The 144,179-nt window shown below is 40.8% G+C and overlaps 1 protein-coding gene across 13 annotated transcripts; it reads left to right on the plus strand.

The window, feature by feature from the left end:
- Positions 1 to 2,628: 2,628 nt before the first annotated feature.
- Positions 2,629 to 115,620, plus strand: LOC126424904 (speckle-type POZ protein-like). Of its 13 annotated transcripts, none has more exons than XM_050087742.1 (7): positions 3,710 to 3,843; positions 3,937 to 4,075; positions 6,214 to 6,374; positions 34,617 to 34,671; positions 53,256 to 54,422; positions 93,873 to 93,979; positions 115,299 to 115,620. In XM_050087742.1, exons 4-6 carry the CDS (start codon positions 34,631 to 34,633, stop codon positions 93,940 to 93,942), a joined length of 1,278 nt encoding a protein of 425 aa, XP_049943699.1. In that variant the 5' UTR covers positions 3,710 to 3,843; positions 3,937 to 4,075; positions 6,214 to 6,374; positions 34,617 to 34,630; the 3' UTR covers positions 93,943 to 93,979; positions 115,299 to 115,620. The 13 variants fall into 13 exon arrangements, with proteins under 13 accessions (XP_049943696.1, XP_049943699.1, XP_049943700.1 ...); XM_050087738.1 differs by lacking the exons at positions 3,710 to 3,843; positions 3,937 to 4,075 and adding exons at positions 4,592 to 4,723; positions 11,374 to 11,440; XM_050087746.1 differs by lacking the exons at positions 3,710 to 3,843; positions 3,937 to 4,075 and adding exons at positions 4,592 to 4,723; positions 11,374 to 11,440 and having other exon boundaries at positions 53,271 to 54,422.
- The last annotated feature ends 28,559 nt before the right edge of the window (positions 115,621 to 144,179 follow it).

Raw genomic sequence — 144,179 nt, forward strand, 5'->3', positions numbered from 1 at the left:
TGAAGAATGGGATACAACCCGTTGGCTTTGCCCAATGACATGATAGTTCATTTGTAGATATTAATGTCTTTATTTTCGAGCCATAGATATTAAATCGGTGGCGAGGCGTCATCATTGTAAATTGAAATAAATGAATGTATTTCTAAAAGACAGCTCTAGACATTGTGTACGATTTTCGTCACTTGTGTTAATTTAAATCATTTGTTCATTCAAATTCATTCGGTACTTATTTTCATTCTTAGTGAGTCATATTTTCGAAGCATTATTTTTCGTTCTGGACAATTTTTCCTTCTTGATTTTCGTTTGTAGGTATGGATTTCTCTAGTCCTATGAATATGGAAGACTTGAAGCAGGTTTCGTCAACAGTACAGAATACAAATTTTACAGTTGTTGCTTCTTTTCGCCTTTACTAGTACTAGTATTACTACGATTTTTTTCACTTGATACTATCACCATCGAAGGCGAAAAGACCGACATATGAAAAATTTGTAGCCCTATACAGGTCAACTGAAATACTGGATACTAATACTAGCAAAGATGAAAAAAGCGACAATTGTGCGTAACATTGGCATCCTGTACCTTGGTTGAAATACAAAGGTAGTATCCTGTTCTTCAGTTGACCTAAACAGATCAACTGAAGCATGGGATACAAATGTTGCTATGTTTTGTCTTCATTAACACTAGTATTCTATTCTTTAGCTGACCTACATGGGTCAACCGAAATATTTTACTGTTGTAGGTTTCTTTGTTGTCGTTAGCACTACTACGACAACTTTCAGTCGATACCATTAGTACAGAAGACGAAAAAAGTATATATCCCACCTTCACTAGCATTAGTATCTTATTCTTCTGTTGCTAAAGCTAAAGTATGGGATACAAATTTTACGTATGCCGTTCTTATTGTCTTTGTTGGTACTAGTAGTATCAATTGAAGAATAGGATACTGGTAGTAGCAGAAGTGAGAGAAGGAACACCTCTGATATTTGTATCCCATACTTCAGTTGATCTATATAGGTCAACTGAAGAATAGGATACTAGTTCTAGCGAAGGCGAAAAAGTGACATACGCTTAATTCGTATCCCTTACCCAGTTAACTTATACAGATCAACTAAAGTTCGGGAAACAACTCATACATGTCAATTGCGGTATTCCATGCTTACTTCTGTCCATTTCTTTCTTTCTTTTTTGCACTAGTATCCCATTTTTCAGTTGGACTACATAGGTCAACTGAAGAATAGGGTACTAGGACTCAAAGGAGCGATATACTTAGTAGTAGTAGTAGTAGTAATAGTAGTAATATTTACTTACCGTTACGTTCGAAGTATGAATTTATGTGATATATGTCTACTATGTGTTTTCTCTGTCCTGTATTCCTTTGTTTCTCAAAATTCGTCTTGTCTATTAAATCTGTGCAATACATCGGCTTTGGTAACTTCTGACGTCATTGGTCAAAGCTGATGGGTTGTATCCCATTCTTCAGTAATCCCGGAAACACAGATTAGCTAAGTAAAATGTCTAATTTTTGATGTAATTTATGATCTTATTTGTATGTAAGCATTTCTCAACTATTTTTGAAACGGAGCATATTTTGGTGTAAAATTGGGTAATTTGACTATCTTGGGTGAGTAATTTAATTGATAAGCTTTGGCAACACTGGCCGTTTGTTTTCCAGGACTGACAACTGATGAACGTATGTGACTCCTGCCAATCTGCTGCAATCTAATATCTAAAGCATAACTTAATATTTGTCGAATACTAATGAATCTTATTCGGTAATTAATCTTTGAGCACCAAAGCTGCTAGAACTTTTAATTTTGTGTCGCTGGTTTAATTTTATGTGTCAATTGTCTATCACGATGTACGAGTGTTTCGTCTTCTACCTTCACTTTTTCAGGTATAGACACTAGTATGTGGAGGGTGTAGTTGTGACAACTGACATTGAGTATACATTATATGCGTTGTATATATATATGCTGGAGTGGCTTACAACGTTCAGAAACGTAGCGATTCATGTAATGCTATGTGGATGGATCTTCTGAATATTTAGAATCAAGGTAAATGAACGTATACATATTTCTTATTTGTATCTAGTGACGTGATTACACTCATTATTCAAAAAGTCTCTCTATTTAAGTTACTATTTGTATTGTTAGTACTGTAGTGCTCCGCGAGTGTGTGTTCCAAGGTTCTAAGCAACTGCGAGAGAAAAAAAGTCAGAAGGTAATGCAATGTTTTTTACCGCACAGGCTGCACTGATTGTTTCAATGCTAAAAGTGTCCGCAACTCGATATGGTTGTGATTTATATTTCACGTATCATTATTTTCATTAACAAGTACCCGGATGCCTGTTAATTATTCATCGTTAATTGATGTATTTTGTAAATATAAACATGAGAAATTATATTTTGTGGACGCTACATATGATATAAATGTTGTCACAGAATGCGGATTCATGAATGCACTTTCTAAAGGCGGTCACTTCCAAATGTAATACTTACTTGAAGCAAGGAATATAAAATTAAATTGTGGCTGCTGTAATACAACCATAGAGTAGAAATATCTCTGGAGTAAGCATTGCGTCCTGCGCTTGTTGTCAACATTAAACTGGAATTGTCACGTGATCTAGGGACGACGTCGATTGTTTAGCGCCAATTCGCGTCCGCCATCAGGTAACGTCACGTCTCGTCACATAACACCAAAACATACCTTTCGAATGGAGGCATTCAAACAGGTCGTCAACGGAACGTCACGTCATTTCACGGTACGTCAAGGTTTCTCGGGAAGAAAATTTTAACGGTACCAGTCTGTTAACATCTTAAGTTAACCTATTTTCACCGCGCTTATTCTCCTCATAATAGCGGATTTTGTACTGTTGTATCTTCATAATCTATATTTTATAATAGCGCTTTGTTTTAGTGACAAATTGGAGATGTTCCATGACGACTGGGATATTTTTTCCACTTTCTTACTCAACCGAGGTCGCATATCTGAAGGCGAAAAGTTATTTAGGTTTTACGATAACACAACGGCGCTGACGCCCACGATGTATATGTATAAGAACATAAGTAGACAAAGCAAATTTCACCATATGACATTTTAAGCAAAAAAGTCAGCTTTAATGAAGGAGTGAAATACAGTTGTATATGACGTTATTAATTACATAAGAAAAAACATAATGGATAAGTTTAACGGGCTTCATTAATTCGTTTGAAGCTTTCTTTGATGTGTATGAATGTACATATTTTCCCTAGCAAATAATTGTCGATGTTTTGAAACGTTGTCTCACTTCTCAGTAATTTACCAAACATAATTGATCAAGAACATAGGTTATAAAGTTTGCTTCGGCCATTGACAAATTTTGTCGTTGTTAGCTCCTATACTCTAACGTGTTATGCATAGTAGGGATGGTGACTCAAAACCCCAATTTTGCCGTTCAGTACTGTGCTAAGCGACTTGACGAGATGTGACATGAAAGACATTGTAAATACATGCTGACGTGAAGCTTCTGTGACGTAATGCTCGTTCATTTTGCTGTTCAAAGCTAAGAGCCCAATTTATTTCAAATATCAGACGTAAACTGCTATGGTGCCTGCAAACGTCTATACTAAATCCACAGCACTTACGAAGGGAATCTGTCTTTACTAGCGATATGACAACATTCAAAATTTATAGGACAAATGTCGGACAAATCTACGGCGTCCCGAGATCACGTGACCATTGTGGCAACGTATGTTGACAACACAAAATTAATTCTGCGCTTCTGAATGCTCACTCCAGAGATATTTCTACTCTGTGAATACAACGCAAAGAGTAGAAGAAAAATTACATTCAGAACACATACCGGTAGTTAACTTTGTGATCGTGTCTCATATTGCGTAATTCATTTAAATATACGTACAATTACTGTTATTAACAATTAATTATCTGCTTATACAGACAACACTTAGATAGCTACATTGTCACAGCCAATGAGATGGGTGAGAGCGACAACAATCAGAAGCAGAACAGTCAACAATCAGAAGCAGAACAGTCAACACGAAGTGTTCCGAATGGTATCCACTTAACGACTTTTGAGGTCGGGGTAAACTTACTCTTACTGTAACTAGCCTATATAGAGCTCGTAACATACTAATTTATTAAGGTTTCCAATTAATTATAATGTCAGTATTGGCTCTTGAGCTAAAAAGTTTGGCGACTGATGAACACAGATGCAATCAAGTTCGGTGTGGTTGCGGTCGGCAACGTCCCTACTCAGAAAAGCAGAAAGGGGATTGCCAGAAGTAGCATTTGGTTTGATACTTTGGAGGAACCTGACTGAAACGATATTCGTTATAATTTATTTATGCAACAATACGCCACCATCCCGTCAATCGTAGTAGTGCACAATTGTGTTTACGTACCGGTACGTCTGTTCGTGTGTACAGTCGTGTAGTCTATGACTTGCACTATATTCTGAAATCCTCGAATTGATTAGCCACATTCATGTATTGTGTGTATTGCAATGATATCTTGTTTCGCTGTGTTACGACTAAACATTTAAACAGTATTTAGAGAAGAACGTAGAAACGGAAGTATACTGGTGCAGGTATCGAAAGCGGAAGTGTGTTAATGTCAATATTCGGATAACGATCACAGCTTGTGCGTGCTAGTGGCATCTACCGGCAAGTTGTTAGGTGGTTGTTTTGCTGCCCGGCGTAAAAGCTGACTGTAGTGCAAACTGGAGGTGTGGTTTTATGTTTTGATACCGGGAATGTAACGTTTTCATCGTGTTTGTCTTGTTGACTTGTGCACACACATATGTATCGTGAGCATTATCAATCACTGTGTGATTTGATGTTTGCATTTACGATACTGTGACAGCTGGGTACACTGTTATTGAAAGAAGTGTAATAATTTAAATCTGATTTGTTTTTGCGATCATGTTTTGCGAGATTTTTTGACGTCGACATGCGCGACTGAGAGTATTATTATATTTTAATTACTAGAAGCAGATGCCAATTAAAGAGGCAACCAGTTATTGGTACCGGTGTTTTTCTTTCTCAGCTTACGACTATTTCCGGCCAAACATTGCTCTGTTCTGTGCTACTGTGATCCAAACAACGAAAATTCTGTTAAGGTTCGTTGTTTCTACGTGAGAGATGTAGCTTCTCCCAAGTTTCTGTTCGGTATTTAGATACATATTACAATGTAAAAATATTTTTTGTCACATATTTCTGTATAAAAATGTTTTAAAAATGTGTGACAATATACTAGGGTACTTCTATCGTATATTTATAAAAAGTAAAATTGTTTATAAAGAAATAATTGTCATCGAATTTTGACAGTGTAATAACAGGTGGAAAGTTCTTTTGACTTTTGAGTGCAACTGTGGGCTGTGTATATTAGATTAATATCTGTCGTCGGGTAAATAATTGTTGATATAGTGAATGGTAGCCCAATGAATATTAACTGCATGGGGCAGTTCTTGGACGTCAGTAAATTGGCCAAGGTTGTGTTGGTAATGACAGAAAGTAAGAATTAAAACAGCAACGACTGACATTGCAGGCTACAATATTTGGCCGGAATATACGCAGCTTAGGCATTTATCGTGTACAGTTTACTTTTTTTATTGGTTGTGTAATGGTGGGGGAATGTGTGTGACAGTTGGTTTTCATTTTTATCGCAATCTATGTTTCAGATGAATGTGAAAATATAAATAAATGGGACAGTGGAATTTTTGACTGAAATCGGAAGTGTTATGTCCAGTTCATGTAACAGTATGCTCGAACGTCACCAGGGATCACAACCATTCTGAATCATTTCTATCTACTTACACAAGCAGTACATTTGCAAGTTTGAAATTTGTTTCCCAGTCAGAAATGTTAACTTCATTTTTATTAAGTAGGCTACTTCTCCAGAGTAAACCATCATGGTTCATATTTATTTATCTAGCCCAGTGTTTGAGGTTGTAGTGAATTTCAAGCTCCAGCATGTTGAAAACAATGAACACTACGTGTTGATAGTGTTATGTACTGTAATACTTCTTATGAAGCTCACTTTGAAGCCAAAATTTGACATGCCAGTGTGTTTTGTGATTTTTTTCTTTGCTCTAGGATTGTCTGCATTTTTTTATGTTGATGAACATTTTTCCATCCACACAGTAGCAACTGTTTTTGTGTGATAGATATTTTGGACAGAGAATACAGTAATCAGACTGTCTTTTGTACTTCCCAGGTTTTCATCTGGTTGTTGTTAAACACTTCAAGACATCAGAAGCCCTGCCACTCTGAAGTGATGCATTAGTACAATGGGCAGTGGGCTTAGTGTGTGAAGATTAAATTTATTGTGCTGTTTCCAGTTTTACATTATCTGATAAGGTTGTCATCACATTGAAGGTAAGCTAAACATTGCGAAAGTTTCAGATACAACATGTTTGAAAGCATGTGGAGCATTGATTAAAATGGACATTTTAAAGCCAGAAATTTTTTTTACAAGCTAAATCTTAATAAGGCAGGGAGTAGAAATTTCCTAACTTAAGATTTGTAACACTGCAACACTTTTGTCGGTATACCAAGTTCATATACGAACACTGTCATAGGCTGCGAAGTGAAAACTATGAACATAAATGTGTTTTCAAGGATAAAATAGCTGTATAGCAACAGAAAAAAACTTTCTGAGATGTAGTCCAGCATTTACTTAGAATCTCCCAGGAAGGTTCAGAATGCGCGTGTGCGCGCGCGCGCGCACACACACACACACACACACACACACACACACACACACACACACACACACACACACTACTGCGAAGTTAGTTTAATACGAGATGCCAGCATGGAACTGTAGTGAAGTTGTTAGGTTATGGGTATCACATCCGCATCCAGCATTCTTAATGGAAATTTTTCAGATGAATAGAGGAATGTATTGTTTGGCATAAATGTAGTTCAGTTGGAGTTTATGCTCACTCTCTGCTGCCCTAGACATTGATATATTAACTGAAATCATTCTTCCAGGTATCCTCCAGATAATCATTTGGTGATTAAGGCTAGGGCCATTAACAGCAAGAACACTTCATTCAACTGCACAAAGCTTTCACGAAGCTTATACGATGAAGTTTTGCGTAGTCATTGTGACGTGAGAAGATGGGCAAGATGTGCATGTGTTTCTAACTGTATCTTTCTTTAGAATACCTGGTGTAATCTGTATCACTTCAGGCAGGGGGTTACTTTCATAGTCTTGGATGTTACTGAATTTAGCATATGTTAAAATTCTTTAGTAAGTAAGAAACGTGTATTTTTTTGTTTTCTCCAAAAAATTCCTGCCCAGAGATACAGGCTACCAAAGATGATGCTGCGAACACTATTTTGAAGATGCGAATTTTGGAAAAAAAATAATTTAAAATGCTGTATCTCTAACAGTTATAGATCTTTTGCTAGAGGTTTTTTTAATTTTATTTTTTTTTATTTGAAAGATAATTGCTTCGTGATTACAATGGTACCCTCCATTTGGACATATGTCAGTTCTTTTAATGCACCTTTTAATTTTTTTATAATTTACAGAACCTTTTTTTTTCCAAAAATGCATGTCCAGTAAAGTTAGATTTTTCTTTTTCTGTTGATTAGTACCATGTAGTACTATATTCTGTGTAAAGGAGAGCTGCCACTTTTAAGTTGACAGGTTTTATTTTTAAAAAATCATTTTGTTTAACTTTTAAGGGTAATGTATGTCTTCACTGAAGTTGTTTCTTACTAATTTCTTCGTTACAATATTTGATTTCGGATCAAGAGAGGCATCCGATCCCATTGTCGGCTTTGACCCGGATGTAAGAGTGGGGGGGGGGGGGTGACATCATGACGGCACAGAGTTTAGTTTGAGTGTGTTGTGTTTGTAGATGTTGTCTTGTTGCAGTTGGTGGCTTCCTCTGGTGGTCTGTGTATGGTCCGCATCGTGTGGTGTACTGGGTTCATTTCGGTATCAGTGCTTGAAGTGTCCATTTATTGGTCGTGACTGTTAGAGAAGAATGGAAATTGGTTGCAGTGAGTTAAGAATTATGTTTATGCTATTGAGATGTCATTTGATGTTATTGGTTTGCAGTTTGTCGTGCGGTAAGTTGTTTAATTCAATTTGTGGCTTCTTTTGTTAGGTATGGATATGACTGCTAAGTTTACTAGTGCATGTCTGTGGGCTGAAATGGGGGATGACATGTTGTCTGTCAGAAAGTTTCTGCAACTTTCTGGCTTATGGCGGAGATAGTGAAATATGGCGTATATAAGCAGAATATGCAGTTGGCAAGAGTTTGGGCGTCTCGGACCAGGGACTGTTGGTGGAAATTTTTTTTTTTTGTGGGGGGGGGGGGGGGGGGGTGTGTGTTTGTGTGTGTGTGTGTGTGTGTGTGTGTGTGTGTGTGTGTGTGTGTGTGTGTGTGATGTTCGGTGGGGTTTCTATGTGTTGTTAGGTTGGTGTTATTTACTGCATGTGTTAGTGGTTGTTTTGGTATCGGCACTTTTGGTTGATTTATGCGTCTTAGTGGAAGTACTCGATCTCAATTTTTTGGTATCGTCAGTTGTATTTGAGCTATATAGGTCAAGGGAAGTGTGAGATTCCAAAGTGTCATCGTAGCTATGTGTTGATATCGTGAGCTGTTGTTGACCTATATAGGTCAAGAGAAGTGTCTGATTCAAATTTTCGTTTTAGTTGCGGTGTGATTATAATTTTTTAAGTAGTTGGCTTTTATTTTGTGGTATCAGCAATTGTGGTTGCGTTATGTAGGTGAAAGTAAGTGACAGTGTCCTGTTGATATTGTAGGTGTAGTGGAATTTTGTGGTGTTTTCATGTTGTCGTTTTGTTTGGTTTGGGACTGTGGTGTGTGTGTGTGTGTGTGTGTGTGTGTGTGTGTGTGTGTGTGTGTGTGTGTGTGTGTTTGTATATGGTTTGTCCCCACTCAAAAACTCCCACTTTCACACGCTGGTCCCGTAAGTTTTATAATATCTTCGGAGGGAGATGTGTTTGTTGGCTTTATATGTACTTTTGTGTTTGTTATGTTTATATAATGACGTCATAGGCGCCATGTTGAGAATGGTTTTTTCCGCCATACTGGTGACGTCATGGGTCAAACCAGACGGGTGGAATCGGACACTTTTGTAATCCCTTTATTACCATTGTCTTTGTTGCAGTTATTTCTTATCACTTTCATTGTTGCAGATATCTCTTACACTTCGTTGCAATCTCTTTGTCGTGGTTGTTCATTGCAGGTTTCTATTGTAGTTGTTCAGTGGTAATTTGTTTACTGAAGAGGCTTCTAAGAAATCTGAGACCATCCCGTAAGTTCTGTGTTTTCGTGAGGAATTTGCCAGGTGACACAGTTGCAGTGTGTTTTGTGAAAAGGACTGTTTGAAATGCCTTTTAACTGGGCCACAGGAGAGTGAAGTATGCTGACTATTTGCATATCGATAAAAGAGTGATGTATAAGACAAACAGACAAAACAGACTTTGTTCAGGTTGGGAATAAGTGTTCTCATTTGAAGACTGTTTCAAAGTGAAGATGTTTCCATTGACGGCCTTCCGTGTTCTAAATGTCTTTGGGTCAGTCCAAATGAGGTGGTCCAATAAAAATTAAGTTTGTTACTTGACCATTTTTAAATATTTTAATTTTTTATATGTGATTACTCTCTAATTGATGTGTGTGTGATGGACTGTGGTGGCTTGCAGAGGTTGAAAGAATAAGTTTGGAAAACAATGATGTTTTTGTGCATTTTTACCAACCTGCTGGCCCAAGATCATCATTCAAGAAATCTACTAGTGACAAAGTTTGGATGCCAATGAAAAATGTTTTAAGGAAACTCTCAGTGCTTGAACTTACCACAGCAACTGGGAGGTCTTATAGAATATCACAGAAGCTGTCTGAAGAAATAAGTGTTCTGAACATTAACCACCAGGCATAGGGACAGTTGCATCTCGAAGGATGTAAATTGAAAATATTTAAGTATATCAAAATAATACAAATGTTAATTTTGGTGATGTTTCCACTTTTTGTATATAATTCAGTACCTTACTTCAATAATAATTGATCATATCCCACCAATATCACACATGACTAGGCAACAGCCATAAGATCAGTTGTAGTCTCAAATTTCCAAAATTAATAAATTAAGGAAACATATGTAAGTGTTCTTGCACTATATGAGGCTAGTAGTGTATGATATCTAACTATAGAAAAAAATAGACCCTCATAAATCACTCCTTGTTCGTGATTTTTGGGCCTAAAAAGTCGATTTTTGAAAATTCGGATAACAAACTTTGGAGGTCCCTGTGACTGGTTATTTTTGAATTTAGGGAATTTTGTGTAATAGACAATGTTGTAGAGGGCACTTTTCTAAAGACAATCATGTCAATTGAAGTGTTGTAACTTAGCCCAGTGCCGAGATTTTTGTTATGTCTCCAGACTGAAAAATTGTCTCGCATACAAATAAAAATAACTGCCATCCAGTAAAGTTCCAAGATAAATTATTTAAAAAAAACTGTTTTGAACTTCTCAAGTATAGGGCAATCACATATCAAAATATTTAAAAATGGTCAAGTGACCATCACGGGACCACTTCATGTGGATTGACTCCTTGACAGAATAACAATGATAGCATCTGAACAAAGTGAAGCCTCCCATGGTGCAGATGATGCAGACATCAATAGAGAGAGAATTAAATACCCTGAATCAGTCAACTACAGAGGTGGGTGTTAGACCTGTTAAGAAACCATGGTCATTGGAGTCAAGTCATCTGGTCTATGCTGAAAGAAAGCACAGAGAAATTGCTAAAGCTATTGATGAGTATGCTACAGCAAAACTGATCACACTCTTCAAAGTAGAAATTTCATCTTCAGAAGAAAATGAACCAAGGCACTCTTGCACTTCTTGCCAGGAATTTTTCACAAACATCAATTCAGCTGTGGAAAAATGTTAGGTCTGTAAAAGGAGTCTTTGGAAGACCAGATCCCTATTATTGTCATCCTTTAGCAGCAGCTCAAGTTCAAATAGTGCAGTCATTTTATCTGGAAGATAAATGGAACTTTTTGTCAGAGTGCCAACAAAAACCATTGAAGGTAAAAAAGTTGCGAACGTAAAGAGGTACATGACTTGCAGTATTAAAGAAACCTTTTACAGTTTATAAGAGCAATAATACAACTTCACATATTGGAAGATAAAAGTTCTATGCACTATGACCTAAATGAGTAGCTCCACCCCCTCCCCCCGCAATGTCTGTTTATGTGTGTACTGCGCGAATTTTGAACTTTGTGTGGCAACTGTGAAGAAGTTAGTGGAGCACATGATGTGATACTTTTGTTGGGCATGTGAAGTCATTAGTAGCCTGTTACATAAAGTGAGAGACTTGTTTGTTTCAGGAATGTGGTGACTGCCCTAGAAAGGGAGGACTGTCTTTACAGACCCTTGGCCTGGAAGACATAGCAGGTAACTCTGCAGAGATTACATATGCGGGTTGGGAGGAAAATAAACTAATTAAGAAAACTGTTGCCTTTGACAGTTTCATTGAACTTGGTAAATAGTCAGTGAAAGCTGTAACACACAAGCATCTGAAGAAATTGCGTTCACTGTTATTTTTCTCAGAACCAGTCTGTAATTCTTCATCGAGAAATACAAGGGTATATTAGAATAATGACCAGGTTTCAATTTTTACAGGAGTGACATATTTTCAAAACAAGACCACAAGTGTTGCAGTTATAAGTGATGATGCACGGCACGGCTCAGCACATGCTTTGCTAGCAATGTGCAAAATTCTTCAATTGCAAACAGGGGCAGAGAAGGTGACCATTATATCTGATGGTGCTCCTAGTCATTACCAGCTGTTTGAATTGAGCAAGTCGCTTGTATCAATTGACTGGGTACATAGTACTACTGGTCACGTGAAGGGGCCTTGTGATGGTGTAGGTTGCCTGCTGAAGCACCATGTACAAAACAATATTTCCAGACCAAATACAGCTGCAATTCAGAATGCTGAAGATTTTACAAGAGTCGTGAAATCTTACACAACCACAGCCCTCATTCTTTTGTCCAAAGAGAAAATCGATGAATTCCGTGAGCAGAAAAAAGAATGGTCCTTACTGTGAAAGAAATTCGGAAGACGCATTTTTGGATTCAAAGTGATGGGCAAACTCAAATTGCACACACTTTAAAGAGCAAGAAAGAAGAAACTGTGTTTGTTCGGCCAACACGTCAGAAACAGCAGGATAATATTCAGATTCATAACCTGAGAAGGGGGATATTTGTGGCGTGTATGTATGACTGTGACTCGTGGATTGCAGAGATTATAGACACCAGTTATGAGTTAAACAAAACTGTAGTGAACTTAATGCTATCACATGGACCAGCTGCAGGATATACCGTATTTACTCGAATCTAAGCCGCACCCGAAAAATGATACTCGAAATAAAGGAAAAAAAATTTTCCCTTATCTAAGCCACACCTGAAATTTGAAACTCGAAATTCAAGGGGAGAGAAAAGTTTTAGACCGCACCTCCAAATCGAAACAAAGCTGGTCCATTATAACACGAGACACAATTTAGATCGAATGGATGTAGATACAGCTACAGTAGTTTGGTTAGAGTCGTAAGCTTAACAGTTAAGCTTTACCAAGTAGCCATTGCTATGTGTCAGGCACTCCGTCTGTATTTATATGGGTACCCTTCCTTTTTCATGTGCTTCATCTGGTTTGAATCGATTGCTTGTTTTGCTTTGATCTGATGACGTTCTCTTTGTTATAGGTGTTTACGTCACTCTAAGCTCAAAATGCATTATTGTACTGTGTCATGCATTGTTTGTAGAATTCTGATAATGAGTGTTTATGACCTGTCGCCGCTCACGGCATGACTTCTTTTTGTGCAAGCTACCGCATCTTACAATTTAAAAAAAGGAGAGAATTGTCTCGTAAGCAAAACAATGGCAAGAGACTGCTATTTGTTGTTACTTACACTGCTGCTTTCTTTGAAAATGATCAACAAGAGCCAAACAATAAACTACACATGATAGATGTTCTGAATGAGAGTTAAGCGAAAAATTTTCTCCGTTTGAAAATCTTTGCAGATGCCTTTTTAGTACATTACATTCTGCACAGAAATTAGTCATCTTAGATTTAAAAATCTAGTCAGTTGCCGTGCTTCAGTTCTGACTGTATCACTATTCAGCATATGAATAATATGAATATAAACGTGACATGATATGTATATTCTTCCGCGTTTGCTGTTGTCTCACTGTAGTTTCGTAGTTTATTAGGCAGACAGGATTTAAATGAGATAGCAGCGAACACGAAAGAATACATGGCATAATGTTTACATTCTTCTACCTTTTCTTCTAATTTATTTACTGACACAGAGGTTTTGGTGCCAGTATTTATCTTTGTGCCTGCAAAGCATGCCTGTGTAGTGCTACATATATTCGACAGCAAAAGTTTGTTGTGGCGGCACCTACCAACAATTTCTGCTTACTTTGCACTCGATTCTAAGCTGCAGGCGGTTTTTTGGATTACAAAAACCGGAAAAAAGTGCGGCTTAGACTCGAGTAAATACGGTAGGTTTACAGCTGAAAGACAATACCACCATCAGTGTTCACTTCCTGTTCAAAATTTTTGAAGATTGTAAGTGCTCCAGTTCCTTTTGGTTCAACTGGAAGGCATCACTCTATATCAAAGGAAGATACTTAAGCAGTAGAACACACTTTTAGTTCATTGGCTGGCTATTTTCAGTATAAAACAGAGTGCACAGAAGTTGTATAAATTGAAAGCATTAAGTCCTTCGACTTTTTACATACATTTTGGAACCATTTAAAATGCTTGAAAAATGAGTCTGTTACTCATCTTTCAAAACTAAAATTATGTTAAGTATGGCTTGGTCTTTATTTTTATGAGTGTGTTATGTGATGATAAAACATGTTTTATGTATGGCAAAAATTTCAATCGTTTATAAAACCTGTTCAACCTCAAAGCGGAAGCTGTTGTTCTCAGGGAATGTATAACTATATGATACTGATCAACAGGAAAAAAATCAAAATTTTATGGTTTGTCATTTAAAAAAAAAAAATCATAAATTATAAAAAATTCAGAATGCTATAGTAAAAGAACTTTAGCAGATAGGTCCAAATGGAAGATTTCTTTGTAATCACAAAGCAATTAACTTTCAAATAAACAAAAACCAACAAAATATTTAGAACTGTTCCAAAGATACAGTATTTTAAAATTTTCCCCAATATTCGCATCCTCAAATTGGTATGTGCAGTGTCATCTTTGGAGGGCTGTTTCTCGAAGCAGAAATTTTTTGGAGAAAACAAAAAAATGTTTGTTCCTTACTTAGTCCTTCATTTTAACATAACGCTAAATTCAATAACACCCGAGACTATGAAGGTAAGATTTTTTCCCAGCCTGCCTGAAGTGATATAGATTATGCCACCTAGTGATGATCAAACTAGAGGCTAATTGTTACATGAGAGCGTAGTTTGTAATGTAGCCATCACACTTCCTGCTCTTGCCCCCTAAAATCCCTGAGCAACTGCAACTAAATTGAGGTTACATCTTGATAGGGTATAGTAATATTTGTATGCGAGTCATTAGCTATAGTTCATCAGTATTACTACTCTGCCTAATATTCTCTCCCTGGCTACTTCAAACTAGCTGTTGACACAAATCTGCTTTTCTATGTCACATCGAATTGACTAAATTACACAATGATGGATATTCTATGTTACGAGATTAGCCTTTATCACACATTGTTAAATTTATTATACTTAGGTTTTCATTGCCAACACAAAGCATATTGTATGTCTCACCACATAGCAGGCAACCGTTCAGAACCATTTTCAGTGACACATGTAGAGTCACACAGTAGAGTTGAGACACCAGTTATGGCCATCTTAAGGACAATTTAAGGTTTGTTATAGGAAAAAAGTTTAAAAGTTTCTTCAAAAAATAATATCTGTTGTTTCAAGGTATGTATATTACTTTTGGCCACATTTGAATATCTATAGCCAGTCATTTCCCAGCTTTTGGCCACTGCATAGTATAATAAATTTAATGTAACAGTATTATGAAAAGGAAAGTTGCTACCATATAGTGGAGATGCTGAGTCGCAGATAGGCACAACAAAAAACTCACAAATAAAGCTTTGGGCCAGTAAGGCCTTTGTCAAACACACACACACACACACACACACACACACACACACACACACACACACAGACACACAGACACACAGAGAGAGAGAGAGAGAGAGAGAGAGAGAGAGAGAGAGAGAGAGAGAGACTACTGCAGTCTCAGGCAACTGAAGCCACAGTGCAGTTGTGTGTATGTATTTGGGGGGGGGGGGGGGGTGGTCTGTTTTTGATGAAGGCCTTACGGACCGAAAACTTCATTTGTGACTCTTTTTGATGTGCCTATCTGCAACCCAACATGTCCGCTGTACGGTGAGCAGCAACTGTCATTTCCATAATTTTGCATTAAATTATTATATTTTCATAATTTGTATTGCACATTTTACTGTATTACAAGGATGAGATGCTCAGGCAAGACTGTTAGTTATGTTTATTTTGATATACCAGAAATATTTTACATAAACAAACCAAATCTGTGTTATAGATGTTTTGCATAAATTTTTAAACTTGGCCGAAGCAGGACACAAATATGTCTTTACTTAAGACCACGAGTGTGCTCATAACAAGAAACCAAGACTGAATGTGGATCTGTTCATGGCCATAGCAGTTTAATGGTATGTTTTTGGTTTGTTGCCATATTTAACTTGTAACAAATGGAACTATGATACTTAACCTTGCTTCACAATTCATTACAAGTCTTCTGGTGTTTCATTTAAATATGTAGAACGTGAAAAACTGAGTATGGGTTGTTTAAAGAAAGACTCTACGAAACTCAAATTCTTCAACACAGACCTTCCCACAAAATTATGATTCCAAGCAAAGAAATGCTTCCATATCTAATTCAGAGGCACTTTTCATATTGTTTATAATAAGCTGTTGTAAGATTGGCTGGCATTCAAAAGAAGCTTAAAAATTCACTAATTACATCAAAGTATGGTAGTGGCCAAAACTGGAACCTTGTCCCTGGATATCACCGAAATATTGAGCCCCATATTCTTTTCATCAGGATTAGAAGAAATTTTTCAGGAGTCAGGTAACTAATTTATTATTATGAGTGACTGTCCTTTATATCAAAGAATTAAACCATTTTGAGAAACTTACTGGTGCACAAAATAAGTGGGTTGGAACATGTGCAGACAGCACAGTAGGGGAGGCGTCAGTGGTAGTGGTGGGAGGGGCTCTGTTGTGAACAACCAGAATGCTGTAGGGGAGGAGCAGTTTGATAACTTGTAATGACTGATTTTAGGGGTCTCATAAATTACCTTTTGTACAGTTGTGTTCTTGTAACATATGACGTATGATTATTCTTACAAAATGCTCAAAGGTGTATGAATTCCTAATGGACCAAACTGCTGATGTCATCGGTCCCTAGACGTACATACTACTTCAACTAACTTATGCTAAGAACAGCACACACAACCGTGCCTGAGGGAGGACTCAAACCTCCGCATGCAATCCGTGACGTGGTGCCCCAAACTGCATTATTCTTACAATCTGGACAGTATATACACATAACAACTAATGTGGGATGTACATAATTATTTATAAAATACATTACATTTTTACAATAGGTAATGTTACCCAATACATAGTAATTTGCAATACCAGTGTCTAGAAAGTACGGTTTTATGAATTGACATTATCTATGATTGATTTACACGATTGGTGTGATACAGCAATTGGATACAGTACTGTTCACTTTCTCTTAATATGGTATGTCTAAAAGCAAAGATGATGTGACTTCCAAACGAAAGTGCTGGCAGGTCGATAGACACACAACAAACACAAACATACACACAAAATTCAAGCTTTCGCAACCAACCGTTGCTTCGTCAGGAAAGAGGGAAGGAGAGGGAAAGACGAAAGGATGTGGGTTTTAAGGGAGAGGGTAAGGAGTCATTCCAATTCCGGGAGCGGAAAGACTTACCTTAGGGAGAAAAAAGGACAGGTATACACTCGCGCACACGCGCGCGCGCACACACACACATATCCATCCGCACATACACAGACGAAGCAACGGTTGGTTGCGAAAGCTTGAATTTTGTGTGTATGTTTGTGTTTGTTTGTGTGTCTATCGACCTGCCAGCACTTTCATTGGGTAAGTCACATCATCTTTGTTTTTAGACATATTTTTCCCCACGTGGAAAATATATATATATATATATATATATATATATATATATATATATATATATATATATATATATATATATATATATATATATATATATATATATATATATATAGAGGGGAACAATCCACGTGGGAAAAATACATGTAAAAACAAAGATAATGTGACTTACCAAACGAAAGCCAGCGACGTGCCACATCATCTTTATATATATATATATATAATAGAAGGAAACATTCCACGTGGGAAAAATTATATATAAAAAACAAAGATGAGGTGACTTACCGAACGAAAGCGCTGGCAGGTCGATAGACACACAAACATACACACAAAATTCAAGCTTTCGCAACAAACTGTTGCCTCATCAGGAAAGAGGGAAGGAGAGGGGAAGATGAAAGGAAGTGGGTTTTAAGGGAGAGGATAAGGAGTCATTCCAATCCCGGGAGCGGAAAGACTTGCCTTACGGGGAAAAAGGACAGGTATACACTCGCACACACGCACATATCCATCCACACATACAGACACAAGCAGACATATTTTCAGATTCATCCCTTGAATCTGCTCAGTGTACAAGGAATATTAAAGTATCCCTACAAGACTATACACATTACTTGAACTTTTACTCACACAAGTTTCCACCAAGAAGTAATGTTATACAGTATTTTATTAATCTGTAATTTTTAAAAGTACAATCTTAATTTGTGCTGCAGTTTTTTTCTTTAGATACTCTGTTACTGTATAGAATCAGTGTTTGAAGAAATGGTTTGCCAGTTGCTCATACCAGATACAGAAATTCTCCCTGTAGATTAAAACTGAAGAAACTGCAAAAAGGTGGGAATTTAAGGAGATGAGACCTGGATAAACTGAAAGAACCAGAGGTTCTACAGAGTTTCAGGGAGAGCATAAGGGAACAATTGACAGGAATGGGGGAAAGAAATACAGTAGAAGAAGAATGGGTAGCTTTGAGGGATGAAGTAGTAAAGGCAGCAGAGGATCAAGTAGGTAAAAAGACGAGGGCTAGTAGAAATCCTTGGGTAACAGAGGAAATATTGAATTTAATTGATGAAAGGAGAAAATATAAAAATGCAGTAAATGAAGCAGGCAAAAAGGAATATAAACCTCTCAAAAATGAGATCGACAGGAAGTGCAAAATGGCTGAGCAGGGATGGTTAGAGGACAAATGTAAGGATGTAGAGGCTTATCTCACTAGGGGTAAGATAGATACTGCCTACAGAAAAATTAGAGACCTTTGGAGATAAGAGAACCACTTGTATGAACATCAAGAGCTCAGATGGAAACCCAGTTCTAAGCCAAGAAGGGAAGGCAGAAAGGTGGAAGGAGTATATAGAGGGTCTATACAAGGGCGATGTACTTCAGGACAATATTATGGAAATGGGAGAGGATGTAGATGAAGATAAAATGGGAGATATGATACTGCGTGAAGAGTTTGACAGAGCACTGAAAGACCTGAGTCAAAACAAGGCCCCCGGAGTAGACAACATTCCATTGGAACTACTGACGGGCTTGGGAGAGCCAGTCCTGTCAAAACTCTACCATCTGGTGAGCAAGATGTATGAAACAGGCGAAATACCCTCAGACTTCAAGAAGAATATAATAATTCCAATCCCAAAGAAAGCAGGTGTTGACAGATGTGAAAATTACCGAACAATCAGTTTAATAAGCCACAGCTGCAAAATGCTAACACTAATTCTTTACAGACGAATGGAAAAACTAGTAGAAGCCAACCTCGGGGAAGATCAGTTTGGATTCCATAGAAACACTGGAACACGTGAGGCAATACTGACATTACGCCTTATCTCAGAAGCTAGATTAAGGAAAGGCAAACCTACGTTTCTAGCATTTGTAGACTTGGAGAAAGCTTTTGACAATGTTGACTCGAATAGTCTCTTTCAAATTCTAAAGGTGGCAGGGGTAAAATACAGGGAGCGAAAGGCTATTTACAATTTGTACAGAAACCAGATGGCAGTTATAAGAGTCGAGAGACATGAAAGGGAAGCAGTGGTTGGGAAGGGAGTAAGACAGGGTTGTAGCCTGTCCCTGATGTTATTCAATCTGTATATTGAGCAAGCAGTGAAGGAAACAAAAGAAAAATTCGGAGTAGGTATTAAAATCCATGGAGAAGAAATAAAAACTTTGAGGTTCGCCGATGACATTGTAATTCTGTCAGAGACAGCAAAGGACTTGGAAGAGCAGTTGAATGGAATGGACAGTGTCTTGAAAGGAGGATATAAGATGAACATCAACAAAAGCAAAACGAGGATAATGGAATGTAGTCGAATTAAGTCTGGTGATGCTGAGGGAATTAGATTAGGAAATGAGACACTTAAAGTAGTAAAGGAGTTTTGCTATTTGGGGAGCAAAATAACTGATGCTGGTCGAAGTAGAGAGGATATAAAATGTAGACTGGCAATGGCAAGGAAATCGTTTCTGAAGAAGAGAAATTTGTTAACATCGAGTATAGATTTAAGTGTCAGGAAGTCATTTCTGAAAGTATTTGTTTGCAGTGTAGCCATGTATGGAAGTGAAACATGGACAATAAATAGTTTGGACAAGAAGAGAATAGAAGCTTCCGAAATGTGGTGCTACGGAAGAATGCTGAAGATTAGATGGGTAGATCGCATAACTAATGAGGAAGTATTGAATAGGATTGGGGAGAAGAGAAGTTTGTGGCACAACTTGACTAGAAGAAGGGATCGGTTGGTAGGACATGTTCTGAAGCATCAAGGGATCACCAATTTAGTATTGGAGGGCAGCGTGGAGGGTAAAAGTCGTAGAGGGAGACCAAGAGATGAATACACTAAGCAGATTCAGAAGGATGTAGGTTGCAGTAGGTACTGGGAGATGAAGAAGCTTGCACAGGATAGAGTAGCATGGAGAGCTGCATCAAACCAGTCTCAGGACTGAAGACAACAACAACAACTCCATTCATCAGGAATATGTGACGTTACCACAAGTTTTAAAAAATAGGGTGTGAATTTCAACAGATTGACTTTCAGAAGCATTTCTGTGAGATATTGTTCAACAGTGCCCAAGAAGGCAAAATTAGGCAATTGCCAGTGAAATAACGTGTATGTGAAACAGTCTCGTTCTGGAAAATGAATTTGACCTCATTTTAAAAAAATTTATTTTAGTTGACAGCTTAAACTTAGACCATTAATATAGTTGACTTACTAAGGTTTTAAGCTCCCATTGTCTTATTTTTCATGTTTGCAAACTAAACTTGGTTTCCAGAAAATTGGTGCCTTATGCTAAAATACAAAATTTTTCTCGTATTCATCGATTCAATCCAAACATGTTTTAACACCTTTGTAGCACGTTCTATGGTTCTCATTATTTGTTTCTTAACCCTCATTAAATTAGGTTGTGCAACCTGTACTGCTGTTCTGTATTTTAGGGTTTTGACAGGATTATTTTTTGATATTGTGTGTTTTGTTGGCTTCAATTTGGCACACTGTTCTCATTTCTTCTTTTGTCTCTTCACTCTAGCCTCGAAGTGCAGGTGTTAAAACAAAGGATACACAATGTGACAAAAATGTTAGATGCCATCAAAGCCATAAAATTCATTGGGAAAATCTGTACAGTCGAACCTTAAATTATTGCAAGTTAAGAAATAAACGAGACCCACAGAAGATGAGATGTATGTGTTGAAACATTTAAGGGTCATAAAGATAAGAAGAAAGAACCATTGTAGTTGACATCTGCTCCCATACTACCTAAACGATGCCAGAAGTCCTCACATTGTATATGGGTTGCAGCGAGAATGTCTGCTTAAATGCACGTTTGTGCACTGTAATTCATCTAATCTTGTCATTGCAGTTCATTTGGGAGCAATACATGGGGACCTGTAGCATATTAGTTTTTTCATTTGATAGTGGTTCTTAGAATTTATAAGCAGCCTTTCCTAGAATAGTTGATGTCTGTCTCAAACATTTGCCAGTTACGAATTCTCAGGATTTCTGCAACGCTCTCTCGTGCGTTAAATGGTGAAACTGAAGCAAGTTTATCGAGGGAGTGTGGTGTACCCGAAGAAACAGAGAGTGGGTGAAAGAAGAGAATAAACTTAGAAAATGTATAAATCAGTTGAAAGTGATGTGGGAATGGACACAAAAGGACTAAACTGGGAAATGACAGTGAGCTTGATGAATGCCTTTATGTGTGGTTCCTAATAAAGGAAAGTGAAGGTGTCCCACTTTCCAGGCCAATTAATTAAAGCTTGAGCTTAAAGAAATCACTTTGCTTTACACAGCAACAAAGATTTATAGCTTCAGGTGGGTGTTTTTCAAGATGGAAATGTCTCCATGGAATTCACCAAACGACTGTTGTGACAGTGAATCTGCTTCAGTTTCTTAAACTTCCACACAAGTAATGATAAATGCAAATTTAAATGATCCTAAAGTATAAATTTATTTACATTGAATTAACAGTCGCAGGTTCTTAAACATCAGTTATGGATAAGCTTAACCTGATAGTTAGCTGTGTAATTGTGATGAAAAGGCACTTTATTATTGATTGCTTCCAACCAGAATTCCTAGTGCAAGAAAATAAAATTTTAAAATACTTAGTATTTTAAAGCCAAACAATGGAAAATCCAGATTGGAATATAACAATATTATGAAAAGAATCATTGCTACTGACCATGTAGCGGAGATGCCGAGTCGCAGATAAGCACAACAAAGAGACTGTCTGAAAATGAGCTTTTGGTCAAAAACACACACACACACACACGGCCAGTCTCTGGCCACTGAAGCTGCTGGTGTCAACAGCCAGTTTTTATAATAATAATAATAATAATAATAATAATAACAATGGCTACAGATCAGAATAGAAAAACTGAGAAAGGACATCGGACAGCTAACACAATTTATAAGAAATGAAATGTCAGAAAAAAAACAGGTTAGGTAAAATCTCACAACAAGAAGCGATAGAGCAATTAGATGAAAAGAAACAGAAATTACAAGCATTGGCCAAATGACTTAGAAGATACAAAAAAAAGTGAAAATAGAAGGAAACAAAACCAAACATTCAACACAAACCAAAAGAAATTTTACCAGACAATAGATAACACACACATTAAAATAGACAATCCACCAAACATAACAGACATGGAACACTTCTGGAGCAACAAATGGTCAAACCCGGTACAACATAACAGGCATGCACGGTGGATACAAGCAGAAGCAGACACATAAAAGATGATACCACAAATGCCTGAAGTGATAATTTTGCAACATGAAGTCACCCAAGCAATTAATTCTACTCACAATTGGAAAGCCCCTGGAAAAGATAAAATAGCAAATTTCTGGCTAAAGAAGTTCACCTCAACACATTCACGTCTAACTAAATTACTTAACAGTTACATTGCAGACCCATACACATTCCCTGATACACTTACACATGGAATAACTTATCTGAAACCTAAAGATCAAGCAGACACAGCAAACCCAGCAAAATATCGCCCCATAACATGCCTACCAACAATATACAAAATATTAACTTCAGTCATTACACAGAAATTAATGACACATACAACACAGAACAAAATTATAAATGAAGAACAAAAAGGCTGCTGCAAAGTAGCACGAGGATGTAAAGAGCAACTGATAATAGATGCAGAGGTGACATATCAAGCTAAAACTAAACAAAGGTCACTACACTATGCATACATTGATTACCAAAAAGCTTTTGATAGTGTACCCCACTCATGGTTACTACAAATATTGGAAATATACAAAGTAGATCCTAAATTGATACAGTTCCTAAACATAGTAATGAAAAATTGGAAAACCACACTTAATATCCAAACAAATTCAAATAATATCACATCACAGCCAATACAGATTAAGCGTGGAATATACCAAGGAGACTCATTAAGTCCTTTCTGGTTCTGCCTTGCCCTGAACCCACTATCCAACATGCTAAATAATACAAATTATGGATACAATATTACTGGAACATACCCACACAAAATCACACATTTGCTATACATGGATGATCTAAAACTACTGGCAGCAACAAATCAACAACTCAACCAATTACTAAAGATAACAGAAGTATTCAGCAATGATATAAATATGGCTTTTGGAACAGACAAATGTAAGAAAAATAGCATAGTCAAGGGAAAACACACTAAACAAGAAGATTACATACTGGATAAACACAGCGACTGCATAGAAGTGATGGAAAAAAACAGATGCCTATAAATATCTAGGATACAGACAAAAAATAGGAATAGATAATACAAATATTAAAGAAGAACTAAAAGAAAAATATAGACAAAGACTAACAAAAATACTGAAAACAGAATTGACAGCAAGAAACAAGACAAAAGCTATAAATACTTACGCTATACCAATATTGACCTACTCATTTGGAGTAGTGAAATGGAGTAACACAGACCTAGAAGCGCTCAATACACTTACACGATTACAATGCCACAAATATAGAATACATCACATACATTCAGCAACAGAAAGATTCACATTAAGCAGAAAGGAAGGAGGAAGGGGATTTATCGACATAAAAAACCTACATTATGGACAGGTAGACAATTTAAGAAAATTCTTTATAGAACGAGCAGAAACTAACAAAATACACAAAGCAATCACTCATATAAATACGTCGGCTACACCATTGCAATTTCATAACCACTTCTACAACCCTTTAGATCACACAACATCAACAGACACAAAGAAAATAAATTGGAAAAAGAAAACACTACATGGCAAGCACCCGTATCATTTAACACAGCGACACATCGATCAAGACGCATCCAACACATGGCTAAGAAAAGGCAATATATACAGTGAGACGGAAGGATTCATGATTGCAATACAGGATCAAACAATAAACACCAGATATTACAGCAAGCATATTATTAAAGATCCCAATACCACAACAGATAAATGCAGACTTTGCAAACAACAAATAGAAACAGTAGATCACATCACAAGCGGATGTACAATACTAGCAAATACAGAATACCCCAGAAGACATAACAATGTAGCAAAAATAATACATCAACAGCTTGCCTTACAACATAAACTTATAAAACAACACGTTCCCACATACAAGTATGCACCACAAAGTGTACTGGAGAGTGATGAATTCAAATTATACTGGAACAGAACCATTATAACAGATAAAACACCACCACATAACAAACCTGACATCATACTCACCAATAAAAAGAAGAAATTAACACAACTAATCGAAATATCGATACCCAATACAACAAAAATACAGAAGAAAACAGGAGAAAAAATTGAAAAATACACTCCTGGAAATTGAAATAAGAACACCGTGAATTCATTGTCCCAGGAAGGGGAAACTTTATTGACACATTCCTGGGGTCAGATACATCACATGATCACACTGACAGAACCACAGGCACATAGACACAGGCAACAGAGCATGCACAATGTCGGCACTAGTACAGTGTATATCCACCTTTCGCAGCAATGCAGGCTGCTATTCTCCCATGGAGACGATCGTAGAGATGCTGGATGTAGTCCTGTGGAACGGCTTGCCATGCCATTTCCACCTGGCGCCTCAGTTGGACCAGCGTTCGTGCTGGACGTGCAGACCGCGTGAGACGACGCTTCATCCAGTCCCAAACATGCTCAATGGGGGACAGATCCGGAGATCTTGCTGGCCAGGGTAGTTGACTTACACCTTCTAGAGCACGTTGGGTGGCACGGGATACATGCGGACGTGCATTGTCCTGTTGGAACAGCAAGTTCCCTTGCCGGTCTAGGAATGGTAGAACGATGGGTTCGATGACGGTTTGGATGTACCGTGCACTATTCAGTGTCCCCTCGACGATCACCAGTGGTGTACGGCCAGTGTAGGAGATCGCTCCCCACACCATGATGCCGGGTGTTGGCCCTGTGTGCCTCGGTCGTATGCAGTCCTGATTGTGGCGCTGACCTGCACGGCGCCAAACACGCATACGACCATCATTGGCACCAAGGCAGAAGCGACTCTCATCGCTGAAGACGACACGTCTCCATTCGCCCCTCCATTCACGCCTGTCGCGACACCACTGGAGGCGGGCTGCACGATGTTGGGGCGTGAGCGGAAGACGGCCTAACGGTGTGCGGGACCGTAGCCCAGCTTCATGGAGACGGTTGCGAATGGTCCTCGCCGATACCCCAGGAGCAACAGTGTCCCTAATTTGCTGGGAAGTGGTGGTGCGGTCCCCTACGGCACTGCGTAGGATCCTACTGTCTTGGCGTGCATCCGTGCGTCGCTGCGGTTCGGTCCCAGGTCGACGGGCACGTGAACCTTCCGCCGACCACTGGCGACAACATCGATGTACTGTGGAGACCTCACGCCCCATGTGTTGAGCAATTCGGCGGTACGTCCACCCGGACTCCCGCATGCCCACTATACGCCCTCGCTCAAAGTCCGTCAACTGCACATACGGTTCACGTCCACGCTGTCGCGGCATGCTACCAGTGTTAAAGACTGCGATGGAGCTCCGTATGCCACGGCAAACTGGCTGACACTGACGGCGGCGGTGCACAAATGCTGCGCAGCTAGCGCCATTCGACGGCCAACACCGCGGTTCCTGGTGTGTCCGCTGTGCCGTGCGTGTGATCATTGCTTGTACAGCCCTCTCGCAGTGTCCGGAGCAAGTATGGTGGGTCTGACACACCGGTGTCAATGTGTTCTTTTTTCCATTTCCAGGAGTGTAGTTTTACATTCCCTGAAAACGAGAGCTTCCACTTTTAGGTTGAACAGGTTTTATAAACAATTGAAATTTTTGCCATACATGAATCATGTTTTATTATCACATAACAGGCTCATAAAAATCAAGACCTAGCCTTATTTAACATGATTTTAGTTTTGAATGATGAGTAAGGGACTCATTTTTCAAGCATTTTAAATGATTGCAAAATGTATGTGAAAGGTCAAAAGACTTACTGCTTTCAATTTATACAACTTCTGTGCTCTCTGTTTTATACTAAAATTAGCCAGTCAGTATCTTCCTTTGATAGAGCGATGCCTTCCTGTTGAACCAAGAGGAACTGGAGCACTTACACTGTTCAAAACATTTTGAACAGGAAGTGAGTACTGATGGTGTTGTTGCTGTCCTTCAGCTGGAAACCTATAACCTGCAGCTAGTCCATGCGGTAGCATAAAGTACACTACAGTTTTACTTAACTCATAACTGGTGTCCATAATCTCTGCAATCCACCAGTCACAGTCATACACACACGCCACAAATACCCACTTTTCAGATTGTGAATCTGAATATTATCCTGCTGTTTCTGAGGTGTTGGCCAATCAAACACAATTTCTTCTTTCTTGCTCTTTAAAGTGTGTGCAATATGAGTTTGCCCATCACTTTGAGTCCAAAAATGTGTCTTCCGAATTTCTTTCCCTGAAGGACCATTCTTTTTTCTGCTCACGGAATTCATCGATTTCCTCTTTAGACAAAAGAATGAGGGCTGTGGTTGTGTAAGATTTCACGACTCTTGTAAAATCTTCAGCATTCTGAATTGCAGCTGTATTTGGTCTGGAAATATTGTTTTGTAGCATGGTGCTTCAGCAGGCAACCTACACCATCACAAGGCCCCTTCCCGTGACCATCAGTGCTATGTTCCCATTCAGTTTGCACAAGTGACTTACTCAATTCAAACAGCTGGTAATGACTAGGAGCACCATCAGATATAATGATGATCTTCTCTGCCCCTGTTTGCAGTTGAAGAATTTTGCACATTGCTCGCAAAGCATGTCCTGAGTCATGTCCTGTGTCATCACTTACAGTTGCAACACTTGTGGTCTTGTTTTGAAAATATGTCACACTTGTAAAAATTGAAACCATGTTATTACTCTAATGATATCCTTGTACTTCTTGTGGGAATATTACCAACCAGTTCTCGGCAAAATTACAGTGAAGGGCCAAACATAGTTCTTCAGCCTGTACACACCCTTCCACTTTTGCAATGTGTTGTAGCAATTTCTTCAGATGCTGGTGTTCTACTGCTTTCATTGACCATTCACCAAGTTTATCAGTGAAACTGTTGAAGGCAACAGTTTTCTTAATTAGTTTATTTTCCTCCCATGTTGCATACGTAATTTCTGCGGAGTTGTCTGATATGTCTTCCAGGTCTTCTGTAAAGACAGCCCTTCACTTCTTTCTTGAAACATAGAGCTTATGACTCGACTTCACTGACCATGGTTTCTTAACAGGACTAACACCAACCTCTGTAGTTGACTGATTCAGGGTATTTAATTGCCCCTCTATTGATGCAATATCTGCATCATCTGCACCATGGGAGGCTTCACCTTGTCCAGATACTATTATTGTTGTTATTCTGTCAAAACATTTAGAACACAAAAGGTCGTCACTGGAAACATCTTCACTTCGAAACAGTCTTGAATTGGAACACTTATTCCCAACCTGAACATAGTCTGTTTTTTTTGTTTGTCTTATATACCACCCTCTTTTGGACATGCAAATAGTCTGCACACTTCACTCTCCTGTGGCCTCAGTCAAGACATTTCAACAGTCCTTTTCACAAAACACACTGCAAATGCGTCAACTGTCAAATTCCGCACGAAAACACAGATTTCTCCGGATGGTCTCAGATTTCTTAGAAATCTCTTCAATAAACAAATCAGCACTGAACAACTACAATACAGAAACCTGCAATGAACAACCATGACAAAGAAACTGACAAACTGCAACAAAGACAATGGAAATAAACATTGTAACAAAGAAATTAGTAAGAAACAAATTCAGTTAAGACATACAATACCCTCGAAAGTTAAAAAATGATTTTTTAAAAATAAAATCTGTCCATCTTAAAAGTGGAAGCTCTCCTTTACAGAGAATATAGTACTACATGGTACTAATAAACAGAAAAAAAATCAAACTTGTTTGGATTGGCATTTTTGAAGGAAAAAAATCTGTAAATTATAAAAAAAATTCATAAGGCGACAGTAAAAGAACTTTGAGAGATATGTCCAAATCATTGTAATTATGAAACAATTATCTTTCAAATAAAAAAAAACTCTATCAAAATATCTAAAACATTTACAGATGTACAGCATTCTAAAAAATTTTCCAAAATTTGCATCTTCAAACTGGTGTTCGCAGTGTCATCTTTGGGGCCTGTATCACGGGGCAGGAATTTTTTTTTTGGAGAAAACAAAAAATTGTGTTTCTTACTTACTCCTGAATTTTAACATATGCTAAATTCAATAACATCAGAGACTATGAAGTTACCCTGCTTGAAGTGATACGGATTATGCCCAACCCAATTCTTTAAGGCATTAGACTAATGATGTGCCGTAGCATGCAGGCACTGTTATAAATTATCATACTGTGCTTGCTAGTGTACTTTAGTGTACTGACTCATGTTACTGTTTGGTCGACTTTTGAGTGAAGTTTGTCTAATTACTGTGCCTTTTTTGGTAAGTTTTTGAAATGTTTTACGTCTAATACTCTTAAATTTAAGTACACTATGTATAATATTGCATTATGTATTTTTCTTCCCAACTTTCCACTCATAGTTTGCCATAACACGGCTCACTCTTGACGTATTGAGTGTGTGCTCTAACTCTTTGAGGGGCAGGTAAACACCACTAAAATTTACCCTAGTGGGGCAAGAAAATTTATTTGCAAATTTCAAATTCCTTGTACTTGTAACACATTTGTTTTATTGTCTTGACATGTTTTATACATTGAGTTTGTAAAAATTCACTCAAACGACAACAAAATATTAACATTAAATGTGGTCACTACAGGTAACCACCACCCCATTACAGTATAAAAATTCGATATTTGGTGGTTGAACTTTGAAATAACAAGTTTTTATTTTCGTGGTATCTCTTGAAACAGTTCTTGCCTGCTCTCAGACACAAAGGTACTTTGCACACTGAACACATCCACACTGTTTGCACTGGATTTTTCTTTGAACTGCAAACTGCACATCTTCTAGATGATGAGTGAATTGGTTGATGTTTACTGCTTTCGTGGCGAATACTTTCATCTACCAATGGTTTGTGTGATTTGATATGAGTTGCTGTACTACTTTGGGATACAGAAGCAAAAGTAGCTGCCACAGAAACTATTTTTGGAGCCAACAAGATTTTGTACACCTCTCTACGGAAGTCTTTATTGGAGAACTGCTCCATTTCGATTTCTTTGTGCATAATGAACACGTTTGTCACACTGCAGTCTAAAAAGTGGAAAAACAATCTCATCCACCATTTCTTGCTTTTTCTGTCAATAGCGTAGTCTGACTTTAGTCGATCAAAATTATCCGCATAGTTCATACTGGAATTGTAGCCTTTCAATGCAATTGGACGAGTGATATTGGTTATTGTTCCATCTTTTATTTTTCGAGTTGCTATGGACACATCTGATGGTGAATGACATGTTGAAATCAAGTTGACTACCCTGTTATCTTTCCATCTATAGATTAGTATGCCATCATTGCTTATTTTGTAATCAAATTCCCCCTCTAATCCTGTTCCTTTTCGGCCTTGAGTTTTGGTATGTTTTTCCTTCTGGGATTTATTGTTCCACAAGCATACAAAACATTGGATTTTAGGTCCTTGAACAGATCGTATGATGTAAAATAACTGTCCATGAAAATAATATGGTTCTTTCCATGAAGACCACTAGTTAAATTTAGAACCACACGACTGCACACAAGACTAGAACTTGAACAGCTAGTCGTGAATGTGGGGTCATATCCATCAGTGCCATCACTGTCAACACTGCTGTCACTAGAAGGCATTTCTTCAAATAAAATTCGGTAACATTCGTCCTCAGTTACTCCTTTTCGGCTAGACGTATTCGATGGGGACGAAGAAAATATACTGGATGGAGCAGAAGGGCCGTGGTTAGCAGCACTAACCACACAGAAATTTGTCAGTAAAACATGGAAAATTCTATTTCAATTTAAAGTTACATTACATAAAGACTTATATGTGTTCAACACATAAATATAAGCAATTACTTACCAAAAATAGTTGTATAAAGAAGAGCTACAGAGAATACTGCACGCCGCTTCCAAGAACAGTGCTAACATTGAAGAAGTATCAACTATTGTTCTGAATACGCGGCAAAAATTCGCCCAGATGGCCTGCACTGCCATCTAGCGGCATTTTAGGCAACAATTAGCTGGTTGGCAGAGAGACTACTGGCCCCTGAGTGGTAAAGGGAGAAAATATTATGTGGTTAGCCACAGTGACCACCGCCCATTGAAACCGTCTACGTATGTGGTTCGTTACAGATTTGCCTGCCCTTCAAAGAGCTAACACAGGAGTAAAGCATGTTTCCCGTCAACCACGTTACATCGGATGTCTACTGTATATATTTTCCATTCTTCACAAGCAAATTCAATGCTTATCTGCTCTTGTTACCTTTGGGTTGTGTAGGTGATATTTTTCCAAAAATCTTGATGGTGTGTCTCCAGTTTCAGATTGTACACACCAAACTGAGTAGTCATTTGGTTGCCACTTACTCCAATGAGTTTAGACATTCGGGTGGAGTGTTATCTATCCCTCCATATAAGCTCCATTTTTTTCTTCTATCATGTGAGTGGGAAACAGTACTTACTATCTCGAGTACTACGGTACAAGCACTATGCCTCTCTCTGGCTGCATACAAGAGACCAGATCAACATACATGAAGAATTTCAACACAAGCCTAAGTGAAACATGTTGAATAACAGTGGATGTGTGAAACCCATGCCCCTACCAAAGCTAGATTCTAGGTTGCTGGTCTAGGGAGTCCCAGCTCCCAAAGAACATCTCACGAATTCAAGAGACTCAGCCGGAGATCCTGTGAAAGATTCTTCAACATGACCATTGAAGAGCTGCCACCTGACTGTTCACCAGCACAGGTAGTGCCTGATGACTCCACGACAAACTGGAAAACATGGAGAACCCTGTAATGCATAAGAACATGGGTGGCCCCAGTGAAAGCAAACATTATCAAGTTGGGTTATGATAATGAGGATGATAAGTTTACTGTGGTGCTGTGCAAGACATGAAACACTCCTGGTTGTCCCAATTTTCTCTACAGTTGCAACCTCGACAGTCTATGGTTAGTCACGAAAGAAGCCCTTGACGTGGCCCAATTCTCGGCTCAGAAGATTGCAATTTGGTTCCTGGATGGAGAAAAAGTAAAATAAGTTCTATTGTGTGATGAGACACTTCCTCCTGTTTCTAGAGAACTTTGATGTACTTCTTCTCACCATCCACTTCCTCCTGTGCAGTTAACAGTGTAGTTCCCCTAGTACTCTTAACGTTAGTATAGTGAAAATTATTGGCCTTATAACACTGATGAAGATGAAATGGGAGATATGATACTGCGTGAAGAGTTTGACAGAGCACTGAAAGACCTGAGTCGAAACAAGGCCCCCGGAGTAGACAATATTCCATTGGAACTACTGACGGCCGTGGGAGAGCCAGTCCTGACAAAACTCTACCATCTGGTGAGCAAGATGTATGACACAGGCGAAATACCCTCAGACTTCAAGAAGAATATAATAATTCCAATCCCAAAGAAAGCAGGTGTTGACAGATGTGAAAATTACCGAACTATCAGCTTAATAAGTCACAACTGCAAAATACTAACACGAATTCTTTACAGACGAATGGAAAAACTAGTAGAAGCCAACCTCGGGGAAGATCAGTTTGGATTCCGTAGAAACACTGGAACACGTGAGGCAATACTGACCTTACGACTTATCTTAGAAGAAAGATTAAGGAAAGGCAAACCTACGTTTCTAGCATTTGTAGACTTAGAGAAAGCTTTTGACAATGTTGACTGGAATACTCTCTTTCAAATTCTAAAGGTGGCAGGGGTAAAATACAGGGAGCGAAAGGCTATTTACAATTTGTACAGAAACCAGATGGCAGTTATAAGAGTCGAGGGACATGAAAGGGAAGCAGTGGTTGGGAAGGGAGTAAGACAGGGTTGTAGCCTCTCCCCGATGTTGTTCAATCTGTATATTGAGCAAGCAGTAAAGGAAACAAAAGAAAAATTCGGAGTAGGTATTAAAATTCATGGAGAAGAAATAAAAACTTTGAGGTTCGCTGATGACATTGTAATTCTGTCAGAGACAGCAAAGGACTTGGAAGAGCAGTTGAATGGAATGGACAGTGTCTTGAAAGGAGGATATAAGATGAACATCAACAAAAGCAAAACAAGGATAATGGAATGTAGTCTAATTAAGTCGGGTGATGCTGAGGGAATTAGATTAGGAAATGAGGCACTTAAAGTAGTAAAGGAGTTTTGCTATTTGGGGAGCAAAATAACTGATGATGGTCGAAGTAGAGAGGATATAAAATGTAGGCTGGCAATGGCAAGGAAAGCGTTTCTGAAGAAGAGAAATTTGTTAACATCCAGTATTGATTTAAGTGTCAGGAAGTCATTTCTGAAAGTATTCGTATGGAGTGTAGCCATGTATGGAAGTGAAACATGGACGATAAATAGTTTGGACAAGAAGAGAATAGAAGCTTTCGAAATGTGGTGCTACAGAAGAATGCTGAAGATTAGATGGGTAGATCACATAACTAATGAGGAAGTATTGAATAGGATTGGGGAGAAGAGAAGTTTGTGGCACAACTTGACCAGAAGAAGGGATCGGTTGGTAGGACATGTTCCGAGGCATCAAGGGATCACCAATTTAGTATTGGAGGGCAGCGTGGAGGGTAAAAATCGTAGAGGGAGACCAAGAGATGAATACACTAAGCAGATTCAGAAGGATGTAGTTTGCAGTAGGTACTGGGAGATGAAAAAGCTTGCACAGGATAGAGTAGCATGGAGAGCTGCATCAAACCAGTCTCAGGACTGAAGACCACAACAACAACAACAACACTTTGTAGGTGTTCTCACGAAGTTAGTTTTATATCTGATGATTTCACACCATTTAGAAAACTGTTTGAGTTGTAGCTGCTAATAAGTCCTGGAACCAGTCAGAAAGCTGGTCTGATATTCAGTAAGTGTATCAAATGTATTGCAGAACAGAGAATAAGATAATTCTTATGTCATCAGCAGTTTCCCTGACACTTGTCCTTCGCTTGGAATGACTGCCTGTGTGGTTCTTTTGACATAACTTAAGACAGTTCCTTTGTTAGTATGAATTTGAGCTCATGATTACACTGTTAGAAAATACCAAACCCAAACAAATCAGGATAAAAAAGGGAGGGAGAGAACATGGGGAAAATACGAAGGTTGGAACTTGGGTAGTGGCAAATATTTAATTAAAACTTATACCAAATAAATATATGTTTCAAAGTTTTTCTGTCTTTCAGAGTGGTCACCAGCATTGTGTATAGCCTGTTGCCAGTGATGTGCAACTTGGAGGAGACCTCAGTGCCCATGGTGCCGACAATTGAAGTGAAGCAGTCTGCTGCACTAGAGATCTCTATAATAGCTCTGAAGTGAATGTGATGATGTGCTTCCTTCGATTTAGAAATCAAGTCAGTCACAGGACTTAAGTCTGAGGATTTTGCTGGGTGGTACAGCACTCTCCAGCCCCCATTGGTCAAAAATATCAGTCACTACTTGTGCCATATGCAACGGAGCACTGTCCTGCAGAAAGTGTCACTGCTTTGTACTCTTACGCTGTTCATTTTTGGAACGCAGCCTGCAACCATTTTAGAGAAAGATATAGCATCGGTTTGTGCAGGACCCACATTTCTGGAATGCAGCCTGCAACCATCTTAGAGAAAGAAATGGCAACAGTTTGTGCAGGACCCACCCAACATTTTGCAGGACAGTTCCCAGATGCATACAGTGCACAAAGTTACTGATTTGTTTGATTAGTGGGGCTGGGAAGTGCTGTATCAGCCACCACACTCCCTGGACGTAAAAAGCCTTGAGAGTTCAACTTGATTCCTGAGATGAAGGAAGAACTTTGTGGCATTTGCTCAGAACTGATAGTGTTTCATTGGGCAATAGACCACTCCACTTGATCTGTCAACACAACTGGCAGCGCTGAGGGTATACTTCGACTTCGTCACTGGCAACGGATGACATACAATACTGGTGACTACTTTGAGGGACAGTAAAATGTTGAAACATGTATTTATTTTATATAATTTGCAAATAAATTGTCACCACTATTGAAGTTCTAATCCTTGTATTTCAGGCACATAGTTATCTGTATTTCATTGATAAAGTTTTATCTATTGCAACTAAAAGACAGTGCAGATTTATATTGTCTGTTTTAATGTTTAAGTATCACGGGCGGCATTTGGTTGCTTTTGAGTGCCCTCAAGCAAACTGTCTTACTCTTGCATTTTGAGCATGATACAAAGATTTCATGAAAACTTTAAAAACTAGTTATGGTTTTTGTTTTGTCACAGGATCTCTATGAGAAATGTCTCAAGAACAGAGGACTCTGCGAAGGGCAGTCAGACAGTGAGTGTAACACATATATTTTGAAACTCTTTAAATCAAAAGTTCTGTCTCCAAAACACATTGTGTAAAGATTATCTAGATATTCCCAAGGGTAACCATTCTGCTGGTTGTCATTTAATAATTCATTTCACATTTTATGGTTGTGTTTGGCCTAGAGCAGTCTTGCATAAATTACCAATAGTAGTATGGTGCCTGTCCTTTGAAGAGAGATTGCTTTGTTGGATACAAAACATTGGCAAATGCTTGTTCCCTTATATCAAAGCCAGATAGTTTAGAAAACTCATTTGTTTATTGAATTTTTATGTATTTCACACCACATTCAAACGTTAATGTTCAAAAAATGGTTACAGCTTTTACCATGTGATTCTTGTGATGGTTCCTTTTTTTGCACGATCTGCCTACCTCTTTGTTATTGGCTTGCATGTGCAATTACAAAATTGTTGTGCTATGTCAGTCCTCTTCCTTTTTTTTTCACCTGTAGTAACCCCTTATAGTTTGTGCATGCCACTAGAGAGATTAGTATTTTGGACAATAGCAGATGTAAACCTGCACTTACGCTCTTCTCCCACCTGGATTTCCATGGGACCTGTGATAATAATCTCAGGTGCCAAGACAGCTGTGAACTGTGTGATCATTAGTGTGGACCACCTGTGCCCCTATATGCTCAATTACTTCCATGACGACATCTTCCAGCCGTATAACTGTGTGTCTCAGAAGGCTAGAGTCTTGCTCAATGGTTTGAGGGTAGTGAACTCACATTGATGTCTTGGTCAACAATTTTGCCTCGCAGCCCAATGGGACGTGTTTGCTATGCTGCCAGGTGTCAACTCTTTGCCCATATGGTAATTGAGTGACTTGGATGTATGCATATGGTGCCAAAGATCTATGGAAACCTACTATGGACTTGTTGAATCCATTCCATGCAGAATCGTTGCTGTATTACATTCCAAAGGGTGACCAGTGGGCTATTAAGCAGTTAGTCATAATCTTTTGACTTATCGGTGGCTTTATATATTTCAGTATGATTAAGTATCAATCACTGTGTGTGTAAAAAAATCCCATAGCTTAAGGCAATCAAGTAAATGGCGAGCATGTTTCCATATTTTTCTCGTAGAAAGTGTACTGTAACTGTAAAATTCACTCTTTCCGTATCACAGGGAAAGGTTGCAGTATAATATGTGTTATGTGCAAAGAAGTATACTAAATTTTATGATTGTGTAACAAAAATCCAAATTGGGATTATGTAGAAAATTTATGTCGTTGAGTATTAGAATAGTGTTTCCAAGTGATGTGTGGTTCAGCTTGTAAGAAATGTGCTGGATGACAGCCCTCTTGAAATACTTTGAATTAAATATGATGCTTATATCAAATAGAAAACATCCAGCAGTATCAAATCACAGTGGTAGCGGCACACCTCTGAGATATGTAGCATTGTTGAAATATCTAGGGCTAAGACGGTGATCACTGTGCATATGCCCAGAGACACCTTGGAAAACTGGGGAAAATGTGGAAATTTTCTCATATGGGGGAAACCTGGGAACCTCTTACAATTCCATAAATTTCTTCATTGTTTTAAGTTTGCAATTAAATTTTTGTAATTTTGACGGGTAAGAACTGATAGTCTTAAAGAATTGTACTTGATCCTGCTACTGCAAAATAGTACTTGAACAGTAAAACATAAAACCTTAATTGCAAGAAAATGCGCCATTTACAACACCACCACCAAACTGCACTCTAAAGCATTTGCCAACAGCAAAATGTTAAGACAAAGACTATGAAATACTTCGTTACAACAAACTGCTTTCATTGAGTTTGGTGTCCCAAGTGTTCACGTTTCTGACAGGTCACGGTAAAATATTGTGAACGGTGGTTTGAGAAGCATTACTTTCAAAGGAAATTTCCTTTCTTTGCAGGATACATTGGGTTACACATGAGAATGTACGATGAATTTCTTAAATCTTGGAGTGTTTGACTCTCATTCAAAACCTGGCACTTTGTGAACAAGCCTCTTTGAAAACTTTCAGGCTCAGAAGACCATCCATTTATGCCATTATTTAAAATTTTACTAGCACATTTGTGTTTGATATACCTTGAAGGGCGATACATGCTTTAAAAAAAGATTAAAGGTTAGTTTTTCATATTTGTTTTCATTCTTTCCTAGATTGCAAATTAGGCAAAACATATAATTATCCTAGGGGACAAAAGTGCAAGGTTAGCTGTTGAGCAGTTTTACATGTAATTTGCTTTTCTGTGGAAAAGTTGAAGTACTTGGTCTAAGATGTATTCAGCTAGCTAACCCTCAAAATGTTCAGTACATAACAGTGAAATTTGTAATTGTGCTTGTTAGAAATATTCAGCTGCTGCAATTTAAGCTGTGCCATATATCCTGGCAAACCACACCCTAGGAAAAAACAGCAAAACATTTTTGACGTCTGATATTGTGTGTCAAAGCTTAGCTGTACTGTATGTATATTAACTTGAACCATTAACTGTGACTATTTGTGGGTTCACACTACTTAGCAGTAACATTGCTATTGGCTGACTAAAGACTACATCGCACGTCCGTTGCTCTGAATGTTTCTTGTCACTGGTTGGTGAGATTACATGACATGAGCTGTGATTGGCTGACAAAAGTGCATTGCAGTCTCTATTTCAGTGTTTTGGAAGCTATTGTGCGGTATTTGGTTTAATTCATATTTGTACTTTTGCAGTATGAAAATATACACTGTACAAGTTGCCAAGCGATAAAGATCTTTCCAAAACGCACTTTTTTTGTTTTGTTTTTTGTTTAATTTACTAAATTGTTGGGAAGTTCTATGCTGGTATATAAAACCTTCACCATTCAAGGGATTGATAAGTTTTACAGCTCCAAGGGAAAGTATATTGCAACTTAACATGGAAAAAATGTACTTCCACCCCTGGGAATTGTGTTTTTCATCCAGAAAAAGGTGTATTTTCATCTGGAAAACACTGTTTTTAATCGGGAGATCTGGGGAAAACATCCAGGATACCCTCCCCGCACCCCCACACCAGTGGCGTATATACCTGAGTAATATGAAATGAAATGGGGTAAACATGAATCAGTTGTAGAGAAGAAAAACAGGAGACCAAGATTTGTTGTATGTTCTGGATAACGGTGGTGCCTCGTGTACAAGATGCTTGTGCAACCATTTCTAGAGTACTGTTGTAGCTTATGGGCTCCCTATCAAGTAGGCTTGCTACGCTCATGGAGATCAAATGAAAATCTTATGAAAAATTAGAATTTTTTCCTCACTGAACAGAGCTGTTAGTTCAGATCACAGATATTCAGGGAACATTGTCCACCATTCTATCTCCGTTGTACACTGTGATCGAAAAGTCGTGCACAAGAAAAATAAATGTACCATAAACTGGGTATACTTTGACCGCTGTTATTACTTTTACCACTTGTATAGCTGTCTGCTCACTCTCCGGTTGGTGTTTTGTATATACTGCTTAGTGGTAAAGTTTCACCATTATATGCTACATGGCGCCACGTAGTCTCGATTTTCTTGTATGACAGTTTGTGAAACTGTTGCAACCTGCTTCATTTGTAATTGTTAATGTATGTACAACTAACAAAAAAAATATCAATTATATATTGCCCAAATTGCAATCTGTTGTCGTTCAGGCAGTGATCCAAGTACAACGTATAATGTTAAATATTTCCAGAAATAAGGAATGAAGTTTGTTTTGCCACAAGTGGTAGATATTGACTAAAGAAATGAAAAATAGATAACCTTAGTTCTAACTGCACAGGAAGTTTTGAAACAAGGCTTTTAAGTTCAACATGATTAATTTGAAGTTACTATGCTCAACCAAATTTAGACCTGTATGTGTGATACTCCATCCTGGTACCTCTCATTAAGTTCTGTAATTTTGGTAATGAATCACACTGTTTGATTTACGTAGCATACTAGGTTTTCCTTTATATAAGGCATAGTAAGGCACTTAAGGTTGGTGTGTTTACATCTGAGTTTCATCGTGTTTTTTGAAATAGTGACTGCAAGTCGAATGGTAGTTGACAGTAGTGATAGAAGTATAGGCGGTTAGTGTATGCTAACTTTGAGCACCTATCATTTTTTCCATTACTTTCTCTGCATTTTACAAAATGTATTGTAGTAATTGGTATGTAATCTCTTCATACAATCTCCTATGGTCACTACCATAAATTTCACAGAAGTTTAAAAAAGTCATGATAATCAAATTTGAATCTGAAAATTGGTCACAATGTACGTAGTTTATAGTATATGTAAATAAGAGTCGTACTGCATTCATTTGACCAGCGACTGCAAGATATCACTACAAGTATTACCACCAATGAGAAAGACACCAAAGTATAGGGTACAGGTCATATACTATCTTCCGTATTGCACAGTTCATTGCTTGATAAACATTGTTTTTGCAAAAGCAAAGAGTTTTCGTTGTTGAACAATATTTGGCCAGTCATTTGTATTCATGTATTGTGTGTGCCTTTCGTGGGAGATTTCCAGATGCCACTGTGCCAAACAGTTCAACAACAATGAGATTAATCATCCGTTCCCAAGAATGCAGCAGACAAGAAGAGAACTGTGACTGGCATTTGAGGAATGTGATACTGCATTCACATTCAAAAAGTTTGAGACTATGAACTTCCAGTCTTTAGATTTCATATGGTAGTACTCAGAAAGCGATACAGAAGTTAAAATATCAAGCATATCCTGTACATAGTGTGCAGGAATTGAAGACACTGGATAAAGAAAAGTGTCTAGCGTACTGTACGTGGTTTTGCTCAGTTGTTGACATCCATGGAATCGCAGAAATATACTGTTTTTTCTTCATTGATGAATGGTTCCACCTTAATCGATACATGAATCATCAAAACACGAGAATGTGGTCAGCTGAAAATCCACCTACCTTTCATGAAAACACCTTGCACTTTCAGGAAATGGGAGTTTGCTGTGCCCCTCCCATTTTCGAATAGTGGGCCTTATTCTCTTTGTCTTGTGTACCAAGACATCGTTCCACAGTTCATTTTTCTTCTTGATGCCGATGAATGTTCCTGTTGATTGCGACAGGATAGTGCATGCTACTTTGCCGCCATATTGATATACCTAGATAGTTGGTCTATGCATACCTCTGTTTAAAAAGAGTGGCTCAATGAAGTCATAGGGGGCAAGCTGTATACATCTGTATTCATGCCCAGCAGTTAAATTCGCAAATAATATTGTATATGTGATCCTGCAGTCAAATAGTGTATACGTTGCTAGAAATGTGAATTAATAAAATAACCAGAAATAAAATGAATAATTAGTGAAAAGGGTTTTATTCTATCGTACAAAACTAATGTAGACACCATCAGAAAACTATGTTGAATAATATTTATTAAAGTGATTGATATCAGATAGCTGGAGAGTGATCTTGCAATTACCAGTTATAAAACAGCCAGAAAGATAACCTTATTAAAATGTAATTGAGTTGCTTTAAAAGAGTGGTAGCAGAATCCCCAAATTTCAGTAGTCATCCAAAATGCGCAAAACTGCGTCCGTTTCATTATCTCAATAAATGAAATATTTGCCAGCTCAAAATAATTCAGAGCTCAGCATGACAATTTATACATTGACACTCGAGAAATAAAGAGCAGACAGTAATGCTCTGTCTCATTTTAATTCCGAAATGCATGTGGAAAAAGTTAAAAATTCTGAACTGGATCACAGTCAGACTTTGCGGAAGTTAAAGTATTCTAGCTGTTGTACATGGGCGAATATCGCACATTACCTCAAGCAGGTCTGACTTCTTCCAGATCTTGATGTAAAGTGCACCGAGCAGCTCTCTTGAGTGCACCACTCACAAAGTGTCCGTTTTCACTTGGTTACAATAGTGTTTCATCACTGCCTAATTTTCATTGGCTGAAGGCCATCCCCACCAAATCTACACTGTTCTTGTGTTCTACAGGTGTGGTTTAACTCAGCTTGATCACTTTCTTCAAGGAACTAACAAATTATAACAGTATTTAATAAAAGGCACATGATAAACATATGCTCATACTCAGGTCATTTACAATAAGTATAAAAAATATTTTGTTCATATATAAATAAGCAATCATTCTTGCACATGTGTGTTCACTTTAAATGACAATAAAATGTTCTTGCAGATTAGTTAAACACTTACTTTGGCCTGCTTGACAGAAGCATTATTTTGCACTTGTTTTCAATTATGGTGTCAACTAATACATGCAATTGACCACTTGTAAATTCAAATGGCTTTTAATATAAGTTGTAATAATCATTTCGATAAAGTTACTGGCAAAAATAGTGAACTATTCATTAAATAACTACACAAGTATGGCGAGTCATTCACGCCTGCGTATAGTGGCTATGTTATTGTGAAGAACAAAATATTCTGATAGGTATTTGCATAATGAAAAAATATGAAAATTTGATAAATATGATAAATAATGACAGCTGTAGTCCTATGCTATGATCATCAGAGACATTGTTTGCTGAAATATCACTAAGCATTTAAAAGTTGTTAATTCCCAAGTTTAATGTGAAGATATTTGTTACCCCAAATTATTAACTTTCATAGTTTCTAAGATACTGAAAATATTACTGTTTCATTGGATGTGCTTCAGTTTTCCGAGATCGCAGATGTATTTAGATTTGTTTTACAATGGAACTGTGATTTGTCGTTGAATTCTTAAGAGTTGTAAGTAGCAATATTTTAGACCGTCTTGGAAGCCACCCTTACTGGTATGGCTTGTACACACCAGCCTTGGGAGCAGCTGACTTCCAAATTCTCCCTGCTCTGGGATTACACATACCTGACCGCACACTTACCACCTTTCTACGTGAGCTCGCCCAGAATGACCGAACAGCCTCCTCGCCTTTCCGACTCGCACCCAGCCGAGCAAGTAAATTCACCTCTCCTCAGTACCGACCCAAGACGACCTAATAGCTGGCCTAAATACGTCACTCGCCTAATGAAACTTTTAACTCCCTATGTAAAATTTTTGGTGGTCTAATAGTCTCTAAAGGAATTTGGCGCCTTACGTTATCCAAATTTAACGTCTCAGTACTCTTTGCTGTGGGACTTCTTTAAAGAAAGGGGCCAATAAAAACAGACTGCACACACTGGCAGAACTGAAGGTTAACATAACAGTGGAGATTAATGACATTAGTGTCAGCTTGCTATGCAAAGTGGCCTTAAACAGTAAAATGAGTTTGAGTGCACTACTGAACAGGATAACCACTTTGAGCACAGGTAGAGGGCCACTAAGTGGCACTGACTGCTCATGAAGAAGCTCCTCCATTTAAAGAACAATGCCAGGAGCGTAAATGTACATTGCTGGGAGGTAGTTGGCTAATAGAACCAGCTAGGTAATGGCAACCTAACAGATCTGGAGAGTTCTTTCATAGCAAGCTAGATAAACAAGCATAGCTTTTTGTACGAATGGCCATTTAGGTTGGCAATAGAAAATAGTACCTATCCTGACAGTCGGTTGTTTCCTTGCTGGGACTGGGGTTTTAAATAGGACCCAGAAGGGTTTCTTTGCCTCAATTTTGTAAATGTCTCGGGATAGTCAACATGTAGTTTTCATCACAGAGGGCCTCGTGGGCAACTACCAATCGCTGTCGGCACAACACAGCGAGACGCTACGGCCTGCAGTCGAGATAATCACCCGTTGTGTTCCACTGTTGCTCCTCATTCTTGGCATTCTCCCGCTCGTCACCACCTTATAGGTGTGGCACTGCCGGACCTGTACTTTGATGTTGCAGGTTGATTGGGGCAATAAACCTTAAAGCTTGACCAAAATATTTTGACAAAAAGGAAAATTTCTTGTAGTTTCAAGAAATAGCATTAATAAGTTAACAAAAACAACCAGCTTTAAAACCGTTAACCATTAAAACAGTTTGTTGCAGATAAAAACAGCACATTCAAATAAGACAGTCTTTACACCTTTTAAAACTGGTAGCCCAAAGAAAACTACTACTCTTAATTTTAAGATGTACCAGTGATAAGTTGACAATTAGTTGTTACCCAGCATCTGTCATTAGCGCGCTCAGAAAAACCAGTAACCTTGAAGTCCAATTTTCTTTTAAATTGAACAGTTCCTTAACAGTTGAATCGACTAAAAATTTAATCAGTCGGTTCTTTTTTACAAGTATCACTTCCTGGCTCGACTGAGACAGCACATGAAACAACCCCCTTTTTGAAAACTTATCAATTCTAGAATGAAATTATCACTCTACAGCGGAGCGTGCGCTGATATGAAACTTCCTGGCAGATTAAAACTGTGTGCCAGACCGATACTCAAACTCGGGACCTTTGCCTTTTGCAGTAGAGCACTTTCCCGCGAAAGGCAAAGGTCCCGAGTTCGAGTCTCGGTCCGGCACACAGTTTTAATCTGCCAGAAAGTTTCACTTAGCAATTCGCTAACATGTTACAGCCAAACCCAGAACAATTATTAAATGTACTAGGCAACCTAAATGGCCCACTGTAAATTCCTGTTCCTGTTGCCAAGTCTAGTTTCCAGGCAATCTTCCCACAACTGCTGCTTAAATGTCAATTTGGCAGCTGACATTCCTTTTCGATTCACTTAAACGAGCCAAGGATTCTTTGAAGCCACCTGTCATTATAAACACCCTGTATTCCACATGATGTGGCACAGACATTAAGATGGCTTATAGCAACCTTCGCAAGCTGTATAGAGACACCACGTGGTGCAAGTGTTAAAGTCATTACTGTAGTGGCCGTGTTACAGCTACACAGTGATTGACATCTCAGTGCCTTTCCCACTGGCCCAGCAGAGTCCACTCTCCCACTGCTGCACAGCACCTTGGTAGAGACCTTTCTAAGGAAATCATTGTGCCAATATTGGCACACTCAAGCTAGGCAAAGAGCTTCCACAAGAAATTATAGTACCTAAATTGGCACGAAGGGGCTTCACTGATTTTTACAGCTTTTATTTCAGTTGATGCTTATTAACATGTGAACTGATACTGAACAATAATACACTGTTTTCTCCAGTTTTGAGTGCTTCATACTTGTTTTCTGCAGCTCTGTAAATCATGAATGCTGAATATATCTGATTTGAGCAATCCACAAAAGTACTCCAGAATGAGATTTTCACTCTGCAGCGGAGTGTGCGCTGATATGAAACTTCCTGGCAGATTAAAACTGCGTGTCAGAAAGTTTCACAAAAGTACTGTCCAATATCCTTGATGTCCTTTTGTTGTAGAATCTTAGATCATATTCTGAACTCAAATGTAATGAGGTATTTTGAACATATCGACCTCCTCCATACTAACCAGTAGCAATTTTGAAAGCATTCGAATTACAGTTCTTCCTATTGTTAAGACTATGTTACTGCCCTTCTTGTTAACATACATCTCTCTCTCTCTCTCTCTCTCTCTCTCTCTCTCTCTCTCTCTCTCTCTCTCTCGTCAAGAATAAGGTGCTGCATATCTCCAAGCTGCGAGTTTATTTTAGAGGCAGAAAGATGTGATGGTATGTATGTTCTTATGGCTCTAAGAACATCATCTCAGTTGTAGAATCAGTAAAATGTATGAACTCTTACATTCTGAATCCTTGCTTCATGAAGTAGATTTGGAACTACATTTTAATCCAGAAGAGGCCCATGGACAAGCAGAGAAATCCAGGAAAAACATATTTTTGTAAAATTTCAGGAATTCTGAATTATTTTAGCTTTCAGTTAAATTTTGACTAGTAAAAACAGATAACTGTAACAAACAGTTTTACTTTAACCCACTACTACAGAATAATACTGCAGCAATAAAACATAAATGAGAGAATAACTCACAATAAAATTTTTGTTACAAAGAAAATGCACCATTTACAACAAGAAAACACAGTGCACCCACAAGCATTTCCTAACAGCAAAATGTGTCAAAGACTATTCAATACTTCGTAACAACAAACTGTTTTCAGTGTGTCTTTCTAAAGTGTGACATCACAACTGTTTACATTTGTAACAGGGTGCACAAAAAATAAATAAATAAATAAAATAAAAAAAAAGTGGGTGCTGGTTTGAGAAGCATTAATTTTAAAGTAATTTTCCTTTTACACAAAATGAATTCTTGCATCATGGAACGTTAGCCTCTCATTCAAAACATGACACTGAGGAGGAGCCACTTAGAACAATTTCAGGTCCAGAAGACCAGCCATTTATGCCCTTATTTAAAATTTTAGACATTTGTGTTTGATATATCTAAAAGGGTAACACATGCTAAAAAAGACAAAGCTTCAAGGTTAGTTTTCATATTTATTTTAGTTCTTTCCTAGATTACCAATTATGCAATAACAGGAAAAAGTATAATTATCCTTTAAAAAAAAAGTGTGAGCAAAGTTCTCTAGCAGTTTCACACATAATTGGTTATTCTACGGAAGAGTTGTGCTTGACGGAATATGTACTCAGCTAGGTAACTCTTCAAATAATTGGTGCACAGCAGTGAAATTCATAATCGTACTTAATAGGTATTCAGCTGCTGTAGTTAAAGTTGTGCTCCAAGGATCCTGCCTAGCCACACACTCAGAGAGAAACAGCTAATCATTTTTGATAGCCAGTTTTATGTGTGAAAGCTTAGCTTTTCTTTTAGCTATAATTTTTGTATAATAATTTCAACTATTAATTTTACCTGTTTGTGTGTTCATGCTACTTAAGTGATGCTGCTATTGGCTGACAAAGGTGCAGCACAGTCTTGATTTCAGTGCTTCAGAAGCTACTGTGCTGTATTTGATGGAATTTATATTTATGCTTTCATAATACAAAAATATGTAGTGTACACGTTGCTGTGCATCAGATGTATTTCCAAAAAGTGTTGTTTCATGCTGGATTTTGTTTCCTAAAATGCTGTGAAGTTCTATGCTGGTGTATAAAACTTTTACCTTTCAAAGGATTAATAAGTTTTACAGTTCCAAGGGAAAGTATATTGTCACTTAACATAGAAAAAAAATGTACTTTCACATGGGGAATAGTCCATTTTTCACCGGAAAATTTGGGATTGTGATGTTAGCAAACATGCATCAGGAAGAAGTAGACTCACTGATTATTGATTCTTATGATTAAGAACCTAGCCAGTCTGACAGAGGAAATGTATTTGAAAAGGAAAAGACAGTGAGAAAAAGAGAAGCACAGACAAGGGGAGGAGTGTAAGAAAAATGAATAGGAATTCAGGAAAGGCATACACATCAATTGCTAAGAAAGAAGTGCCAACCAGTTCATTTAAGTACAAGAATTGCTGAAAATGTCCAAGAAAGTGTAGCAAGAACATCAGTGGGACTGAATCATGGGAGGCATGTTCCATGGATTTCTGAAAGTTATAGAAAAGCAGTGGCAATGGTCACATTCTGCAGACGCCCAGTCTGGAAGACAAGTGACAGAGTATATTCCCCTGAAAGGTGGTTGTGAAGTTGAAATTTTTCTAGGGTTTATCGTTATGAGTTTTCATGTATCAGAAACATTTGTGCAATACTTATAAACTCTGAACATTCCTATGACAGAGCATTGGTTCTTTGAGTGGGGAGTGGGGCCACTCTTCAGTGGAGTGTGATTGTCAGTGCCAATATGGAGAGCAAATTTAATATCTGTAACCCTTCAGGGTAATATACCGTATTTACTCGAATCTAAGCCGCACCTGAAAAATGAGACTCGAAATAAAGGAAAAAAAAAAAAATTTCCCAACTGTAAGCAGCACGTGAAATTTGAGACTCAAAATTCAAGGGAGAGAAAAGTTTTAGGCTGCACCTCCAAATCGAAACAAAGTTGGTCCATTGTAATACGAGACACAATTTACGTCGAATGAATGACGATACAGCTACAGTAGTTTGGTTCAAGTCGTAAGCTTAGCAGTTAAGCTTTACCAGGTAGCCATTGCTATGCGTCAGGCGCTCCGTCCGTATTTATACGAGTACCCTTCCTTTTTCACGTGCTTCGTCTGGTTTGAATCGATTGCTTATTTTGCTTTGATCTGATAAGTCCCGTTTTCTTTGTTATAGGTGTTTACGTCACTATAAGCTGAAAATGCATTACTGTACTCAGTCATGCATTGTTTGTCGCATTCTGATAGTGCGTGTTTACGGCCTGTCGCCGCTCGCGGTATGGCTTGCTTTTGTGCACGCTACCGCCGCTTACAATTAAGAGAGAGAGAGAGAGGGAGGGAGGAATCGTCTCACTAGCGAAACAATGGCAAGAGACTGCTATTTGTTGTTACTTACACTGCTGCTTTCTTTGATAATGATCAACAAAAACCAAATAATGGACTGCATATGATAGAAAATGTTTTGAACGAGAATTTAGCGAAAATTTTTCTCCGTCTGAAAATCTTTGCAGACGCCTCTTTAGTACATCACATTCTGCGCGGAAATTAGAGTCATCTTAGATTTAAAAATCTAGTCAGTTGCTGTGCTTCATTTCTGACTATCACTATTAGGCATAAAAATAATACGAATATAAACGTGACACGATATGTATATTCTTCCGCGTTTGCTGTTGTCTCACTCTAGTTTCGTAGTTTATTAGGCAGACAGGATTTAAATGAGATAGCAGCAAACACGAAAGAATACATGGCACAATGTTTATATTCGTATTATTCTTATGGTGAAGAGAATACTGCATGTGATTCACATTTCATCAGGTTCCTATTAGCAACGATCTCTTCTCACAGGTAGGAAAAAATTCAGAACGTAGAGTTGGCCATATTGACAAACATCCCAAACAGTCTTGCCAGTCGGATTTTTGTAGTACATTGAAATTCTGCTACATTCGAAGATGAACAATACGGAATTTGTATTTACTTCGTTGGATAATGTATGAAAATGCAGTGGTCGAATGGTCGAAACTCGGGGCGGAGAAAAAAAAGCTTGTCTTCCACCTTTTTTTTTTTTATTTATTTACTGACGCAGAAATTTTGGCGCCAGTATTTATCTTTGTGCCTACAAAGCATGCCTGTGTAGCCCTACATATATTCGACGGCAGAAGTTAGTTGTGGCGGCACCTACCAACATTTTTCAGAACTTCCGCTTGCTTTGCACTCGATTCTAAGCCGCGGGTGGCTTTTTGGATTACAAAAACCGGAAAAAAAGTGCGGCTTAGATTCGAGTAAATACGGTACTGTTGTTTAGACTGCTTCGAAACAAAGGATGTATGATGATGTTGAAATGGATCAGAGGGACTTGGTTTTTGGTGCTGTGCAGAAGGAACCGTCGAAAAACACAAAAATTGACACTGAACGAAATAGAACACAATTAGTTAAGGTGATGCAGCTTTATAATTGTAAAAGTTATGTTAAACACACATTTTTCCAAACATTTTCATGATCAAAAATTAAAAAGTTTTTCAGGAAGTCCCAATTTTTTATTGTCTATAGTGACACCCACATTTATGTGGATACTCTGCAAAGCACATTTAAGTGCTTAGCAGAGGGTTCATCGAACCACTTCACTATAATTCTCTATTATTCCAATCTCGTACAGCGCACAGAAAAAACGAACACCCATATCTTTCCATGTGAGCTCTGATTTCCGTTTCTTTATGGTGATCATTTCTCCCTATGTGGAGGGGTGTCAGCAAAATATTTTCACATGCGGAGGAGAAAGTTGGCGATTGAAATTCCGTGAAAAGATTCCGCTGCAATGAAAAATGCTTTTGTTTTAATGATGTCCATCCCAAATCCTGTATTATTTCAGTGACACTATCTCACCTATTTCGCAATAATACAAAATGTGCTGCCCTTCTTTGAACTTTCTCGATGTACTCCGTTAATCCCATCTGGTAAGGAGCCCACACTGCGCAGCAGTATTCTAAAAGAGGACAGGCGTGCCTTGTGTAGGCAGTCCCTTTAGTAAATCTGTTACTTTTCTAAGTGTTCTGCCAATAAAATGTAGTCTTCGGTTAGCCTTCCCCACAACTTTTTCTGTGTGTTCCTTCCAATTTAAATTGTTCGTAATTGTAATTACTTGGTAATTAATTGAATTTACGGCCTTCAGATTTTAGTGATTTATCATGTAACTGAAGTTTAATGGATTTCTTGTAGCACTCATGTGGATGACCTCACACTTTTCGTAATTTGGGATCAGTTGCCAATTGTTGCACCATACAAATATCTTTCCTTAATGGTTTTGCAATTTGTTTTTGATCTTCTGATGACTTTACTAGACAATAAACAGCAACATCATCTGAAAACAATCTAAGATGGCTGCTCAGATTGTCTCCTAAATCATTTATATAGATAAGGAACAGCAAGGAGTCTATAACATTACCTTGGGGAATGCCAGAAATCACTTCTGTTTTGCTCAATAACTTTCCGTCAATTACTATGAACTGTGATCTCTGACATAACTGAGACAATATTCCATAAGCACACAATTTCACTAAAAGTTGCTTGTGTGGTACAGTGTCAAAAGCCTTCTGGAAATCTAGAAATATGGAATCAGTTTGAAATCCCTTGTCAATTGCACTCAACAATTCGTGTGAGTAAAGAGCTAGTTGTGTTTCACAAGAACGATGTCTTCTAAATCGGTTTTTACTGTGTGTCAATAGACTGTTCTCTTCAAGGTAATTCATAATGTTTTAACACAATATATGTTCCAAAATCTTTCTGCATATCAACATTAATGATATGGGCCTGTAATTTAATGGATTACTCCTACTACCTTTTTTGAATATTGGTGTGACCTGTGCAACTATCCAGTCTTTGGGTACAGAACTTTCGTGGAGCGATAGGTTGTATATGGTGGTTTAAGTATGGAGCTAATGTATCAGCATACTCTGAAAGGAACCTAATTGGTATGCAGTCCCCAGAAGACTTGCTTTTATTAAGTGATTTAAGTTGCTTCACTACTCAGAGGACATTTACTGGTACGTTACTCATGTTGGCAGCTGTTCTTGATTTGAATTCTGGAATATTTACGTGGTCTTCTTTTGTGAAGGCATTTCAGAAGGCTGTGTTTAGTAACTCTGCTTTGGCAGCACTGTCTTTGATAGTATCTCCATTGCTATCTCGCAGAGAAGGCAGTGATTGTGTCCTTCCGCTAGCATACTTCACATAATGAGCACAATCTCTCTAGATTTTCTGCTAGGTGTCGAGACAAAGTTTCGTTGTGGAAACTATTGTAAGTGCCTTGCATTGAAGTCCACACTAAATTTTGAGCTTCTGTGAAAATTGCCAATCTTGCAGTTTTGCATCTCTTTAAATTTGGCACGTTTTTTTGTTGTTTCTGCAACAGTGTTCTGACCCGTTTTGTGTACCAAGGAGGATCATCTCTGTTGTTTGTTAATTCATTTAGTGTAAATCTCTTCTAGTTGGAAATGAAATATGATGGAAGACTAAATCTTCAGGTAGAGAAATAAAGACTTGATGGATCTTTGCTGCATTGGTATTATTAATGAATAGATTTTACAAAAATTTTAAAGAAGAGAAAGCTGGAGATTAGTCCACAATGGCAAGGGTTGTGTTGAAGTTAATGAGAAAGTTAATGTTCAGTGGTGACACTGGTATAAAAATCCACTAATAAGTTTTTATTTTAACTGCAATTGATGACTTTTTTAATGTGGAAATAAGGTTTTTGTACTATATTTTCTCAGCCAAGTGCGTGCCCGCAAAATGTAAAACCTCTAGACTGATTCGCTTGGAATTACAATGACGTATCTCCTTAGCCTTATATTAAACAACAAATAATAGTGAACCAGTCAGTAATATTTTTTTAAAGTTATAGCGTCATCTTCACAGGTTTTTTAGTGTGGTGTTTAGTGGTGCAGAGATTTTTCATTAAAGCTTGGATTAAGTCACTGAAACATGAAATTTGCGTATTGAAATACCTTCTTTCATTTCTTTTGTAAAATTGTTAAAATGGAGTTGCATTCCTCTGATCCTCACGCAGTGATACATTCCCATGATTAGCTTTGATTACTCAGTGTTCAAAGTGAATGCTTGATTCACACCTCATAAATATTTATAAGATTTAAAGTTGAGCAGTGGTTAGCAACTTGTAAATGCTGGTCTAAATGTTCGGAAATATAAAATTGTGCATTTAACAAGAAGTGGAAAAGTACTGGCGTATGATTATAGTATCAATGAGTCACATTTGGATCCAGTCAACTAGTACAAATACCTGAGTGTAACAGTTTGTGGGGGGTATAAAGGGGAAATATCACATTGGTAAAACATATGGCAAATACTGTGAAAACACTGAGTTTACAAAGGAGGCAGTGTAAAAACATTCATGCATTCCTTTCTAAAATTTTACATTTGTGTGGGTATCATTCCAGACAGGACCAAAAGAATATATTTAAAAATTTAAAATAATAAAAAAAAACAGGCAGTGTTAGAAATGTTCAAAAAACCTGATCTGCTAGAAGCTTGTAAGTAGATGTCAACTGTGCCATGATAACCTATATAAAAAGTGCTTAAAGAACAGTTATTAATTGAGGAATGTGGGAAATACTACAGCAACCTGTTTGTTGCTCCCATGGGGACTCTGAAGACAAGTTCAGACAAATTCGTGTGCACAGAAAAATTTAAGCAATTATTCTTCCTCTTCACTGTACATGAATGGATGGAAAGAGATCCTTCATATGTAGTACAGTGGGAAGCACCCCATGCCATACTCTTCAATAGTTTGTAAGAGTGCAGATATAAAGGTAGTGTTCAGTACAAATCGCAATATAAATAAAGAATCAAGATAGCTTAAGGCCAGGAAATGAGACACTAAAAAATGAGTTTTGCTGTTAATACAGCAAAATATCTGACGATGACCATAATAGAGATGATATAAAATGCAGACTGTCTATAGCAAGAAAAGCATTTCTAGAAGAAAAGAAAAACGAAAAGGGAAAGAAAACATCAAATATGAATTTTTGCTAGAAAGTCTTTTCTGAATTGATTTTTAGGGAGTCTAGTCTCTTACACAAGTTAAAAAGGGTCGATGAGCAGTTTGAGCAACCAGAGAAGAAATGTGGTGCAACTGTTTGTAATTTTGTTCCTTTTACGATTGTGTAGCTTTCTTTTCTTTTTATTAATTATATGGTCTTCTGGCACTGATCCATGTTGTTACACAAGCACTTCCAAAGTTTGTTTTTTGAAATGGCCAAGAAGATAAAATTATACTTCATAGAACAAAAGTGTCAGTTATCATTATCAGTTATGGTGAACCATGACGTACAGGGTGTAACTAAAGTCCGGGAACACTATATTATTTATTGCACGAGAACTAAACATTGTAAAGATGTTGTGCATATTGCAATTTGAAGAGAATCTCTGAAAGTTTTTTACAAATGTTCCATATGTGAACCATGAGTGACCCAGCAGATGTCAATACAGTAATCGAATACTTGCCATACCCGTCCCAGCATGGCATTGTCTCTGTGGCACTCACTTCCCATATTCTCTCCCGGAGCTCTGCTATGTCATGTGGTAGGAGGCAGTACATACACCCAATCTTTATTGTGTCCCCAAAGAAAAAGTCACACGGAGTGAGATCTGGCGATTGGGGAGGCCATTTCATGAAACAACTGTCCCCTTCTGTAGCACTGCCAATCCATTGATGCGGCAGCTCCGCGTTCAGGTATCCACGAACTTCACGATTAAAATGGGGTGGAGCACCCTGTCATTGGGGCCATTTAGAGTTCACGGGATGCACAATGCACCGATTTCTTTTGACTCCTTATGAATGTGTCTCTTACGCGATCCACATTCACTTCACTCACACCGGGATGTCCGCTTCTCTTTGCTGGGCACAAGTAACCCATCATAACAAATTTATTGTGCCAGTGGTAAATGGCCTTCCTTGTTGGTGGCTTCTTACTGTACCTGGTTTTAAACATTCGTCAATCTCCAACACACAGAAATCCCACTCTGCACCTGAACTCGCCATGTTTGCGACTAGTGCTGACTGTCGGAAAGTTACCAGACTATGATCGGGTGGTATCCATGGGAGGAGGGGGCTTTCAGGGTCCCTCTTCAAAATTTCATATGTATGATATCTGTACAATGTTTTGTTCTTGTGCAGTAAATAATTGAAAGTGCTGCTGGACTTCATGTACACCCTATATTTATAAATGCCTTTATAGCAAATACATCAATTGCCTATACAGACACTACAATGTTTGAATAATGAGTCACTGTGTCATGGGTGGTATGACTGCACAATCCATTGTAGAGTAAAGATATGCAACAGCCCAAGACTCGAATGTCAACTTTTTATGATTGCCGAGTTAGCTCACAAGTTGCATGTGTTGATATTTTTCGGCAAATAGAAGATTGTAGTATTTGACAGCACAGTTATCTTTGGGCAGATGTTAATTTATTTGACAAAAGTTGTGAAATAAGTAGACTAATGTGGAATTTCATAAATATATTCCATCTGAGAAGACACAGTGTGGCCCTAAGAAATACAAGCAAATATAACACACAGATATGTCCTACCCACCCTACTCATCTGGTGGTACTTCTGTTTCCAAAGCAGCCATGTAAAGCTGCTGTTAACGTGTCTTCCAACTATGTGCAGTCATGATATTATGGTTTTTCCTTCAGTATGTTGGCTGCTACTGTATTCTGCACTAATGACAGGTTTATCCGTTTCAGGTGCCACGCGCCAACCAACATGTTCCCATTAGCGCAAAGTCCACAATTTCCGCAGGCTCATTCATTTGGTAATGCAAGTTTGACGCCGACATCCACGGTGCCATTGTCACCTGTTGTGGAAGGTACAATATGTCAACCACCAATGATCACCGCAAGCAGGTGCAATAATGTGTCAGCTGCAGGCATTACAAGATTTGAGAAAGAAAAAGTTGTTTACACCTGGACAGTTACGGGCATAAAGAACTGGCCCGAGGACGTGAGCAGCATAGCATCTACTTCTTTCCGTCACCCAAATTCGAGCGAGTGGTGCATGGTGCTGTCGAAGAAAGGCAACGAGTTACATCTCTGTTTCTGGTTGAAAGTAAGCAAGGAACCTGCCAAAGCAAACCTGAAAGCTACACTTTCTTTAGGTGGAGACGAGAAACGCGAAGTGTATCCGCCGTTATACTGTACACTTAAAGGGGGTGAGAAGTCAGCACCAAAGTCTATCAGTGACACCTTTCCCATTACAGATGGTTACAGGAATGTGGGTGACAGATTGACATTCGAGTGCGAGGTGGAGATTATGTGCATTGTGTGGGACGAGTTGCCAAGCGCTTCTGCTCTGGAGACTGAGCCCGGCCTCGCTAGAGACTTCGGTAACTTGTTGGAGTCCCAAGATTTTTCAGACTTCATTCTGCAAGCTGGAGATGTCAAATTCAAAGCGCACAAGGCAGTGCTGTCCACCCGCAGCCCTGTCTTTGCCAGAATGTTGCAGCAGGATATGAAGGAAGCACAAGAAAACTGCGTCTACATCGAGGGCGTGGAACCGGGTGTGGTGGCAGAGGCACTGCGTTACATGTATACAGCCCGCGCGCCGGCACTGCGCGATATGGCCCGGGGCTTGCTGGTGTTTGCAGATCGTTACGACCTGTGTGAGCTAAAGAGCCAGTGCGAGGTGGAGCTGGCGAGGCGCCTCACCATAGACAATGCTGCCAATTCTGCAGTCTTTGCTGTGGTCAACTCATGTGATGCCCTACTCAAGGCTTCTGTAGCTTTCATAAAGCGGCATATTGAAGAGGTGATGGGCACTACAGGCTGGAAGGATGCCCTCCACAGCGACCCTGACTCTGTCGAAAAGATCAGTCAACTCATCGCAGCTGGTTCCCAGAGGTAACTATCAGTGTAACAATCAGTACTTACTGTGTGTACTAGTGCTTAGTAAGTCAATTATTTTAATGGGTCTCATAGTGGCTGTTCATCCTTGTCTAGTGGGTGATCAAGCCAACTACAATTTTTGAATCGGTCAATAAATGGCACATAATCAGCCCTTGATCACATGTACCGTAGACAACATTATACTCAATCTTTATCACTTTTTTGTATAAACTTAACAGTTACACAAATTAGAAGTAATCTTTCAGATAACAAAATGTTACACGTATATTAGAGGTGTCCCAAAAATATTGTGACAAACTTCTAATGGAGGTGGGTCATGTTGTGAGGATTGATAATCATATAGCAACCTGTGGCCACAGATGTCAAAGGTAACTGCTAGCAGAAGTCCAATATTGGAAAGGAAATGAGTCACTGGGAAGATGTATCGGGCGTAATGAGTACACATGGTTTACAATATGAACATGGCTCAAAATGTTAAAACAGGTGTTCGAAGTTTGCACCACACATGCCAGACAGACGTAGCATTGACTGCCAGACATACTTAACACACCAGGAGTTTCTTTGGTTGTAGCAGCTGTACTGACAATCCTTGGGAAGAGATCCATTTCAGACTCCACAGGATCGCAATGGATGAGAGATTTCATAGCTCCCCAAAAGAGATATAAATATTGGAATTAATCTGGGAAGCTTGGACCCAGGGAACTGGTCCACCATGCCCAATCTATTCATGTCGGACTCACCTATTCAGATAACTACACGAATTACCATCTACAATGAGCAAGCATCATATTGGAACCCACATGCTGCACCTCATATTTTCAGGAACATCTTTAAGCAAGCTGCAAAGAACCAGTTCCAGAAAGGTATTACACTTCACGTCGGTCTAGTGCAGGGCTTCACAACATACATGCTCGCGGAGCAAGCTGTGAGTAGCAAGGCGCGAGCACGGAGCAGTGCGAGCACGCTACCCCCACTACCGGACCAGAGCGGAGAGTGGGAGAGTCATGTGGGGCACACAACAGCTGCCGCCAGTCAATGTAAATCCACGGCCACCTGCAGGGATATCACTCACGAATTATTACTGCCACAAATGAAACAAATAAAGGAGAATGTACACGTGCCACATAATTTTATTAGCTTAGTGTATGCCTCTACATTCGTATTAATTTGTGAACTGTTACACAATAAAAGGTGTCACAGAAGTGTGGGATTCTCGGTTATCTTGTACTTTTTGCTCTTTACAATTGTGTCTAATGTTCGGAGTAATTGTTCTCGTGCATTGTAGGCGCAGCATGCAGTTTAAATTTTGATCAGACAATGCGTTTCTCAGGTGCGTCTTGTTACATTTCATTGCAGAGAACAGTTGTTCACAAACATACGTGGATCCGAACATTGATATTATTGTAGCCACCAGTTCGTGCAAACGAGGAAATCTATCCTGAGGGAAGTGTCTGTAGAATTCCAAAATGTTTTTCTTGTTCTGAAATTTGTCTCTGTATTCTCTGTCACACTGCAGGTCAATAATTTCTTGCTGCAGCTCAGGACGAATCTCTTAAATATTCGCTGAATATGGAGAGAACAGATCAAAATCACTGTCTAGTGCTGTCAGATCTTGAAAGCATTGATCAAATTCTTCCTTATGGGCAACTAAACTATGTGAATAACGTTCACAGTCTTTGTGAACATCTTGCATGGATGATAATTTAGGAAAATGAGCTAGATTTCCTGTTTCCAGCTGACTCGCCAAAAGTGTCAATTTCATTTTAAAAGCTCGTATTCGATCTATAAAATGAGTAATTAGCAGATCTTTACCCTGTAGTGAAATGTTCAAAGCATTCAGATTGCTAGTTAAATCTGCTAAGAACGCAAGATCACATTTCCATGAAGGCTATTTCAATTCAGGAACACACATGTTATTTATTTCCATGAACATATTTATCTCACCTAATAGGCAAAAAAATCGATTTAATAATTCGCCACGACTAAGCCAGCGGACCTCGCTGTAATAAAGCAGGCTACCATACTGGCTTTCTATATCCTCAAGAAAGCTCAGTGCAAATGAGCAAAGAAACTGTGCTGCAGTTGATGTCTGTCTGGTATATGTTCTCAATAAATGCATCCATTGTGCTCATCTATTCCACACACTAAGTGCAGGTCTGCAAGCTCCCCGTTTCTGTAATGATCGTACTGCTCGTATACTGGCTAGCACTCCAGTGAGGAAATGTCACATTCTGCTCCAGTACTCCCGGGTACAGCACCACCTAGCGGTGTAAGACAATGTTTGCAGACACAGAGGTCTATGCACTTATGAGTCATGTTGTCAGTCACCTCACTTAGAGTTTGTCATGACATTGCTGGGACACCCTGTATATAGAAGTGAGACATCCATCATTAAGCCATCAATACACAATATTGTGTCAGAAGTCCTAGTGTAAAAGTCTAGCATGGTATTCTTGCACACTTGGGGTTTTGGGAAGATGCTATGGATTGATGCCATCTTATTATGATATGTCTTGTATATATAAATGCTTTATAATAGGTATGATAACTATTTCACTTTTGTGTTTTTATCTGACAGATTCTGACAATGACTTAAAGCTGAAACTCATAAAATTCTAAATTTATTTTAATTTTAAAAAAAGACCAAAACAGTCTATTACAAAGTCTGAATTAGTCAGTTTTACATTTTGACTGCATGTACATTCCTCTTTTAATATATGCTGTTTAATGAGACTCAGGGTTTTATTTAAGCACTTTTAACATCAATGTGTAAAACAGTTGCTCTACATTTACTTGTTCCCACAGTTACTTGCTCTTCCCTTGTTTTCATTTGTGATAAGCTAGCCACAGTATTCTGCAGGCCACTATGAGGTGTGTGGTGTAGGGTACGTACCATTGTTTATTAGGGTTTCTTTCCAGTCCGTTCACTTGTGAATGACGAGAAGAATGATTGTCTGAACGCCTCTTTGTGTGCAGTAATTATTCTAATTTTATCCTCACAATCCCTGTGTGAGTGATAGGTAAGGGATTGCAGTATCATATATACTTGAATAATCTGCGCATGTTTTTTCCCCGTATTTAAGGACGAAAAACTGGGATGCGTAGATTATTCGAAACGAGGTTGCTGCTGATCCACCTCCAACAATAGATCCAATTATATTATTGCATTGTTGAAGCTTCAGTCTGTGACAATGTCTTCAAACTTTCAAACTTGTTAATTATGGCTACAAGTTCTCATTAAAGCTTGTACAGTGCTAAAGAAAAACTGAAAATTATTGAAGAAGCAGAGACCATTGGAAATTGTGCAATGGGAAGAAAGTACAATGTGAGCGAGAGGTGTATTCACGACTGGCGAAAAAACAAAAACACGGCTTCAAGAAACTTAACAGTCATCAGCAGGCATTTCACGGCCAAAAAGCGAAGTATCCAGAGCTCGAAAAAAAGGCTCTGCTATTATGTAGACGAGAAGTGACGGTACAGATGTGCGGTGATGAGTGAAATGTGCCAACATACAGCATTGGCTTTAGCCAAAGAACTATGCATTATCAGTTTCAAAGCTAGCTTGGGCTGGCTATCAAGATTTTTCAGCCAAAATGGATTAAGATTCCGGAGGAAAACTACCATTGATCAGTGGCTTCCAGGCAATTACAAAGAAAAAATAGTGCATTTTCATCATTAAATGATAAATCTGCGATGCGAACAATCCGGTCCCTTCTTCTTGTCGAGTTGTGCCACAAACTCCTCTTCTCCCCTATTCTATTCAGTACCTCCTTATTAGTTACGTCATCTACCCATCTAATCTTCAGCATTCTTCTGTAGCACCACATTTCGAAAGCTTTTATTCTCTTCTTGTCCAAACTATCGTCCATGTTTCACTTCCATACATGGCTACACTCCGTACAAATACTTTCAGAAACGACTTCCTGACACTTAAATGTATACTCGATGTTAACAAATTCCTCTTCTTCAGAAATGCTTTCCTTGCCATTGCCAGTCTACACTTTATATCCTCTCTACTTCGACCATCGTCAGTTACTTTGCTCTCCAAATAGCAAAACTCCTTTACTACTTTAAGTGTCTCATTTCCTAATCTAATTCCCTCAGCATCACCCCACTTAATTCAACTACATTCCATGATCCTCGTTTTGCTTTTGTTGATGTTCATCTTACATCCTCCTTTCAAGACACTGTCCATTCCGTTCAACTGCTCTTCCAAGTCCTTCACTGTCTCTGACAGAATTACAATGTCATTGGCAAACCTCAAAGTTTTTATTTCTTCTCCATGGACTTCAATACCTACTCCGAATTTTCCTTTTGTTTCCTTTACTGCTTGCTCAATATACAAATTGAATAACATCGGGGAGAGACTACAACCCTGTCTCACTCCCTTCCAACCACTGCTTCCCTTTCATGCCCCTCGTCTCTTATAACTGCCATCTGGTTTCTGTACAAATTGTAAATAGCCTTTCACTCCCTGTATTTTACCCCTGCCACCTTCAGAATTTGAAAGAGAGTATTCCAGTCAACATTGTCAAAAGCTTTCTCTAAGTCTACAAATGTTAGAAACGTAGGTTTGCCTTTCCTTAATCTAGCTTCTAAGATAAGTCGTAGAGTCAGTATTGCCTCACGTGTTCCAACATTTCTACGGAATCCAAACTGATCTTCCCCGAGGTCGACTTCTACTAGTTTTTCCATTCATCTGTAAAGAATTTGCATTGTTATTTTGCAGCTGTGACTTATTAAACTGATAGTTCGGTAATTTTCACATCTGTCAGCACCTGCCTTCTTTGAGATTAGAATTATTATATTCTTCACCTGTCTCATACATCTTGCTCACCAGATAGTAGAGTTTTGTCATGACTGGCTCTCCCAAAGCCGTCAGTAGTTCTAATGGAATGTTGTCTACTCCAGGGGCCTTGTTTCGACTCAGGTCTTTCAGTGCTCTGTCAAACTCTTCACGCAGTATTGTATCCCTCATTTCATCTTCATCTACATCCTCTTCCATTTCCATAATATTGTCCTCAAGTACATCGCCCTTGTATAGACCCTCTGTATACTCTTTCCACCTTTCTGCTTTCCCTTCTTTGCTTAGAACTGGGTTTCCATCTGAGCTCTTGATATTTAATACAAGTGCTTCTCTTTTCTCCAAAGGTCTCCTTAATTTTCCTGTAGGCAGTATCTATCTTACCCCTAGTGAGATACGCCTCTACATCCTTACATTTGTCCTCTAGCCATCCCTGCTTAGCAGTTTTGCACTTCCTGTCGATCTCATTTTTGAGACGTTTGTATTCTTTTTTGCCTGCTTTATTTACTGCATTTTTATATTTTCTCCTTTCATCAATTAAATTCAATATTTTTTCTGTTACCCACGGATTTCTACCAGCCCTTGTCTTTTTACCTGCTTGATCCTCAGCTGCCTTCACTACTTCATCCCTCAGATCTACCCATTCTTCTTCTACTGTATTTCTTTCCCCCTTTCATGTCAATTGTTCCCTTATGCTCTCCCTGAAACGCTCTACAACCTCTTGTTTAGTCAGTTTATTAAGGTCCCATCTCCTTAAATTCCCACCTTTTTGCAGTTTCTTCCGTTTTAATCTACAGTTCATAACAAATAGATTGTGGTCAGAGTCCACATCTGCACCTGGAAATGCCTTACAATTTAAAACCTGGTTCCTAAATCTCTGTCTTACCATTATATAATCTATCTGATACCTTTTAGTATCTCCTGGGTTCTTCCATGTATACAACCTTCTTTCATGATTCTTGAAACAAGTGTTAGCTATGATTAATTTATGCTCTGTGCAAAATTCTACCGGACGGCTTCCTCTTTCATTTCTTACCCCCAATCCATATTCACCTACTATGTTTCCTTCTCTCCCTTTTCCTACTCTCGAATTCCATTCACCCATGACTATTAAATTTTTGTCTCCCTTCACTACCTGAATAATTTCTTTGATCTCATCATACATTTCATCAATTTCTTCATCATCTGCAGAGCTAGTAAGCATATAAACTTGTACTACTGTAGTAGGCGTGGGCTTCGTGTCTACCTTGGCCACAATAATGTGTTCACTATGCTGTTTATAGTAGCTTACATGCACTCCTATTATTTTTTTTTTTTATTCATTATTAAACCTACTCCTGCATTACCCCTATTTGATTTTGTATTTATAACCCTGTATTCACCTGACCAAAAGTCTTGTTCCTCCTGCCACCGAACTTCACTAATTCCCACTATATCTAACTTTAACCTATCCATTTCCCTTTTTAAATTTGCTAACCTACCTGCCCAATTAAGGGATCTGACATACCACGCTCCGATCCGTAGAACACCAGTTTCCTTTCTCCTGATAACAACATCCTCCTGAGTAGTCCCTGCCCAGAGATCCGAATGTGGGACTATTTTACCTCCGGAATTCTTTACCCAAGAGGACGCCATCATCATTTAACCATACAGTTGAGCTGCATGCCCTCAGGAAAAATTACGGCTGTAGTTTCCCCTTGCTTTCAGCCATTCGCAGTACCAGCAGAGCAAGGCCGTTTTGGTTAGTGTTACAAGGCCAGATTAGTCAATCATCCAGACTGTTGCCCCCTGCTACTACTGAAAAGGCTGCTGCGCCTCTTTAGAAACCACACGTTTGTTTGGCCTCTCAACAGATACCCCTCCGTTGTGGTTGCACCTACGGTACGGCCATCTGCCAGGTATAATACTTATTTCATTCATCTATTCAGTGGTTCGAGGATCAAATTGGCACAAATCTCCTGGATTTTCCTTTGTAAACGCACATTTGTCAACAATGTTTCAGTTCCTGTTTCAGTCATTAGGGACTGGACACTAACTTTGGTGCCATTATCAGCCTTTATACAACCGGAATTTCTTTTGGTTTTTTGAAAGATCGTTCGACAATATTCTGCTTTGTTAGACACTGTAAGCTTCATGCATTGCTCTCGTGGCAGCTAAATGTGTTTCATTCAGCATCTCTGTCTATAGCCCTATGCTTTGTTTTACACCTATTGGGCAATAATGTCCATTTCTTTAGAAGTTCCTTTACAGTGACTGTAAACAAACTTGAGCCATAGTTCCTCTACATGCTCCTGCCCTGTGCTGACAGTTTAAAGTTACTCAGATATAACACAACTGATTTTTTACCTATTTCACTGAACACACACACACACACACACACACACACACACACACACACGCGCGCGCACACATATATGCTTCTGCTTGTTTTATTTGTCCTTTGTGCTGATACCAGTTTCGATGTTGAACTGTGCTTTATTTTCAAAGAATTTTCTTGAGAATTTATTCTACTTACTAGCGATTCATCAAGAACATTTACACATTTCATGACACTATGTGAGCGTGGAAGTAGTTGCCAGGGAGTAACTGATGAAACCATAAGCAAATTCCTTTTTAACAAATGGTAATATATTCACTTTAATGGCGCCTAAAGAATATTTTTTATTTATTTTTAAAGAAATAGATTTAAAATTATAATCAGAAAGCACCCACTAAATATCAAGTTACAATTTATTCAGAGGCAGAAACAAACAAATCTTTGACTGTATGAGCTTTCGGGCTGAGAACCTTGCTGCTTCCTTTTGACACAGCTGTAGTTACGACCGCTCACAACAACCTCTGAAAGACTACACTGGTTCAAATCTGCAACACACCAGATTATTTTAACCTAAAAATTTTAACAATTCACACAAACACACAAACTATGCACCCCGTAGGAGGGATGGAAATGGTACAAAACACTAACATGAAAATATTAACTTTGCCACCGAAAGTGCAACTTGATTTTAACTTCTAGGAAAAGTCTTACAGTGGAAGGGTGGCAACTTTATATACTAAAATGACTATTTAAATAAAAGCCCATGGAATGCAATCTTATATAAAATTATACAAGGTTGGCCATACCAGTTAACATGCTCTACAGTACCGCCTCTCAAGATGATAGGCAAGATCAAAACATATTTCAGGAATTAGGCCGTTACACTCCAAGCAATAAATTCATTAACGCACTGAACCCGACAAACATGACAGAGGCAGCTACTAACGTACGGCAGATTGATAGGGAGATTACCGAACAATCCGAACCACAGGTTGCTCTAACCCACCCTACTCCACAAGGGAAAAACGGACCACCCAATTCATAAATAACCACCTTCCCGTGGGTGGATAAACAGAGAAGAATGGTGGGACGACCCCAAAACAAAGCAGCTTGTGACCTCACCAAGAAAACAAGTAAATGAAACAACATATCACCAATCACCTAACTTCTAATAAACTGCGATTTCTGGAGAAGACCTGGTGCAGCACCCCCAAATCGCTCTCCCGAACCGTCCGCTGCCAGCCGCTTCAACGGACGCAGGAAGGCGCGCCGATCTCCCGTCTCATGGCATTGCAGCTCACACCGGCCACACTGATGTCATGGGTTGACTCCTGTTGCTCTCGTGTCGACTGCGAACTCACTACCCCTCGCTATACTCCGCGGCCCACTGGACTCACGTGGCGACCTCACATGCACCGACGTTCAAGACGGACAAGTCATCTTGTGTCTCAGTGCGTGACTGACCAACCGATCGATCCAACCGCCAACAACCATTGCCTGAGCAAAATCGAGCAGACTGGCGGCCTAACGTGCAGACTCAGATGCAGGAACTAAGCCCCGACCGGGTGACCACTCGCTGAGTTTCTTACTGGCGGAGTGGAAAGACTCATTTTGCCGGCTTTAAAGGACGAGAGACAGACTAGCAAGCTGGGGATGAGAGACTGACCCCTGACTGACTGACTGACTGGCTAGCTCATAGCGCCCCTTAAATGCACGTGAACATGCAGATGTCGAAAGTTTTGCCACGACCAAGCCTTTATTTTTGTGGAGACAATTGAAGATAAATATGGCAAAGGGGAATCCATGAGTAAAATGCGGTCTGGTTCTTTGCTCATAAAAACATCTTCTGCTGCCCAATCTGAAGCCCTGCGTGCTTGTGACCATCTCAGTGACATCCCAGTCTCCGTCGCACCCCACCAATCTTTGAACTCTATACAGGGCATCATTTTCCACCGGGATGGGAGGAAGGTTTATCTGTTTAGCAAGAGTAATAGAAGGCAGATTTCAGACTACCTAACAGATCAAAACGAAAATCTCTGTTCCGACACTGACAATGTTGAGTGTTTATGGAAAAAGTTCAAGGCAATCGTAAAATGCATTTTAGACAGGTACGTGCCAAGTAAAACTGTGAGGGACGGGAAAAACGCAACGTGGTACAACAACAAAGTTAGGAAACTACTGCGAAAGCAAAGAGAGCTTCACTCCAAGTTTAAACGCAGCCAAAACCTCTCAGACAAACAGAAGCTAAACGATGTCAAAGTTAGCGTAAGGAGGGCTACGTGCGAAGCGTTCAGTGAATTCGAAAGTAAAATTCTATGTACCGACTTGACAGAAAATCCTAGGAAGTTCTGGTCTTACGTTAAATCAGTAAGTGGCTCGAAATAGCAAATCCTGACACTCCGGGATGATAAAGGCATTGAAACAGGGGATGACACGCGTAAAGCTGAAATACTAAACACCTTTTCCCAAAGCTGTTTCACAGAGGAAGACTGCACTGCAGTTCCTTCTCTAAATCCTCGCACAAACGAAAAAATGGCTGACATCGAAATAAGTGTCCAAGGAATAGAAAAGCAACTGGAATCACTCAACAGAGGAAAGTCCACTGGACCTGACGGGATACCAATTCGATTCTACACAGAGTACGCGAAAGAACTTGCCCCCCTTCTAACAGCCGTGTACCGCAAGTCTCTAGAGGAACGGAAGGTTCCAAATGATTGGAAAAGAGCACAGGTAGTCCCAGTCTTCAATAAGGGTCGTCGAGCAGATGCGCAAAACTATAGACCTATATCTCTGACGTTGATCTGTTGTAGAATTTTAGAACATGTTTTTTGCTCGAGTATCATGTCGTTTTTGGAAACCCAGAATCTACTATGTAGGTATCAACATGGATTCCGGAAACAGCGATTGTGTGAGACCCAACTCGCTTTATTTGTTCATGAGACCCAGAAAATACTAGATACAGGCTCCCAGGTAGATGCTATTTTTCTTGACTTCCGGAAGGCGTTCGATACAGTTCCACACTGTCGCCTGATAAACAAAGTAAGAGCCTATGGAATATCAGACCAGCTGTGTGGCTGGATTGAAGAGTTTTTAGCAAACAGAACACAGCATGTTGTTATCAATGGAGAGACATCTACAGACGTTAAAGTAACCTTTGGCGTGCCACAGGGGAGTGTTATGGGACCATTGATTTTCACAATATATATAAATGACCTAGTAGATAGTGTCGGAAGTTCCATGCGGCTTTTTGCGGATGATGCTGTAGTATACAGAGAAGTTGCAGCATTAGAAAATTGTAGCGAAATGCAGGAAGATCTGCAGCGGATAGGCACTTGGTGCAGGGAGTGGCAACTGACCCTTAACATAGACAAATGTAATGTATTGCGAATACATAGAAAGAAGGATCCTTTATTCTATGATTATATGATAGCGGAACAAACACTGGTAGCAGTTACTTCTGTGAAATATCTGGGATTATGTGTGCGAAACGATTTGAAGTGGAATGATCATATAAAATTAATTGTTGGTAAGGCGGGTACCAGGTTGAGATTCATTGGGAGAGTCCTTAGAAAATGTAGTCCATCAACAAAGGAGATGGCATACAAAACACTCGTTCGACCTATACTTGAGTATTGCTCATCAGTGTGGGATCCATACCAGATCGGGTTGACGGAGGAGATACAGAAGATCCAAAGAAGAGCGGCGCGTTTCGTCATAGGGTTATTTGGTAACCGTGATAGCGTTACGGAGATGTTTAACAAACTCAAGTGGCAGACTCTGCAAGAGAGGCACTCTGCATCGCGGTGTAGCTTGCTCGCCAGGTTTCGAGAGGGTGCGTTTCTGGATGAGGTATCGAATATATTGCTTCCCCCTACTTATACCTCCCGAGGAGATCACGAATGTAAAATTAGAGAGATTAGAGCGCGCACGGAGGCTTTCAGACAGTCGTTCTTCCCGCGAGCCATACGCGACTGGATCAGGAAAGGGAGGTAATGACAGTGGCACGTAAAGTGCCCTCCGCCACACACCATTGGGTGGCTTGCGGAGTATAAATGTAGATGTAGATCTTCTTCTCCAAACTGACGAGGAGTTCCGTGCAAACTTTGAGTGCTAAGTAGTTCGATTTATCCGCCTTGTATGGCGCGCCATAAAAACAAACACTCTGATACAGGCGTCTTTATCCTGGCCTACGAGGGGGACACCCTCCCAGAGGAGGTCAAGGTAATGGTGTATCGGTGTGATGTAAAAACTTACATTCCACCACTGATGAGATGCTTTAAATGCTTACGGTTTGGACATGTTTACCTGTTGCACCAATGATTCCCTGTGCGGTGACTGTGGGCGCCCCATCCATGAGGGGAGTGCCTGTGCTCCCCTGACAGTGTGCATAAATTGTAATGTGCAGCATCCTCCCTGCTCACCATCATGCCCAGTGTATGTGAAAGAATGACAGATTCAAGAGTATAAGACCTTAGATCGACTTACCTACACCGAGGCTTGTCGAAAGTATGACCGGCTCCGTTCCGTGCTTATAACTTCTACTTTTGCTTCAGTTACGTCCATTCCCACTCCTACCCCTTGCTTGCTCTTCCTAGCCCCCGCCCCATTCATCCCCTCTACCTCCCCATCAGTACCCATGCCCACCCCTTCAGGTGCTTCTCCCCCTCCCCCTCCCCCACTGGAGCAGCACTCCCCTTCTTCGGCAAATGCCAGTACTGGATCTCCGCCAGTACTGCATCTCCCTCCAGGGGCACCTCTTCCCAGCACCCTCCTGAAAGGCGATCTGCAGCTCCACATCGACCACGTAATCCACGACCAGTGGGTGCCAAGATTTCCAGCTGTAATTTCGTGCTTTACCTCGCTGCAGTCTGCCCTCTTCCTTCACAAGAGAAGAAGCAGAAACACAACAACAAGGGCGAGAACCCTCCGGTACCCCCTGAGGTGCCGCCTTCCCCTCCTCCAGCCAATGAACCAACAGAGCCTGACCTCACCTATATGGACATTACCCCATCCTGATCGGTGACGGATGGCGACTGGGCGGTGTGACCGGCTCCGGTCCGTTTACTTCCCCTTTGGACTGTGGCTTGAAAATCCTCCAGTGGAGTTGTAATGGATATTTGTGTCACCTCACAGAGTTGCAGCCTCTTCTTTCCTCCTACTCTACTGCTTGCATTGCTCTCCAGGAGGCCCATTTTGTCAATTCAGACTCGCCCACCCTTCGTGGGTTCCACACTTTGTCGGAACCGAATTGGCCCCTTGCGGGCTTCTGTGCTGCACCTTGGTCTGCAGGGACATTGTTAGTAGATGGGTTCCCTCCATACCACTCTGGAAGCAATTGCTGCCAGGGTCCATCTGGCCACTCCCATCACAGTCTGTAATCTCTACCTCCCACTTGACAGGCCACTCACATCCCTTGCCCTTACTACCCTTCAACAACTCCCTTCTCCCATACTGCTTCTAGGGGACTTTAGTGCCCACAACCCTCTTTAGGATAGTCACACGACTACTGCCCTGGGCAGGACAGTTGAAGCTGTTCTGGCAGGGCTTGACCTCTGTTTACTAAACACGGGCGCTCCCACACACTTTAGTGTGGCACACGGCACTTTCTCTGCCATTGACCTCTCCATCTGCAGTCCCAGCCTTCTTCCCTCCATTCAGTGGGGTGTCCACAATGGCGTATGTGACCGATCATTACCCGATTGTTTTGACCTTCCTTCAGTGTATCTTGCTCGATCACCCTCCCAGGTGGGCCTTCTCTAAAGCTGATTGGGGTGCCTTCTCCTCTGCTACCATCCCCCCTGTACTACCACACAGCAGTGTTGATGAGTCTAGACAGACATTGACTGCCGCCATTCTTTCCGCAGTTGTTTCAGCCATCTCTTCTTCGTCGAGTTCCCCCCCTTGTCGGAAGATGGTCCCCGGTGGACTCCGGAAATTGCTGCAGCCATAAACGTCCCCCACCGTGCTCTTCAACACTTCAAGCGGCACCCTTCTACTGCTCTCCTTCTGGTCTTTAAACGATTCCGCGCCTGGACCCGTTACCTAATCAAATTTCAGAAACAGATTTGCTGGGCACAATATGCGGCTGCCATAGGACCACACACCCCCTCTTCACAAGCCTGGGCAAAACTCAGGTGAATTTTTGGCCGTCATCCTCCCACTGGCGTTGCACGAATTTCTGTGCATGGTGTTGTCCTTACCCATCTGGACTTTGTCGCAGAGAATTTCATTCAACTCTTTGCCCAAGCCTCTGCATCAACTCGGTATCTGCCCACGTTCCTCCTCCTGAAAGAGCCCTCAGAACAACTGCCTTTGTCTTTCATTTCTCACTGCTTGGAGCCTTATAATGCCCCATTTAGCAAATGGGAATTTGCCAGCACCCTCGCCCTTTGTCCTGACATGGCTCCTGGACCGGATCGGATACATAGCCAAATGCTTCAGCACTTGTCAGTGGCAGGCCGCAGTCGTATGCTGACCCTTTTCAACTGTCTGTGGATTGGGGGGGGGGGGGGGGGGGTCTTTCCTACCCAGTGGCAGGAAAGCATTTTTATTCCGGTGTTGAAGCCTGGGAAGCCACCTTTTCAGTTGGATAGCTACCGTCCAGCTAGCCTTACCAACAACCTCTGCAAGCTCCTTGAATGCCCGGTGAGTTGGCGGCTGTTTTGGATCCTTGAACCCCACGACCTTTTGTCTTCAACTCAAGGTGGTTTTCGCTGTGTCCGCTCTACAGTGTATAACTTGGTCCACCTGGAGTCTGCTATCTGGTCAGCTTTTGCCTATTGGCAACAACTCATTGCAATCTTCATTGAGCTGCATAAAGCCTATGACACCACCTGGCACCACCGTATCTTCACCACCCTTCACGAATGAGGCATTCGTGGTGCTCTGCCCATTTTTATCCGTAACTTTCTTTCTTGTCGCTCTTTCCGGGTCCAAGTTTGTTCCTCCTACAGCACTTCCCATCGGCAAGAAAATGGGGTTCCACAGTGTTCTGTGCTGAGTGTCCCTCTCTTTCTCATAGTCATTAATGTACTGGTGGCGGCTGCTGGGCCGACAGTGTCCCCCTCTTTGTATGCTGACGATTTTTGTATCTACGTTGCTTTCTCCATCATGGGCACTGCAGAACGCTGTCTACAGGGGGCAATCTATCGGGCACAATCTTGGGATCTCTCCCATGGCTTTCAGTTTTCGGTGGCCAAGTCATACATCATACATTTCTGCTGTCGCCGTACAGTCCATCCCCATCCGGACCTGTTCCTTGATGGCCAGTCTCTCGAGGTGGTGGACACCCATCGCTTCTTGGGTCTGGTCTTCGATGCCCGGTTGACATGGCTCCCTTCATCTTCGCCAGCTGAAAAGGACGTGCTGCTTACATCTCAATGTTCTTAGATGTCTGTGCAGTACCACCTGGGGTGCAGACAGCTCTATTCCGTTGCAGTTGTACAAAGCACTGGTCCAGTCTCGTTTAGACTACGTGAGTCCTGTCTATGGTTCTGCATCACCCTCGACATTGCAAATACTAGCCCCCATCCACCATTGTGGGGTATGACTTGTGACAGGTGCCTTCTGGACTAGTCCCGTGATTAGCCTTTCTCCCAGGGGCGGGAATTCGACTGCTGCAAGTTTTGCGCCAACAACAGCTGATATCTTTGGCGCTTCGCATTCGCTGCATCCCAAAGCACCCTAATTATGGTCTCCTTTATCCAGACATGAAGATCAACCTCCCGCAGCGGCAGCCACAATGTGGGCTTCCTATGGCTGCCCGCATTCAGTCGCTCTTTTCTGAGGTCCAGCACTTCCCTTTACCACCTCTTTTCTCTGCTCACGCATGTATGCCTCCAATGTGCGTCTCTCGGCCACAGCTCTGTCTTGATCTTTCCCTCAACTCAAAGGATTCTGTCCCTCTGGAGGCCCTTCACTACCAATTCCACTGTCTCCTCAGTTCATTCCATGGTTCAGAAGTAATTTATACTGATGGCTTCATGGTTACTGGTCACACTGGTTATACTTACACGTATGCGAGACACTGAACTTCGTTCCTTGCCAGATGGCTGTAGTGTTTTTACTGCAGAATTGGTAGCCATTTTGCACGCACTTGGACGATATCTGCTTCTGCTCAGGACTGTCCTTCACTATCTGTAATGACTGTGAGCAGTTTGCAAGCTACCGGCCAGTGCTTCCCTCACCACCCGTTGGTCATAGTTATCCAGGTGGTTTTCATTTGGTCCCCAGGCCATGTTGGGATCCCTGGCATTGAACTTAACATTTGACTGGCTAAATTGGCTACTAACAGGCCATCTCTTGCTATTGGCATTCCGGAAATAGACCTTCGCTCGCCATTACGTCAACAGGTTTTGGGACTTTGGAATGCAGAATGGCACACTCTTTCTTTGCCAAACAAGCTCAAGGCGATAAAGGATTCTACAACTATATGGCAGTCCTCCTTACGGGCCTCCTGTAAGGCCTCTGTCATCCTTTGCCGACCCGACTCCTCATCGGCCGTGCTTGGCTAACTCAGTTATCTCCTCCATCGTGAGGATCCCCCCCACCTGTTGTCGTGGACCAGTGTTGACTGTGGTTCACCTCTTACTGGACTGTCCCAACTTAGCTGCCCTGCGATGGACTTTTAGCTTTCCTGACTCGCTACCCCTGGCATTAGCTGACGTTGCCTCAGAAGCAGATCTAGTTTACGATTTCTTCGTGATGGGGTTTTTTATCGCTTTTTTTAAGAGTGGGACCTTCAACCTTATCGGTGGGTGGAGGTGATGGCAGGCCGTCTTGATCCCCCCTTCGCCCCGATTGGACTGGCTTCGAATGGGCTTGGTGGTTCACCCACGTCCTCTGCCTTCCCACTCCTTTCCTTATGGGGTCTGTTTTATCTTGAGTGTATATCTTGTCTACCTGTATTTCTTCCTTCATGCCCCTGTCATTAGTCACTTTCTTTCCCTCCTCTCTTATTCTGACTTCCTCCTCTGTGATTCATTTGTAATTTTATGGCCATTGCAGTTTCCTCTTCTAGTGTGAGGTTTAATCGGTTTAAGGTTGGAGGGACTGATGACCGCATAGTTTGGTCCCTTCCCCAATCCAACCAGCCAACCAACTATTTGTTAAATCTAAAATATTTCCATCATGAATGGGGTTCCTAACTATCTGGTCTAGGTAGTTTTCAGAGAAGGCACTTAGCTGTGTTCCACAGGATTCTTATCACACCTACCACGAACAAAACTGTAATTTTCGCAGTTAATTATTAAATGATTAAACTTCTCCAGCAATGATTATGGTATGATTGGGAACTTGTGTACAAGTGTTCACGTGTACCAAGGAATAACTTTTAGCACTTCCTTCAGCAAATTCTCACTTTATAGTGTTTTGTTAAAATATATATATATATATATCTGTGTGTGTGTGTGTGTGTGTGTGTGTGTGTGTGTAGGCTCCTCTGCATGAATTCTGTTAAGCAAACAACTTATTGCCAGAGACTCCTCACAGTATGTAATGGTCATGGTCCGCCGTTGCCCCCCCCCCCCCCCCCCCCGAAGAAAATTGTTTATGAGGAAGTAAGTTATTCTTAATAAACATTTAGTTAATACTTGAATGAATTTGCACTCCGTGCAGTGTGTTCTCTGATTTGAAACACTCATGCAGATTAAAACTGTGTGCCGGATAAGGATTCGAACCTGGTATACTGTATTGGGTCGGGACTCAAAGCCGGTACCTGTTCCCTTTTGTGGACAAGGGCTCTATTGACTTTTATCCAGGCAAGACCCACTCTCACTATATCCTGACTTCCAAAGTTCACAGAAATTATTTATAAATACTCTGCAATGCACTAGTTCCAGTGCAGTCAACTGTCAAGAAACCTATGTCGTTTCCATCATAGTTCTAAAGGGCACACAGTGTTCTGTATCCAGTCAATGCAAGCTTGACAATCACAGTATTATGGGTTTTACTTAATTTTGCCAGCCAACCATCCTTGGACAACTGAGAAAAGAATAATCCTCATAAAACCTGTTGCCATGAAGGGTGTGTCAACTGTCATGTGAACAGGATATTCCGGAATTTTGCTTCTCTCGGTAGATCTGAAGATAGATAGCTGCCCAAAATGCTTAATGTGGAAATAATTTTTAAAAGTCTGATCAGTATTGTATAATTTATGTTCCCCCTTTACAAATGTCTGCTTGTGTCTGTGTAGGTGCAGATGGACGTGTGTGTGTGTGTGTGTGTGTGTGTGTGTGTGTGTGGGCGCGCGCGCGCGCGCGAGTGTATACCCGTCCTTTTTTCCCCCTAAGGTAAGTCTTTACACACACACACACACACACACACACACACACACACACACACACACACACACACAGCTTTCAGACAACACTACATATAAAGTTTGCCAAGGTAATCCCATTCCTGATGTCCAGGCGGAGCTTCAAGGAATCCTCAGAACCTTAGGCCCCCTACAAAACCTTTCACCTGACTCCATCAACCTCCTGACCCCACCGACACCCTGCACCCCTACCTTCTACCTTCTTCCTAAAATTCACAAACCCAATCATCCCGGCTGCCCCATTGTAGCTGGTTACCAAGCCCCCACAGAACGTATCTCTGCCTACGTAGATCAACACCTTCAACTCGTTACATGCAGTCTCCCATCCTTCATCAAAGACACCAACCACTTTCTCGAACACCTGGAATCCTTACCCAATCTGTTAACCCCGGAAACCATCCTTGTAACCATTGATGCCACTAACTTATACATAAATATTCCACACGTCCAGGGTCTCGCTGTGATGGAGCACTTCCTTTCACGCCGATCACCTGCCACCCTACCTAAAACCTCTTTCCTCATTACCTTAGCCAGCTTCATCCTGACCCACAACTTCTTCACTTTCGAAGGCCAGACATACCAACAATTAAAGGGAACAGCCATGGGTACCAGGGTGGCCCCCTCGTACGCCAACCTATTTATGGGTCACTTAGAGGAAGCCTGCCAACCCAAAGTTGGGTACAGATTTATTGATGACATCTTCATGATCTGGACTCACAATGAACAACAACTCCAGAATTTCCTCTCCTACCTCAACTCCTTTGGTTCCATCAGATTCACCTGGTCCTAACCCCCCCCCCCCCCCCCTCCCCCTCCTGCGGGTCCGGGGGTTAGAATAGTGAGGTATTCCTGCCTGTCGTAAGAGGCGACTAAAAGGAGTCCCTCCCCTTCAAGGGGGTAGTTTGCGCCTGCGTCCGGAGACGGACAGTTCCACGACTTATATTTGTGGTCACTTTGGTTTTTCACTTATTCTCGTTTCTTCCTTCCTTTGTTTGGTTCCTCTCCTTGTCCTTCTCCCTCTCACTGTCTTCCTTACTTTTTCCCTTGCCTTCTTCTCCTTGCCTTCTTGTCCACCCTCTGGTCTCCGCCTCGGCGTTTGAGACAGTCTGTTCTTTCTCTCCCTCTCTCCCTTCTTTTTCATCCCTGTGCATGCCTGAAGGCCGACCCACACGTTCGCACGCGTAGCCGGTGACGGGGTAGCGTGTAATTCCCCGCCCTGGGTAGACAAGTAAGGCACGCACGTAGCCCCTGGTAAAGGCCAGGCCCAGGGAGGGGTGATTGCTTGAGCTGACACCTTCTGACCATACCGATTGGTGCCTCCGTCCATTTCTCGGGAGGTGTGACCTTAGGTGTAAACATTCACCTAAGGTGGGAGTGCCCTCTTAGAGGGTCCCCACAAGGAAGGAGCGCGCCATTGGAGACGCTGGCAATCATGGGGGATTCATCCACAATGGATTTATCCACAATGGATTTCTCTTCTTCTTCCCTCTCGACTACTGCCCAAAAACGGAAACTTGACCAGCCACCAGTGACAAAAGTACTACCGCCTGCCCCAAAGTTCCTTGTAGTTTCTCGATCTGAGGACAGAAAGGATTTTTCATCTGTCAACCCTTTCGTTATCCAGAAGGGCGCAGATGCCATAGCCAGATCTGTAAGTCTTGTACCAGGATGCGAAACGGTACCTTGTTACTAGAAACTGAGAGCGCCTTTCAGGCACAAAAACTGCTTCGGGCCACACTCCTATACACGCTCCCTGTTCGGGTGGAGGCTCACCGCACTTTGAATTCGTCGCGTGGTGTGGTATATACTAGATCACTCAACGGATTGACTGACGAGGAGATTCAGTCTTTCCTCACTGAGCAGGGCATGACGGCTGTCCATAGGGTCATGAAAAAGGTCAACAATGACCTTGTACCGACCCGGACACTTTTCTTGACCTTCGATAGTGTTCAACTGTCGTCGCGCATTAAAGCGGGCTACGAGGTTATTTCTGTTCGCCCCTATGTCCCGACACCTACGCGCTGCTGCCAGTGTCAGCATTTTAATCACACTCGCCAGTCTTGTTCTAATGCGGCTAAATGTGTCACTTGTGGCAGGGCTGCCCATGAGGGTGACTGTACACCACCGTCTCCTCGTTATGTGAACAGTCAGGGTGACCATGCAGCGTCCTCCTGTGACTGTCCCATCTACAAGGAAGAACGCTATATACAGGAAATTCGGGTCAAAGAGAAAGTGTCCACCTCAGCTGCTCGCAAGCTCTTTGCTAGTAGGAAGCCCACGCTGCTCCCAGCGGGGAAATACAGTACTGTCCTCGCCTCTCCTCGGACTACCAGGACCTTCATCAGCTTCTTCCAAGACGAAGACCCAGAAGTCAGATGCACGGGCCTTCAAGAAGGAACCGTCCCGTGCAGACTTCCTACGTACCTCGAACTCCCAGCCATCGACCAGTACTTCCACTAAACGATCTTCCAAGTAGGCTCATAGGAAGCAAAGTTCTCCGCCACGGCACATTTCTGCTCCTGCGCCACCCAGCGGATGCCGCCCCAGGCCGTCATCTGTTTCGCCCGGCCGCACTGCTGGCAGCCAAACATCTGGCCATGCACTGGTGGTGGAAGCTCCCGACCATCTTAACAAGATGGCCAATGAACCTATTGAACCAATGGACGATGACTCTCCGCCTACTGATAGCGGCGGCAGTGCTCGCTCGAAGCCAGGCCCTCAGCGGCCTTCGAGGTGACCCCTTCTTGCTTCTCCTTTGTCTTTTTCTTCTCACGATGGCACTTATTCACTGGAATATTTGCAGCATTCGCTCCAACCGAGAGGACTTAAAGTTGCTGCTCTGCTTTCACTGTCCGCTTGTCATCACTCTCCAGGAAACAAAGCTACGCCCATGCGATCAAATTGCCTTGCCACACTACACCTCTGTGCGTTTTGACCTACCCCCTGTGGCGGGTATTCCGGCTCATGGAGGGGTTATGTTGCTGGTCTGGGATGATATTTACTACAATCCCATCACATTGCACACCGGCCTGCAGGCAGTTGCCGTCCGAATTACTCTCCCCACTTTTACATTTTCCATTTGTACCGTTTACAATCCATCGTCGTCTGCCGTTACCAGCCATGATGCAAATTATTGCTCAGCTACCTGCACCATTTTTGTTGACTGGAGACTTCAATGCCCACCATCCCCTTTGGGGCTCTCCAGCATCCTGCCCGAGGGGCTCCCTGTTAGCAGACCTTTTCAACCACCTCAATCTTATCTGCCTCAGTACTGGCGCCCCTACTTTTCTTTCGGACACATCTCACGCCTATTCCCATTTAGACCTCTCTATATGTACTACCCAACTTGCACACCGGTTTGAGTGGTATGTACTTTCTGATACATATTCGAGTGACCACTTCCCATGTGTTATCCATCTCCTGCATCATACCCCCTCTCCGTGCTCAACTAGTTGGAACATTTCCAAAGCAGACTGGGGGCTCTTCTCTTCCAGGGCGAACTTTCAGGATCAAACCTTCGCAAGCTGCGATAGTCAGGTCGCACATGTCACGGAAGTCATTCTCACTGCTGATGAATATTCCATCCCTCACACTACTTCTTCTCCACATTGCATACCGGTCCCCTGGTGGAACGCAGCATGTAGAGACGCTTTACGTGCTCGTCGACGTGCTTTACGCACCTTTAAACGCCACCGTACAGTCGTGAATTGTGTCAATTGTAAAAGATTACGTGCGCAGTGTCGTCGTGTTATTAAAGAAAGCAAGAAAGCCAGCTGGGCTGCTTTCACAAGCTCCTTCAACAGTTTTACTCCTTCTTCTGTTGTTTGGGGTAGCCTGTGTCGGCTATCTTTAGACGGTCGCGAATGACGTCCTTGTGGCCCCTGAGGGTGTCTCCAATGCCTTCGGCCGCTTTTTCGCAGAGGTTTCGAGCTCCGCTCATTACCTCCCTGCCTTCCTCCCCCGAAAACAGGCAGAGGAGGCAAGGCCACCTAACTTCCTCTCCTCGAATCGTGAAAGTCATAATGCCCCATTCACCATGCGGGAACTCGAAAATGCACTTGCCCGGTCAAGGTCCTCCGCTCCAGGGCCTGATTCGATTCATATTCAGATGCTGAAGAATCTTTCTCCTGCGGGTAAAGGTTTTCTTCTTCGTACTTATAATCACATCTGGATTGAGGGTCACGTTCCCACATGATGGTGCGAGTCTATTGTTGTACCGATTCCTAAGCCGGGGAAGGACAAGCACTTGCCTTCCAGTTATTGACCCATCTCGCGTACCAGCTGTGTCTGTAAGGTAATGGAGCGAATGGTTAACTCTCGTTTGATTTGGCTGCTCGAATCTCGACGCCTACTTACCAATGTACAATGTGGATTTCGTAGGCGCCGCTCTGCTGTTGACCATCTGGTTACCTTGTCGACCTTCATTATCAATAACTTCTTGCGGAAGCGCCCGACCGCGGCTGTGTTCTTTGATTTGGAGAAGGCTTACGACACCTGTTGGAGGGCGGGCACTCTCCGCACCATGCATACATGGGGCCTCCGCGGTCGCCTCCATCTTTTTATTCGTGCTTTGTAATGGATCGACAGTTCAGGGTACATGTGGGTTCTGTCCTGTCCGACGCCTTTCACCAGGAGAATGGGGTGCCACAGGGCTCAGTTTTGAGCGTCTCTCTCTTCGCCATAGTGATCAATCCAATAATGGATTGCCTTCCAGCTGATGTATCAAGCTCCCTTTCCGTGGATGATTTTACCATCTATTGCAGCACACAGCGTACATATTTCCTGGAGCGCTGTCTTCAGCGTTGTCTTGATCGTCTTTACTCCTGGAGTGTCGCCAATGGCTTCCGTTTTTCTGCCGAGAAGACGGTCTGTATTAACTTCTGGTGCTACAAAGAGTTTCTCCCACTGTCCTTATGACTCGGTCCAGTTGCTGTCCCATTCGTGGAGACGACAACATTTTTAGGTCAGGAAACTTAGCTGGTCTCCACATGTGTCATATTTGGCTGCTCGTTGTACCCGTTCTCTAAATGTCCTTCGTGTTCTCAGTGGTATGTCGTGGGGAGCGGATCGCACCGTCCTACTTCGCCTATATTGGTCGATCGTCCGCTCCAAGCTGGATTATGGGAGCTTCGTATACTCTTCTGCACAGCCATCCATCTTACGCCGCCTCAACTCCATAAAACATTGTGGTTTACGTCTTGCGATCGGAGCGTTTTATACTAGTCCCATCGAGAGTCTTCATGCTGAAGCCACTGAATTGCCACTAACCTACCGGCGCGATATACTGCTTTGTCGGTATGCCTGTTGGCTACTGTCAATGCCTGACCACCCGTCTTATCGTTCCTTTTTTGACGACTCTCTCGACCGTCAATACGGGTTGTACGTCTCTGCCCTGCTACCCCCTGGAGTTCGCTTTCATCGCCTCCTTCAGCACCTTGATTTTTCACTCCCTGCAACCTTTCGAGTGGGCAAGAGCCAAACGCCACCTTAGCTCCAGGCTCAGGTTCGCGTTCACCTTGACCTCTGCTCGCTCCAAAGGAGGTTACCCCCGGTTCGGTATACTACTCCAGTTTTGTCGAACTTCGTTCGAAGTTCATTAATATGACCTTCATTTATACAGTTGGCTCTAAGACCAATGACAGTGTCGGGTGTTCTTTTATTGTCGGGGCACACAGTTTCCAATACCGGCTCTATGGCCATTGTTCGGTCTTCACAGCTGAGCTCTTTGCCCTCTACCAGGCTGTTCTTTACATCTGCCGCCACCGACATTCTGCTTATGTCATCTGCTCTGATTCCCTGAGCACCATCCAGAGCCTCAGTGATCCGTATCCAGTTCACCCTTCCGTGCACTGGATCCAACGCTCTCTTCAGCAGCTGGTGGATGACGGTTCTCCAGTTAGCTTTATGTGGGTTCCTGGCCATGTCGGTATCCCTGGGAATGAAGCTGCAGATGCCACGGCCAAGGCTGCGGTCCTCCAGCCTCGGACAGCCTCTTGTTGTGTCCCTTCATCAGATTGTAGCAGGATCATTTGTCAGCGCATTTTCTCGCTGTGGTATGCCGATTGGGCTGCACTTACGGACAACAAGCTTCGGGCCTTGAAACCTCTTCCCGTGGCTTGGACGACCTCTTAACGCCCCTCTCGGCGGGAGGAGGTCGTTTTGGCCCGGTTACGACTTGGACACTGCCGGTTCAGCCATTGCCATCTGCTGACGTCTGCGCCGGCGCCGTTCTGCGCATGTGGGCAATTGCTGATGGTCCGCCACATTTTAACGTCATGTTCGAATTTTAATACACTGCGTGTTGATCTTGGCCTGCCATGTACTCTGGATGCCATTTTAGCGGATGACGCAGGCGCAATTGCTCGCGTTCTTCGTTTTATCAACATGACAAACCTGTCTAAGGACATTTGATTATGCTGTTTTTTTTTTTCCTATGTTTTTTATAGTATTGTCCCTTTTAGCTGCTGTTTTAACCTTTTGCCTCACGGTGCTTTCCTAACTTAGTCTGGGCGCTAATGACCATTGTAGTTGTGTGCCCTAAAACCACAAAAAAAACACCTGGTCCTACTCCAAATCCCATGCCACTTTTCTTGACGTTGACCACCATCTGTCCAATGGCCAACTTCACACATCCGTCCACATCAAACCCACCAACAAGCAACAGTACCTCCATTATGACAGCTGCCACCCATTCCACATCAAACAGTCCCTTCCCTACATTCTAGGTCTTCGTGGCAAACGAATCTGCTCCAGTCCGGAATCCCTGAACCATTACACCAACAACCTGAAAACAGCTTTCGCATCCCGCAACTACCCTCCTGACCTGGTACAGAGTCAAATTACCAGAGCCACTTCCTCATCCCCTCAAACCCAGAACCTCCCACAGAAGAACCCCAAAAGTGCCCCACTTGTGACAGGATACTTTCCAGAACTGGATCAGACTCTGAATGTGGCTGTCCAGCAAGGATATGACTTCCTCAAATCCTGCCCTGAAACGAGATCCATCCTTCATGAAATCCTCCCCACTCCACCAAGAGTGTCTTTCCGCCGTCCACCTAACCTTCGTAACCTCTTGGTTCATCCCTATGAAATCCCCAAACCACCTTCCCTACCCTCTGGCTCCTACCCTTGTAACCGCCCCCGGTGTAAAACCTGTCCCATGCACCCTCCCACCACCACCTACTCCAGTCCTGTAACCCGGAAGGTGTACACGATCAAAGGCAGAGCCACGTGTGAAAGAACCCACGTGATTTACCAACTGACCTGCCTACACTGTGAAGCTTTCTATGTGGGAATGACCAGCAACAAACTGTCCATTCGCATGAATGGACACAGGCAGACAGTGTTTGTTGGTAATGAGGATCACCCTGTGGCTAAACATGCCTTGGTGCACGGCCAGCACATCTTGGCACAGTGTTACACCGTCCGGGTTATCTGGATACTTCCCACTAACACCAACCTGTCAGAACTCTAACTTGCCCTTCAGTATATCCTCTCTTCTCGTTACCCACCAGGCCTCAACCTCCGCTAATTTCAAGTTGCCGCCGCTCATACCTGTCATTCAACAACATCTTTGCCTCTGTACTTCCACCTCGACTGACATCTCTGCCCAAACTCTTTGCCTTTACAAATGTATGCTTGTGTCTGTGTATATGCGGGTGGATATGTGTGTGTGTGCGAGTGTATACCTGACCTTTTTTCCCCCTAAGATAAGTCCTTCCGCTCCTGGGATTGGAATGACTCCTTACTCTCTCCCTTAAAACCCACATCTTTTCGTCTTTCCCTCTCCTTCCCTCTTTCCTGATAGAAGCAACCGTTGGTTGCGAAAGCTTGAATTTTGTGCGTATGTTTGTGTTTGTTTGTGTGTCTATCAAAATGCCAGCGCTTTCGTTTGGTAAGTCACATCATCTTTGTTTTTAGATATATTTTTCCCACGTGGATTGTTTCCCTCTATTATATTCATTATATATACGCAAACACACACACAAAATTCAAGCTTGCGCAACCAACGGTCACTTCATCAGGAAAGAGAGAAGGAGAGGGAAAGACGAAAGGATGTGGGTTTTAAGGGAGTGGGTAAGGAGTCATTCCAATCCCGGGAGCGAAAAGACTTACCTTAGGGGGAAAAAAGGACGGGTATACACTCGCACTCGAGCGCGCGCCTGCCCGCCCACACACACACACACACACACACACACACACACACACACACATCCATCCGCACATATACAGACACAAGCAGACATTTCTGGGAGAGATATTTATTTATTTATTTTTTTTTTTTTATTTTGTGCTGTTTCATGCTGGGTGCCCTGGAGAAAGTTACAATTCATGTGGCAATTTTGTCAGCTGTTACTTCTGGTATTTCCCAGGTGGGGGTATTAGTGCTACCTGGTTTCCTTATATTTTTTTAAAATCTGTATTGCTAGTGGCTTCTTCCCATTTCTTACGTCATTGCATGTCAAGTCTGTTGAGAAGGTCATCTGCTATCTCAGGGTCTCCACCGTTCTGGAATTCCGGATACAGCTCCTCAGTTTCGCTGTTCCAACCACGGATGTATTCCTTATGGAAGCCACTTGGTACAGACCTCTTTGCTGTGGAGATGACAGTCCTTGTAAACTGGTCGTAGTTAGTACTTGTGGGAGATATCCACCTGACAATCCCATCTAACTATGCTGCAAATTTCTCCCAACCTGCTTTCTTCAGGTTTCCTCTGGATCTGAGATTGGAATGAATAACTGGAATTTTTATGCCAACCACAAGTATAATAGGGCGATGCTGCATATGTGGGAAGTCTTTAAATACCCTCCTTGGTTCATTTCAGTGTTCCATGCCACCGATATAAAGGTTCCCCTATCTTTTGCACTGAAAATTAAGCTGAGATTATGGGAATCTGCTCAATTTAAAAGTTGGTAACCGTTTTAATCTGTTCTATATTTCCAGGTTCTATGATGGCTATTAAAATTGCCCGCATATATAGCAGGGTGTGGATGGACATATAACATCCTTTGGGGCCATTGTATTTGCAGTGGCTTATATATGTTAACGACAGTTACATTGGCTATTTTTGCAGTTAATTGGTGGATATCGCCATCTGTCCTTGACTGTACTAGTTGGGCATTTTTGATGTTGTTCCGGACATAGGCTGCGACATCGTATGATCGAAGATAGGTTGCACCGAGTAGTTCATATCCATGGATTTTACCCCTATAGTGGTGCTGGTTGTTGTTTTCTATATGAGTTTCCTGGATCAAGGCCATGTCAATATTTTCTTCTAGCAGAAACTTAAAGATGTATGCACTCTTGGCTGTGCTAAGTCCCTTAGCATTTAGTTAGCAGATACAGATTATTTTTCTGAGGTTCTTTGTCATTTAGGCCTGATAAGGGCCTTGACTTACTGGTCTTCTTGGATCCATGTATGTTAGCCAAGAGATCAAAGATTAGCCTGGCTGCCGAAAATCGCTCTAGCTCATTTAGTGTTACCCAAGGTGCACGTACAGTAATTCTATTGTGGACATGAGCTAGTTCAGACCCCATTAAATGTCATAAAAATATTTTAGTTTTGTTGAGAGCACCCAACCCCACAATTTTTACTCATGGTTTGTGTGTAATCTATACACTTAGAGAACTCTCATTGAGTATTATTGTTACTTCTTAGTCTGTATTGACTAGTGTGGCAAATGTTCTGACCCTTTCTTTTCTTTGCTTGAATACAATCTTCCATAATCCCCTCTAAATTGTGTTTAATTCACATAAAACTTTTGCCAGTTTGAGCTGCCGTAAATGCTAAATTGTTTTCCCCCAAAACTGTTTCTCCCTTTGTACATATCTATATAATAACCAGGAATTTGACACAGTTATGCCAGGAAAACGGTGAAGCATACTGCCTCTTGCTCCTCAAAAGTGTAATACTGCTGCAACTGTGATTTACTCATTTCTGCTACAAATGTTAATGAAAAATTTCATGATCTTCTCCATTATTTCCAAAGGAGAGTTTTTGTTTGTGGGTCCATAGGTCATCAAGTATTAGTTCTGGAAATAAAAGCTTCCTCTTTGTTTTTGTTTAATAAATTTATTTATTTTGGTTTCGTTTTTTGCAATTAGTTTTGGGGTCACTATTGCCACATTTTCAAGCTGTGGCTGTCAAAACGCTTTTGTGTCCAATAAAAGTCAACAGATACTCCTTAGTTATTAATAAGTTAGAAACTCCACTAAAGGAGTAATCCAACAATGTGAAGATAAATGTGCAATTTAATCTTCTCTTAGCATATAGTGACAGACTTTTTCTGAGTCAAACATGTAAGTGATAAAGTGGTGGTGGTGGTGGTGGTGGTGGTGGTGGTGGTGGTGGTCTTCAGTTCGAAGACTGGTTTAATCCTACTCCGTCCTGTGCAAGCCTCATCATCTCTACTGCAGCTTACATCCTTTGGAATGTGCTTACTGTTTTCATCCCTCCAGTATTAAATTGGTTATCACTTGATATCTGAGAATGTGTCCTACCAACCGATCCCTTCTCCCAGTCGGGTTGTGCCACAAATTTCTTTGCTCCCCAATTCCATTCAGTACTTTCTCATTAGTTACAGGATCTACCCCTCTAATCTTTAACTTTCTTCATTTCGAAAGCTTCTATTTTATTCTCTTCTCGTTGAAACTGTTTATTGTCCATGTTTCACTTCCCTACATTGCTATACTTCATATAAATACTTCCAGAAAAGACTTTCTGGCACTTAAATCAGTACTCGATGTTAACTAATTTTGCCTCAGGGAAGTTAGCCCCAAAGTTTGAAAATTTTTTAATTTCTTTCCTTGCTCTGAGGTTGCTCTACTGTGCTCCAGGAGCACACCACACACGAGTAAATTTGAATACAAACATACAATTAAACAAAAACAGAATTTTCCATCAGGCCTCACTTTCTGTAAAATCGGATTTTTGTACATGTGTGTTGGTCAGAATGTTGCTCTAGAACAACAGTATCCTCAGACAAGCAGTTTTCAAATGGGGGAAACAAAAATAGATTTTCCACTGGCCCCCACTTTTTGAAAATTGGATTTTTTATACAAGTTGCTCTAGTTACTCTGAATGTTACTTCCCAACAACTATGTCGACCTACTAGTACTTTAAAAGTGGTCTCCAAAAAAATTTTTTGTGCTACACCACCTCTGTCTTTGAAAAGCTGGGCGTCTTAAAGTGTACTTCAGTTTGGTCTTTTTTATTCTGAACATTGTTCCAGAACGACTAGCTGACAAACAAATAATATTGATACAGAAATTAAAACCATTTTTTCTTCATCTATTTCTTTTTCCTTCCCCTAACCCCACCCCCACCCCCCATCCTCATCTCCTGTGTGTATCTGTAGTTGCTTTGAACATACTTCCAGATCAGTCCCGACAAGTAAATATTAAAGTGGAAACTATAACTATTTTCTTATCAGCCTCCCTTTTCTGAAGAATACAGTTTTTAAATTTGTTTTGACTTACTCTAGCTCTCAACATTGCTCCAGAACAATTATTTCGACAAAAATGATGGATGATGATGATGATGATGATGATGATGATGGTAGTGGCGATGATAATGTGGAAACGAGATCAAAATTGGCTTCGGAGTTTGCCCCTGCCCCCAATTACATATTGCTTTCCTTAGAAGGTTTTAGTCTTCCTCTGTATTGCTGCAAAATAGTATTTGAAAGCATTACATACATTGGAAATCAGCAATATTTCTTTTAACTTATTTTCGAAAAGGAATTTCTTGTAAGAAAGTGCTGAACAGATTTATCTTGAGCTTACAGGTATGTGTAGCTTGTTCTTTTTGTATTTCCCGTGAGTTTGTACTGATTAAACCCATCGCAACATTTCGGGAAGTTCCTTGTGGCTTACTATTGCACTGAACCTATGCAGTCGAACAGCTCCTGAGCCACAATAGCCATGACACTGTGCAGGCTATAAAGACAGAAACATAAGGGTCTCTTCAAGATTGTAGTACATTTTAATAGAACTTTGATACTTCCAATATTTATTTCAGCCACAGCAAAAATTCGGTACAAAGCACACTAATTTCCATATTATTAATTGTGTCATGCAGCTGTTTTTACAGCTTAGTGGTACTTACTGCCATTAAGTAAAACATAATTTATTGTGCCTTGGTATGTAACAGATTGTGTGTTGACATATAAATTAGATCATGATTTATGCAACTTTGATTCATAATTAATCTGTGGATTATTTATATAATAAAGGTGCAGGAAAATGACACATTACATTCCATGACTTTTATGGGTATGGCTATCTTCAGATTATAAGGCTCTCGTGGATGCATTAGATAGACCAGTGGTGCCAAGTTCAGGTATTTACCTGAAAATCAGTGCTGTAATCAGCAATTCTGATAAGAATATATTTATAAGCCCTAAACATATTTACACAGTTCTGCAAATAAATTGGTATAATACCTGGTCCAAGTTCTTGAATTCCATGTCATCAAAATTAACAGTGATCAGTGATACATTTGATGACTCAGAGAGTAGTGTAACTAAGGAAAATTTCAAATCAAAATTCAGGTTTCCTTTCAACTGCCTCTACCACATAAAATGAGGGTTATCATGTGCCCAGCGGCAGCAATCTGAAAGTGTGTCCAATTTTATGTTGCAAAATGTCAGATACCCTGTATGAGAAACGGTGGGAGCAAGCGTCAATACCATTTCCTACCTCATTTAAGAGATATAAAATGTTGGAGTCTGGAATGTACCTTAAGGTCATGGGTAGATCCAAAGAATGCGGAAGCAGTTTTTCAGGAATTGTTGTGAACAATCCGGCATCATGACATGACATCATAATGGAGTGTGTGCTGGATAATTTCAGTGGGTCTTTTACACATATTAAGAAGTGCCAACTAAAGGAAAACAAAGAATTGAGGTTTCAACAAAAATTGTTGTCTGTAACTTGTATCTGGTGCAGAGGGAGGCAAAACAAAGAGCACCAAAATGCAATTTTTTGGCTGACTGGATGCAAGCCAATTGAAAACCTCAAGAGTCATGAAGTATGACCATGATGCCAGTGAAATTCTCTCGATTGTCTAGATCTATTTGACATCCATTATTGGACACAAAAAGAAATGGCTGTGCTTATGGACTACTCAGTACATTTGTAGAGATGAAACAGGTTCATTAGTACAAAACTGAAGACACCAACAAGAGAACTGTGTTTGCATATGTATCACTATCAAATTATCACAGAAACCCCAGATTCCAAACTGCCTATATTTCAGAGGTTGAGCAAATCTCAAAACAAATTTGATACAATACTGGCTTAAAGAAATTATTCACATTGGTATCGACGACATAACAAAATTTCCAGTACCAAAACAAGTATCTGTGATTTTGACAAAGCACTGACGGGTGCTATTGTAAGGGTGTGTGTAAGGGAGACTGTTGACATCTGAAAGATTATTTATTACAATGTTTTAGTTGTTTGGTAGGCTTGTCGAACGCACTACCATCATGTTTCTTACGTCTGGATGTGTCCCATTAGGTCCATATGATTTGTAGGAGGAAGGAGATCAAAACTCTCCATCCTCGTGTGCGCACATTTTGGATAATGGCAATGGCTTTACTGACTAAGATGAGCGTTCGGTTCAAGAAGTAGTGATACCTTCCGTCATAGTGTCTAATAACCAAATGTATGGTAAGCACCAAGACAACTGTGTCAATTTAGCTGAGGAAGCATTTAAGAAACTGCACCACATAACAAGAGGAGAGCGGGACATTTCCAGAATAGTGGAAACTGAAGAAAGCGCCATGAAAAATGAGCAAGAGGCTGAAATTAATGGTGACAGTGTGAAACCGACACACACAACTAAAGACCACTCGATCAAGCTGGTCTTTCGTCTTTGTCAGGACATGAATACAGCACAACACCAACATAAAGTGATTATTCTTGTTTTACTAAATGTGTCACATTAAGAAAGTGATAAGACTTTCAGAAAAGATTACCGATAGCAAAAGAAATAAAAAATTAAAAATGATGATGTAAGTAAATAATTATAGTAACATTAATTGTAAGTTATAATATAGCGTGCCTCAGCGATACAGATGGCCGTACCGTAGGTGCGGTCACAACGGAGGGGTATCTGTTGAGAGACCAGACAAACGTGTGGTTGCCGAAGAGGGCCAGCAGCCTTTTCAGTAGTTGCAGGGGCAACAGTCTGGATGATTGACTGATCTGGCCTTGTAACACTAACCAAAACGGCCTTGCTGTGCTCGTACTGCGAACGGCTGAAAACAAGGGGAAACTACAGCCGTAATTTTTCCCGAGAGCATGCAGCTTTACTGTATACTTAAATGATGATGGCGTCCTCTTGGGTAAAATATTCCGGAGGTAAAATAGTCCCCCATTCGGATCTTCGGGCGGGGACTACTCGAGGACGTCGTCATCAGGAGAAAGAAAACTGGCATTCTGCGGATGGGAGTGTGGAATGTCAGATCCCTTAATCGGGCAGGTAGGTTAGAAAACTTAAAAAGGGAAATAGATAAGTTAAAGTTAGATATAGTGGGAATTAGTGAAGTTTAGTGGCAGGAGGAACAAGACTTTTGGTCAGGTGAATACAGGTTTATAAATACAAAATCAAATCGGGGTAATGCCGGAGAAGTTTTAATAATGAATAAAAAAATAAGAGTGCGGGTAAGCTACTACAAACAGCATAGTGAACGCATTATTGTGGCCAAGATAGACACAAAGGCCACGCCTACTACTGTAGTACAAGTTTATATGCTTACTAGCTCTGCAGATGATGAAGAAATTGATGAAATGTATGATGAGATAAAAGAAATTATTCAGGTAGTGAAGGGAGACGAAAATTTAATAGTGATGGGTGACTGGAATTTGAGAGTAGGAAAAGGGAGAGAAGGAAACATAGTAGGTGAATTTAGATTGGGGGAAAGAAATGAAAGAGGAAGCTGTCTGGTAGAATTTTGCACAGAGCATAACTTAATCATTGCTAACACTTGGTTCAAGAATCACAAAAGAAGGTTGTACACATGGAAGAATCCTGGAAATACCAGAAGGTATGAGATTGATTATATAATGCTAAGAGAGAGATTTAGGAAGCAGGTATTAAATTGTAAGACATTTCCAGGGGCAGATGTGGACTCTGACCACAATCTATTGGTTATGAACTGTAGATTAAAACGGAAGAAACTGCAAAAAGGTGGGAATTTAAGGAGATGGGACCTGGACAAACTGATTAAACCAGAGGTTGTACAGAGTTTCAGGGAGAGCATAAGGGAACAATTGTCACAAATGGGAGAAAGAAATACAGTAGAAGAAGAATGGGTAGCACTAAGGGATGAAGTAGTGAAGGCAGCAGAAGATCAAGTAGGTAAAAAGACGAGGGCTGGTAGAAATCCTTGGGTAATAGAAGAAATATTGAATTTAATTGATGAAAGGAGAAAATATAAAAATGCAGTAAATGAAGCAGGCAAAAAGGAATATAAACCTCTCAAAAATGAGATCGACAGGAAGTGCAAAATGGCTGAGCAGGGATGGCTAGAGGACAAATGTAAGGATGTAGAGGCTTATCTCACTAGGGGCGAGATAGATACTGCGTACAGGAAAATTAAAGAGACCTTTGGAGAAAAGATAACCACTTGTATGAATAGCAAGAGCTCAGATGGAAACCCAGTTCTAAACAAAGAAGGGAAAGCAGAAAGGTGGAAGGAGTATATAGAGGGTCTATACAAGGGCGACGTACTTGAGGACAATATTGTGGAAATAGAAGAGAATGTAGATGAAGACGAAATGGGGGATAGGATACTGCGTGAAGAGTTTGACAGAGCACTGAGTCGAAACAAGGCCCCGGGAGTAGACAACATTCCATTGGAACTACTGACTGCCTTGGGAGAGCCAGTCCTGACAAAAACTCTACCATCTGGTGAGCAAGATGTATGAGACAGGCGAAATACCGTCAGACTTCAAGAAGAATATAGTAATTCCAATCCCAAAGAAAGCAGGTGTTGACAGATGTGAAAATTATCGAACTATCAGTTCAATAAGCCATAGCTGAAAAATACTAACGCTAATTCTTTACAGACGAATGGAAAAACTAGTAGAAGCCTACCTCGGGGAAGATAAGTTTGGATTCCGTATAAATATTGGAACACATGAGGCAATACTGACTCTACGACTTATCTTAGAAGAAAGATTAAGGAAAGGCAAACCTACATTTCTAGCATTTGTGGACTTAGAGAAAGCTTTTGACAATGTTGACTGGAATACTCTCTTTCAAATTCTAAAGGTGGCAGGGGTAAAATACAGGGAGCGAAAGGCTATTTACAATTTGTACAGAAACCAGATGGCAATTATAAGAGTCGAGGGGCATGAAAGGGAAGCAGTGGTTGGGAAGGGAGTGAGACAGGGTTGTAGCCTCTCCCCAATGTTATTCAATCTGTATATTGAGCAAGCAGTAAAGGAAACAAAAGAAAAATTCGGAGTTGGTATTAAAATCCATGGAGAAGAAATAAAAACTTTGAGGTTCGCCAATGACATTGTAATTCTGTCAGAGATAGCAAAGGACTTGGAAGAGCAGTTGAACGGAATGGACAGTGTTTTGAAAGGAGGGTATAAGATGAACATCAACAAAAGCAAAACAAAGATAATGGAATGTAGTAGAGTTAAGTCGGGTGATGCTGAGGGAATTAGATTAGGAAATGAGACACTTAAAGTAGTAAACGAGTTTTGCTATTTGGGGAGCAAAATAACTGATGATAGTCGAAGTAGAGAGGATATAAAATGTAGACTGGCAATGGCAAGGAATGCGTTTCTGAAGAAGGGAAATTTGTTAACATCGAGTATAGATTTAAGTGTCAGGAAGCCGTTTCTGAAAGTATTTGTATGGAGTGTAGCCATGTATGGAAGTGAAACATGGACGATAAATAGTTTGGACAAGAAGAGAATAGAAGCTTTCGAAATGTGGTGCTACAGAAGAATGCTGAAGATTAGATGGGTAGATCACATAACTAATGAGGAGGTATTGAATAGAATTGGGGAGAAGAGGAGTTTGTGGCACAACTTGACTAGAAGAAGGGACCAGTTGGTAGGACATGTTCTGAGGCATCAAGGGATCACAAATTTAGCACTGGAGGGCAGCGTGGAGGGTAAAAATCGTAGAGGGAGACCAAGAGATGAACACACTAAGCAGATTCAGAAGGATGTAGGTTGCAGTAAATACTGGGAGATGAAACAGCTTGCACAGGATAGAGTAGCATGCAGAGCTGCATCAAACCAGTCTCAGGACTGAAGACCACATCAACAACAACAATATAGCAACTGCGATCAGTCATTACTTCTTTCTTAAACTCAATTGAATAATTCTTCAAAAGAATAAAAGGCATAAACTGGAAACACTCCAATTTTTGCCTAACGTTAAAGATATGATGATTATTCTGTTCCAGTGTCATATGTATCCCTGTAAATGTAAAACAGTTGAAAATTGTCAAAATGTGAAAAATGCGAAAACCTTAAAGAAGGAAAACAAACAAAAATGTACAGTGAAGGAGAGAATAATTATTTCTTGAACACCACAGATGTACATAACTGATTAGAGGAACCCGAAAAAAAATGAAAAAAATATATCCATTAATAAAAATTAAAACGAATATAAAAATTTCACAAATAGGTACCATCAAATGGGGTGATTTTGGACATCGGGGCTAATTTGGACAGTATGGCTTATTTTTTCTTTGTCACTACATAGAAACAAAGAGTTACTTATTTTAACTTCCGTGTGCTAGTTCATTTAAGTGCAAGATTTCATTTATTGCTTTTCAATACTTTTATTTTGCGTCAATTGTTTCCCTAGGTGAATAATTGGCGAACAGTCTCAGTGTTAAAAATCCATGCATTATCGTTAAGTGGAAACTTTCAATTGTTGCGCTGAGCGAGAAGTTATTGTAACCGCAATTGTCGACGCGCTCAGTAGGTAACCGCATTGAGACAATTTCTGTACAAGTTTGTCTAGTTTCTCGTGCAAGGTTATAAAATGACGACAGTTTTTGTAAAATTATGTACTGTGTGGGGTGAATTCGGACAATGCCAAGAACGTATAAGAGCAGCAGAGGTGCTACAGTACGGTCTAATTATGACCTGGAACTTATGCCTGAAGCTGTTCGTGATATTCAGAGTGGTAAATTATCGTACAGTAAAGCGCGTGATTTGTATGGTATACCTAAATCAACCCTACAAAATAAAGTGCAGGAAGCACATCCGAAAAAAATGGGAGGACAGCCAGTGCTAAATGAAGAAGAAGAAGAAGAAGAAGAAGAAGAAACGTTGAAGCAAGGTATCTTGAGGGCTACACATTGGGGATTTCCTTTCACTAAATTGGATATTAGATATTTAGTTAAAGGCTACCTTGATAAATCTGGCCGAAAAGAGAAAAATTTTCATAATAATTTGCCAGGAGAAGAATGGGTGCATTTATTCCTCAAACGACAGTCAGAAGATCTTTCTGTTCGCTTAAACGAAAATATTAAATGAGCTCATGCAGAAGTGAATAAAGAGACTGTTAAGATGTTTTTCTCCAATATCAAGGCAAAGCTGGAAAATTTCCCACCTAGCAACATGATCAATGTGTAAAATGTCACCAAAATCAAACAAAAAGCATGTAGAATTTTAAAAAAAGGCAGTAAATGTCCGAATTCGCCCTCTATGTACTGTAACTTCCGACAGAGATTTTAAAAACACGTGTCGGAAATCACCCCAATCCATGGGGTGACTTCTGACACTTTAACTGCCTCAGATAAATATACCTACACATACTCTTTCTGGTTCTGGGATATTTTATTCATTACCCTATCACTTCCATAACAATCAATTATATACAAAAGTTACAATCAAAATAATGACAAAACCGTCCAAAATCACCCCTTTTGACGGTACATTAAAAATTAAAAAGAGCGGAATCTAATTGACAGTCTGCACACAGTTTTTGCTGCATGTTTGTTGATTGATAATTTTCCCATGTCAATGAGAAAGTAACTGATGTCGATAGAAAGCAAGCTCATGATATCTCCCACTTCATTTTCAGTTAAGATTTGGTTCAGAAGACCGCCATTTTGGAATAATTGAAATCAGGATTGTAGCTTTCTAAAATATTTTTTCCTTTTAACTCCTACACTACATCCCTTTCTTCTGTTACCACCCAATTCAGTATCATTTATTTGCCGACATTGTTCAGAGGAATTGATGCCACTTTGAAGAAGTGTAAAAAAAGGCAATTTTTTCAAAAATTGAGGGCGGCATAAAATATGGTTTTGGTTCCCATTTGAACTCTATCTGGAAATATTGTTGCTCTGAAGCAATGCTCGGAACAGCTAAGAACAAGCATAAAAAATCTGAGTTTTCAAAAATTGGGGACTGGGGGAAAATCTGTTTTACTTCCCATTTGAAAACTGTTTGTTCGAGGACATTGTTGTTCTGAAGCAACATTCAGAGCAACTAAAACATATCTGAGCAAACATAAAAAAATCCAACTTTTCAAAAAGTGGGAATCAATCAAAAATTTTGCGTTTGTTTAATTGTTTGCTTGTTTTTAAATTTACAGATGCCTGGAGCAAGGTAGAGCAACCAAAAGCACCACGATTTTAAAAAGTTTGAAATTCAGGGGCTAACTTCCCTGAGGCCAAATTTCTCTTCTTCAGAAATGCTTTTCTTGCTATTACCAGTCTACATTTTATATCCTCTCTATTTAGGCCATCATCAGTTATGTTGCTGCCCAAATACCAAAAGTCTTCTACTACTTTCAGAGTCTCATATCCTAATCTAATTGCTTCAGCATCACCTGATTTGTTGTTGTTCATGTTGTATCCTCTTTTCAAGACATTGTCTTCTCCATTCAACGGCTCTTCCAAGCCCTTTGCTGTCTCTGACAGAAGTACAATATTGGCAAACCTTGAAGTTTTTATTTCTCTGTCCAAACTTTAATTCTTAATTCAAAATTTTTCTTTTGTTTTGTTTACTGCTTTTCAATGTACAGATTGAATATCAGGTATAGGCTACAACCTTGTCTCACTCTCTTCTCAACCACTTTTTCCCTCTCATACTTCTCGAACTTATAACTGCCATTGGTTTCTATACAAGTTGTAAATAACCTTTTGCTGCTTTTATTTTACCCTGCTACCCTCAGAATTTTAAAGAGAGTATTCCATTCAGCGTTGACAAAAGCTTTCTCTATGTCTATAAATGCTACAAATGTCGGTTTGCCTTTTTTCAACCTTTCTTCCGAGAGAAGTCAGTGTCAGTATTGCCTTGTGTATTCCTCCATTTCTCCTGAATCCACACCGATCTTCCCCGAGCTCGTTTTATACCCGCTTTTTCATTCTTCTGGAACGAATTCATGTTAGTATTTTGCAACCGTACTTATTAAACTGATAGTTCTGTAATATTCATGCCTGTCAAAGCCTGTTTTCTTTGCAACCGGAATTATTATATTCTTCTTGAAGTCTGATAGTATTTTTCCAATCTCATACATCTTGCTCACCAGATGGAAGAGTTTTGTCTTGGTTGGCTCTCCCAAGGCTATCAGTTGTTCTAATGGAATGTCATTGACTTGCAGGGTCTTTTTTCGGCTTACGTCTTTCAGTGCTCTGTCAAATTCTTCATGCAGTATCAAATCTTCCCTCTCAACCTCATCTATGTGCTCTTCCATTTCTATAACATTGTTCTCAAGTTCATCTCTCTTGTATAGATCCTCTATATACTCTTTCCTCCTTTCAATGTGCTTAGGACTGGTTTCCCTCTGAACTCTTGATATTCATTTAGGTGATTCTCTTTCCTCCAAAGATCTCTTTAATTTTCTTGTAGGCAGTATCTATCTTTCCCCTAGTGATATATGCTTCTAAATCCTTATATTTGTCTTGTAGACTTTTCTGCTTAGCCATTTTGCACTTCCTGCCAATCTCATTTTTTAGATGTTTGTATTCCCTTTCGCATGCTTCACTTACTGCATTTTTAAATTGTCTCCTCTCATCAATGAAATTCAATATCTCTTGTGTTACCCAAGGATTTCTATTAGCCCTAGTCTTGTTACCTACTTGATCCTCTGCTGACGTCACTTCTTCATCTCTCAGAGCTTCCTATTCTCCTTCTACTGTATTCCTTTCCCCTGTTGTTGTCGTCAATCATTCCCTAATGCTCTCTACCTCTACATCTAGGTCTATATCATACTTCACAAGCCATTTAATGGTGTGTGGTGGAGGGTACTTATTGTAACACCCTTTGAAACTCTCAACAGTTTACGGTACGAACATCTGTATTGCTGATGCATGCAAGCCTCCCCACGGTTCATGGGGTTGGGGTGTGATTATGTCATTACAAAAATATCAGTGTAGTTGACAATATTGTCAGTTATATGTTCAGGTCGTGTATATTACTCGGAGCAGTGTACAGTGCCGAGACGTGTTTGCTGCACTTGGGATGTTAGGCACAGCTCAACTTCACTTGCTGCTCCACAAAGCCCGAAAGGAATTCCTGAGATAAACAGAACATAACCTAAAGAAACATTGACTGAAAGTAGAGAAAACTTTTTATATTGTCCCACTTCCAGCTAATGCAAAATTTGTCACATTTGTTCATTTATATACTACTACAGTACAGGAGTTTCAGATCAGTCCACTACCTTTAATCAGAAATATTACTAATGAAACCATGGAAAATATTATTCACTCTCAAAGTATACATTCATGTATACTCCAAAGTGGTCAAGCTGGAATCGGGCTGACCATTATCTCTTTTTTTCCCTTGTCAGGATACTCTGATCCTACTTCTTAAGTGTTCTGCTGTGGAATAATTTAATTTTAAACACCTTGTTTCTGGAATGCTCACTCCCTTAGAACATTTCAGTATTATTGTTAATGTCAGTACTGGTTTGTTGAGTTGCATATATGAGCACATTGTTGACGGAATTTGCATTAGCAGAGGAGATTTACAGGCATTTATGAACTGTCTTTCTTAATGTTACAGTAAATCCGATGATGACTCTGCAAAGAAGAATGTAATTGGAAAACCATTGGACGGCATACACTGGAATTAGTGTGCAACATGAAACTTGGTGCGGCACATAAGTTTTGGTTAGTAGAGCACTCCACAGATCATATCCATAATCTGTTAACAAGCTGTACAGACATTCACCAATAAAACTGATTTAACATTCTGTGCAGTTACGTTTGACGATTGGTAGAACGATTTGGTACTCAAGTTTGCATGAGAACAGATCTATGGTAGATAGTAGTGTCAAGGATTACATATTTCAGTCTGCTTCCCCCCACTCCATCTCATTTCCTTTCAGAATTTCGTTTATATATTTGAATTAAGAGAGCAATTCTCAACCTATGGGATGTCCCCACTAGGTGGGGGAATGACGACACTAAATGAGGGGGAAGGGGGGAGGAGAGGCACAAGCTTACTAAAAATATTCAAAAAATTATTGATTTACTGAAAGAAAAGAGAAGCAGAATACATTCTGACATAATAGTAAATTAAAATTCCCATTTACGCTGGTATAATGCACTTAATAGATAGTACTGTACAAATGGTGCACAATATATTTAATAATTAAACAAGTCTTGTAATTATTAGTGACACCCTTTCACCTGGCTTGCAGAGCAGACCAGAAGTGGGGTTAATGTTAGAAACACTCACTCTTGACTTTTTTTCTATGTTTAGCTAAGATCTATATCTTGTCATCAAAGCAGGCAGTGCAAAAAAATCTGGTTTTGCAAAGGTAGGATGTTGAAAAAGACAATGGTGTACAGAATGCTTTGACATTCAGTGTAGAGAATTCATCAGTCCACCCCTGCCCAAACTTCAAAGACTGATTTATTACTAAATTATCTTTTGGTTTTGCCAGTTACCCTGAAGTCTGATGGCTACTTTGGCAGTTGAGATACCTTCGGATTCTACATGGAAGACAGAGGACTGTACAGGGCCATTGATTTTGGTTTTGTCTGTGTAGCGGATCAGTGTTGGGAAATAGCAATAAATTGTAATTCGTGGTAATGTGTAAGGTTTTTAACTTTGCAGCTTTAGTGTCAAAATACATTATATATTGTCATATTAGGAAAAGGTGAAGGATGAAAATTGGGTCTTGTAAACTGAAAGGCTGAGAAACACTGAATTAAGGAATATTGTTGCAGCTGTGCACCCTAATACAGTTGAAAAATACATTATGTGCTCTTCACATATTTTTTACTGGAACAGGCTGTCTGATACACAAAGCCCAAAAGGGTGTGAAGGAGAAGGGTCAGGAGGATGAAACAAAACGTATTGTCTACTTTCAGCAGATACCATTCTAATATCGTGTAACATTCCTTCTAGCCTCAATAAGGACAATCGTTCAGTGAGAAAAAGTACAACTTTCAGGTACGGCGTATCCAGCTGAAGCTGCTCACTAAGCAGATCTCGTAGAGATTGCAGGGATGTTTCACCCACTGTTCGAAATAGACATTTTCTGTGGGATTAAGATCGGGTGATGTAGCAGGCCAGTCGGACTGCAGTCTGTTGCCCGAGTGTTCACAAAATGGGAATGTATACATGCAGTCCTGTGGACATGGCTGTCATAGATTTGAAAGGAGGTTTCTACAGCATACATATTACGAAGAAAGAGCAACAAATGCCTACTGAGAATGTTCAGATGGAAATCCAGGCTCGTGTCCACGGTAAGCTGAAGCTGAATAAGTGAGCCTAAGTTCTGGTGCGAAAATCACTCCCAAAATATGACAGAACTATCTTTGGCTGATACTACAACCACCATACACTGTGGGCTTAATGCCTCATTGAGCTGTCAGTGCACTCATTGGTGTGCGTTGGTAGAAGAGAAGCAAAATTGTGACTCGCATACCACAAAATGTGCCTCAAGTCTGCTACTCTTCAGTTTTGGTGGTGTTCAGACCACTGAAGGTGTGCAGCTTTATTTGCTGCTGTGAACAACGGCTTTTTGTGAAGTACTGGATTCCATATGTCCATTGCATGCAATTCCCTTTGCATTGTACACTTGGAAACTATTTGAGATAGACCTACATTCACTGGCAGCAGCAATTCCAGTCGTGTTTGAACCAGATTGTCATTGACAAGGCACGGCAACTGTCTTTGGTCCTGGGCAGTTAGGACCATTTTACAACCATTTTGTTCTTAAATCATTCCTGGTAGAATTTTGGACATTCCATGTTGATACACCCAACAGTAACACACATACTAATGTTGTTACAATTGTTACAAAATTTAATTGCAATAATTAACAATTTGTAATTACAGTAACTCGATCATGTCCAATACGACCAAGAAATGTTGCTATATAGTGCTCCACAGTTGTAACATGTACGCATAACAGCCTGTGTACCACAGAGCTCTATATCAGTTTTAATCTTATCAAATATTTTGTACTTCATTTGATACAACGTACACAATATGTGCCACTGATCATGCAGTATATGCCAGAATACCAGTCCATCAATTAAATATTTTCACAAGTAGTTCGTGGTGCAGCAAGATTTCTTTCCAGAATGAGATTTTCACCCTGCAGCGGAGTGTGCACTGATATGAAACTTCCTGGCAGATTAAAACTGTATGCCGGACTGAGACTCGAACTCGGGACCTTTGCCTTTGCGGGCAAGTGCTCTACCAACTGAGCTACCCAAGCACGACTCACGCCCCGTCCTCACAGCTTTACTTCTGCCAATATCTCGTCTTCTACCTTCCAGACTTAACAGAAGCTCTTCTGCGAACCTTGCAGAACTAGCACTCCTGAAAGAAAGGATATTGCGGAGACATTCCGGAAACATCCCCCAGGCTGTGGCTAAGCCATGTCTCCGCAGTATCCTTTCTTTCAGGAGTGCTAGTTCTGCAAGGTTCGCAGGAGAGCTTCTGTAAGTTTGGAAGGTAGGAGACGAGATACTGGCAGAAGTAAAGCTGTGAGAACCAGGCATGAGACGTGCTTCGGTAGCTCAGATGGTAGAGCACTTGCCCGGGAAGGCAAAGGTCCCGAGTTCGAGTCTCGGTCCGGCACACAGTTTTAATCTGCCAGGAAGTGCACCGAAAAAGCAATAACAGAAACTTAAAAAATCTGGAGTTGGATTAAAACACAGCATGACTTGATTAACCCTTTAACTGTTCTGGATGTCTTAACACGTGCGCCTTTGTACCTGTCCCTGTGTGCTCTGGACGTATTTACGCGCGCCACCAGTCCTTCCACCTGGTACTCTGAACGTGTCATTCAGAGTACCAGGTAGGACTGGTGGCGGGTGTAAACAGGTCAAAGCAGTTAAAGGGTTAATGATACGATTTCCTAATGACATCATTATCCTGTGAAAGTGAAGGAGAGAGTTAAGGTATATTTTAAATAGAATGATCAGTCTAATGAGCATAGAAAATGTAACAATATTAGAGAAGGAAAGTTACTACTCACCATATAGCGGAGATGCTGAGTCGCGATAGGCACAACAAAAAGATTCACACAATTGTAGCTTTCGGCCATTAAGGCCAGAATGGATATGTGTCTGTGTGCGCGCGCGAGTGTATACCTGTCCCTTTTTCTCCCTAAGGTAAGTCTTTCGGCTCCTGGGATTGGAATGACTCCTTACCCTCTCACCTTAAAACCCATACCCTTTCTTCTTTCCCTCTCCTTCCCTCTTTCCTGATGAAGCAAACTTCCAGGAATCCTCAGAACCTTAGGCCCCCTACAAAACCTTTCACCTGACTCCATCAACCTCCTGACCCCACCAACACCCCACACCCCTACCTTCTACCTTCTTCCTAAAATTCACAAACCCAATCATCCCGGCAATCCTATTGTAGCCGGCTACCAAGCCCCCACAGAACGTATCTCTGCCTACGTAGATCAACACCTTCAACCCATCACATGCAGTCTCCCATCCTTCATCAAAGACACCAACCACTTTCTCGAACGCCTGGAATCCCTACCCAGTCTGTTACCCCCAGAAACCATCCTTGTAACCATTGATGCCACTTCCTTATACACAAATATTCCACACATCCAGGGCCTCGCTGCGATGGAGCACTTCCTTTCATGGCGATCACCTGCCACCCTACCAAAAACCTCTTTCCTCGTTACCTTAAGCCAGCTTCATCCTGACCCACAACTTCTTCACTTTCGAAGGCCAGACATACTAACAATTAAAGGGAACAGCCATGGGCACCAGGATGGCCCCCTTGTACGCCAACCTATTCATGGGTCGCTTAGAGGAAGCCTTCTTGGTTACCCAGGCCTGCCAACCGAAAGTTTGGTACAGATTTATTGATGACATCTTCATGATCTGGACTCACAGTGAAGAAGAACTCCAGAATATCCTCTCCAACCTCAACTCCTTTGGTTCCATCAGATTCACCTGGTCCTACTCCAAATCCCATGCCACTTTCCTTGACGTTGACCTCCACCTGTCCAACGGCCAGCTTCACACGTCCGTCCACATCAAACCCACCAACAAGCAACAGTACCTCCATTATGACAGCTGCCACCCATGCCACATCAAACGGTCCCTTCCCTACAGCTTAGGTCTTTGTTGCAAACGAATCTGCTCCAGTCCGGAATCCCTGAACCATTACACCAACAACCTGAAAACAGCTTTCGCATCCCGCAACTACCCTCCCGACCTGGTACAGAAGCAAATAACCAGAGCCACTTCCTCATCTCCTCAAACCCAGAACCTCCCACAGAAGAACCCCAAAAGTGCCCCACTTGTGACAGGATACTTTCCGGTACTGGATCAGGCTCTGAATGTGGCTCTCCAGCAGGGATACGACTTCCTCAAATCCTGTCCTGAAATGAGATCCATCCTTCATGAAATCCTCCCCACTCCACCAAGAGTGTCTTTCCGCCGTCCACCTAACCTTCATAACCTCTTAGTTCATCCCTATGAAATCCCCAAACCACCTTCCCTACCCTCTGGCTCCTACCCTTGTAACCTCCCCCGGTGTACAACCTGTCCCATGCTCCCTCCCACCACCACCTACTCCAGTCCTGTAACCCTGAAGGTGTACACGATCAAAGGCAGAGCCACGTGTGAAAGCACCCACGTGATTTACCAACTGACCTGCCTACACTGTGAAGCTTTCTATGTGGGAATGACCAGCAACAAACTGTCCATTCGCATGAATGGACACAGGCAGACAGTGTTTGTTGGTAATGAGGATCACCCTGTGGCTAAACATGCCTTGGTGCACGGCCAGCACATCTTGGCACAGTGTTACACCGTCCGGGTTATCTGGATACTTCCCACTAACACCAACGTGTCAGAACTCCGGAGATGGGAACTTGCCCTTCAGTATATCCTCTCTTCTCGTTATCCGCCAGGCCTCAATCTCCGCTAATTTCAATTTACCGCCGCTCATACCTCACTTGTCTTTCAACAACATCTTTGCCTCTGTACTTCCGCCTCGACTGACATCTCTCCCCAAACTCTTTGCCTTTACAAATGTCTGCTTGTGTCTGTGTATGTGCGGATGGATATGTGTGTGTGTGTGTGTGTGTGTGTGTGTGTGTGTGTGTGTGTGCGCGCGCGCACGCAAGTGTATACCTTTCCTTTTTTCCCCCTAAGGTAAGTCTTTCCGCTCCTGGGATTGGAATGACTCCTTACCCTCTCCCTTAAAACACACATCCTTTCGTCTTTCCCTCTCCTTCCCTCTTTCCTGATGAGGCAACAGTTTGTTGCGAAAGCTTGAATTTTGTGTGTATGTTTGTGTTTATTTGTGTGTCTATCGACCTGCCAGCACTTTCGTTCGGTAAGTCACATCATCTGTGTTTTTGGATATATTTTTCCCACGTGGAATGTTTCCCTCTATTATATATTATGTTGAGAACGAAACTTTGTTTTCCAAAAAGAAGAAACACGGAATAGCAGAGAGGTAGATGGAATAGGTAGAGAATAGCTTAAGTTTTGGATGGAGTTTTTTTTCCAGAGCTAATAAAACACACAAAACCATTATCACAAGCTACTGTCCTCTCCAGACATTGCAGCCAAAAACTGACTTAATCTCAGTATGCAGCAGTATTATCTTTCCTAGACGTCAATCCTCGTGACCAGTATTTCCTCAATTTGAGAGTAGAAATCTGTTCTCAGGCACATTATATTCATAGAAATTTGTCCTCTGGCACATTTAAGTTTCATTGTAGAATTGATTTTCCCCCTCTAAATATCTTATTTGTAAATATCAGGTCTTTCTTCGGGCTGTGCTTTGTTGTCAACAGTTTTGATCATAGAATTCTTATGTTGTCAGATTATGAGTTTCCAGCAATGGAAAATCCAGGATGGAATAATGATAATACTTTGTAAAGGATAGATTGCTACTCACCGTATAATGAAGATGATGAGTTGCAGAAAGGCACAACAAAGAGGCTGCCAACAAGTAAGCTTTCGGCCAAAATGGCCTGCTTCTGCATGCGCACAGACACACACACACAAAAAACCAGTGTCTGGATGCCAATGCCAGCCTGCAAGCAGCTGTGTATGGTTGTTACAAGCAATCTGGGTGATGGGGGTAAGGAGGACGGGCTGGGGCAGGGAGGTGGAGGTATAGCATGGTAGGGTTGGGGGACGGGAAAGTGATGCTTGCGGGAGCATACAGGGAGGGTGGGTCGGTCTTCTAGGTACAGTCAGGTGGTTAGAGAGAGGAGGGGGGGGGGGGGGGGGGGAAGAAATGGAGATAAGAAGACAGGTGGAATAGGAATGTGAACTTGGAAGGGGATAGGTGGTTGCAGGATTATGACTAACGAAGGTGGAAGCCAGAATGGTTATGAGAACGTTAATGAATTTGAAAATAAACTCATTAATAAAATTATGGTTATAAATTCAAAAAAAGCTGGTGTTGATAGAAAGGCTCTAAATGGCACTGGCTGTGAAGTGAAGCAGTCATTAAAATGAAGAAAGTTTTGTTGGGCAGGGTGCTCAGCAACTGGGTGGTCGAGCTGTTTTTTGGCTACAGTTTGTCGGTGGCCATTCATGCGGACAGACAGCTTGTTGGTTGTCATGCCAACAGGGCATGACGAGAGGTAGTTGAAACTCTGGTGGAGAATGTGATTCAGTAGCTCCAGTCCTGGGTGGTTTTGAGTCACAAGGGGAATGCTGCTCTGTGACTGGATGGTGGGACTTGGGATGTGAGTGCTGACTGGAGAGATAAGGCACAGGAGATCTGTATCTGTTCATGGTTGGGAGAATAATTATGATCTGTGAAGCCCTCATTGAGACTTTCCGTATATTTCTAGAGGGACTACTCGTCACTATACATGTGACAGCCAGGAGGTGGGTATGGTGTATGTAAGGGACTCCCTGGTACGGGGTGGGTGGCAACTGTTCAAGTGTAGGTATTGTTGATGGTTGGTGGGTTTGATAGGGGTGGAGGCACTGATGTAGCCATCTTTGAGGTGGAGATCAACTTTGAGAAAGGTTGCTTGTTGGGTTGAGGAGGACCAGTTGAAGCAAATGGGAGATGAAGTGTTGACGTTCTGGAGGAATGTGAATAGGGTGTTCTCACCATTGATCCAGATCATGAAGATGGCATCAATGAATTTGAACCAGTTGAAGGGTTTGGAATTCTTTGTGATTAGAAAGGATTCCTCTAGATGGTCTGGTAATAAATTGGCAGAGGATGGTGCCATGTGGGTGCCCATTGATTCAAAGAAGAAATGTTATGGTTGAGGATCTAGTTGGTCATGGTGACCAGTAAGGAGGTTGTATATTTGTAATTTGTTGGGTATTGGGAAAGGTAGTGTTAAAGAGTGGCAATGCCATGAACATTAGGGATGTTTGTGTAGAGGGAGGTGGCATCAATAGTGACAAGCAGGGCACCATGTGGTAAAGGGTCAGGAACTATGGAGAGTTGGTGAAGGAAATCGTTGGTATCTTTCATATAGGAGGAGGGTAGGTTGTGGGTAATGGGCTGAAGATATTGGTGTACAAGAGCAGAGATTCTCCCAGTAGGGGCACAGTAACCAACCACAGTGGGGCATCCTGGGTGGTTAGGTTCATGGACTGGAAGCATGTGGAACTTTGGAGTGTGCAGAGTGGTAGTGGTGGTGAGAGCGAGCTTGATTCTCGGGAGAGTGTGGGATGAGCCTAAGGAATTGAATCTGATTGGTAGGGTTGGTGGCAAAAAAGGGTTTGCATTGTAGGGACTAGGAGAAGGAGGAAAGGTCTTTACCAAGTCCTGCATGAATGAATTTGAGAGTGGAGCAAAATGCGAGACCTTTGGAGAGGACTGATACTTCTGCGGAGCTAAGATTTTTGAAGGAAAGGTTCATGACCATCTTTTGGATCTGTTTAGGTTCTGAATTTTGTATGGTGGTGGGAAGGAGTTTTTGTGGGTTGGGTAAATGTAGCAGGTCTGCGAGGCAGGATTTATTGGCTGTGAGGGGATGTGCGGAGGTTTGGAGGTGGTCATGTTGTAGTAGTCAAAGGCAGCAGTAGGTGGTGAACAGGTTGGATAGTTTTTTGAGGTGACATTGTGCATGCTGGTCTAGTTACTGGAGAGTGAGAGTTTCAATGTGTGAGATGGGATCCAGGAATCTGGGATTGCATAGCAAGAGAATTTTATATATGGAGAGGAGGTGTTGCAAAGTTTGGGCCCAATCGATGGGTCTTGTAGGACTACATTGGTGTGGGTTAAGGACTGGCAGAATCTGACCAGATGGAGGTCATTGTAGAAGGAGGGGCTGCAGCCATAGATGGGTAATTTGATGGTAAGGCCATTTGGGGGGATTCCATGAGCCAAGCAACAACTTAGGAACAGTATGTGTAACTGGGTTCTGGCTAGGGGTGAGAGAACTTTTCGGTATTGGTACAGATGGAAGGATCAAGGATCCATTGTGGAGAATAAAACCGTATAAAAATACAAAAAAAATGTAGAAATATGTGTGAAAAAATTCTCAGAAATATACCAAAATATGTAGGAAAATTCAAGAAAAGGACGGAATGGATTAAGTATGGGGATAAAAGATGAAACCTGAGGGAGTAGACAGATAATGAAAGGTGAAAACTAACTGAAAATGACATGAAAACACAACGGGATCAAAGAAAATTGAATAAAACTATTTTAATATTGGTTGCAGGTTTGTAGGCAGTATGTATGAAGACGGGGGACAGCAGATGTGATTAGATTAGGTGAGGTTAGTGTGTACGACCTGGAATAAGAGAGAAGAAGGAGTGGGGGTGTGAAGGGCTTTGTAGGATCAAGTAAAAGTTCATGTGGCACAGGGAGATACAAAAATAACGCGTGAAAAAAATGCGAGAGTGATCAATTTGAAGGTCTAGGATTAATGATATCTACGGGAGTATTGTGGAACATGAGATACTACACCAACAATCACGACAGTCTTGTGGCTGAGTGTTGTGTGCAGGTGTGATGGGTGATATAGTGTAGCTTGTAAGAAAGAGTGCACAGTGCAGCTTGGAAAGTGACAAGTGAAACACACGAAAGAAGAGAAAGAACAAAGGAAAACAGCATTAGGTTAAGGGACGGAAGAAAATCCGTTACGCAAAGTAAGATAATGGAAAAGCCAGGATAAAATATTGACAATGTTACGAATAAGATAGATTGCCCCTCACTAATAACAGAGAGCTTGAGTTGCAGATAGGCACAAACACCAAAGGTCTTGTTGAGGCCTTCGCAGACCTCAATTACTCTCCCAACCTCCAGGCACCCCCCATGTCCCAAAGTCCCAGCATCTGGCTACGGAGAAACATTCCTCTCATAGTCCAGTACCATCTAGGACTGGAGCAACTGATTCACATTCTCTGCCAGGGCTTGGACTACCTCTTGTTGTGCCCTGAAGTGAGGAATGTCCTACCCACAGCGGTATTCTGCAGCCCACCGAACCTGCACAACATCCTCGTCCATCCCTCCACATCCCCTGCTCTCAGCTCCTTGCCTCATGGTTCATATCCCTGCAATAGACATAGATATAAGACCGCTCTCATATATCCTCCCACCACCTCTTGCTCCAGTCCGGTCACAAGCATCACCTATCCCATCAAATGCAGGGCTACCTGTGAAACCAATCATGTGATCTACAGTTTATGCTGCAACTACTGTGCTGCATTCTATGTGGGCATGACAACCAACAAGCTGTTTGTCCGTATGACAAACTGTGACCAAGAAACAGCTGGATCACCCAGTTGCTGAGCACACTTCCCAACGCAATGTTCTTCATTACAATGACTGCTTCACATGCTTTGCCATCTGGACCCTCCCTGTCAACACCAGCTTTTCTAAATTGTGCAGGTGGGAACTCTCCCTGCAATACGTTCTCGTAATCCTGTCCTCAACCTCTGTTAGTCTTCGTTCTTCACCCACCTTTCCCGTTCCCACTCCAGCACTACACAGCTTTCCATTCCACCTATGCATCCACAGTCATTTTACTTCTCTCCTTTCCCGCTGCCGCCCCCCTCCCCATCTAACTGCCCTACCCTCTCTCCAACTCATTCCTGTATGCTTCCACAAGCATCACTTTACTACCACCCTCCCCTATCCTGCAATCCGTCGTCATCCCTGCCCCCAGCCTCCTCCTTATCCCATCTGTGGTGTCGTAAACACACCACATACCACCAGGCAGCACCACAGGCATTAATAGGTTGATAACCCACTCCAGATACTAGCCCAGCTATTGCCGCACCAAAAAGTCGAGGCTGTGGCGCTGACAGAGAAGGGATATGTGCTAGCGCCACAGCGGAGCTGGTTGTTCCAAGTCAGCTCTACTACCAAGACCACCACCTTCTACTTGTATGCTTTGCACCACATCGTCTGTGTCTAGCGAGTCCACACCAGCCTGCCTTCATTGAAAATTCTCTTGGGACAACACTACTGCTGAGACGAGTGTGTTATTTTGTGTGCAGCGTCCAATCCAAAGTCCTTACAGGCATGGCTTCTGTGTTACAGGATTGTTCCCTGACGTGTGTTACTCAGTTACAGAGTAAGCAAATCCAGCAGTTGCTGCAAGCCATTATACATTTAACACAACAACAACAACAGCAGCAGAATCTACAAGCAGCACATCAGCCACAGCCTCCATGAGCCATTCCACTATTTCGCAGTTTCAACAATCAGCATTAGAACTGGTCAGAATACTTAGCTCAGTTGATGAATTGGAGGCACAAAAATTGCAGGGTGTGGGGCACGGATTTTTGCAGGCTCATAGTGAAATTGTTTCCTGACAGAGAACCAGAACAGTAAATTTGATACTTCAGTTAGCAAGTTAACCACTTACTTTGATGAGCAAACACTTGTGGATGCTGCAGGGTTCAAGTTTTTCTGCCTTCAGTGGGCAGCAGGTCAAACTCATAAACAATGGATCACTGAATTACAAGGTTTAAATAAGCACTGCCAATTTTTTTGTTGTTGTGAACAATGATGCAGTCATGTCATGCTGTGTGATGCTATAACTCAAAATGTTTGTGCCGATAGAATTTGTGCTGCTATTTTGAAACAGGTGATCCTTCTTTATATACATTGTTACAGTTAATTGATGCTCAGGACTCTTATGATTTAGTTAAGTGTGAGATGCAAATGTCAGATATTAAGGAATTGTATAGTGACAATGTGAGTAGTGCTGTAGAACGTAAACAGTTCCATGCCCACCTGACACGTGATGCAGCGTGTCATGTCACGTACGTAGGCAAACAGTGCCACGCTGCATCAGCAGAACACCAGTAGACATAAAACAACAAAGTCTTGGTCAAAGTCCTTTAAGTGCGCTCAGTGCCCAAGTCACAATGCTGTTAGTTATTTTTACAACACAAACAGTCATGTTCAGTCAGTGTGCATGAAAAAGCTGTGTGGACAGCAAATTCCCAAGCAACATGCCACTAAACAAGTCCAGATCATTCATGTAACAACACAGCCAACCACGGAACAGTGCACCCAGTGGCTGTAGTAAATGCTGCGAAAGGTCGCCCAAGTACAAAACTTAGCAAATGCCAGTCGGCCGATTTTCATATGCCAAACAAGTCATGCCAAAGCAAACACAGGTCCATTACTAAATCTTTGTCAACTTCACCCTCACAAATTGTAGTAACTCATTGCAACAGGCGGGAAGTGATAGTTCTCTTAGGTGTAGAACATAGTCGGGACAAGATTTGTGTTACTGTGACAGTACATAAAAAATGACAGTAGATGAGGAAGATGTAAATTGCAAATGGACACTTGCACTTCAGTTACACTTCTGAACAATTATGTTCACTAATACCAAATCCAGCTATGCATGTGTTGTCAGCTTAGAATGGACAGGAAATTCCACTTTTTTGGAACTGTCAGTATGCCAGCTACTTTCCTAGGTGTAACAAAAACAGTTGTATTCACACAGATTTCTGCCGAATCTTAACAGAATATTTTTGGCTTAGATTCTTTTGACATTTTTAGACTGTCAATCCACAAATCAGTTGTGCAAATTTCAATAGATGTGCTGACAGACAAGCTTCAAACTGTGTGTGACAAATTTAGCAAACTTTTTAGTGGCCGTCTTAGTTGTGCAAACAATGTTTCAGCTAATGCATCATTCAGAGACAGTGCCCAACCAAAGCTTTGTTGAGCTAGGAAAAGTGTCCATTGTCACTAGGAAACAGGTCGCTGAACAATCACTACAATGGGAAGCCGATGGTTTCATCGAACCAATCAGTGCAAGTCAGTGGTCTTCCCCGTTAGTCATCGTTCCCAAACCTTCAAGAAGTCTTCAACAGTGTGCTGGTTCTAAGTCGATTGTGAACTCTCAGACAGTGATACACACTTACCTTTTGCCTCGCCCAGAGTATCTGCTGGACAGATTAGACGAGCATCATTACTTTTTCAAGAGAGGCTGTGTGGATGCTTACCCCCAATTGCCTTTGGATAACTTTTCAAAGAACTTTTTGGTTATTAACATTCATCTTGGGTTATTTGAATTTTAACACCTGCCCTTCAGTAGTGCGTCAGCACCAGCAATTTTTCAATGCTTTTTAGAACTAGTGACTGCCAAGCTGCCTTCTTGCTCAAATTACCTGGATAACATTGCGTTTGGACATTCTGCAGAAGAACATTTAGCAAATCTCGAGTGACTTTTTCAAGTGCTGTAATAACAGGCCTCAAGTGTCACAAAGACAAGTGCTCTTTTTTCCAGGCAGATATAGAATATCAGGAACGTGTCAGTAATGTGCAAGGTATTCAACCCATCCAGACTCATTTGCAAGCTCTCAAAGATTTGTTGGCTCCCTAAAATCTAAAGGAACAGTGAGCAGTGTTGCACAAACTGTACTACTACTACTACTACTACTACTACTACTACAAATTCATTCCTCATGCCTCTCAGATTGCAGCTCCGTTTCACATGTTACACCGTAATTTGCATGGACCAAAGAATGTCATTTGGCTTTTGATGAAACGCTTAGTAACACGTGCCTCGGATATTTTGATATGGTTAAACCAGCAGTGTTAGCAGTTGATGGTTCTTCTATTGGCGTAGGCACCGTTCTGTTGCATCATGTCAGATCAACAGCTCATCCGATAGCATTTGCCTCCAAACTTCTAAGACTTGGGAAAATTACAGTTGGGTAGAAAAAGAAGCATTAGCGATGATTCATGGTGTAATCACCATGGAAGGACATTTTACTTGGTCACAGATCGTAAGCCACTCTCTTCAGTCTTCCACCCAAGCAAGCATGTTCCACCACACATGGTGCAGAAATTGCAACGATGGGCTCTATTGTTGTGAAACTAAAACTGTGAAATCTTGTACTGCCCTACAGAACAACATTCAAATTCTGATATGCTACCAAGGTTACCAGTGGACAGAGATGATCAGTTCAACTCCTCCGAAGTATCTTGTTTTCAGATAGATGATATATACGCTTCTTTCCCATGGGCTGTCATTGCATAGCACAGGAGACAGCTGTGGGTGCAGATTTAAGCACTGTGCTGAATTACATGCACATAAGTTGGCAAAGAAGAATGAAAGACGTTGTTCGGCCGGAACTACTTTGGTACTTCACTCACCATCGAGCCTTGTCAGTACTGCGTGGTGTTTTACTGTTACACACTGAGAATGACAGGCCCTTCAGCAGGATGTTTTAAGGTTGTTGTGTCAGGGACACTGGGGCATTGTGAGGACAAATCAGCTTCCTTGACGCCATTGTTCTTGCTCAGGGATAGATGTCTAGATTGAAGATCTGACATCATGCATGTCAGTACTGCGTGGTGTTTTACTGTTACACACTGAGAATGACAGGCTCTTCAGTAGGATGTTTTAAGGTTGTTGTGTCAGTGACACCGGGGCATTGTGAGGACAAATCAGCTTCCTCGACGCCATTGTTCTTGCTCGGGGATGGATGTCTAAATTGAAGATCTGACATCATGCTGCGCCACTTTTATGGAGCAACAGGTTGCACCACTTCAATGCTTTTCTGACTGGCACGCCCAAATGGTCTGTGGAAAACCACCCACATTGATTTTGCTGTAACATGCAGTGGCTTATTGTAGTGGATGCCTTCAATCATTTTCTCTTTGTGGTTCTGGTGAATTCTATGGCTGCGAGTACTATCAGAACACTTGCTTCAATTTTTTTTTGCATCAAAGGCTTGCCAGTAGTGTTAGTGTCTGATAATGGATCGCAGTTTACCACATAGGAATTTGAACACATTTATATGACTAACAGTATCGAAGATATTACCACAGTGCAGTTCCACCTGCAATCAAATGGTGAAGCTGAACGTTTTGTGCAAACATTCAAGGCACAGATGAGTAAACCGTGGAACTCACTCATGAGAGCAGGCCTTGGGACTTTAGCTGTCCACCTACCATGCACTGCCGTGAGATGAACATTCCCTGACGGAACTCCTGCACGGCCATTGGCATCGCTCTGCTTCATCTGCTGCACCCACCATGAGGAGTACCGGTCAGTACAATGATTCTCATTTTCAGAGCCAGGTGGCAGTGATCTTCTGGCCTGGACAGCAATGGCAACAGAGGACCATCTTGTATGTCCTCGGACACAAGATGTTCTTGTTATCTTCCTGTACAGGGTTGCTGCTTAAAAGGATCCGGAACCAGCTTCACCCCTGAGACTCTGGAAGACCGGAGCCAGTGTCGCAGCTGCCCACTGTGGACCAGATGGCATCTCAGCCCAAAGCACTTCCCGTGGAAGTGGACCCGTTGTCATCCCCGATGCCAATATCACAGCAGCCCATGTCACTATGGGCGATGCCTTTGTGCCCTCTTGCCTCCCTCTCTGATTGGGGGGAGGGGGGGGGGGGGGTCCTCCAGTGTTTGAGACTCTGACCCTGGATGTAGGCGTACGCCCTCCCTGCAGTTTGCCAGGCATATCCGTGAGGGTTCAGGCGAATTATGGGGCATGGACAGGTGCCTGTTGACAACTTCAGTCCCAGTCCCTGGCCGATCTGCTGCAGGTGTACCCCGACCTCCCCCTCTCCATCGGATCCCACCGCAACCATATACAACCACAGCTAAGCAGTACGGGGGGAAGAGTATGGTGTCATAAGCACAGCACACCCCACGAGGCGGCACCACAGGCATCAATAGGTCGACAAACCACCCAATGATTGCCACACCAAGAAGTCACAGCAGTGGTGCCACTAGACAAGTGATACACGCCAGCGTCAAAGCAGAGCGGATAGTTCGAAGTCAGCTCTACTACTGAGAAGACCATCTTCTCCTTTGTACCTCACGGCGCATCGTCTGCTTCTAGCGAGTCCACACCAGCCCATCCTCAGTGATCATTCTAGTGGGACAAGAACTGTTTACCACCCAGCCGTAGCTTCTGGGATAGTAGTGAAACTTCAGTGTTTGCTGCCTGAGCCGATTTGTAGAAATATGTGTTAATAAATGTGTGTGTTCTTGTCATTAATCATTATAAGTGTTTTAGTGTTCTCTCACAGTGCTTCCCCCACCACACTATAAACAGTTGAGGGTGGCGATGAGTAAAATCTCCTTCTGTGGTTATATCAAGAGTAAGATACAACACCCACCAATCCAGATTGCTTCTTCCAGTTTCCAGTGTGTGTGTGTGTGTGTGTGTGTGTGTGTGTGTGTGTTCAATTATTGGACATTCCTTTTGTTGTGCCTGTTTGCAACTCAGCATCTCCACTATATGGTGAGTAGCAATCTATCCTTTCCGTAATATTGTTGTTAAGAGTTTTAGGTGTCTCATGTTCAGTTTGTTATGACAGATTGACAAGGGCACATATTTTAAGATGTTTTTTCCTAAATTAGTTGTTCGGAAAATATAGTTTCATTTTACATTCCCAGATTAAACCACTACTTCTGAGGTCTACATTTTTAATTCGTATAATAGATTAGTGTAGGGGTTATTTTATATTTACACATGGGCTGTGGAAAATGAGGTCACATCAAGATAGGTTTTGAAGGATTCGGAAAGGCATTGTGGTGTAACAAAATTGCTGGTGCTAGTATTCACACTACTGTCACTAGTGCATTCACAGGCAGTGTCTAATTTGACCAAGCTTAGTTTTAATGAGCTATTATTAATACATTTAATTCTTAATTTCACAAGGATTTTTTCAATTATTTATTTATTTATTTATTTACAAGGTGTACAACTTTGCTTCTGTCGTTTTTTTCCCCATCATTTGAGGCTTTAATGAAACAAATTGGTTGCACATTTATCATTCAAAGTATTTTCCATCGCTGGCCACTACTTTCTCCCATCTTTTGGGCAGTGTACAAATCTTGTGTCGAAAAAATTTTTCATCTTTTGAAGCGATCCACGAATCGATCCAATTTGTGACTTCTTCATGAGATTGGAAGTGTTGGTTAGCCAGGCCATGCACCATTGATCTAAACAGGTAATAGTCAGAGGGAGCAATATCTGGAGAATACGGCAGGTGGGGTAGGACTTCCCATTTTAACATTTCCAAGTATGTTTTGACCTCTTTTGCAACGTGGGGCCTCTTTTGTAACGTGGGGTTCAGTGTTGTCATACTGCAAAATCACTTTATCGTGCCTCTCGCTGTATTGTGGCTGTTTGTCTTTTAATGTTCTGCTCAAACGCATTAATTGTGTTCGATAATGAACACCTGTGATTGTTGGTTTTAACACCTGACATGACACCAAGCTGGTCCCACCAAATGCAGAGCATGATCTTGGAGCCATGAATATTCGGTTTGGCCGTTGACGTGGAAGCACGGCGGGGATATCCCCATGATTTTTTGTGTTTAGGGCTATCGTAATGAACCCATTTTTCGTCCCCAGTTATTGCCTCTGAAGCAACTGTTCGCAAACACATAAACACCTTTCAGTGTCTCTTGGTTTCAGCTCACACGGGACCGAAGTTCCTTCTTTCTGAATCATGCCCATAGTCTTGTGACGTTTTGAAATGGCTTGCTGTTGCACTCCCACTAATCGTGCCAATTCTTCTCGAGTTTGGTGCGAGTCTTCACTCAGCAATGTCTCCAATTCTGCATCTTCGAAAACATTAGCTCTTCCACCACTATGCCATTAAAATCATCGTTCTTGAAGCGTTGAAACCACTCACAACACATTCTATGACTAATAGCATCCTTACCATACGTGCTTGAGAGCATTCGATCAGACTCAGCCACTGTTTTCTTCATATTGAAAAACAAAATAGTAACACCTACCGCAAATGACGAGAATTAGGCTCGTAAACTGACATTTTCAATCAAGAACAACTTTATGATGCAAACACAAATAGACTAATGTTTGAATGAGGTTATGTTGACCGAGGCCTGATGTCTACGATCTGTTTCTTTCAATCGCTACTTACCGTTGTCACCACCTATCGGCAAATGGCGGAAGTGAAGTTGTATTTAATTCAAATTGTATTTCATTTAAAGTCGGAATTAGATTAACTTTACAGTTGGGCAAATATTCAACAGTAGTGCACATTTCTGCAGGAAATGGTAAAAGTATAGATGGGAAAATTAGTGTACTGACATGTTTTGTGCAGCAGTGTTGTCAACGCGTGATGGTATGATGGGAATGAAAGAGGTTGCCTCAGCTATTGGTTCCACACAGCTAGTGAGACAGCAGTGGGCAGATGATGGGTTTGGAAGCAAGGAGAAAAGGAATATATTGTCACATTCTTTTATTGGTATAGGTGCACAATCGGCTATGTATTTGAAAAATCAGCTGTTTACGCAGGTCCTGCCATGACCGCAACCTCAGAAATTGCAACATATACAGAAGAAACAGCTGAAATCTACATCTACATAATACTCCACAAGCCACCATATGGTGTGTGATGGAGGGTACACTGTTTCTCTACTAGTTGTTTTATTTTCTGTTCCACTCGCAAATAGAGCAAGGGAGAAATAGCTGCCTGTATGCCTCCGTATGAGCCCTAATTTCTTGTAACTTATCTTTGTGGTCTTTATGCACAGTGTATGTTGGAGGCAGTAGGATAGTTCAGCAGTCAGCTTCAAATGCCAATTCCCTAAATTTTCTCAATAGTGCTCTTTGAAAAGAACATTGCCTTCCCTCCAGGGATTCACAGTAGAGTTCCCGAAGCATCTCCATAACACTTATTGTTGTTCGAACCCACTGGGAACAAATGTAGCTGCCCGCCTCTAAATTGCTTCGACGTCTTCCTTCAACCTGACGTGGCACTCGAGCAGTATTCACGAATAGTTGCACCAGCGTTGGTGGTCTCCCTTACAGATCAACTACACTTTCCTAAAAGTCTCCCAATAAACCAAAGTCACCCATTTACCTTCCCTACCATAGTCCTCACATGCTCGTTCCGTTTCATATTTTTTTTGCAACATTACGCTCAGATATTTGAAGGATGTGTGTGTGTCAAGCAGGATACTACTAATGCCGTATCTGAACATTATGCATTTCTTTTTCCTACTTGTCCACATTAACTCACATTTTCCCACATTTAGAGCTAACTGCCATTCATCACACAAACTAGAAATTTTATCCAAGTCATCTTGTACCTTCCTGCAGTCACCCAACTTCGACACCTTACTGTATACCACAGAATTACCAGCAAACAACTGCAGATTTCTGCCCATGTACCACTTTATGTATATAGGTAACAACAGCGGTTTTATCAACTTCCATGGGGCACTCCATACAATACCCTAGTCTCTGATGAACTCTCTCCATCGAGGACAACATACTGGGTTCTGTTACGTAAGAAGTCCAAACTACTCGCATGTCCGCCCTTCATCCACAGTGCAATACTGAGAAAAGGGCAATCTGAGTTTTGCACAAGCAATGCTTTCTAAAACCATGCTGCTTTGTGAACATAAGCTTCTTGATCTCAAGAAAATTTATTATATTCGAACTGAGAATATGTTCAAGGATTCTGCAGTAAACCGAATTTAAGTCTGTAATTTTATGGGTTCATTCTTTTACCATCCTTTTATACAGAAGTCACCTGCACTATTTGTGACACTGGCAGTTAAAATTTCTGTGCTGCTTTGTTGACTCCTACTGATTAGGTGAATCTATCATCCTAGATGACGCCGACAAGGATGACTAAAAATAGTAATATCACAGATGACTGGCTTAGATACTAAGCGAAGACCACTTGTCAAACTGTAGGCTGTTAATAAATGACGTAAGTTTAGAATAAGCATACTGATACTTTCTTATCAGTGACACAGTTTGCAATTTTAATTAGAGTATGTTAAAAATAGAATTTTCTATAAAGGCAGATATTTTGGCGACTTATTTTTGTTGCAAATGACCAGTAGAACCAGAGGAAGGGCACTGCAACCACAGGGGAAATGTCTGTGATAATTACTCTTTGCAACATGACATAGCTCTACAGCCAGAAAACCTTTATCTGTGACCTTTGAAGCCTGTGCGCTTACACAATGTATTCTTACTTTGATTTTGAATATTTGATATGCCCCGTTTCTTCCTTAATGTCTGCTGGCAATGTGATCAGAAGACTTTCAGACCATCTTTTTCTGTTACTTACCACATTTTTCAGATCTGGCAGTGCTGGGTCTGTGTGAATAATGCCAAATTGTGCACCATGGTTTGGAGCTGTGGTAACTGTGGGTCCCCCTATAACAAGCTGAGTTCATCAATTGTGTTGTAGGTGGTAACCTTCAGTAGCACCTCGCCTGTTACATTGATGTGACAAAAGTCATAAGATAGCAATACACACACATACAGGTGGTGGTGGTGGTGGTGGTGGTGGTGGTGTCATGTGCACAAAGTATAAAGTGGTAGTGCATTGACGGAACTGTCATTTGTAATCAGGTGATTCGTGTGAAAAGGTTTCCAACGTGATTGTAGTCGCCCAACAGGAATTAATAGACTTGAACACGGAATGGTAGTTGGAGGGATATTACATTTTGGAAATAGTAAAGAAATGCAGTATTCACAGATCCAGTGTTAAGGTTGTTCCGAGAGTACCAAATTCCAGGTATTATCTCTTGTCACGGACAACGCAGTGGCCGATAGCCTTCACTTAACGACCGAGTACAGCTGCATTTGCATAGTGTTGTCAGTGGAAACAGACAAACGACACTATGTGAAATAACCGCATAAATCAGTATGGGAAGTACAATGAATTTATCCATTAAGACAGTGCGGCGAAATCTGGTGTTACTGGGGTATGGCAGCAGATGACTGAAACGATTCCCTTTGCTAACAGCATGAAATCGCATGCAGCATTTCTCCTGGGCTTGTAACCATATCAGTTGGATTCCAGGCAAGTGGCAAACTGTGGTGTGGTCAGATGTGTCCTGATTTCAGTTTGTAAGAGCGGATGATAGGGTTTGAGTGTGGTACAGATCCCATGAAACCAAGGACCCAAGTTGTTGTCAAGATATTGTGCAAGCTGGTGGTGGCTCCATGATGGTGTGGACTGTGTTCACATGGAATGGAGTGGATCCTCTGGTCCCATTAAACCAACCATGATTGTAAATGGTTATGTTCAGCTACTTGGAGACCATGTTCCCAGACACCTATGGAATTGTTATGAATGGCAATGCCAATGTCACAGGGCCACAGTTGTTTGCGATTGGTTTAAAGAACATTCCGTACAATTCGAGTGAATGGTTTGGCCGCCCAGATCCCATAAAAACATTTACAAGACATAATTGAGAAGTGCACAAAAACATGTACCGACAACACTTTCATAATTAGGAATGGTTATGCAGGCAGTGTGGCTCAATATTTTGGCAGGGGACTTCCAACGGCTTGTTGAATCTGTGCCATGTTGAGTTGCTGTACTATGCCAGGGAAAAGGAGGCCTGACACGGTATTAGGAGTTATCCCATTCTTTTGTTACCTCATTGCAAAGCACTAAAATGTTCAAACCAGCCTTTGTTTTGAGGACAGGGTAGTTAACGTGTAGCTGCAAGCAATTTTTGGGTGAGGCTAACCCAATAGCCGTATTAGTACTTTATTTAGCAGTGTTGCACAATCAGAAATAAATTTCTTTTATCTCCCCAGTGTTCTGTGACGGGTTCCTGTGCTGCTGTGCATGTAATGGGTGACAGACAAGGATCCAAGATGAGAAGTCTGCTTGAAGTCTGGAGGGCAGTATAACGTGATAATTATTATTATTTCTTTGTAATACCCTGTATCTTGTGAAATTGATTCACAACTTATTACTGTAGTGTAGTTAGGTTACCAAATTTTGATATGCCTAAAAGTTATGTAATTCCTTCAAGTATTTTAATGTATGTGTTTCCTCATTAGTAACTTCATACATTGTATGAATAAATGTATTGTTTATGATATTAAAAACTATTTCGATACTGTGATCTTCAAATGTGTTTGCAATTTATGTTGAAGCATTACTTCTTTCCTGTTTTTTTTTACTTGAGAATGTGAAACACTTAATTACTTTCATTTCAACTTCTATGTGCTCATTTGCAAGTAGAAAAACTTTAGTTTTGTAATAAACAAACAAATAAATATCAAAGTGTAGAACTAGATTCTGCTTTACTTAATTTGAAGGATGAAGTTGTTTTATCAAATTGGTAACTTTGTTCTTTCACTTATTTGTAAAATAACTGGATAACCTTCCCATCTGACACACTGCATTGAATTTACTGTGACTGTAAAACACAGCTTGCATTTTCCATGCATAATTTTTCAGATAAGTCAAGGTGAATAGGAATACTGGCTGCAAAATGCGTTCAGCACAGTATCGTATGGAGCATCTTCACTAAAATTTGAATGACTTGAAAAATTTTTTGATTGTTATAATCAAGGAAAAGTTTAGTCATTAATGGTTGTAATCATGTAGGAGGATGAAAAATTTCCATGCCTTGACTCTGTGTAAATGCAAGATAAAGTCCATAACAAAGCAAAACGAGATGATTATCAATTACAATGTTAGTGGGAAACCTGTCAATTTGTTTACATACGTGTAATGCAACATTTATGGACATAACATAGGTAAAAGGGAGTACAAATATCTAAAAAATAAAATAAATGGCAGAAAATGCGAGAATGGTAAATGCAAAATTGCCAAGAATGGTTAGAGGAGAATGCGAAGTTGTAGAAGCATGAATGACCGTAGAAAAGGATGGGTGTCACCAGTAGGAGAATTACAGGAAATTTAGGAGAAAAGAAACATAGCTAAGTGAATATGAAGATACCAGATGGCAAGCCAGTATAAGGCAGCCTTCCCCATCCTTAAGGATGAAACATAAAAGGAATTTTTGGAAGTGCTCTACAAAAGAAAGAAATAGAAGGGGAAGTAGACAAAGAGAAAAATGGCTCTAAGCACTATGGGACTTAACTTCTAAGGTCATCAGTCCCCTAGAACTTGAACTATTTAAACCTAACTAATCTAAGGACATCACACACATCCATGCCCGAGGCAGGATTTGAACCTGCGACCGTAGCGAGACAGAGAGAAGAAGGGAGATGAGATACTGTGAGAATAATGTGACATAGTGCTGAAAGGCAATTGAAAATAAGGTATCTGAAGTAGATGAATCCCTCAGATTTATTAATAATTCTGCCTGATATGCATGATATACGGGACAGGCAATGTTACTCAAGATTTCAAGGAGGATCTAATAATCCTAATTCCAAAGAACACAGGAGCTGTGACTGGTGTGAATCTTATCAGCTCATTAGTTCAATAGTCACAGTTGCAAAATACTATCATGAATTGTTTTTCTTGGATGAAGGGGAAAATTTGTGTTCCCGAGAACATAGGATCACCTGAGGCAATACTCAATGTTTTATTTTACGAGAAGAGTTTAATTTCATGTAGATGATTTTAAAAAGGGGGAGGGAGACTTGGTGTTTTTGGTACTATTTTTGCAAATTGTGATGTTGTCTTTTGCCAGTTGTGGTATTTGACAGCTTATGTTTTGTATGTTTTATTTTTTCGTATTTTGTTGCTGCAGCATTACCTTGAAAGTGAAAATGTATCAGTCAATTGCATTATGCACTGACATCACAAGTAGGAAAGGGAAAAAAATTAATTTTATTTTATGCCCAGTTTCAGTATTAATCACTAAAGAATGAAAATAGTTGCCCAGTGTCTATATTTGAATACACAAGATGTCCAACAGTGGACATTGACAAGGTCTACATTTTCTAATAGCAAGGAAAACTGCTTTTGCACTAAATTGTGAATGGATTTTGTATGTTTTCAGCATATCTGCATAGCTGTAACTTGCAATTCGTCACCTTTGAACAGCTTACAAATCCTTTATCATTGTACAAGTGAAAAGCCACATTCAACTTCAAGTAAATATCACTTATCAATAGTTGTAACCTACCAGCATCAGATTTATAACATTTTTATATGGGAATGGGGAAAATGCGAAATTTTGTGACATTTTGTGAAAAGTGCCATTTTCACATTCTTACTAAAAGCCACTGATTTTCCATTACCATTTACGCAAAATTTTCAAAGACGTTATGGAACCCGTTCAGCACAGAACGTATATACTCTTATTTTGTATTACATGGCTCACAGAAAATACCATGTAAAGTTCTTTGACATTTCATATGTTGTGAATGTCAGTTATCACTAATTTTTGCTTCCATCATCTTGAAAGTGTGGAACATAAGCCTTGCCATTAGTCATGTTTTCCCACCACATTTCTGACTTCACTGTGGTCAAGTCTTTGGCTCTTTCTTTCAACACACTCCTCCACACATGTCAGCCATCCACCCCTCGGTTTCCCTCTTTCCTTCGCATCTCCATTTCATGTGTCTTTTTGGGAATCCTCTTGTTTTCCATTCTCTTTAAGTGTCCATACCACTAGATGTTTTTATCCTGCTCTGCAAGGGTTCGTCTTTCACTATTTCCCTTAACCTTTCAATTCCTTATCCTACATCTCCTTGTTACTTCTATGCCACTTGTGAGGAATTTCATTTCACATGCCTGTAATGTGCTTACATCTCTTTTCTTCATTACCCATGTTTCATATGCATAGGCCTGTATTGGAATGTAGTAACTTCTAAATATCACTTATTTTATTTTTTATGGGATGTCTTTGGTCTGAACAAAGCTCCTAACACTTCGCAGGAATGTTTCTGCATGTACGCCACATTCACTGATCTCTTACTCATTTCTTCAGTTTTCCTCTATCACACTCCCCAAGTACTTGACTTTTCCATCTTCTTCAATTGTTTACCTCCAATCCTTATTCTACTAGTTATTCCATCTTTCCTTTTAATTGGCCAGAAACTATATTTGTTTACGTTACATGTCAGTCCATACTGACTCAGTTTCTTCCCAAGCATCCAGCTGTTCACGAATTTCCTCCTCCATGTTATCCCAGATCATCAAGTCATTCAGGAAAACCATTGCTTTCATATTATCTTCTCCAGTTTCTCCTGCCATCTTAGTCATTATCACACACAAGACCACAGTGAAGAGAAGAGAGGTGACATTGCATTACCCATTTCACACCACTTGTTTGCTGGAGCCAAACTGTCTTTTTCACTTCCCACTTTAACAGTACATCTCATCCACTCTGCTTGTCATCTCTTTTTGCACTCTCTTCTTTTGTACTGCTTCCCAGACCTTTCTTCTACAGGCAGTATTGGGTATTCACGCTACTAAGTGATGTTGCTATTGGCCGACTACATCACATGCCCTTTGCTCTGAATTTCTGCTGACGAGATCACCTGACGTGAACTATGATTGGCTTACTAAAGCACATCACAGTCTCAATTTCAGTGCTTCGGAATCTATTGTGCTATGTTTGGTGGAATTAAAGTGTATACTTTAATAATAAGAAAATATGCTCTATACATGTTGCTGTACATCAAAGAGCTTTCCAAAACCTGTTTCTTTTTTGGGGGGGAGGAATTGCTTTCTAAAGTGCCAGGAAGTTCTACACACAGGGTTGCCACAGATTTTGAAAATCGGGGAATTTCAAACATATCAAGGAAATTTGAAAAAGCCCTGGAAAAATCTCGTTTTTGCCTCTGTAGGTGAAATTATTTGTTTACTGAGGTGTAATGCATCATCACTGGCTGGCTGAAGCTGAGTATGTGGATGCAGCTTCCCTCCTCCCTCATTCCTACTGCTTCTCCCCTTCCAACCACTCCTTTCAGCTTGCAGTCAGTGCTGCCACCACTTCTTACTGCTAGCCTAGTAGCTGCCGATCAGAGGCAGGGTGGAGTGAGGAGTGGTCTGTTTGGATCTGACTCTGAGACTGTGGATGCAGCAGCCAGAGACAGCGGTGTGTACATGAGTTGTGTCTGAGTGATTGTTGAAATGTGTGTGTGCTCTCATTTTCTAATAAAAGCTATGGCTGAAAATTTAGTTGTGGCAGTGTGATTGTTCTTTCTGCATGCCTGACCATGGCTCAGCGAATATCTTTATGGGAGTTGCTACGGATCCTAATTATTATTGATTCTCAGAGTATTTGAAAAGTTATCTGTTGCCTGTGTTGATCACCATGGTCTCATTTCAACAACTTGCTATCTGTGACTTGTGAATAACTTGCCATACGAGTGGATTACTGCAACAGGCCAAAACCGCAGGCCGTTTCTGGAACATCCCTTTATGGATCGGGCCTGCCGATCTGAAGCCCTTTGGTTCCCACTAACGTGCAGGCCCTTCCTGTCTGATATGGGCCCCCACTGATCTGCCCGCAGGCTGGGTCTGTTTGTATGTGGCGTAATGCAGAAGATTCTCGTGGTTTTTCCATGGACTGCGGTGCTCCTCAGCAGGCCAGAGGCCACGGACGATGGATTTCAGGAATTGCACCTGTCTCGCCACAAGTATGCTGTACAGTGTGGCATTTTATACACATTGTATTTGTTCTAGTGCACTTTAGCACTTCAAAAGTAGTTTATGTATTAGAAAGTATGGACAATGAGAAGAAGAAAATTGTCTGTCAATGGCAGTTTGCACGCTATGTACTCATATTTTTTCAAAGAAAAATCACACAATACTCGTAAAATAATAGGTATAACACAGTGCATAATAACTGACAATAACGAACTGAGACTCCAAGGAAATGTGTATTTTTGTCACCACATGTGTTTTGTTTTATTGATGTAAAATAACATCAGTGGTCTTAATGAAACACACACAATATTTGGCTTGTTTTTCTATCTAAAAACAGTTCACTACAAAAGATATTGATGTTAGTACCTAAGATTTGTTTTAGATATTTCCATGTTTGCACTATTTTTTCTTCTACCATGGCTGCAAAGACGGATTGTCAACTTACGTCTTACATTACCCTTGAGACCCCAAAATTGGTCAGGGAAAAATGCTAAAACTTGTCTGGAAATTGGGGAATTTCACCTGCGGAAACTTGTGGCAACCCTGACACCTGTGTATAAAACCTTAACAATTCAAAGAATAGATAAGTTTTATGGTTACAAGGGAAATTATACTGTCATTTAACATGGAAATGTGTATTTTCACCTGGCAAAAGGTGTATTTTTAATTTCCTCCTGTCCGATCTAGGTTATACAACTGAATGTGGTTCCATAATTGCTGAACTGAGTGCTTTGTGTAGAATTCTGGCGGATGTTGCTGTGTGTACCAAAATTGTAGAACATTTAAAGGCAGGAAATGTGTGCCCAGTAATCTTCAAATGTTTTGCGATTTCTGTGGAGTTACTAAAACTGGTTATACTTTTGTATTGTGCCTCTGGAGAGGCATATGGTCAGCACATCACTCTTACAGCCGTTTTGCAAAATTTCCAGACCGTGGAGCCACTACTACTTGGTCAAGTAGCTCCTCAGTTCGCATCGCAAGGCTGCATGCAGCATGTACCAGCCCTCCTATTGAGAAAAGTATCTGCAAATGAACCCGGGTCCTCTGCACGGCGGTTGTCTATGCTGACAACTCGGCTATAGAGATGGACCTGGGGATAGCGCAGAGGAAGAGTTTATAATACAAATGTTAGACTAGTGTATGGAATGAGACGTATTGGGATGGGTTGAAGAGCAGCTCAAATCTTTTGTGTTATGGATTTGCCACCTTCTGGGAAGATTGTAGAAGTAAATACCATCACTTCTGGATAGTCCTAGTTAAGTGAGTGCTGTATGTTTAATGAAAGAGGCTGGAGTGCAATGAAGGTACCACTGATATACATTATGCGATCAAAAGTGTCCAGACACCTGGCAGAAGTTCATGGCACCCTCCATCGGTAAAGCTGGAATTCAACATGGTGTTGGCCCACCCTTAGCCTCGATGACAGCTTCCACTCTCACAGGCATACTTTCAGTCAGGTGCTGAAGGTTTCCTGGGGAATGGCAGCCCATTATTGACGGCAAGCTGCACTGAGGAGAGGTATCGATGTTGGTCAGTTAGAGGCCTGGCATTAAGTTGGCGTTCCAAAACATCCCAAAGGTGTTCTATAGGACTCAGGCCAGGACTTTGTGCAGGCCAGTTCATTACAGGGATGTTATTGTCGTGTAACCACTTCGCCACAGGCATTGCATTATGAACAGGTGCTCGATCGTGTTGAAAGATGCAATTGCCATCCCGAATTGCTCTTCAACAGTGGGAAGCAAGGAGGTGCTTAAAACATCAGTGTAGACCCATGCTGTGATAGTGCCATGCAAAACAACAAGGGGTGCAAGACCTTCCATGAAAAACAGGACCACACCATAACACCACCACCTCTGAATTTTTCTGTTGGTACTACACCCGCTGGCAGATGACGTTCACCAGGCATTCACCATACCCACACTGTGCCATCAGATCACCACATCGTGTTCCGTGATTTATCACTCCACACAACATTTTTCCACTGTTCAATCGTTCGATGTTTACAGTCCTGACACCAAGCAAGGGGTCATTTGGCATGATGTGTGGCTTATGAGCAGCAGCTCGACCATGAAATCCAAGTTTTCTCACATCCCGCCTAACTGTCAGAGTACTTGCAGTGGATCCTGATGCAGTTTGGAATTCCTGGATATATGTCTGCATATTATACACTCCTGGAAATTGAAATAAGAACACCGTGAATTCATTGTCCCAGGAAGGGAAAACTTTATTGACACATTCCTGGGGTCAGATACATCACATGATCACACTGACAGAACCACAGGCACATAGACACAGGCAACAGAGCATGCACAATGTCGGCACTAGTACAGTGTATATCCACCTTTCGCAGCAATGCAGGCTGCTATTCTCCCATGGAGACGACGTAGAGATGCTGGATGTAGTCCTGTGGAACGGCTTGCCATGCCATTTCCACCTGGCGCCTCAGTTTGACCAGCGTTCGTGCTGGACGTGCAGACCGCGTGAGACGACGCTTCATCCAGTCCCAAACATGCTCAATGGGGGACAGATCCGGAGATCTTGCTGGCCAGGGTAGTTGACTTACACCTTCTAGAGCACGTTGGGTGGCACGGGATACATGCGGACGTGCATTGTCCTGTTGGAACAGCAAGTTCCCTTGCCGGTCTAGGAATGGTAGAACGATGGGTTCGATGACAGTTTGGATGTACCGTGCACTATTCAGTGTCCCCTCGACGATCACCAGTGGTGTACGGCTAGTGTAGGAGATCGCTCCCCACACCATGATGCCGGGTGTTGGCCCTGTGTGCCTCGGTCGTATGCAGTCCTGATTGTGGCGCTCACCTGCACGGCGCCAAACACGCATACGACCATCATTGGCACCAAGGCAGAAGCGACTCTCATCGCTGAAGACGACACGTCTCCATTCGTCCCTCCATTCACGCCTGTCGCGACACCACTGGAGGCGGGCTGCATGATGTTGGGGCGTGAGCGGAAGACGGCCTAACGGTGTGCGGGACCGTAGCCCAGCTTCATGGAGACGGTTGCGAATGGTCCTTGCCGATACCCCAGGAGCAACAGTGTCCCTAATTTGCTGGGAAGTGACGGTGCGGTCCCCTACGGCACTGCGTAGGATCCTACGGTCTTGGCGTGCATCCGTGCGTCGCTGCGGTCCGGTCCCAGGTCGACGGGCACGTGCACCTTCCGCCGACCACTGGCGACAACATCGATGTACTGTGGAGACCTCACACCCCACGTGTTGAGCAATTCGGCGGTACGTCCACCCGGCCTCCCGCATGCCCACTATACACCCTCGCTCAAAGTCCGTCAACTGCACATACGGTTCACGTCCACGCTGTCGCGGCATGCTACCAGTGTTAAAGACTGCGATGGAGCTCCGTATGCCACGGCAAACTGGCTGACACACGGCGGCGGTGCACAAATGCTGCGCAGCTAGCGCCATTCGACGGCCAACACCGCGGTTCCTGGTGTGTCCGCTGTGCCGTACGTGTGATCATTGCTTGTACAGCCCTCTCGCAGTGTCTGGAGCAAGTATGGTTGGTCTGACACACCGGTGTCAATGTGTTCTTTTTTCCATTTCCAGGAGTGTACATTACGAACCTCTTCCAATTGTCGCCGGTCACTGTCAGTCAACAGACGTGGTCAGCCTATATGCTTTTGTGCTGTACGTGGACCTAGGGATGTTTAGGAGTGTGAAAATCACGCGTACAGACATATGACACAAGTGACACCCAATCACCTGATCATGTTCGAAGTCCATGAGATCAGCGGAGAGCCCCATTCTGTTCTCTCAAGATGACTAATGACTACTGAAGTCGCTGATATGGAGTACCTGGCAGTAGGTGGCAGCACAATGCACCTAATATGAAAAACGTATGTTTCTGGGGGTGCCCGGGTACTTTTGATCGCATAGTGTAGCTGCAGCCTTTGATGGAATTGGCAGAAATGTGATCACTTATCAATGAAAGACACTGTCAGAGAAACATCTCTAGATGATGGGAAGATGATGGGCATTGAATGTTTTGTCAAATATTGCCCTGGCAGGATCATGTTTGTATTCTGACTTTTTCTGGTTATAGTGATGGAATGGATTCTGAGGAAGTTCCCAGAATCTTTTGGAGGTCAAATTAGAATTATGATGTATGTTATGTGACGCACCTTCAAGCTCGAGACTCGAAATGGTTTGCAAATGTGTTGGAAAATATGCCTCTTTTGAAAATACAATAAAAATTGAAAAGCCAATGTGTTGGACATGGTGCAGAAGAGGTGGGGCACATATTTATGTGAACTAATAAAGGATATGAAAGAGAAAAAGCTCAGTAATGCAAACGTATAGGTGTTCATGATCATCTCATTAAGGAAGATAGGGACATGTTGCAGTTCTTATTGCTTAACAGTAAGAAGGAATGAAGGTGATATTAGAGGCCATGAGGAAAGCAGTTTGGGGTATCTTCTTCCATAAAGCTTCTACAGAGAACAATCGACAACAAGGGCTTTGTGACAGTGATGTACACTCGTGATGAGGAGGAGGGTTATGAATGGTGGGCTCCATGTGATTCCCAAGTTGTGCAGCAACCGTAAACCATAAAATTACCAAATGTGCAGCAACCAGTCGCAAAATCATTTTTTATTTATTCACTTTTGCAAATCGATTTCAACTGATTAACAGCCATCATCAGTGCTTTAAACCAATATGTGCCCTGAGTAGTAATACTGTCTGAAGCAGATGTCAAACATAAAGTGATCACTATCACAGTATTACTACGCAGGGCACATATTGGTTGAAAGCACTGATGATGGCTGTTAATCAGTTGAAATCGAGTTGCAAAAGTGAATAAATAAAGCATGATTTTGCGACTGGTTGCTGCATATTTGGTAATTTGAGGAGGAGGGTGTTTGCACATGCAGACAATTGGTAGCAATCTCTTTCTAGTCATGAAGTTAAGAAGCTCCAATAATGCCTACGTAATGCTGAACTGACCACTAAATGTCACTACCTACTCTGGTTCTGACTCTTGAAAAAAAATAGACAGCCATTCCTCCACAGACATTCAGAACCTCACTGAAAGTGTCCCCGGTGGAGTTCAAGCTGTCATAAAGGTGAAGAGAGGACACACCCAACATTAATGTTCACTAATAGATGCCCATACTATACTTTTGATCAGATAGTGTAGTTTGGTTTCCATGAAGCATTTGGGTGTACTAACTGAATGAATTATGGTTCATTGGAGAAAATAGGACTGAGAAATTGATTGGATCATTTAAACTTTAGTTACACGTATCATCAGTTAAATTCATGTATGATTTTAAGAATATAACTATAACAATTAAGATAGTTCAATTTTTTCCCTTCTCACAAGCTTCAAGTTAAGAAGTTGGAGGCTGTTTGAGTTTGCTGTGATATCCTGTAGCAGTATTGTAAAGCATAAAAAATAGTCTGTAGATTCCTGTATTTATTGCTTCACTGAGTTTGTCTTTTGCATGGGAGAGTTCCTGCTGTGTTCTTGCTGGTTCCATCTCATGTCTCTGTATTTCTAAGTGCAGAATTTGTTACAAATCAACCAAAAAGAACTTCAGCGGCTGTGTTGGTAAAGGTTCTATTCACAAATGAATAATGGGCTGTCTATGTTGTGTTAGTTACATGGTAGACACTGCAGGGCAACTTCCAGACCTTGGTCAGTAGCCAACTCTGAACTGTGCACATACTGAACAGCTCTAGTTAAGGCAGATTATGCAGGGAGGGTGTGAGCTCTGCCGATCAAACTCCCACATGATGTTTAACTGTATTTGCTATACAGTTTGATAATTGAAAGCCAAGATTGATCAACCATCAGACTGCAATCAGGGGCACCTCATACACTAAGGTTACTTGCTTCATTGAGATATTGGAAGACTGGCACTCACAGAAGGCAGATTTGTTTCTTGACAGTAATCAGTTTTGGGTGTCAAGTTTACTGTCATTAGCACTCCATGAATAGTTTGTGAAAAAAACGTTCTTCAAACAGGTTCCAGGAGGAATGTCAGGTTTTGCATTATCTGAAGAAATCTGCTTTTTATTGGATGGCTGCTTCGTGTTAGACTCTTAAGTTTGTTAATCGAGTTGGAGGCAGTGTGTGTGCCACCCTACAGCACAGAAGCCCTGGCACCACCGAATGTTGACTGTGACTCTGAAGCCACCCTGAGAAGATTGTGTGTCATGGATAGCTTGTGTACTTCCATAGTCAATGTGGAGGAATGGGAAAAAGGCAGGTAGTGAAGGAACACAAAGATCACACAGAATAGAACAGCATACTGAAAAGGAACCATTGCAACCCATGCGCCAAAACTTAGTGCGCATGTGGGAAGTCTTCCATACTGAAATCCTGTAAACTATGTTTGAAGCCAAAAGTGAATGGATACATTATGTTTATTTTAGTAATTGTGCATTTTTTGCTTCAAAGCTTACCTACAAGTAAACAGTCTTTTGATGCCCTGTAAGAATTAGAAATATGTGTTAGGAATTTAAACTCTGTCAGTGTTATAATGAGCAGTTGTAAGAGAAAAGGTGGCCAATGGTCTTCAGCATTGAACTGCAGAAATAATTAAAATGCAGATGAGAACATTTGCTTTTTCAGCTTTCCGAAAAATGAATGGTAAGTGAACATTGTTATATGTTTATAGCTTATGAAGCGTTAACTTTTAGCAGTTCTGAATCAGAGCAGTTTGTATTTATTAACTAGCCTCATGTCTAATCAATTAGGAGAAGATGGAAGGTTAATCACAATGTAGCATATGTTTCAAAGCTATGTTTAATCCACTCCAAGGAAATGGGCTGTGAACTCGAGGAGCCCTGAAGGAGGATGAAAATGCTTCAATAAGAACTGCACAATATATAATGTACACATTAAAGATATGATACATGCTAACTTTCTGAAAAACTGGATCGTTTTCCAGCATTATTCAATACACCAAAGGCAGTATTCATTCAAAAAGAAAGAATGCAGGGGTAGTGCCAGTGAAATAGTCAAGAGCCTAAGAAGGCTAATTTTGACATACAGGTAAATATGATTCATATTACATAATATGGTAGAGTGAACTTATAGGTTCAGGCCTAATTCAAACCTTTGTAAAAACTAATTTTTAATGCAACCCACTGTCTTCATTTCGAGTAATAATTACGTGTTACTTTAAGGCTCAAAACATAAATGAAAATTCCAGCTCAAACAAACATTGAAACTTCCGCAAAGTGTCCCGTAGCAGCTGTTTCTACTGGAAGTTAAATTGATTTATCAGCTCACAATCCCAGAAAAGAAAACTTAAGAAGCTAAAGATAATCACTGTAAGGATAAAAAAAATGACATTTACCAAACAAAGTCCTCTGAAGATGTAAGCAGACGCAGTTCACAGGTTGCACATGTGAACAGTACTGAATTAAAAAGCTTATCAAAAAAAGTTTGTAACTAATTTATCACAACTTGTTAAAATTCAGATAGATTTACGAGAACATAGCAAGAAGAGGATGCAGTATCCAAAAGAATTAAAAACATGTCTCTTACACTACAGTATATTTTCATAGTCCCAATGCTTACAGATTTATGCAAAATATAGTACAGTTGTCCACAACTAGGTGCTTAATGATTATGACAGAAAAATAGCAGTACGTTCCTGGCCCAAATGGGTGTATTTTTTCCAGTTTGAAGTTGGAAGTAGCTATTTAAGTGAGATATACTGTGTCTCAAGTGTAGATGAAATGTCATAGAAAGCATTTATCTTTTATTCAAAAGCACAGGATGAAATAGTAGGTCCCCATAAGACACATACTGTGGAACTGAAGCCTGCAACATCTGTGTTAGTTTTCACAATTTCAAGTGAATGGGGCAACTGGAAACACTATGTCTTTTGCTTGGAGATCACACAAAATTTTATGTGTGTGATGTTACCACATTTATTTAAGCGTGTGAAAAACAGTTGGCTAAAATAGTATCAAATTGTAGTGTGTGAGAAACAGTTGGCTAAAATAGTATCAATTGGCTAAAATAGTATCAAATTTTATAGCTATCTGTAACAGGCTAAAAATTTGACTGGTGTTCATATTTATCCCAATGGATGTCAGAAAATGAAGACCAAATTAGATGCAGTAGTCAGATTTTCAGTCACACTGTTGTTTACTAACACATATCAGCCTAGGTGCCCTTGATTCATGTGCAATAGAAACTGCAGAATTTCTGGAAACATGTAATAATGTTTTTTATTTATTAAACTCAAGTTCTAAGACATTAGATAAATTGTATGTTAGAGCTTGGATAGGTTCTGAAAAGCATCATGAACTTTAAATGATATTTTTTTCACTTGATAAGGTCTCTCTATGCAAATAACAAAGAAAATGAGGATGTACCAAGTACTATGAAATGCATTCATGGGTTTATAATTATGATAAATGCATTTCTGGTCACATTTAAAGACTGTCATTTTGTTTTGCCCTCACTCGAAGATTAAATCAGGACTGCCTTGAATTTTATACACCATCAAGGACGCAACTCGTGCAGTCCTATTCAAATACCATTTCAAAGAGCCTTCAAACATTAGTTAGTCTCAGTTGTTTGCAGCAGTTAAAACTGTGCTTCCAAAATATAATGACCACAGTGGTTCACTGAAATTATATGTGACTAAGAGTTAAGTTTCAAAAAGTATTATTGTGAATTGTAGATATTATTGAGTCATTGCTAAATAAAGTAAATAAAATGAACTGTGAGTTGATAATTTGTGGTTGCTTCCATATTGATGTCCTCCCAAACAGCGAAAATAGGGAGACACTTTTGAACCTTGCAGTATCCTATAATTTAAAGACTGAAGTAAAAGCCACTACCCGAGTAACAGAAACTTGCCAAACGGCTCTAGATCAGTTTCTAGTCAAGAAGAGTTTACACACCATTTCACTAAAAATTTTCAATGCAAGGTGGTCACTAAAACTTGCATTGAAAATTTTTAGTGAAATGTTGTGTAAACTCTTCTTGACTAGAAACTGATCTAGAGCCGTTTGGCAAGTTTCTGTTACTTCGCAGGAGAGCTTCTGTAAAGTTTGAAAGGTAGGAGACGAGGTACTGGCAGAAGTAAAGCTGTGAGGACGGGGCATGAGTTGTGCTTGGGTAGCTCAGTTGGTAGAGCACTTGCCTGCGAAAGGCAAAGGTTCCGAGTTCGAGTCTCGGTCCGGCACACAGTTTTAATCTGCTAGGAAGTTTTGTTTCTCTTGTCCTTTGACAGTGTGGTCCAGCACACTATCATCACTCACCACCATTGACAAAATGTTCTGGCCAATAACGTGAGAGAATTGGCCAATGACATACACGCTGTACATGGAAGAGTCCCATCCATAAAGCTAGCAGCAACTTACTCCAACTTAATGTCCTGTCATTAGGAAAAAGGTAGTAACTTGTGAGACTTGTTACATCATCTAATAGCAGCCAGTAATGTTGTAACATTTTGGTTCAGAACTGTTTCCTGAACTTGAATACTCTCTTGCAGTACTTTGCTTATGGTATAAGATAGGAGCAGGTAGGACACAGGCTGATATCGCTGCATCAAGAGCTGCAGCCTCAAGCTGATGAAAAGTAAGTGGACATTAACCTTACATACCACTGCAGTTAAGTTCTTTCACTTGGACAGTTACATTTCTGATGAGGCTTGTTGTTGGAGCCATCATTACACTCATTAAACTCTTTCATAGTTATTAATAGTTATATATTATAGTTATTAATAGTTTTGAGTCTTACTGTATAAGATGGGATTGACTTCTTCTGTGGAGTTGTGATTGGTATTCTGGTGTTGTTCTTCTGCCGGCTGCACACAGCATTATTGTTGAGAGTGAGAAGTGGCTATTTCGTATGTAACATGTTAAATGTCAATGGTTAACAGCAGCACTGGTGAAGTGTTACAATGCCAAAAAAAGTGAAAGTGGCCTAGCCAACTGACTGTGGGGTGCCTGTTCCTTCTTTTTTGTGCAGTTTACTATGTTAAGATCCTGAATAAATAATCGATAAGAAAGAAAAATTTCTGTAGATTTTAATATTTTCTAACTAAGATTGGGTATACAACAAAATAAGAGAAAAACGTTAATTAAGTACCCATATACTGGCACTAAATACATTTACACACACATGAATACATGTGTACAACACTACATACCTAAATATTTATAAAGTAATAGCCTACATACTCACCATCATTCACCATACCAGAGCTACTGATATGCGAGTTCAGTACACAATAAAATTAAAACTTAAGTGATTTCTGGGACAGATTTTTTAAAAGAAATACAATTAAGCTACTATGGCTGTGTCATTGCAGCAAAATGTTTAGTTACGCAGTTCATAAGAAACTCATATCTCAGGATTAAAGACAAATTTGTCACATCTAGTATTAATCAATTCCCCATTTGTGCAACTGAACCGCCATCATCCTGAATGCGAGTGCAGTGTGCTGGCCACTATGTCACATGGCTTGGTATATGTTTGTGATGTCATACCTCCTGAACTTTATGTCGTACAATGATGTAGTTCTGCAAGTGTTGAAAGCCACCCATTCTTCTTCTCTGTTAAAAAAAAAGTTAAAAATAAAATAAATAAATAAAAACAGGGGACGGGGGATGCGGATGGTGCTATTTCTTTGGTGAATTGAACTTTTGGCCAATAGCAGGGATTTTTCACACTCGTGATTTTCTTACTAAGTAATACAGTGCTTAACATTATCTACCTACCCCTCAGTGCAAAATCGTCTCAAGTTCACAGATACTGAATGACCTTCAGGTCTATTTTCTATCCTAAGGAAGAAATGCACGCAACAGAACTCTAACTACTTAACTTCAGATCAACCAATCGAGTTTACGTCTTACTGAATATTTCTTAGTAACATTTTCTTCCGGGATACATGAGGTTGGAGATCATAGGAGAAGGGAAGTGTGTGGGTATGCACAATGTGGTGAAGTTAAACGAACTAAATAGCTGCATGAAGAAAATTTATTCACAAAGGTGGAGCATATTCCTGAACTGCATTTAAAAAGAAACATATATAAAATCGTAACACTATGGTTCCTCACAAGCCGACTCTAATAACGTAACGATCATCATTTATTCAGCGAGGGTTGGGTTCAATAAGAAACGCAACATGGAAGTGAAATTGCTCACACACAAAAGATTCACATTCACAGAATAATTGAAAGTAAAATTCACCATTTTCCAATAATGACTGAATTGTCCATACCATCTCTTGAGTAGAAGTGAATAGAATCATGATAGTTAATTGGGATGATGACGCATAAAGTGAATCGTGCCTGATTCACAAACAAGCTTTGTTCCATCTAAACCTAAGTAAAATGTCAGCAAAATTATCATGTGGGAGAATCACACACTGCTCCTAACAAATGAGATTAACCACTATACAGAAAGCTGACTGAAAACTGAGCTAACTCCCATCCAAAAACCCTAGTTAAAATGAGTTCTGGAGCAATATGTCATCCTTGCTAGACAGTGGAACAGTGACTGCCAAACTCCACATAAAATTCAACCTACCTCACCACTGCATACAGAGATCAAACAAACTTGGAGGGGACGAACTGACCAATCACCAAGATGATTTTGTCAGTGGCAGCAGGCAACTCCTCCGCTCAGAAGATACGAGTGACAATGCCTGGTTCCTTCACCTAAAAATTTTCAACTCAGTTCGAAGGCCAGAATTCGAAAATGACATTCCCAGTGAGTCTGACTGAGGAATCAATCTTGGTGCTTCACATTTAAGAACCTTTGGATAGATGAGTGTCACAATTGACTGGCAATTTACCCAGCCTTCTACTGCAAATTTAAACCAAGAATTCACCTCAGTTTACCCAGATGCATGCTGCAATATGACAGGGAGGTTGTATAATATGAATCTTGGGATACTATTTCTAGTAGCTGGGCTGATACCAGGTATTGTGTAGTTTTGAAACATCAGTTACATGATTACCTTTTGTAGACGCCAGGGAGTATGATATCAATAATAATTACAAATTTTAGCAGAATGTACAATTTTAAAAATGAATTCAACAGATCAGATAAGTATTTAGGATATATCTTGTAACAGTAACTTGTGTTATTGATAACAATAAAATACATCAATTAAGGAATTAACAAAACTTTTGTTCTACGCATTGTTCACAATTTTTCATATGAAAAGTTTTATTACACAGAAAACAAAACTTCAGTATAACATTGCAGAAGTGTTTGTGACAAGGTGATGAAATCAGATTAAATAAATCACCTATTTGTAAGTGTAAGTTATTTATTTCACAAAATCAACATTGTAGTGAAAAATAGTTACTGTTCCCAAGAATGAAATTTTCACTCTGCTACAGAGTGTGCACTGATATGAAACTTCCTGTCTGTGAAAGACAAAGGTCCCATGTTTGAGTCTTGATCCAGCGCACAGTTTTAATCTGCCAGAAAGTGTCAGTTACTGTCCTCACACATTTATAGATGGCGCCAGTGCCTGGCAGTCTTGTCAGTTTTTATGTGGATCTCAGAATCCAATTAGGTGCCATGTCACTGTAACTCATACTTTACCATTCTTATGTGAAACTATATTCTGATTTGCCCAAGCAGTGAACATACCTAATATCGCAAGAAGTTAACTGAAAACTTGGTGTCATCTACATTATTTAGAGAACCATATAACACGTTTAGAGTTATTCCACTGGCGGACCTCACATCCAACAGAATTATTCCAGGTAGAGAACAGCAGACAAGGCACACCAGATAGTCCTGGAAGGCAACAGAAGAAAATAGGTTGAATATTTATGAATTCTCAGAAATTTCCTTCTTTTCGACGCATAAACTGCAAAAAGTTTGGCTTTGGTTCTTCAAAATTTTTCTTGCTTGTTAGTCTCACAAAAAGCAGAATATCACAATTAATTTGTAAATACGCACACATTCATTCAATCTAGTGATCATCCACATTTAGGACAATTGTGTACAGGTACACATTGTGCTGAATATCAAAAAGAGAATAAAACACTGAATTCCAGTTTCTGGCAAAGAATTTGAAAAAAACACACTCAGAGACAGATACTCTGCCCACTTGATCAATTTATTGCTGGTTTTCCATACACTCAGTGACATGTGGATACTGTCTGCAAAATGAGGTGCAAATACAGTTAGTAGTAAAGCAGTAATAAATTAAAATGTAAAGCCTGATGGGACAGTTTTACTGCATGAATAGCAAAGATACAGTAAGCAATAAACTTTTTTCCTTTCATCATTCTGTGCAGTGAGTCAGCGAGAAAAAGTTTCATAAAGATTTCAAATTATGTGCAATTTTTTTTTTCCAAGTCACAAAGTGCTCTCATTCTCAAATACTGAACGAATATAGTTTCGGTATTTGTGTGCAATGAACTATGCCATCTTGAAACATGTATATGTTTTGCTTACTGTGATAAAACTTTAATGTAACAGCTGTTAGCAAATAAATCATGGTGGCACTTAAATTTTTAAATTTGATCAATAATAATTTGAAATATTCAAAATCAATTGTTTTTTGTTCTGGATGCCATTAAGTAGGCAACCTGCAACTGCTACCATAAAGTAGGCTAGATGTTTCAGTAATATACACTCCTGGAAATGGAAAAAAGAACACATTGACGCCGGTGTGTCAGACCCACCATACTTGCTCCGGACACTGCGAGAGGGCTGTACAAGCAATGATCACACGCACGGCACAGCGGACACACCAGGAACCGCGGTGTTGGCCGTCGAATGGCGCTAGCTGCGCAGCATTTGTGCACCGCCGCCGTCAGTGTCAGCCAGTTTGCCGTGGCATACGGAGCTCCATCGCAGTCTTTAACACTGGTAGCATGCCGCGACAGCGTGGACGTGAACCGTATGTGCAGTTGACGGACTTTGAGCGAGGGCGTATAGTGGGCATGCGGGAGGCCGGGTGGACGTACCGCCGAATTGCTCAACACGTGGGGCGTGAGGTCTCCACAGTACATCGATGTTGTCGCCAGTGGTCGGCGGAAGGTGCACGTGCCCGTCGACCTGGGACCGGACCACAGCGACGCACGGATGCACGCCAAGACCGTAGGATCCTACGCAGTGCCGTAGGGGACCGCACCGTCACTTCCCAGCAAATTAGGGACACTGTTGCTCCTGGGGTATCGGCGAGGACCATTCGCAACCGTCTCCATGAAGCTGGGCTACGGTCCCGCACACCGTTAGGCCGTCTTCCGCTCACGCCCCAACATCGTGCAGCCCGCCTCCAGTGGTGTCGCGACAGGCGTGAATGGAGGGACGAATGGAGACGTGTCGTCTTCAGCGATGAGAGTCGCTTCTGCCTTGGTGCCAATGACGGTCGTATGCGTGTTTGGCGCCGTGCAGGTGAGCGCCACAATCAGGACTGCATACGACCGAGGCACACAGGGCCAACATCCGGCATCATGGTGTGGGGAGCGATCTCCTACACTGGCCGTACACCACTGGTGATCGTCGAGGGGACACTGAATAGTGCACGGTACATCCAAACCGTCATCGAACCCATCGTTCTACCATTCCTAGACCGGCAAGGGAACTTGCTGTTCCAACAGGACAATGCACGTCCGCATGTATCCCGTGCCACCCAACGTGCTCTAGAAGGTGTAAGTCAACTACCCTGGCCAGCAAGATCTCCAGATCTGTCCCCCATTGAGCATGTTTGGGACCGGATGAAGCGTCGTCTCACGCGGTCTGCACGTCCAGCACGAACGCTGGTCCAACTGAGGCACCAGGTGGAAATGGCATGGCAAGCCGTTCCACAGGACTACATCCAGCATCTCTACGTCGTCTCCATGGGAGAATAGCAGCCTGCATTGCTGCGAAAGGTGGATATACACTGTACTAGTGCCGACATTGTGCATGCTCTGTTGCCTGTGTCTATGTGCCTGTGGTTCTGTCAGTGTGATCATGTGATGTATCTGACCCCAGGAATGTGTCAATAAAGTTTCCCCTTCCTGGGACAATGAATTCACGGTGTTCTTATTTCAATTTCCAGGAGTGTAGATTAGCACAGTTTGTAAAAAAAAAAAAAAAAAGACCCCCTCATGAATAGTGACACTTTTGAGTAGACTACACTATGTGATCAAAAGTATCTGGACACCTGGCTGAAAATGTCTTACAAGTTCGTGGTGCCCTCCATTGGTAATGCTGGAAATCAATATGGAGTTGGCCCACCCTTACCCTTGATGAAAGCTTCTACCTTCAAAGCCATACGTTTAATCAGGTGCTGAAAAGTTTGGGAAATGGCAGCCCATTCTTCATGGAGTGCTGCACTGAGGAGAGGTGCCGATGTCGGTTGGTGAGGCCTAGCATGAAGTCAGCATTCCAAAACGTCCCAAAGGTGTTCTACAAGATTCAGGTCAGGACGCTGTGCAGGCCAATCCATTACAGGAATGTTATTGTCATGTAAACACTCCACCACAGACTGTGCATTATGAACAGGTTCTCGATCATGTCGAAAGATGCAATCGCCATCCCCTAATTGTTCTTCAACAGTAGGAAGCAAGAAGGTGCTTAAAATATAAATGTAGGCCTGTGCTGTGATAGTGCCACACAAAACAACAAGGGGTGCAAGCCCCCTCCATGAAAAACATGACCACACCATAACACCACCACCTTTGAATTTCACTGTTGGCACTACACACACTGGCAGATGACATTCACCGGGCATTCAACATACTCATACCCTGCCATCGGATCACCACATTGTGTACCGTGATTTACCATTCCAAACAACATTTTTCCACTGTTCAATCGGCCAATGTTTACACTCCTTACACCAAGCGAGGCATCATTTGTCATTTACCAGCGTGACGTGTGGCTTATAAGCAGCCACTGGACCATGAAATCCAAGTTTTCTCACTTCCCGCCTAACTGTCATAGTACTTGCAGTGGATGCTGATGCAGTTTGGAATTCTTGTGTGATGGTCTGGATATATGTCTGCCTATTACACATTACGACCCTCTTCAACGGTCAGCGGTTTCTGTCAGTCAACAGACGAGGTCGGCCTGTACATTTTTGTGTTGTACATATCCCTTCATGTTTCCACATCACAATCACATCGGAAACAGTGGACCCAGGGATGTTTAGGAGTGTAGAAATCTTACATACAAACATATGACACAAGTAACATCCAATCACCTGACTACGTTCGAAGTCTGTGAGTTTCACAGAGTGCCCCATTCTGCTCTATCACAAAGTCTAATGACTACTGAGGTCGCTGATATGGAGTGCCTGGCAGCACAATGCACATAATATTAAAAACATGTTTTTGGTGGTGTTCGGATACTTTTGATCACATGGTGTATATTAATCTACATAATTAACAACAATGTTTCCAGTTACAAGCACTTAAAAGATTGATCGAAGTAGTACTGTATTTTTTTATTTATTCTGTCTCTCGTGGCTTCATTATGCTTGACGACAGAATGTACAAGTAAGGCACAAGCAGAACAAATTTCCAGATTAGTCTGTCAGTTCCAGATCACACAGGAGGTTTGAAAATACACAGCAGAAAATTTCCGATTTGAAATGGTTCATTTTATTAATTTTCAGAAACTTGGAACATCTGATGCAATATACTGATGTGAGTGGCAAACTGGTATGTTAATTTGTGTTCTGGAAACACCTTGTGGTCACCATGTTCAATCAGACCAGGATCTGTTACATATGGTGAGTGGGAATTCACTATCTGATCAAAAGTATCTGGACATCTATTAGTGAATATTAATGTGGGGTGTTTCTACCATTCACCTTTGTGATAACTTGAAATCTTCTGGGTCACTTTCAATTAGGCATCTGAACGTCTGTAGAGAAATAGTAGCCCCATCTTCCTAAAGAGCTGAAGCAAGAGAAAGAGCTGAAGCAAGAGAGAGTAATGATGATGGCCACTGGGGTGTGGAGCGAAGTCTGAGTCCTGACTCATCACATAGGTGTTTGATTTGGTACAAGTCAGGATTATGGAAAGGCAGTCCATTTCGGCAGTGGTACTGTCCACGAATCACTGCCTCACTGATGAGGCTTTACAACAGGGAGCATTGCCGAGCTGATACAATCGATTGTCATCTCCAAACTGTTTCTCTCTTCTACACATTACACAATGCTGTAAAATACATCGTATCCTTTCATATTTAGCATTAACTTACGTGCAGTAAGTGAACCACAACTTAACCACAAAAAACACCCCCTATCATAACACCATCTCTTCTGTTCTTCACTGTTGATACTACATACGATGCAGGTAATGTTCTCCAGGCATTTGCCAAATTAAGATCCTTCCATCAGATTGCCACAGGGTGTATAGTAATTTGTCATTCCAAATTGCATGTTTCCAATCATCCACTGTCCAGTGGCATCACTCTTTACACCATCTTGAGCGTCACTTAGCACTGACGACGGAAATTTGTGGCTGATAAGTTGCTCGACCTTGTACTCCATTCTTTTTTTAACTCCCTACCCACAGTCGCTGTGCTAACTGGACTGCTGGTAGCGCTTTGGAACTCCTGTAATTCCTTCCACAGATTTTGTGTGGTCTTTACAAACACTCTCAGCACTGCTCGATAGTCCCTGCCTGTCAGAATGTGAGGTATGTCTAGTGTTGCTTTAGCTGTGGTTGTTCCTTCACATTTGCACTTCACAATCACATCACCAAGATCTGACTTGGGCAGATTTAGAAGGGCTGAAATGTCCCTGATGGATTTTATACATTTTCACACTGGCTGGACAGCCTCTCGTGATATCTAGTGGTTAATCCTGCACTGCGTAGGGGTGTCTGGATGCTTTTGATCAGATAGTGCAGAAGACCACATTAGGTCTTTTTCTAACACTGAATGTCTAAAATCAATTAAAATTGAAGCCACCATAAATTAAGTGATGCCACAAATCCATATACAGAAATGGATTTCATCGGTTACAAGAATGAATAATACTGGCTGCAGACCAATACAGGAGATTGGTCGTGGATCCACTTGTGATATGTTTCAAGAATTAATAGAACTCACAGTACATAGTTAGCAACTGGTTAAGATCTATTCTCAGAATAGCCCATGAAAGGCATTGTACTAATGCAGAATAATGCTGAATCCGAGTATAAACCTGAGATAACTTAACCAGCAATTTTGGGCTGGGTTAGCAAGTTTATCTCTCAAATAAGGATTGACGACGACAAGAACAGTGATAGAATCAGAGAGTGATGATAAGATTTTAGCACATTTGTAAGAATGAGGAAAGAGAAGAAAGTGAGACATCACCCTAATTAAGTACTTTGAAGAATATGACAATTCAGAATTTACATCTAGATTTCATCCAATGAAGGAAGACATAATTCATCTTTTCAAACCCGTGCATGAGGAACTTGTGCATATGACCAAGAGAACAGAATATTTCTGTATTTTTATAGCAAATACTGTTTAATATGCATTTGATATCAGTAATGTGTGATATTATTTATATAAACTAGGTGCACAAAAGTGATAATTCAAGCCAAAATAGTATTGTTTATCTGGCATGTAGTACAATTGCTGCAATATTAGAAAGAACTATTTCATTTCATTTAGCACACAGAGCCAGAAACCCTAATCAAATTGAAAAACCACACCAGTTTTGGGTGCTATTTGTATTAACACCTTTTCTGTATTAGACAAAAATATTATGATTTTCAATATAACAAAAAGTTTGAAAGTACTCTAATGTCACGAGTCCATTCAGCCATATCTATAGCATAAAATAATTTTTACTCTTATTTTACACTGGCACAATAACTTACCACCTTAGTAAAAATATTACGATGACAGGCCCATTAATGGTTCAGAGCAACAAAATTTTCTCTCAGCTATCATTATTCCTATAAACACACAAATTATTTGCGTTTACTCAAGTTTAACACAGTAACATTAACAATACAATCAGTACTTTTTCCATTTTTTAATTAAAAAAGGGGCTATGAATGTAGCTGTCATGTTTCTCAGTTATTGGTATTATCTATGTAAGCACATCCATACTGTTATAAGAGCATACATACTTTCATTCAGCAACCAGGAATCTTTAGTCATTGAATCTACATAACCATAACAGTGGAAGGAGTGCCTGGTAAGTTATGTTTTTAAATTTCTCTTCAATTGTCATTCTTTTCTTTCTTTCAGAAATGACCCTGGTCCACCAACGAACCAGCCACTATTGACACTCAGATGCTTTGCCTCTGGTGATTTCCTTCTGTCCACTGGATACTTCATTTGCATTGACAAGTGGACATCCAGCAGTATTATTAAAAGTGCGTGTCTGTGGATGGATAACATGCACAAGAGCCAGTTTTGTTAATCATTTCAGTTCTCTGACATACTTCAGTGAAAATAAAACAAACAAACGCACATGGATTAATATAGACGAATGGAAAAAAAGTGGCAACGCCAAAAAGGAGTTGAGACCGTAAACAAAAGTTCACAGGTGTGTTTCTACGTGATGTCTGCTCAAATTTTGTGCCAATTGCATTAGAGTGGCACTAGTAGTGCCACTATAAGGATACAAATCAGGTTTGCTTTAAATACACACTGTAACGGTCATAAGTGCCAGCCCAAATGGCCGGTTCTAGGCGTTACAGTCTGGAACCGTGTGCCGTTACGGTCGCAGCTTCGAATCCTGCCTCGGGCATGGATGTGTGTGATGTTCTTAGGTTAGTTAGGTTTAAGTAGTTCTAAGTTCTAGGGGACTGATGACCTCAGAAGTTAAGTCCCATAGTGCTCAGAGCCATTTGAACCAAGCCATTTTGGTCATAAGCATTAGTTACCTCTGAGATTGGATGTGGTGAATTGATGTCAGTCATAATTCTTTTATAGTGATGTGTCAACACCTCACTGAGTTAGAATGAAGTCATGTAATATGGCTACAAGAAGTTAGATGTTGCTTCTGACATACTGCAGAAAGACTTGGCAGGAATGTAGCCACTGTACACGACTGCTGGCAGCAATGGCTCCAGATGGCCATGTGACACTATCAAGCGGGAAGACCATCACAACGAACTGTTACAAATCAGTTACTTCAAGGACAGTTCCGAGCCATGTGCCCTGTAGCGTGCATTCCACAGACAGCACACCACCACCGTTTGTAACTTCAGTGGTGTCATTGGAGGGCAAGGTGGAGGTCTGTTTTTTTCTGAAGAAAGCTGGATCTGCCTCGATGGCAGTGATGGCTGTGTGTTGGTTAGAAAGAGGCCAATTGGGGGACTACAACCAACCTGTCTGCGTGCTAGACACACTGGGCCTACAACTGGAGTTACGGTCCACGGTGCGATTTCGTATGACAGCACGAGCACCCTGACTGCAAGTTTGTAGATCGATCTGGTGCTGTTGTGCTGCTACTCATGAACAGCATTCCAGGGAGTGTTTTCCAACAGGTTAATCCAACTTGCTCTACACAGTGCTGACATAGTTGTCTTCGCCTACTCGATTGTTGGATCTGTCTCCAGTAGAGCACATATGGGACATCATCAGATGACAACTCCAGTGTCATCCACAACCAATATTATCCACCCTATATTGATAGACCAGGTTCAATAGGCATGGAAATCCATCCCACAAACTAACATCCAGCATATGTACAATGCAACACATGAATGTTTACATGCTTGCATTGAACATTCTGCGAGTTACATTGATTATTAATGTACCAGGGTTTCACATTTGCACTTATGTTAACCTGTGATCTTGCAATGTTAATCACTTAAATATTTTACCTAGACAAATGTATTCATGAAATTTCATTACTCCTAATTAATTACTCCTCTTTGTTGTTATGGTTTTTTCTGCCAGTGTACTTTTCTTTCTGACATCTTTTATTCTAAATTCCTAATTTTGAGCTTTATGTTCTTTTAAACCAGTTCTGTTCTTCCTTCCATCTATGGTTTTTTGCCATGCTACTTTTGAAGCAGCACCATCTGCAGCTCTGCTAATTCTGTCACATTTGAGAATAGGTACTTTTATTCTGAAAACAAAATTGACAGTTCTAGTCCAAGATGATTGCAGGAAAGAAGGAAGAACATAGTTAAGGTGTCATGTCCCTAGTTACTTCCCCTTCCCTCCTAGACAACTTATAGCCACTAGGGATGACTGCAGAAGCCCAAATTATGTATGAAATAGTTGCTGTTCCTCGAACATTTAGGGTGAGAAACATTAATAACAGCCTCTAGTCTGGGTGTGTATCATAGTTATATTTCCACTCCATATAGAAAAGATTACGGTTGTTTATTGCAAATGTTGACATTTTAGTTTTCATACATGTCCCAAATACAATTATTAATATCATCACATCATAGAAATGGGATTTGCGTGTGCCCAAGAACTACAAAAGTGAATGCACAAATAGTGTTCAATAATTCAGCAAAGTGCTTTTGTAAAACACGCATTGCTGCTGTAATGAATTAGTAGTTCTAAGACATAGATACAACAACAAGCTAGCCAGTAAAACATCGCGGAATTGTCAGACAGATCAGTCTCTATGATGTTTGTATTGTCACAGTTTGTTGGAGACACTGAATAGACCAACTATTTCAGAAAGCAGACTACATTTCATAGTTGCTACTATACATGCCTACTTACATTTGATGGAATATTATCTTACTTAGAAATGTTGTATCTGAATCGAACTGACTGTGGCAGCCTATTGACAACTTGATTAAATTGTGTACTTTATTGCTCGCAACTTGGAAATAGCATTCCATGTATTGGCTACCACCAGGCTGTAGCCTCTGCTACCTTTCCTGGGCATAGCTCCTCTGTTGACCTATGTGAAGTTGTTTGTAAATTTAAACTTGCAAACTTTTCCCACACTTTATTCAAAAATTTAGAATACCTGCTCCTTTTCAAGATAGACGTCATGTTATACATATTAGAATCTTACAAGCTTAGTTAAATGTTTTGCATTAATTGTTTCATTGCATGAGACCCCATCAGTTTTTGTGTTTTCTGCCATCAGAATTTCCTCAAGAGAACAGTTTTGCAATCTGGAATGCTTATCGCTAAGGTTATGGTGGCACCACACGAGGCATGTGGCGAACACCGAGTAGTGAGCAAGCAAATAGACAGTCAACAGAGTTGCTCGTCAGGACAGTCGCCAAATATTCACAAAATGGTGAGCATGCTGTACCATGTATGCACTTTTGTCTTGGCACCAAGCAGTATGGAAACAACGAATATTTGCCAAGCAGCAGCTACTCTGTGCAGATATGGATAGTGATTCCAAACTTGTCATTACTAATGCAGCTGCTTTCAAGGTGACGGCCTGCAGAAGTTTTGATCTAGAAGAAGAAGAAGAAGAAGAAGAAGTAACTGTAAAGACAACAGTGGTGCACAGTGTCACTGAACCAAAGAACAGAAACTATACGTCATCCTTTTGAGGGAAAGTATTTGCATTAACTACTGTTTTTAGTTCACAGTAAAAGCCTGATAAAGTAATAATTTTTATTATAAGCAATGCACTATAACTAAAGTAATTTTCCTCTTTTGTCATCCTAATGTGAAGTGAATATTTACTTTTTAGTTTTACTTGTGGCCTAGTGCCTCAAAAAATCAGTAGCAAGTATTTATTTAATGAGTATTTCACCTGTAACATACCTTAATATTTAACTACTATTAGTTACTAGAAAAAAACTGTTGAAACAGTGATTTTTGTTAGAAGTACAGTTGGACACTCCTAACATTGGATTTGTTAAAGGAATTTTCTGGGCAGTTCAATACTTTCTGCAGAATGTCAAATGAAGATTTTACGTACCTGGTATCTCAAGTGGGACTAACACTATGAAACAAAAAAACCTAGTGGAGAAAGGAGATTCTGCCAAATGAGCGTCTTGCCATTACTCTCACATTTCTGACAGCAGGGCACAGCTTTAAAAGTATTCACTAACTATTCAGAATTTAACCATAATTTATTTTGGTAATAGTTCCAGAGGTTTGCAGTGCTGTCATCAAAATGCTACAGGGATATGTAAAGGTAAATACTTTGTACTGGAGAATATATGTTTCAAAACAAGTTTATTTGAATGCTGTTCATAATATCATCAACAGTGACTTTTTCAGTAATTGTTGGAGAATCTATTTTAATCATGATGGTCAGAATAGTGTGAACTTGGTGTTGAGATTTCCTGGTGTGACGGTGTTAATCTGCTTGTAACATGTCATTTCACATGTATGGCATTGTTGATAATGTATACATTCATTTACAGTTACAAATATTTTACATTATGTTACGTTACTACAATTGTTTCTAGTACAAGATTATTTCTTAGTTATTATTCATGTTAAATCGTATTTTCACAGGCATTTTTCAATAAGCCACTGCTTAAGTCACTTTATATAACTATCTGCCCTCAACATCACATCATCATTTGGTAACAAACAGTGAGAAACAGTTCCTCTGACATAGGGGCTTTTTGTTGTCCAAGTTGATCTTCTGTGAATCGCGTGGAAGTCGGTTTTTCCCTGGATCATGGGTGTCAATTTCCATGTTCCTCTTTGTATCTTCTTTCACTGGCATAATGTTTTCCAGCACATATATGGCATAAACTGTGAGAACATAGAATCTGCTGAACAGGCTTAGCAAGCTGTTCCTTATTTTTACTTTGGCTATGATCTTCAAGTCCAATTCCATAGTACTATTCTCAGAATTATGGTATGATGATAATCTCCTTAATATGTATAGACTGGATGAATTCTGAATAGGTTTTTGACTGAATTTCAACAATAAAATTTTGCCTATTTGGACATCTCGGTTTAATGTGAATAATATTGGGTCCATGTCTGTTTTCTGGCAAAGCTTTATCATTTAAAATCATTAGCTGTAATTTTGGTGCCACTATTTTATTGAAAATAGTGCACACATGTTAATGTTTTGCAAGTCTTTCTGTTGCTGCTTGCAATTTAAAAAAAAAACAAAAAAAAAAAAAAAAAAAAAAAAAAAAAAAAAAAAAAACTAGAATTAGAATTTTAATTTTTAGGTCCTGTTCTTCATTAATTTTTTTTTTCTTTTTTAGATAATGCCACTTGGCACACTATTCCTTGATGGCAACACAAATTCTGCTACAAAAATAGCAC

The sequence above is a fragment of the Schistocerca serialis genome, chromosome 10 (genome assembly GCF_023864345.2).
Source record: "Schistocerca serialis cubense isolate TAMUIC-IGC-003099 chromosome 10, iqSchSeri2.2, whole genome shotgun sequence".
NCBI lineage: Eukaryota > Metazoa > Arthropoda > Insecta > Orthoptera > Acrididae > Schistocerca > Schistocerca serialis.

Excerpts from the sequence above, each read along its gene's own strand:
- LOC126424904 (XM_050087739.1), top strand. The coding sequence starts at position 34,631 with ATGTCTCAAGAACAGAGGACTCTGCGAAGGGCAGTCAGACA. Across the intron at positions 34,672-53,255 it reads CTGCGAAGGGCAGTCAGACA|GTTTATCCGTTTCAGGTGCC; the intron begins GTGAGTGTAACA and ends CACTAATGACAG. Across the intron at positions 54,423-93,872 it reads ATCGCAGCTGGTTCCCAGAG|TAAATCCGATGATGACTCTG; the intron begins GTAACTATCAGT and ends TTAATGTTACAG.